The 144179-nt window shown below is 42.8% G+C and overlaps 1 protein-coding gene across 2 annotated transcripts; it reads left to right on the forward strand.

Moving 5' to 3' along the window:
* Nucleotides 1-8440: 8440 nt before the first annotated feature.
* On the forward strand, nucleotides 8441-105535 carry LOC126335428 (retinaldehyde-binding protein 1). Of its 2 annotated transcripts, none has more exons than XM_049998706.1 (8): nucleotides 8441-8707; nucleotides 24331-24502; nucleotides 36791-36882; nucleotides 63894-64050; nucleotides 80359-80552; nucleotides 97383-97493; nucleotides 98059-98209; nucleotides 105364-105535. In XM_049998706.1, the coding sequence occupies exons 2-8, from the start codon at nucleotides 24364-24366 to the stop codon at nucleotides 105399-105401; spliced, it is 882 nt and encodes a 293-aa protein (XP_049854663.1). In that variant the 5' UTR covers nucleotides 8441-8707; nucleotides 24331-24363; the 3' UTR covers nucleotides 105402-105535. The 2 variants fall into 2 exon arrangements, with proteins under 2 accessions (XP_049854663.1, XP_049854664.1); XM_049998707.1 differs by lacking the exon at nucleotides 8441-8707 and adding an exon at nucleotides 22905-23554 and having other exon boundaries at nucleotides 23647-24502.
* The last annotated feature ends 38644 nt before the right edge of the window (nucleotides 105536-144179 follow it).

Here is a 144179-nt window from a genome sequence, read left to right on the forward strand (position 1 = left end):
GAACTTTGCGTAACACGCTTACACGCTTTCTAAGCATCCTTTACGCACTGATAACTTTATATTCACTGCAGATGCTTTCTTTAGCGCCTCTGAAATGACAGAACAACAGGTTGTGGCGTCACAACTAAGTCATCGGCGAGGAAAACAGACAGGACGGTTATCTGTGTATTTGAAACTGTTGGCGGCCGGCAGAAAGCTTTGGTTGCTTTCTCACGGACTGGAGTAAGCTGCAAAGAAGAAACTTTTAGCACCAGACAATGATTAGAACGTGTAAATCAGATTATCGAGCACTTTGGGTGTGGCAGGAAAACATGCACGAAAAGATAAGCACACGATAGTAAAATAAGGTTGATATCACACAGATTAAAAGAGTGATGACTTAGAAAGAGAGAGGGAAGGAGAGAGAGAAAGTCAAATCCACGAATTCCGAGCAAGATACTTGCTAGAAGGCTGATTTCGACCATGTAACCATATAGTCAAAGCACGCTGTTATCTGGATGAATACAGATAAAGATTTTTTAACGCGTAGTCCTTTCCTTTTTGGGCCCATTTTTAAAGGAGTTAAACATAAAATTAGTTACTGAGGGCCGTGAAATACACCATCACGGCTTTTTTGTATATTCTGAAGTCTGAAAGAGTGGATCATGTAATGATCGACAGAATGTTTACTAGGCAAGATCCAGTATCAGCAAGCCCACAGAATTTACTAGGTAATGAGAAGGGTGTAGTTGGCCTGCAATGGCACCTGAATTAGACTCCATTGAGAACATATTCATGGAGATGAAGAAGCTCATGAGTTAAGAATGGATATATGTGTGTGTGTGTTATTATGACAGCTGGCGCCTTCGTCAACTGACAACCATGAATGGGGATTATAAGCACATAATGGAGTCCGCTTCATCAAAGTAGGGCATTAATGCCTCACAATTTGAGCACTGTAGCTCAAAGTGGCCGTGCTTAACCAAAATACTAACAGTTCCAAGTAGGCCTTTTGTCATCTAATAGCGCAAACTACAGCAAAATGTACAGCACTAGATTCACTAGCATCTAGTACTAAGATTTAGAAATTTGTTAAGTTAAAGTTTGTAGAGAACGAAAAAGTAAACTTGTTCTGGGATCGAAGGTACTACCTTACGATCTCCATCTAATATGGCGTTCTATGCACTCTCTACCTACTGTGCTGGGCTAACATGCACTCATGAGTGGTTGAGTGCTACTGAAATACAGGATGTGCTCATCTCGCACTCGTGAAAAAGTGTCACGTTTCCTATCACCTTTTGCTTTTAACAACATACATAAGGATGAATAACAGTTTTCTCTAATGTGTAGGGAGGGTATGAAGAGTGTAAAACTGTATCTATGGCCGGCAGGAGTGGCCGAGTGGTTCTAGGCGCTACAGTCTGGAACCGCACGACCGCTACTGTCGCAGATTCGAATCCTGCCTCGGTCATGGATGTGTGTGATGTCCTTAGGTCAGTTAGGTTTAAATATTTCTAAGTTCTAGGGGACTGATGACCTCAGGAGTTAAGTGCCATAGTGCTCAGAGCCATTTGAACCATTTGAACTATATCTACGAACGTACTCTGGAATCCACAATACGATGCATGGCGAAGGGTATCTGCATCACTACTATCCATTCCCTTTCCTGATCCATTCACGAATAATGCGAGAGGAAACCAAATTGTCTATTCGCCTTCGTACAAACCCGAATTTCTCTGACCTTGTTCTCGTGGACCTTACGCGACGTCTACTTTGGTGACAGTAGAATCTTTCTGCGTTCAGTCTCAATTGTCGGTTCTATTACCTTTTTCAACAGTGTTTCGCTAAAAGATCGTCGTCTGTTCTCCAAGAATTAATAATTGAGTTCACGAAGCATATCCGTAATATTCACGCGTCTTGTGGGAAAAGTTTGATTCGTCGCAATGGTGAAGCTGCCAACCGGGGTTGTTTCAACATCACAGTGCTTTTTTACTAGGAACGGTCCTCTTCGAAGTGGTGTGCGCTTGTCTTGCTCCGACCTTTAAACCCCTGCCGGTTATCTACAGTTTAACACGGACTCCACTAGATGGTGCAACGGGGTATTTTTCACGCTAACAAAACAGAGACGAAGGAAATGATAATTCCAGATAAAAATCCTGCGACCGACCGTGGAATAGACGCCAGACCTACGGATCCGCAGTCTGCCATTTATCCACCGAGTCACCGAGCGACCTAATTTCAAATCAGGGAACTGTTAGGACACATTAGAATAAATCAGAAGATAATGGTGAACCCAGCTGATATCTCAGTTGAAGGATGCAATGAAGGCGAAGAGTTTTTAAGCAATAAAACACGGTACGTTGTCCTGGAGAGCGATTGTTCATCAGAGACAAGGGTATCGTAAGGAGTGCTCCAGACAAGTGTGAAGAGGCTGCTCTTGTTCTGTATGCACACGAACGATCTGGTGGATAGCGAGCGGCAATCTGAGACTGTTTGCTGATGACACTGTGGTGTATAGGCAAGTGTCACCGTCGAGCGAATGTAATATACTGGATGACTAAGAATTTCCATTTGGTGTAACGTACAAAAGTGTAATCTAATGTACATGAATTTTATTAGAGTACAATGTTAGCGATATGCTGCCTGACAGTCACGTCCATTATATAACTGGGCGTAGCGATGCAAAAAGATATGAAACGGAACGAACCCACGTGGTTGGTTGTTGGGAAGGCGAATTGTCGACTTCGGAATATTTAGAGAAAACTATGAAAGTGCAGCTGATCCACGAAGGAGATCGGTATAGAAAGCTGGTGCGACCCATCCTTGGTTACTGTTCGAGTGTTTTCGATGCTCTTCAGTTCGAACAAAAGAAGACATCGAATCAGCTCAGATGCGTGTCGCTAGATTTCACCTAGCACCTCGAGACCCACCTGGAAGTATTTTCTAAACTTCACCACACGACTGTAGAGAAACTCGAGACATTCGGCCAACGCGGATTCTGTGGAACTACGATCACAACCACACACAGAAACATAACAGACCGGACCAGACCAACAATACTCTCTCGTAGGGAAACTGACACAAACCCAAAAATGCAGACATTACATCAGTGAGCTCCCGTATTTCAGATAAGCTTAGTGGGTCTTCAGCCACATAGACTGATACAGGGAAAATGACAACACGTAGAACACCAACTAAATATACACAATGTTCAGCACTGAGCGACTGACTTCATAATCAAAGTAACGTCTCTGATGGTGACCATTGCATATCACAGGGTTGAGACCGTTGCAGCTGTCCCAGGAGACATCGTCGGTGCCCAATACTAACGCAACTACGATCCTAGTACCCTTGCATCAACTGTCGCTGTTAGCAGCGTAATTCGATAGCAGCCTTACTATCCTTCTATAGTGTCGCAGAGGTTTTCTTCCGACTACTGGCAGTGACACTTTTTCCCTTTCCTCTATACCACTACCCTTCAAAAGCTTCTACCTCCCCGATGAGTTCGGAGTAGGTATTAAAATCCATGGAGACGAAATAAAAACTTTGAGGTTTGCCTATGATATTGTAATTCTGTCAGAGACATCAAAGGACTTGGAAGAGCAGTTGAACGGAATAGACAGTGTCTTGAAACAAGGGTATAAGATGAACATCAACAAAAGCAAAACGAGGATAATGGAATGTAGCCGAATTAAGTCGGGTGATGCTGAGGGTATTAGATTAGGAAATGTTGTTGTTGTTGTTGTTGGGATGTTTAAGGGGGACTAAACGATTAGGAAATGAGACTCTTAAATTAGTAAAGGAGGTTTGCTATTTGGGGAACAAAATAACTGATGATGGTCGAAGTAGAGAGGATATAAAATGTAGACTGGCAATGGCAAGGAAAGCGTTTCTGAAGAAGAGAAATTTGTTAACATCAAGTATTGATTTAAGTGTCAGGAAGTCGTTTCTGAAAGTATTTGTATGAAGTGTAGCCATGTATGGAAGTGAAACATGGACGATAAATATTTTAGACAAAAAGAGAATAGAAGCTTTCGAAATGTGGTGCTACAGAAGAATACTGAAGATTAGATGGCTAGATCACATAACTAATTAGGAGATATTGTATAGAATTGGGGAGAAGAGGACTTTGTGGCACAACTTGACTAGAAGAAGGGATCGGTTGGTAGGACATGTTCTGAGGCATCAAGGGATCACCAATTTGGTACTGGAGGGCAGCGTGGAGGGTAAAAATCGTAGAGGGAGACCAAGAGATGAATACACTAAGCAGATTCAGAAGGATGTAGGTTGCAGTAGGTACTGGGAGATGAAGAAGCTTGCACAGGATAGAGTAGTATGGAGAGCTGCATCAAACCAGTCTCAGAACTGAAGACCACAACCACAACAACAACAACAACCTCCCCGATGAGACCATATTCATGGACACTCATAGCGAGACGTATGGTCAACATCATCGCAAATCCCCATCCTGCATCTTTACCAGTATAGGTTTACTCTTACGCCTGTAGATTATAGCTAAATGGAGGCCCATGAGGAACCCACCTGTTCTCCTGCCTACTCAGCGGAATGAGCGTTCTCCATGAGCAATCGACTGTTTTCATAGCTCTTTCAGTAGATCAAGTGCATTGACATCGAATTTTTACCACACTCATCAGATTTACCCTTATACTGTTGGTTGTAAATCAGGGTCAAACTCAGACCTGTGAGGAAAAACCTACACTGCTGGCCATTAAAATTGCTACACCACGAAGAGGACGTGCTACAGACGCGAAATTTAACCGACAGGAAGTAGATGCTGTGATATGCAAATGATTAGCTTTTCAGAGCATTCACACAAGGTTGGCGCCGGTGGCGACACCTACAACGTGCTGACAAGAGGAAAGTTTCCAACCGATTTCTCATATACAAACAGCAATTTACCGGCATTGCCTGGTGAAACGTTGTTGTGATGCCTCGTATAAGGAGGAGAAATGCGTACCATCACGTTTCCGACGGATTGTAGCCTATCGCGATTGCTGCTCATGTTGGTCGAGATCCAGTGACTGCTAGCAGAGTATGGAATCGGAGGGTTCAGGAGGGTAATACGGAACGCCGTGCTGGATCTCAACGGCCTCGAATCACTAGTAGTTGAGATGACAGGCATCTTATCCGCATGGCTGTAACGGATCGTGCAGCCACGTCTCGATCCCTGAGTCAACAGATGGGGACGTTTGCAAGACAACAACCATCTGCACGAACACTTCGACGTTGTTTGCAGCAGTGTGGACTATCAACTCGGAGACCATGGCTGCGCTTACCCTTGACGCTGCATCACAGACAGTAGCGCCTGCGATGGTGTACCGAACGATGAACCTGGGAGCACGAATGGAAAACATCATTTTTTCGGGTGAATCCAGGGTTCTGTTTACAGAATCATGATGGTCGCATCCGTGTTTGGCGTCATCGCGGTGAACGCACATTGGAAGCGTGTATTCGTCATCGCTTACTGGTGTATCACCCGGCGTGATGGTATGGGGTGCCATTGGTTACACGTCTCGACCACCTCTTGTTCGCACTGACGGCACTTTGATCAGTGGACGTTACATTTCAGATGTGTTACGACCTGTGGCGCTACCCTTCATTCGATCCCTGCGAAACCCTACATTTCAGCAGGATAATGCACGGCCGCATGTTGCAGGTCCTGTACGGGTCTTTCTGGATACAGAAAATGTTCGACTACTGCCCTGGCCAGCACATTCTCCAGATTTCTCACCAATTGAAAACCTCTGGTCAACGGTGGCCGAGCAAGTGGCTCGTCACAATACGCCAGTCACTACTCTTGTTGAACTGTGGTATCCTGTTGAAGCTGTATAGGCAGCTGTACTTGTACACTCCATCCAAGGTCTGTTTGACTCAATGCCCAGGTGTATCAAGTCCGTTAATACGGCAACGAGGTGGTTGTTATGGGTACTGCTTTCTCAGGATCTATGCACCCAAATAGGGTGAAAATGTAATCATATGTCAGTTGTAGTATAATATATTTGTCAATGAATACCCGTTTATCATCTGCATTTCTTCTTGGTGTAGCAGTGTCAATGGACAGTAGTGTACTTCGTCCTCCTGATCAGCGTACTGAGCTTATTGCCTACTTAGCACTCATATACAACCGCTCACTCACCGATAGATCTGTACCTACAGATTGGAAAATTGCGCAGGTCGCACCAGTGTTTAAGAAGGGTAGTAGGAGTAATCCATCTAACTACAGACCTATATCATTGACGTCGGTTTGCATTATGGTTTTGGAGCATATACTGTATTCAAACATTATGAATCATCTCGAAGAGAACGATCTATTGATACGTAATCAGCATGGCTTCAGAAAACATCGCTCTTGTGCAACGCAGCTAGCTCTTTATTCGCACGAAGTAATGGCCGCTATCGACAGGGGATCTCAAGTTGATTCCGTATTTCTAGATTTCCGGAAAGCTTTTGACACCGTCCCTTAGAAGCGACTTCTAATCAGGATGCGGGCCTATGGAGTATCGTCTCAGTTGTGCGACTGGATTCGTGATTTCCTGTCAGGAATTTCGCAGTTCGTAGTACTAGACGGCAAATCATCGAGTAAAACTGAAGTGATATCAGGTGTTCCCCAGGGAAGCGTCCTGGGACCTCTGCTGTTCCTGATCTATATAAATGACCTGGGTGACAATCTGATTAGTTCTCTGAGGTTGTTCGCAGATGATGCTGTAATTTACCATCTAGTAAGGTCATCCGAAGACCAGTATCAGTTGCAAAGCGATTTAGAAAAGATTGCTGTATGGTGTGGCAGGTGGCAGCTGACGCTAAATAACGAAAAGTGTGAGGTGATCCACATGAGTTCCAAAAGAAATCCGTTGGAATTCGATTACTCGATAAGTAGTACAATTCTCAAGGCTGTCAATTCAACTAAGTACCTGGGTGTTAAAATTACGAACAACTTCAGTTGGAAAGACCACATAGATAATATTGTGGGGGGGAGGCGAGCCAAAGGTTGCATTTCATTGGCAGGACACTTAGAAGATGCAACAAGTCCACTAAAGAGACAGTTTACACTACACTCGTTCGTCCTCTGTTAGAATATTGCTGCGCGGTGTGGGATCCTTACCAGGTGGGATTGACGGAGGACATCGACAGGATGCAAAAAAGGCAGCTCGTTTTGTATTATCACGTAATAGGAGAGAGAGTGTGGCAAATATGATACGCGAATTGGGATGGAAGTCATTAAAGCAAAGACGTTTTTCGTCACGGCGAGATCTTTTTACGAAATTCCAGTCACCAACTTTCTCTTCCGAATGCGAAAATATTTTGTTGAGCCCAACCTATATAGGCAGGAACGATCATCAAAATAAAATAAGAGAAATCAGAGCTCGAACAGAAAGGTTTAGGTGTTCGTTTTTCCCGCGCGTTGTTAGGGTGTGGAATGGTAGAGAGATAGTATGATTGTTGTTCGTTGAACACTCTGCCAAGCACTTAAATGTGAATTGCAGAGTAGTCATGTAGATGTAGATGTGTCATCGCGCTTGAGGAAGTGAATTTTCATCGAAATATGGAACTTTGGAAATACACTGAAAATATTCTCTGCAAGTTTTCATAGTTGTGAAGCTACTGTTATGGTTCCAGAATGAGATTTTCACTCTGCAGCGGAGTGTGCGCCGATATGAAACTTCCTGGCAGATTAAAACTGTGTGCCGAACCGAGACTCGAACTGGGGAAATTTGCCTTTCACGGGCAAGTGCTCTGCCACCTGAGCTACCCATGCACGACTCATGCACCGTCCTCATAGCTTTACTTCTGCCAGTATCTCGTCTCCTGCCTTCCAAACTTTACAGAAGCTCTCCTGCGACCCTGCAGAACTAGCACTCCTGAAAGAAAGGCTATTGCGCAGACATGGCTTAGCCACAGCCTGGGGGATGTTTCCAGGATGAGATTTTCGCTCTGCAGCGGAGTGTACGCTGATATGAAACTTCCTGGCAGATTAAAACTGTGGCTAAGCCATGTCTCCGCAATATCCTTTCTTTCAAGAGTGCTAGTTCTGCAGGGTCGCATCAGAGCTTCTTTTAAGTTTGGAAGGTAGGAGACGAGATACTGGCAGAAGTAAAGCTGTGAGGACGGGGCGTGAGTCGTGCTTGGGTGGCTCAGTTGGTAGAGTACTTGCCTGCGAAAGGCAAAGGTCCCGTGTTCGAGTCTCGGTCCAGCACACAGTTTTAATCTGCCAGGAAGTTTCATATCAGCGTACACTCCGCTGCAGAGCGAAAATCTCGTCCTGGAAACATCCCCCAGGCTGTGGCTAAGCCATGTCTATTATGGTGGTTGTGGAAAATCAGGACCTAGAACAGACCCTTGAGGAACCCCCTGTATCGCGCGCCTTGTCGGTGTTCAGAGCATTCTCCGCGAGCGGTGGATAAGGTTCAGCTCCGCAGACGCACTTCCTTTGTCGGCGGGCACACCGTCCAGCGATGCCAACGTCCGTAGGCGGGGCGCCTCGGTCCCCAGGGCGACAGCGTGCGGCGGGCGTGCACACGTTCCGCGCCTCGCCGCGACCAGTGGCCAGCCGGCTGCCGGCTATCAAGACGCGCGTCCAAAGGGCGCCTCTCCGTATCTGGGCTCGTGGTTCAAAGTGTGCGCCGCGCGCTCCTCTTACAAGGCGGGCGGCGCTCAGCGGACGCAACAGTCACACACCCGCCGTCGGACTCCCATCTCCTGCCAACAGGTAAGCCGGCTGCGAGCTTCCGTCCCTAGGCGACGCATACATTCTTGCTGCCGAGAAACACATCATTCGTTTGATACTTAGCGCTAAAATAACGGTCCCTCTCCCACGTTGGTTGTAAATCGGGCCCAAGCACAGGTCCCTGAGGAAATCCCATTCCTCTCCGCTGTGCGTCAACTGCGAGAAGTATTTTATTTTTTAAAGTCACTAGTTATGAGCTGCACTAGCACATGTTAATCTGCTTACATTTGTACACGCTTTCTTTAGTGTTAACTGCAAAGATGCATATCCGTTTGTCGGTGACTGTCTCCCATGTTGATTGTAAATCAGGCCCAAGTACAGATCCCTGAGGAAATCCCATTTCGCTCAGCTGTGCGTCAACAGCGAGAGGTATTTTATTTTTTACAGTCGTTAGTTAAGAACTGCATTTGCACATGTTAATCTGCTTATATTTGTGCACGCTTTCTGTGCTGTTTACTGCAAAGATGCATTTGTCGGCGACTGTCCGTCGCGTTTCTCAAGTTCTGAGTCCACTTCTTGTGCTTCAACCTTTTAACGGTGGCAGCATCCGTAAGGTTCTCCTTGACCCGTTAGGGTGCGACATGGGGAGATCGTAAGCCTAGGATATTCGTAGTACTGTTAGGAACGCGAGGGTTTTATTATTTATTTTGACGAAATACTGGCAGTGAAGGGTACAGCGATGTAGTGTTTGAATTCGCAGAATTATGTCAGTCATTGGCCAGAAGGATACGCCGTCGTTCGCCCCATCGTATTGGCCATGTGCAATTGCTTGTGTTTTGGATTTTCCATTATATCATAAGCGTAGAATATTCGTACTACCGTTAGGAACGAGAGGGTTTTATTATTTATTTTACTGACGAAATACTGACAGTGAAGGGTACAACAGGCGTAGTGTTTGAATTCGCAGAATTCATGTCAGTCATTGTTGCTTGTGTTTCGGATTTACCATTATATATATTGACGCTGTCATTCTTGGCTAATAAGTGTATGTTTTTATACAATTTTATTAACACGGAGCTGCAGGTGATCGTATTTGATCGAGACTAGTAATAAAATAAAAACATATCCGCGTCCATAAAGGATGATACAAATAAAATTATTTCTGTGGCATGCTTAGAGACAAGACGCTCCCGTCCAATCAAGTATCTTTCACAAGTTGTCTTAGAAGCAGATTTGGGTGTACATGTTTTATAAAATCAACTATAAAGTGCTGATCGGTCTAAAACAAAACCGTAAAGTGAGCTGTAATTAATACTGCGAAAAGAAATCAGCGCTTACTTGCAGTCTTCATTTCTCAGCAAATACGCATGTACAACGGTCAGTATCATTTACGAAACGTGACTGTCAGTTTTGTCCAGCTTCGGTGCAAGACTGAGTAGATCTCGTAATCACTGATATTTTTCAGAGCAGGAATTGGGAGACAAAGTGACTCTGAACTAATATGAGTCTTTGTAGTAAATGCAATTGTAGACTGCACTCGTATTACATTTTGTATGTGTAATTGCTTCCTGTAGTTGACAAGTGAAAGTACATTGTCTTCATAAGAAGGTGACAATTTCGACTTATGCTCTATTTATTTTATCGGTTCACGATTAGCTTCTACCTTTTAGGCTAGTCATGTGGTTTTTCTACATTAGAAAAATGTGTCACATGCATTAAAATGCCAGCGCCTTTAAATTTAGATGTTCTATTCGCTTTGGTTCATATTTATGCTGTCTTGTTGCTTTCTGACATTTCAATAAGGCATAAAATCACTTGGAACTAGTCTAAAAGGCATAAAATAGTTGTGATCCAATAAAGTAAATACAGCAGACTTGGAAAATATCACTTTATCTTAGTAAATTTCTTGATGTGATACCAACTACACCCACTCTGAGGAAAATCCTTTGTCTTTGGCGTCAGACGGAAAGATCTTTGCGTCCAAAGTGAGAACCATTATGATGACAGCAACAGATCGTGTACGTAGATGTCCAAATCAGCATCCAACATCGAATTTCATAATCTTGAACAATTTTCCCGTAGATCAAGAGCAAAAGAGATACATGTCAGAATCAATCGTGTCTAGTTGGTTCTCTGAATACGTGCCGAGTTGTAGCATTCACAGCTGTGAAGACGTTCGCTTTTTGTCAAGATAAGCATTTCGATAAGCGGAACTCTGCAAGTGCTTGTCGCAGCTTGCTGATACGGTGCTTTGTGAGAAGGGATACCTGTTCATTGTCAGCGATCCGCATAGCGATTGGCTAAGACGACAGGCTCCGGTTTAGTAAGTACATCTCGCTGAACGTGCAGTGGAGCACATTCAAAGTTCACTGTGCGTTTGTTTGACAGAAATTTGTTTCAGGTTTTTGGAAATGCCACCGTACAGTAGAATCAACGTGATATCATTTCCGTTTATTTGATTTTTACAATTTGCTCCCTTTCATTATAGTTTATAATTAGCTACTGTAACTCTTGAAAGGGTACACTGATGTTGTGCGAAGTTCTTTGGATGCTACTATAGCAAATACGAGGAGACTCATTGTATATGTTAGAACCACATTTATGTTCTTAAATTTGCACCTTTTTGGTAACACTTGTATGTTTCAAATACCTGTTGCACCCTGCCACAATTTCAGTTACGTATATAAGGCAGTTTCGAGACTACGATAAGAAAGTGTGAAGGCCGTTACTGTATACAATACAGTTTGAAAATTATTTAAACCACCAAACTCTGGGATATTGCACGGAATATCAAAACAAGTATTTTTCTCTAATGCCATATTTCCCTGTGAGGAATTTTTAAACCTGTAGAATGACGTTTCTCTCGATATAAATTAATCAAACCAACACACTCTGGGATGTTGCGTGGCACACTGAAAACACTTTTTCTAGACTGATTTATTGGGAGGCCCGATTTCAAGAGAACACCAAATATTACAGTACACAAAAGTAACACAAACAACTTTTAATTCTTTATTATCAAGAGACAACAATATTAACACAGCACAGTTCTTTCAATGAATACCCGTTTATCATCTCCATTTCTTCTTGGTGTAGCAATTTTAATGGCCAGTAGTATATTTAAATATCTGCAGCAGATTTTTTCATGACCTCTTTTCGTGTGCTATTTTCCACGTGAATACTGGCATCGCTACTCGTGACAGTCTCTACGAACTCCCACTTTTTCAAAAGATTTTATCCCAACTTAAACCTCCCCCAGTTTTTCTGTTCGTAAGGTCAATAAAACGTACATGAACGTCCCTCTACACCACGTTTTGGGTCATGCACTTTCTTGCCGAAAACTTTTTTTTATAGCCATTATTAACCTTTTTGCTTATAAAATATGAAATTTACTAATTGTAGTTTCTCCTTTATGCATCGCCCGAGTTTCACATTTTCCCTTTTCTTGCCATGACCTGTCACATTTAGCAGTAATGATGTGTTTCTCTAGAACCTTAAATCACAGGACCATTTCAATTATATAACTGCAAAACTGAAAATTTTCTGAGCATTTTTCGATTTTTTTTTTTCAAGGCGACAACTCAGTTTTATCAATGAATGGTTGACTTAGTTCTGTAGAACAAAATGAATTATTTCACTCTATAGAAGAGTGAAGAGAGGTTAGTACTTACTAACCGACAATGCCGGGGTCGTAATTGAAAGAATTTCAGCTTAGCTTGACACGAATGGTGGGCAATTGGCTGTAGACCAGTTGCTGGGACGATCAAGGTATTTGCCTGGAATGATGAAGGCGAAACGCTTTTCGAATACTAGGGAACTGCACAAGATATATAAGAAAGAGAAAAACTCTGGCTTCGAAAAGACTATCATAACTGCAGTTCCAAAGAAGGAAGGTGCTGACACATGTGAATAATACCGAATTCTCAGTTTATGAAGTCATGGCTGCGAAATAATGACACGAATTTTTTGCAACGGAAAAGCTTGTAGACGCCGACCTCGGGGAAGATCAAAATGGGTTCCGGAGGAATGAAGGAACACAAACGGGAATACTAACCCTATGACGTACCTTAAAAGATAAGTTAGAGGCAAAATACAACGTTTGTAGCAACTGTATATTTAAAGAAGCATTCTGACAATGTTGACTGGAACACACACTGACGTTCTGAAGGTGGCAAGGACAAGATATGGGGTTCGAAAGGTTATTTGCGCTTTGTACAGAAAACAGACTGGAGCTGAAGGAAATGGATAGCGATGGTGGAGAAGGAAATGAACAGGGTATCAGCCTGTACCCAATGTTACCAGTCTTAATATTATGGAAGAACGAAAGAAAACCAAAGAAAAAATTGGAAAGGAAATTTAAGTCCAAAGAGAAGAAATAAAAACTTTGAAGTTCGCAGATGACACTGTAATTCAGTCAGGCACATCAAAGAAATTGAAACAGCAGTTGAATGGAAAAGATAGTTTCTAGAGAAGAGTTTATAAGATGAACAAGAGTAATGAAATGTAGTCGAATTCAGTCAGGGTATGCTGAGGGAATGAGATTAGGAAATGAGACACCAAAAGTAGTAGATGAGTTAAGCTATTCGGACAGCGAAATAACTGGTGCTGGTCGAAGTAGAGAAGATATAGAATGCAGACCTGATATAGGGGTGTTTGTCAACATCGCATTTAAGAGTTAGAAAGTCTATTCTGGCAGAATTTGTCTGGAAGGTAGCGTTGTACGGAAGTTAAACGTACACGATAAGCAGTTCAGACAAAAATAGCTTTTGCAATGAGTTGCTGCTGAAGAACACTGAAGATTAGATGGGTAGATAGAGAATCTAATGAGGAGGTACTGAAACGAACTGGGAAAAAAGAGGCATATGGCTTAACTTGATTAAAAGGGGGAATCGGCTGACAGGACACATTTTGAGGGGTGAAAGAGTGATCAGTCTGCGATTTGGTAATGTAGAGATGAGTGTGTGTGTGGGCGGGGCAACAAAAGTCGTAGAGGGAAACCAAGGGATGACGTGGCTTACAAAACAAGGTCAAAAGGATGTAGGCTGCAGTAGTTAATCGGAGATGAAGGGGCTTGCATTAGATACAGTAGCGTGGAGAGCTGCGTCAAAACCACAACAACACACAGAGAAATGCTAATCAAACCTTAGTCGAGATATTTGTCTTGAATCAAACAAACTATAGAAAAATACTGTCTAACACCTCGTACGGATAACGTAAAAACGCTATATGTCATTGAGTCACTGATGTAGGGTACTACCCGCTACGCTTCAAATCGCTGTGCAGATAAAGAACATGGCACTGAACTATTGACGACTGTGTTTTCACTTGCTGAATGGTCAATCTTTTGTTTAGAGAATCGTTTTGTAGACATACATTGAATGTATCTAGAATCGCAGTTCTTGAAATCAGCTGAATTTCAGTGAGGGTGTATTATGGTTCTGTGTACATGTTTATCAGGATTTCCTTGACATACTTTACTCACCCCGGATATCGTCTATATGCAGAACAGTATTGAAATTAAAGAACATTATAACAGGAGAATGAAAGTTCATTCATGTGGTACTATTATTTCTGTACGTTCAGTTTTTAGTTTACATTAATGTGTTTTATTAGTACTCCTGGCGTGTATACATAAAGAAGTACTACAAATTTGTTTTTTACTTTACTTCATGTTATCTACTTCCCTTTTGAGTTGCTGTAACAAATCAGCTTTTGAATGTTTCAGGCACTGTGTCTCCTGACATAAAACGTTCATTCCAGAAAAACGATAATACTCCAGCAAACCGATAATTGTGTTAAAACTTCTCGTTCCCACAGACTACGCGAAAATGTGCATTGTTGGGACATAAAGTTTCCGGGGTAATGCAATGCAGTGACCTACTAAACCCGCGTTTCTAGTACAGCACAGCACGCCATGGGTACTTACAGACAAGAAGTAAGTCTCACGAAATGCTATCGAGCTACAATCCATAGCGTTACGTTCGAGAATTTGACGAGGTAATCACTTATTCATATACATTTTTAATATATTATCTGTCGAACTAGATCTGATGTCTTTCGCTTAAACAACAGAGAGCTTTGTCTCGTGCAATGCACAGGATATTTTTTCACAGGAACTTAATTTAGCTCTAGCATATACCGAATGACTTGAAAGTAACAGAAAGATACAAATTTGAAAAAACTGAAAAATCTATTGATTATTGTGAAGTTCCTTTGTCATAGAAACATTCGCAAACAGCCATAAGGCTTTACTGTCATAGTTGTGATTACATGTTATGTGTGACGGCCATCACTGACGAGAACACACTTCAGATGACGATAGACACACTGTATAGCGTTGCATTGGTTCTTGTACGTGTTGAATTTTGCAAAGCTGCGTATTGAGGATAATTTTAAGTGAATGTCACACAGATTTGTACAGGGTGACACACGGTTTTGAACTCCGTAGTGCTGAGGGCTTGGTGGTGTGAGGTGGTCTTGGGTGGGGTTAGTTCTGATCCACACAAGACGCCATTTCATTTACTCAGTGGAGCAGTGGGACTTGCAACGTCGAGTATTTGTATATGACAGTCTCGTGAGAAGTGGAGAGTCTGTTATTGCTGCTCAGCGATTGTTCCGTGCGCGGTTTAATGTCGGTCGACATGGAGCTGTTCTGAGCCGTAACACAATCCTCAGATGGGTGGAAAACTTCAGATCAACTGGAAACATAGTGGATAAGAAGCATCCTGGCCCTAGACGCATTGTAACGACACCAGAAAATGTTGAAAGGGCAAGGCAAGCAGCAGTCAGAAGCCCAGGACGGACAACTAGACGTCATGCTAGTGAGTTACGGATCAATCGTGAATCGGGTAGACGAATTTTGCATAAAGAATTAAAATTCCATCCCTACAAAATGCTCATTGTCCAAAAACTTAAGGAAACTGATTTTGCTGTACGAGAAGACTTCGCTTAGAAAATGCAAGTGATTTTGGGATCGAATGGAAATGAAATTTTATTGATGAGCGATGAAGCTCATTTTCATTTAAACGCGACCGTGAATAAGCAAAACCTACGTTACTGGGCTCCAGAGCGTCCACACCTTATCCACCAGCGTCCTCTACACTCAGAAAATGTAACAGTCTGGTGTGCTCTTGGCTCTGCTGGCATTATTGGACCTTATTTTTTTGAAGAGAACGGGGCCACAAGTAACTGTTAATTCGGTTCGTTACATTCGTATGCTTGAAACATTCTTGAAACCAGAACTAAGAAGACGACGAATCCCTTTAAAACGCGTTTGGTTCCAGCAAGAGGGGGCGACATCGCACACAGCAAACACTTCAATGGCAGTTCTTAGACGCATGTTTCCTGGCCAGATTATCTCACGTTTTGGCAATGTTCCTTGGCCTTCCAGGTTTCCCGACTTGTCAGGATGTGACTTTTTTCTGTGGCGGTGCCTTAAGAACTGTGTCTATAAACACAAACCACGAAATTTGGACGAGTTGAAGAATGCAATCATTCAAGAAATTGCTGCCAACCCAGCAGAGATTTTAGTTCGTGTGATGGAGGATTTTGAGAGGGAACTTGAGTCCTGCATTCGAAATGATGGAAATCACATTGACGACATTATTTTCCACAAATAACTTTGTTAACTTAAATGGCAAATAATGAGCTTTGATTTTGTGTAAATAAACATGCATTGATTTTAAATTTGGCTGAGTATTATTTCATTAAAAGCCATCCGTCTCCCGTGTGTCACCATGTATTAAATATTAATCTTCCTGCATTGTCCACTCTGGAACCGCGTGACCGCTACGGTCGCAGGTTCGAATCCTGCCTCGGGCATGGATGTGTGTGGTGTCCTTAGGTTAGGTAGGTTAAAGTAGTCCTAAGTTCTAGGGGACTGATGACCACAGATGTTAAGTCCCATAGTACTCGGAGCCATTTTGCATTGCATACGTGCATAAATTTTCCTTTTGTTTAGCGCACTCGAGGTAGATGCCAGACACAACTTCAAGAAATGTTTTACGTCTCAAGCATTTTTGCCCGTGGTTACAAAGAGCCTGTTCTATCTGCAATCTTTAGTCCACTAAGTTTCAATGACGAACAATACACTGATTACATTGTAGATGAGTCTTGCTCGTTTTGAGTCTAAGTCATTTTTATGCCATGATTTGTTTCGATTTCATTTTACACCAAATTTCATTACAAGTTTTCTTGCAGCAGGAAAAAGTATTTGCTCTATTAGTTAGTTTGAAATGAACTGGCAACTCCGAGTTAGGCCACTGGAAAAATCTGGAGAGAAAGCACGAAAAAACATTCGTACCACCATAATACTCCGTCTAGCATCTACATATTGCTTTTATTCCTTTTTTTTTTTTTGCTTGGCATGTTGTCTCAGAAAGTAGCCTAAAAGCATCTTTTGAGACTATCATTTTTTTTTAATTTAATTGTATTGTTTGTTGAATATAAGCGACAGTGGTCCAAAACCGTTGACAAATAAATGTAATTGTGTGACGAGCAGCAATGCAACATTGGAACTACTCGCAGGAACAAGTCACCGAACTGTTAACGCTGAGGGACTAGTTTTAGCTATGCGAGCTTTGCATTGATTGTGTCACGCTGTGAGAGGAACTCAATGCTTCTAGACTACAGATCTCATAACAAAAGTAGATTCTTACTCTTTGTTCCAAAGAGATCTGAAAATTACGCCCTCGGTGACCAGCTGGCTGGATACAGCGGCAGCCCGTGTCACATATCTCTTATCGTATCGTATTTGATGGCGAGAAAGAATTCCATTCTACAGTACACTTCTCGAAGCTGCATATCAGATCTAAGTGGCCGGCAAATGTTATCCGATAAGTTCAAGGACGCGTCAGATATAATTTCTGACGCACCGCCTCAACAACTGTTATCTCCCTCTGAACAAATAAACTTCACCGTGGGATTTTGCAGACGTGACCCGAGGAGGAATTTCACGGTCCCGTTAACAATGTTCCACAGCAACGTCATGAAAGAGCGCTTTTTGCTCTCACGCTTGATCAAAGCACCCGCTTCGAATCCCACCAACGAAAAACATTATTTGAATTTCGATGGTAAGGGAAAGTTAATCAGTGGTGTAATGTCCCTAACCAACTGGGCAAACTTCAGCGGTCTGGGTTCAATCCCCATCTTCGACAGTGTGTTAGTGGGTCAATAAGGCACTTTTGACGATAACAGTCCATCGGAAGCAGAACTAATTATGTAGATTTCACCCTCTAGCGTTTTCTATTTATGTGATTAGTATCAGATACTTAACTGTATACTTTCCCCACAGTCACAGTCACAGACCGCAAACAGTTACACTTCGCTGGAAATGGAGTCCGAGTAAAAGATTTCAGAAAACTTTTCCAACAAATTGGCTGAATTTCCCATCAGTGTCTCCCAGCCAACAACCCCCCCATAGCTTCATCAACTGAGCAGCGTGAGGTAGTTTTTAAAACAACTGCTCCAGCCCGCATTCGTATGGTACAATATTCAGTCTACCGTGTATTGCCCATGTGACATCGGCATTTCCCTAAATCACTTCAAATGAATTCCATGATGGTTCCTTAAAATCTCACAGGTGCTTGCTTTTTCTATTCTCGTTCATTTGAGCTAACGCTATGTCTTAATGTTGAGCAGATAATTAACTCATTCCGTTTCTCTTTCTCATCCGGTAGACTCTAAAAATAAAAACGTATCATGCATTTTAGATTAGCACTGTTCATTACCGTGTATAAAAAGTGCGTCAAGGACTATAGGACAGTAAACAGTCGCTTCGCCCCAGATTGCACGAATACGACCAATGGCAGGTGTGAATATTCTCATGTAGATAATTTAAGTTTATTCACCGTGAAAAAAATTTCCTCTCCGATTTTCACTATTAATATCTCACAAAAGGTTTCCAATAACGCGTTTCGGATTTGGAACTTAGGAGTTTAGTTTGGCATGTGTAAAGAGCAATGGTGTTCATTCATGCTGTGAGCTCAATTTGTGATAATATTCCTCTTGCAACGCTGAATTAAGGTTTTTTTTTGTTTAATCTCATTTTGGTCGATATTGTTCGTTTGAATTGCTCGTGACGGACGTCACCTGACGCCCGTTGAAGTTCGTTGATGATCCATTCACTCAGTTTTTTTTTATTATAGAGGGTAGCTAACCCTCTGACCGAACACGCTGAGCTACCGTGCCGGCAGGTTAGAGGGGTACAGCACACTGAGGACGTCTCACTGTCTTCGTGCATCGGGTCTTCAAAATCGTAGACCCGGATGAGCAAAGATATTCTATCTTGCTAGATTTTAGAAAGCTATCGACATCAGTTCGTACAGTCTTCTTAGTCCGAAGATGTAGTTATTTGGAGAATCGTTCCGGCCTCTTTAATAATAAACACTAAGAAGAACGAACAAAAAATATCAATTTTAGGTTTCTGATTATTGTAAGGATTGTCGAATAATATGTTGTACTGGCAAAAGTTAGCGCACATGAATCAGTGTCTTGCGACCTATTCAATATTTTTACTTCTAATATTTGGAATTTTCAAGTCACATTGAAGAAAGCGGTCGGTTTAGAGACTTGCTAGTAGAGTTCAGTGTTTGGTAGAGTGATACAAGAGTATTGTGGAACTGTTTTATAGAACTGCTGAAGAAACTTACAAAGACATTATGGAGATAGTACGAAGATGGCAAATGTTGTTATAACGAAATGATACTAATATTCGACGTTAACTATAAAGTGATTGTGTAACCTCACCTGTGTCTTTCGCATAAGGGCTATACGGACGTATAACAAAAATAGCAGTTTGTGGCACGCGGTTAAAGTAAAAAGGAGGGTCATTCCGTAAAGGAGGGAGAGAGTTGAGAATCTCTGATCAAACTCATAGAACTTTCTTCGGAGTTTTCTTCTCAGGTAGATGAAATACTTTCACTTCCTTCGTTTTAAGAGGAAATAAGTATAAAATACAGCAGCTCAGTTTACATTTTGTTTCATCTGCGTTACATCTTGCATTGTTATAGGCAATGTAAGCAATTGCTGTATGGAGAAATATTATTCGATAAACGTGTCTAGTAATTTCCAGTTTGATCATGAGATGGTATCAGCCTGGAGGAAACATCTTCACTCTAAGAAGACTTCAGTCGCAGCGGCTGACGCGAGTAGCTGTTTTGTCAGAAGTCGGAAGACAGTGTGTGACTTCAGACCGATGTTCACTTGCTTCCGGTTGCTACCAATGTTAGCTTTCAATACGGTGTGCTGGTACATTGACTTCATTGCAGCCATATGGTTTGTGTGTTAATATCGCTTTGTAATCACAATACAGTTCCAAGTATTTGAAACTAATGATATAAACTGCTCTGCGAGTCTTAAGGACAAGGTACATAAAGGAACTAAACGTAATAATAACTCGGTGGAAATGAATGAAAATGCGGGAACATGTTGCAAGAGTCTCCCAGTTGTGCACAGAGTGGTGGACTTCTCAAGGCGCGAGGCGATGCCACGAGAAATATGGGCCCTCACCGAACTCGTCATATCACACTAGTAGTCTTGCATACATACATACATGCATTAATACTTGCTCCATAGACCATGAATATGACGTTGCGTAATGACGTAGAACGTGGCACTGTAACATAACTGTTCTTCACACAAAATAATTTTTTTTACAGTTAGCACTTATTATCTAAAAATTCATCTATTGAGTAGAAGGAGTTGTCATTCAGAAATTCTTTTAATTTGTTTTTAAATGTTAGTTGGCGATCTGTCAGACTTTTAAAGCTATTTGGAAAAGGACCAAAGACTTTTGTTGCAACATAATTCACCCCTGTCTCTGCCAGTCAGATTTAACCCGGAAAAGTAAAGATAATCCTTTCTTCATATGCACTTAGCTGTTATTTTTTATGTGGGATGAGTTATTAACAACAAATTTCATAAGGGAATATATGTATTGCTAGGGCACTGTGGATATTCCGAGTTCCTTAAATAAATGTCTGGAAGGTGATCTTGAGTGCGCTCCAGATATAATCCGATTACACCTTGTGTGCAATGAATACTATTTCTCCTAATGATGGATTACCCCAAAATATGATGCTATATGAAAGCAGAGAATGAAAACAGGCATAATAGGCTAATTTACTGATATGTTTATCACCAAAATTTGATGTTTATCACCAAAATTTGCAATAACACTAACAGCACAAGTGACTGAACCTAACTGTTTCAGTAGATCATCGATATGTTTTTCCTATTCAATTTCTCATCATTGCACACCCCCATAAATTTTGAATATTCTGCCTTAGCAACAGCTTCTGTTCACCGTCTATATTTATGAATGGTATTATTCCATTTTCTGTACAGAACTGTATACAGTGTGTTTTCTCAGTATTTAGTGAGAGTCCATTTGCAGACAACCACTTAATAATTTTCTGAAAGATGTTATTTACAATTTCCTCAGCAGATTCTTGTTTGTTGGATGTGATTACTATACTTGTATCATCAGGAAAAAGAACTAGCTTTGCATCTTCATGAGTTGTAGAGTGGCAAGTCATTAATATATATTAAGAACAGTAAGGAACACAAGGCTGAACCCTGTGGGACACCATTCATGATACCTCCCCAGTTAGAGGACTCTGCTGATTTTTGCAGACTATCTGTGCTGTTAATTTTAGCATTCTGCATTCTTCCAGTTAAATATGCCACATATCACGAACGCTCGGCCTCGCGCATTGCCCAGGGGAAATCAATATGTCAGTGAAAAGGTACCCAATAAAGGTCTTAACCTTATTGTGTGTTATCGAGAGTCTCCATGTATTTAAAAGCTCAGTCAAGAGTTATTAAATTCGTTCTGAAATAGTAAATCGCCCCCCGCTGGAGACGCCTGTTGACACTCGGAAGACCTGCAGTGTCTCGTGCTGTGACGTATACCACAGGGCCCATGTGTCTCATGTGCCCTGGCGTGATGTCAGTGTGACTATAGTGTCAAACGGGGCTGGTCCCACAACACGAGGCTGTTGAAGGGATTGTGTGTGTCAATCAGCAAGCAGATACGGTGTACTGTGGTGGCATTTTTCACCACGGCATGGCCTGGCAACAAAATTTGGAGGAAGAATCATTGGGAAACCGGGAGAAGGGCGAAGTGCGATCAGTGTAGCCCAGAGTTTGGTACTGCGTCCTGCTCTGTTCAGGTTTTGAATATTAACAAATTACACTTTGTAGGGATTTTCTGGTGGTTAACACTGCTCTTAGCTACCAATTACAATGTAAGCATAGTGATTTTCAAAAACGTGGTCACATTAAGTAAAAGTAAATTTTGTTTTTTTGCCCTTAGATCTGAGGATGGCTGTTAATCAATCGAAACTGGTTACTATCTAATTATTATTACATTATATTGCGATCAAAACTATTGAAATTTGTAAATAATAATACACAACGCTATGTGTCCCTCACTTGTCGATGGGAGGTTTTACAAATTGAGGTTGTTGTACCTTTCTGTTGGAGCCAACTTCAGTTCTTTCAACAAATTCATGTGTGAAAACGTTTGTTTCTTCGTCAATTTTTTTAAACGAGATTCTGCAGAACTATTCACATTTTTAGAGAGCTGTAGAACTATACAAATCTATCAGGAACGCTGAAAAAGGCACACTGCCGATAAAAAAATCACAGCACAAAGAAGCAGAACGACAGTTGATAAGCGTGTTTCTACACCTGAAACATGATGTCTCTTCAAATTTCGCGCCAGTCGCGTAAGAGAGGCAGCAGTAGCGCCACTACGAGGATGCAGATCAGGTTTGCGTTTAATACACGCTCTGACGGTCGTGAGCGTCAGTTACGCTGAGACTGGGCGTGGTAAATAAATGTCAAGTGGAGAGGGCCTCCAAAACAATGGTTCAAATGGCTCTGAGCACTATGGGACTCAACATCTGAGGTCATCAGTCCCCTAGAACTTAGAACTTCTTAAACCTAACTAACCTAAGGACGTCACACACATCCATGCCCGAGGCAGGATGCGAACCTGCGACCGTAGCAGTCACGCGGCTCCGGACTGAAGTGCCTAGAACCGCTTGGCCACCGCGGCCGGAGAGGGCCTCCAGTCGGATAGACCGATCGCCTGGTGCAAGTCTTTTAGTTGACGCCACTTCGGCGACTCGTATATCGATGAGGGTGATATGATGGGGTGCAGACAACACGACACCCAGTTCCCGAGCGGAGAAAATGACACCGATTCAAGTTTATCGTTGATCCGGTCACTCAGTTTTTTTTTTTTTTTTTTTTTTTAACTGAGGGCAGCTGACCCTCTGACCAAACACACTGAGATACCGTGCCGACTTTCTGCGTGTCGTTCCAATTTTTAGTATATGTACTACCGAAGCAAGTACCATCACTCAGCTATGGAGACGCACACTGGGCGTGGTTAGCTGATGTTAGTCAAGACTGCCTTTAAGGCGACAAAGACGCCATTGTCAAAACCACACTGAGTAGGACGAGGTCGTGTAATGTGGCTACAAGAAGCTGGATGTTGGCAAGAATGTAGCCACTGTAGGTGATTGCTGGCAGCGGTGATCACTGGAATGCACTTTTGCAAAAAGACCGGGCTCCAGACAGCCACATGGCACTACTAAGAGGGAAGACGATCGTATTCGGTGTATAGCAGCTGCAGCACCAGTTTGTGCAGCAGTAGGACCATAGTGTGACAACGAATTGATGTAAATGGGTTACTTCTAGGACAGTTATGAGTCAGACGCTCTGTACAGTCCATTCCATTGACCCCAAACCACCGCCATTTGGGACTAAAGTAGTGTCTAGTGAGAGCTAATGAAAGGGCAGGGAGGAGGTGTGCCGGCCCGAGTGGCCGAGCAGTTCTAGGCGTTACAGTCTGGAACCGCGCGACCGCTACGGTCGCAGGTTCGAATCCTGTCCTGGACATGGATGTGTGTGATGTCCTTAGGTTAGTTAGGTTTAAGTAGTTCTAAGTTCTAGGGGACTGATGACCTCAGAAGTTAAGTGTTGTGTTTCCTAATGGAAGATGCTTCTGCCACGGTGCCAGTGGTGGCCGTGTGTTGGCTAGAAGAAGGCCAGTTGACGCCCTGCAACTAATCTTTCTGTGTTCAAATGGCTCTAAGCACTATGGGACTTAACATCTAAGGTCATCAATCACCTAGACTTAGATCTACTTAAACCTAACTAACCTAAGGATATCACACACATCCATGCCCGAGGCAGGATTCGAACCTGCGCCGTAGCGGTCGCGCAGTTACAGACTGAAACTAGATCTGTCTCCAATAGATCAGATATGGGACAGCATTGGACGACAACTCCAGCGACATCGGCAACCAGTATTAGCAGCCCCTGTATTGACCGACCAAGTGCAACGGGCATGAAACTCCGTCCTAAAAACTGACATCCGGCACCTGTACAGTACAATGCACGCTCGCTTGTTTGCTTACATTCAACATTCTATCGGTTACGCCGGGTATTCATGTACCAGTATTTGACATTTGCAATGGCTTATCTCTCGCATACATTAACCTGTGATCTTGCAATGATAATCACTGGACAAACGTATTCTCGAAATTTTATTACACTGCATTAATTATTTTTGGATGCTGCGATTTTTTTCCGTCAAGTGTATATGTCTCGAGAATCGGGTCAGAACTTCACATGCTGACCGATGTTTGCAGGCTGTCCGCCAGCGAGCAGATTGAGCAGTCGATATGACGACGCCGAGGGAGCGCATTGGGATCCAGCTGGCGCCGCTGACCCAGCAGCAGCAGCAGCTGGCGCGCGAGGAGCTGCGGGAGACGCCGGAGAACGTAGCAGAGGCCGTGGTGGCGCTGAGGGAGCTGCTCAGGGGTAAGTACTGAGGCCCTGTCGTCCGCCACCGCAACGCTTGTATGTGTACTCTGCAGCGTCCATGACTGCTTCCCACAGAACACGTCGTCTGTGAAACGGAAAGTCATTTTGCTTTTGGGAAGCGTACGCTTGTTGGAGTCCCATAGGGCTCTGTTTTAGGTCCATTGCATCTACACCTACATTTATACTCCGCAAGCCACCCAACGGTGTGTGGCGGAGGGCACTTTGCGTGCCACTGTCATTACCTCCCTTTTCTGATCCAGTCGCGTATGGTTCGCGGCAAGAACGACTGCCGGAAAGCCTCCGTGCGCGCTCGAATCTCTCTAATTTTACACTCGTGATCACCTCGGGAGGTATAAATAGGGGGAAGCAATATATTCGATACCTCATCCAGGATCGCATCCTCTCGAAACCTGAACAGCAAGCTACACTGCGATGCAGAGCGCCCCTCTTGCAGAGTCTGCCACTTGAGTTTGCTAAACATCTCCGTAACGCTGTCACGCTTACCAAATAACGCTGTGACGGAACGCGCCGCTCTTCTTTGGATCTTCTCTGTCTCCTACGTCAACCCGATCTGGTACGGATCCCACACTGATGAGCGATAGTCAAGTATAGGTCGAACGAGTGTTTTGTAAGCCACCTCCTTTGTTGATGGACTAGATTTTCTAAGGACTCTCCCAATGAATCTCAACCTGGTACCCGCCTTACCAACAATTAATTTTATATGATCATTCCACTTCAAAACGTTCCGCACGCATACTCCCAGATATTTTACAGAAGTAACTGCTACCACTGTTTGTTCCCCTATCATACAATCACACAGTAAAGGATCCTTCTTTCTGTGTATTCGCAATACATTTCATTTGTCTATGTTAAGGGTCAGTTGCCACTCCCTGCACCAAGTGCCTATCCGCTGCAGATCGTCCTGCATTTCGCTACAATTCTCTAATGCTGCCACTTCTCTGTACACTACAGCATCATCCACGAAGAGCCGCATGGAACTTCCGACACTATCTACTGGGTCATTTATATATATTGTGAAAAGCAATGGTCCCACAACACTCCCCGGTGGCACGCCAGAGGTTACTTTAACGTCTGCAGACGTCTCTCCATTGAGAACAACATGCTGTGTTCTGTTTGTTAAAAACTCTTCAATCCAGCCACACAGCTGGTCTGATATTCCGTAGGCTCTTACTTTGTTTATCAGGCGTCAGTGCGGAACTGTATCGAACGCCTTCCGGAAGTCAAGGAAAATAGCATCTACGTGGGAGCCTGTATCTAATATTTTATGGGTCTCGTGAACAAATAAAGCGAGTTGGGTCTCACACGATCGCTGTTTCCGGAATCCATGTTGTATTTCTACAGAGTAGATTCTGGGTTTCCAGAAATGACATTACACGCGAGCAAAAAACATGTTGTAAAATTCTACAACAGATCGATGTTTAAGATATAGGTCTATAGTTTTGTGCATCTGCTCGACGACCCTTCTTGAAGACTGGCACTACCTGTGCTCTTTTCCTATCATTTGGAACCTTCCGTTTCTCTAGAGAAACGGAAGGTTAGAAGGGGGGCAAGATCTTTCGCGTACTCTGTGTAGAATCGAACTGGTATCCCGTCAGGTCCAGTGGACTTGAGTAATTTGAGTTGATTTTCTATTCCTTGGACACTTATTTCAATTCAGCCATTTTTTCGTTTGTCCGAGGATTTAGAGAAGGAACAGCTTTGAAAAACGGTGTTAAGTATTTCAGCTTTACGCGTGTCATGCTCTGTATCAACGCCATCATCATCCCAGAGTGTCTGGATATGCTGTTTCGAGCCACTTACTGATTTAAGGTAAGATTAGAACTTCCTAGGATTTTCTGTCAAGTCGGCACATAGAATTTTACTTTCGAATTCACTGAACGCTTCATGCATAGCCCTCCTTACGCTAACTTTGACGTCGTTTAGCTTCTGTTTGTCTGAGAGGTTTTGGCTGCGTTTAAACTTGCAGTGAAGATCTCTTTGTTTTCGCAGTAGTTTCCTAACTGTTTTATTGAACCACGGTGGGTTTTTCCCGTCCCTCATAGTTTTACTCAGCACTTTGTCATCAAAAGTCTCCGGCCACCCCCAAAAATACACTTTTTCATGTTAGGTGTATTGTGCTGCTACCTACTGCCAGGTACTCCATATCAGCGACCTCAGTAGTTATTAGAAATCGTGAGACAGCACAATGGGGTGCTCCGTGGAACTCACGGACTTCGAACGTGGTAAGGTGATTAGATGTCACTTGTATCATACGTCTGTACACTAGATTTCCACATCCTAAACATCTTTAGGTCCACTGTTTCCGTTGTGATACTGAAGTGGAAACTTGAAGGGACACGTACAGCACAAAAGCGTACAGGCCGATCTCGTCTGTTGACTGACAGAGAGCGACAACATTTGAAGGGGGTCGTAATGTGCAATAGGCAGACATCTATCGAGACCATCACACAGGAATTCCAAACTGCATCAGGATCCCCTGCAATACTATCATAGTTAGACGGGAGGCTAGTAAACATGGATTCATCTTCGAATGGCTGCTCATAATCCACACATCACGCCGGTAAACGCCACACGACGCCTCGCTTGATGTAAGGAACGCAAACATTGGACGATTGAACAGTGGAAAAACGTTGTGTGGAGTGACGAATCATGGTACACAATGTGGCGACCCGATGGCAGGTTGTGGGTATGATGAATGCCCGGTGAACGTCATCTGCCAGCTTGTGAAGTGCCAACAGTAAAATTCGGAGGCGGTGGTGTTATGGTGTGGTCGTATTTTTTTAAGGGGGGGGGGGAGGCTTGCATCCCTTGTTGTTTTGCCTGGTACTATCACAGCACAGTCCTACATTGATGTTTTAAGCATCTTCTTGCTTCCCGCTGTAGAAGAGCAATTCGGGGATGGCGATTGCATTTTTCAACACGATCGAGCACCTGTTCATAACGCACGGCCTGTGGCGGAGTGGTTGCATGACAATAACATCCCTGTAATGGACAGGCTTGCACAGAGTCCTCACCTGAATCCTAAAAAACTCCTTTGGGATGTTTTGGAACGCCGGATTAGTGCCAGGCCTCACCGACCGATATCGATACCTCTCCCCAATGCAGCACTCCGTGAAGAATGAGCTGCCATTCCCCAAAAAACCTTCCAGCACCTGACTGAGCGTATGCCTGCGAGAGTGTAAGCTGTCATCAAGGCTAAGGATGGGCCAACACCATACTGAATTCCAGCATTACCGATGGAGGGCGCCACGAACTTGTAATTCATTTTCAGCTACGTTCTAGATACTTTTGATCACATAATGTATATTTCTCATCCCTTTAGTTCAGGAAGACGTCCGCCCTGATCACCGAGTGGACAGTGCGACGGAATACCATGCAAAGGGGCCCGGGTTTGATTCCCGGCTGGGTTGGAGATTTTCTCCAGTCAGGGACTGGGTGTTGTGTTGTCATCATAATCATCATCTCATCCCCATCGACCCGCACATATTCCCTCTCACTTTTGAGGTTGACGGCACGTTATAATGGAAAATAATACACTGACGTATCGAGATTTTGTTTCAAGGCCTATTATTTCTTTGTTTCGAATTTAAAATACTCTGTAGAGGTTATGGCTAATCTGTGTGTAATGCCTCTCTCTCTCACTCTCTCTCTCTCTGTGTGTGTGTGTGTGTTGTGTGTTGTGTGTTTGTGTGTGTGTTTGTGTATGTATGTGTAACACAATTTCAAGCCACTGGCAAAGTAAAAACAAGAGCTTTTTAGCTACTCTTGACAGTATACTTCTTCCCATCTTATTTTTTTCCTTTTTTCTGTTCTCTACTTAACCGTTTGTACCTACACGTGTAACATAAGGTATATCAGATACGCCGCTGTTAAATTAACAATCGATTTCCTTCGCGTAAGAAGTAACTTCAGTAGCCACCAGGATAGGTATCACAAGGCACAGAAAGCTCGAATGGATTCTGGTGGGTGTCATTTGAAGTACCATTTTCCCGACTGTGATCCATGGAACTCAGCTCAAGGCCATCTCGAGGGGTCCCCCAGAGAGGCTAACACAAGGAGATATAGTTATCGTCCGCTGACTTCAGTGACCTCTATCGCCCACTTATCGCTTCGAGCGACAGGCTCTCCGTTTATTTAATGCAATCGTTTGTACCACAAATGTGACGAAAATAATCGATTGAGCTGACGAACCGAAACTACGATTCCTGTTCATTGACTAGAGATTCAAATCTTCTTTTCAGACCACTCAGACTATAGCCGTCCTTTTAACGTCATTATTGTGTAGCTACCAGTTTCGGCGCTTGAATGCACCATCTTCAGGCCTTTGTTGATGCTGAAGGGATTATCACAATCCATATAGACTATGCATCAGTGGTCAACAACTAGTTTACGCAGACTACCTGTAACTATGATGTTGACAGTTGATGTTTGGAGAGACGATATCACAGCTACAGATAGTCTGCGTAAATCATTTGTTGGCCACTGATGCATCGTATATATGGATCATGACAGCGTCTTCAGCGTCATCTAAGGCCTGAAGATGGTGCATTGAAGCACCGAAACTGGTAGCTACACAATAAATTACATCATAAGGATGGCTGTTGGTGTTTCATTTTCTTACAACAGGTGCCCATGGTACCCTAGATATTGGTGTGTGAATCATAGTCTGGTATTGTTGTTGTGGTCTTTATTCCAATGTCTGGTTTAACGCATATATCCAAGGTGGTGTACATGTGCAAGCCTTTTCAATTCTGCGTAACTACTGCAACATTCATCCATTTGAATCTACTCTCTGTTCTGAATCTTTTGTCCCCTTCTACACTTTTTACGCCTTCCACTTCCCTCCACTACCAAAATGACGATTCAGCGATGCCTCAGGATATTTCCTATATACAGATCTCTTCTTTTAGTAAAATTTTACCGTGAACTTCTTTTTGCCTCAACCCTATTTATCCCCTCCTCATTAGCTATTCTATCTATCTATTCCTCAGCGTTTGTCGGTAACACAATATTTCAAAAGCATAACTGTTTACCGTCCACATTTCAACACAACATTTTAATTTTCTCCATGATCCTTAATTCCCATCCGAATTTCTCGTTGGTTTCCTTGACAGTTTGCTTAAAATACAGACTGAATAATTTCGGTGATAGGCTACAGTCCTGTCTCGCCACCTTTCTCAACCACTGTTTCCCTTTCATCTCCTTTGAATCTTACAACTGCAGTATGTTTTCTGTGCAAGTTGTAGATGACTTTTCGCTTCCGGTTTTGAACACTGTAGCAGTCAGAATTTCGAAGCCTTTCTGTAAATCTTCAAACGCTATAAACGTTGCTTCCTCTTTGTTAACATACCTTCTAAGATAAGTCGTATGATCAGTACTGCCTCGCATCTTTCTCCAGGGACATATACTCAGCATAAAGGCTATGGTAGACGTGTGTTGATATTGAACATTCTCGGCACAAATGGAAAAGTCCCGATTGCTATTGTACTTGTAACTGTTAAGTCGAAAATATTCTCCTAAATAGCTCAAACAATCTTTTATAAAAGCTCTTAGTTAGCACTGGTAGCAATGTTATATACGAACGTTTTCTGACGGAATAATTTCTCAGAGAGTCTCCTCCATCATGATGCAAGTCACCCACTGCGTTCCAGATGTCGTAAGGGAACGGAAGGAAAGGGCTGGACCTAACACGTGGACTGTAATTGTGTGCCGTGGTAAATATTAATAATTACTAATTAGTGATAGGGACAATCAACTACAATAATAAAACAAGGGTTATAAATCATGTATATTAATTGGTTGCAAATTCAGTGATTGCTCAGAACAAATAAGGCTCAAATACTGGTCACAGGAGAGTGAGTGTACATACACACAAAAACCGTGATAATTGTGGATCTTCGGGAATGGGAAGGGCCGGAAAAGTTCTCATAGAACAAACCCAACGGACAAGAAATTGTGTTAGCTGAGCACTAATAGCGAAATTAAATTGATTGTGATGATTGCACAAGAAGATTCGTGAGTAAAGTGAAAGAAAATCACAAAGAGAAAAATCATTGCCGTGCCAGTGACAGATTAATTAATCTAAAACAACGCGCCTGTCATCATATACGAATTTCGTACGCTGTTTTGCTGCGAAACTTAACACGAATTGAGGGAGACGAGGCACAGCGAGGTGGCAGGCTCTGATGGAAGTTGGTGTGGCGAAGCCCGTCTGCTCGCATCTCGGATGCTCCTCTCCAAGTTGAGACTTCGAATCTGCATCACCTCCAGGTATTGACAGTCTCCCTCTCCAGCGTTCCTCCCTCTACCAATAACGGAGAAGAAGTCCCTTGACACTTTTCTTTCCTACTCCTTCGTCGTGTGAGCCCGCCAAAACTGCCATTTTTGACTAATCTCAGATCGTGTACTTTATTTCTCCAACCAGTAAACTCCTGACAGTTTTATTCTGGAAGCTTCGGCGTCGCTTCTGGGACGACTGGGAGCGCCGATATGTCACAGTTCCTCATTTCAAAAACTCGCTAGTGCCACCCTATCGCACATTGTCTCTCCCAAAGATTGTGTGAGCGCCAACCTATTAACAGCCGTCCTAGCAAAACTTTCCGTAACTTGGACTTGTCAGTCTGCTCTAGACACCGGTGGCACGAAACAAAAGACCGGCCAATGAAAGTGTCCCGTGGCTACTCCACAGCAGTGGTATGTTATCTCACAGGACATGCCGTCCGCTTGGGTGGTCTGGTTCCTCCGGAGAAAACTCTGTATTCATATTCGCCACTGCAGTGAGGGCTGGGGCACTTCACTGAACACAGCATTCAAACGATTTCCTCTGGGAGCAAAAACGGCAAGGGCAACGGCCTTTGGATGCACTGGTTCCCGTGAGATCACCGAAGTTAAGCGCTGTCGGGCGTGGTCGTCACTTGCATGGGTGACCATACTGGCCGCCATAAGCTGTTGTCATTTTTCAGGTTACACTCAGCCTCGTTATGCCAATTGAGGAGCTACTCGACCGATTAGTAGCGGCTTCGGTCAGGAATACCATCATAACGACCGGGAGAGAGGTGTGCTGACCCCACGCCCTTCCTATCCGCATCCTCCACTGAGGATGACACGGCGGTCGGATGGTCCCCGTAGGCCACTCGTGGCCTGATGACGGAGAGAGCAAAAACGGCAGGAGCCATGATTTCACCTCCTGCTAACTACCAGAAGAATGGATTTTAGGATTAAAAGGCATTAAAGTAAATCCTACGTAATCATCACGCATTCCTACGGATAATACAGCACCTTTGCATATAAATCGTAAATTATCGACCAATTAAACCTATCAAATCGATGAATCAAATATGCTGGCCACAGTGTATTGTGTTTCAGTCTGAATCACATTTGGTTTCTCATCTGACTGAGTTTTTAATGTCACATTTTAATGATATGATACGAGTTAAACTGCAGGCTACCTCTACAAGATTCATTTGTGTATACGGATGTGCAATAACCAAGCACATATAAATAAACATAAAAATGAAACATACTTAAATTAATGACGAAAATAAAAGTATAAATCTCCTATATTACTAAGCTACTAGTTTTTGTTATAAAATTCCTGCATGGACTAGAATGACTAATGAAACAAAAGTAATTTTAATTTAGTTTTAATATATATTTTGCTAACTGATAATCTGTTATTGATTAAATTACCAAGTACATTCGTTGGCTTATCTTTTTATGTTCACAGAAGGCTTTTGTTAAAGAGTAATTGTGAGGTGTCGTTTGAGCTGTTTGGATATCCCTAACATGTTACTGATCCAATCCCCAGTCACCTACAGGGATGGGAAGCTTCCCATAAAATCATGCAAGTATAAAAGGGATACATCAAACTATGAAAGGAAACTAGCGGTCGCTATAAGAAACTGGTTTATTGCTCTACAATGTCGAAAGCCTGATTTACCCACTGAATCAAGAATACAGAGATTCTTGAGTTTCTCCCGGCGTATTTGATAATCAAAATATCCTCGGGTGTACTGCCGGTCTATAGTGTCCAACTATACGCCGGGAGAAACTCAAGAATCACATCATACACCTTTACGGGGAGGAGATGTATCGCAGCATGAAGAAATTTGAAAAGTTGCGCCACCGTAGATGTCGTTTGCTAAGTACTCTTGCCTTTCTAAAGAGATGTCGTTCCGAGAATGTTGTTCCAAATTTTGCTAAGGTTATGCATCACATAGATTCTGCAGCAGCTAAGAGAATCAAGAAAAGAGCCAGCCTCGTATTGGTACGTGAGAGAGTGCAATTCACGCGCCGGAGCCTTGAGTTTATCTCACAGGAATTACTCAAATTACATTTGCAACTGGCTACTAAGTTCACTTCTTTTTCCTGGGATTGGATTGATGGTCTCACTTGGGTGTCAGCTGATTCCGCCCATAAGAAGGCTACGGGACGTCAAACAGCTAAGTTCTCACGTCTCCTTGACAAACCATCTCTGCAGCATCCGTGCAAGACTGTCATCAATATGAGTGGCATGGAGTTGAGTGATGATGCGGTCTCGGTTTTGCAGAAAGGTCTCAACTTCGCTCCCACCCCCAAGTTCACTCCGGTCGCAGAAATTGTTAGTGCTGTTGAACAGGTTGCAGCTCGACTTCCGCCAGAATCAGCCGAGGAAATACGTTGTGAAACTTGTCCTGCGTTGACGAAATCCAAGCCGATGAAGTCAAATATCAGCAGTAAAGAGAGGGCGGCCATTCGTGATCTGAGGAGGGAACGCTCTGAAATTGTTGTCTTACCGGCTGACAAAGGCAATGCTACAGTTGTTGTCTCCCATAAGGACTACACTGATAAGATGCAGAGCCTGCTAAATGACGATTGCTACCACCCTACAAAGAAGGTGGAGAACAAGACGAGGGTTCTCCTCAAGGACGCAGATTTACCGGAGGGTGACGCTAAGAAATTGTTATCCCAAGGTCCGGTACCGCCTAGACTATATGGACTCCCGAAGGTTCACAAAGAGGGGGTACCATTACGCCCCATTGTCAGCAACATCAGGGCACCTACATATTTGTTGGCCAAATACCTGACGGGAATATTAAGTCCTTATGTGGGTAAATGCCCTCATCATATCCGTAATTCCGTGGATTTTGTTAAACGCCTTGATAGCTTCAGGTTGGATGAGTCAGATATCATGGTGAGTTTTGACGTCGTTTCCTTGTTTACGAGGGTACCCCTGCGAGAGTCGCTAGAGTTGATTGGTCAGAGGTTTGACGAGAATACCACTGAACGTTTTAGGCATGTCTTGACTTCCACGTATTTTCTTTTTAATGGAGAATACTACGAACAAACGGGGGGAGTCGCCATGGGTAGCCCACTCTCACCGGTGGTAGCGAATTTGTACATGGAAAACTTCGAGGAGGAAGCCCTGTCGTCATCCGAATGGAAACCTACTTGCTTTTTCCGTTACGTGGACGACACGTTCGTCATCTGGCCACATGGTATGGATAAACTCCTTGACTTCCTTACACATCTAAACTCCATACACCCCAACATCAAATTCACTATGGAGACTGAAACGGAGGGTAAATTACCTTTCCTTGACGTCTTGGTCAGGAGAAGGGCTGACGGCACCCTAGGTCATGGGGTGTATCGAAAGACAACACACACTGATCTGTATTTGCACGCAGACAGCTGCCACCACCCTTCACAGAGGAATGGGGTACTTAAAACCCTAGTACATAGTGCGCGCACTATCTCTGACACAGAGAGTCTACCCCAGGAATTGGAACATCTGAGAACTGTGTTTCGAAAAAATGGGTACTCAGAGTGGCAGATCCAACGTGCTCTCCGCCCAACCACTGCAGCACAACCTGTTGAGATGGATGAAGTCACGAGGGAGGAGGTAGGCACTGCATTTATTCCATACGCAGGCGCACTCTCGGGGAAAATCGCCCGCATTCTGAAGAAACACCGGGTCGGAACTGTGTTTTGTCCTCCGAATAAAACTCGTGCACTGGTGGGGAGCGCCAAAGATGACCTCGGTTTGAGGAAGGCCGGCGTGTACCAGATTCCGTGTCAATGTGGCAAGTCGTATATTGGTCAGACGATGCGTACTGTCGAGGGTCGATGCCGTGAACACCAGAGGCTCACTCGACTGATGTATCCGAGCAAGTCGGCGGTCGCTGAACATTGTTTTTCGGAAAATCAGGCTATGGAGTATGACCGCACTAGGATTCTGGTACAGACGTCGAGACACTGGGACAGCGTTGTTAGAGAGGCCATCGAAATTCGCACCAATGACGACCTCATAAACCGTGACTGTGGCTATAATCTTAGCAAAGCTTGGGAACCAGCGATTGGGTTAATCAAGAGTAAATCGAGCAAACGCATAGTTGTGACGACCACGGCGGACAGAGCCATCACACCGACGTCATCTCAGACGCCGTCGCAATCTGTTCCACCGCGAGACCGTGGCGCGGGGCGCGGACGGCGGAGGGAGCGAGCCGCGACCGAAGCCATCAGAATCTTATCGTAGCTAAAAAGAGTTCCTTTCTGCTTCTGGCACAATGCTGTTTTTATGGCACGTTGCCCGTCTCCTGGACGTTACCGCTGGGAGGACATGGCTGACTATCTTTCACTGCTCTTTACAAACGTGAAGAACGGCTACCACACCAAACAACTTTACGACTCTTCTGTTCCCCTAAGTTCACCTCCCTTTTGCGAGCCAGCTAAAAGCCCACAAAGTTACCAAAATAACAAGACTCCTTCATCGTATCAAGAAGGAAGGAGAAATAGAAATAAGTAGCAATACAGTCATTGGCAGCAATGTATAGTGCATGCAGTTTTCATGCAGTGTTAATGATTAGATGTGTTTAACTATAGAACATGCATGTTACATTACAAAATTGGTTATGGGACAGTTTGGGATTAAACTTCCATGTAACATAATGATTGTCGTATTTTCCTTTAGTCGTTTATTTACGAATTTTACTCTTTATTTGAAACAGTAAGGAATTACTTATGATTCATTGCAATAGACAAAGCATGTACTGTGATGTGGTACAGACACTTGCAATCTTGAGGAAGTGCTTGCTCTACAGCTGTGGGGCAGCTCCATACATTACATACGCTGTACGTTCATTTAAACTATTGTAGCACTTTTAGATATAGCTACATCTACATCCATGCTCTGCCACTCAATTTGAAGTACGTGCAGAGGGTACGTTCCTGTATACCCAACTATTAGAATTCCTTCCACTCACATATGAAGCATGGGAAGAACGGTTCTTTAAATGTCTGCACGCACACTGCAATTGTCATGCTCCAATTTTCGCAGTCCCTATGCCAGAGATACATAGGGGGCTGTAGATTATTCCTAGATTCTTCTCTTAATATTATTGAAATTTTATAAGTAGATATTCATGAGACAGACAGTAGTAAGATAGTATTAAGTGAGGAATCAGGAATATACAGCTACTCCCTACATATCACTCCCTGAGGGACTGTGAAAACCAGCTTAGGCTAATTACGGCAAGTAAAGAGACGCTTAAGAAGTTATTCTACCGTGCTCCATACACGATTTGACTGGGAGGAAAGGATAATACATGGTACGGTGGGCAGTACCAAGTGCCACGCATTTCACAGGGGTTTGCAGAGTGTAGATGTAAGTGTAGATGACTGGTATCCATCTTCAAGCTTCTGCCAAATCAAGTTGTTCAACATTACCTTGATGCTATCCTATTAGTGTAACAACCAGTGCTGCCCTTCTTTGTAAAAGCTGAAAAAAAACCATATTGATGCATGTGTCATGGAACGACATTCCTCTATCAGAAATGGTACATAAGCCAAAACTGAACTGACAAGTAACGTATACTGCGTCAGAAATAATAAGTTTGTCTGGTTCAAATGGTTCAAATGGCTCTGAGCACTATGGGACTTGACTTCTGAGGTCATCAGTCCCCTAGAACTTAGAACTACTTAAACCTAACTAACCTAAAGGCATCACATACCTCCATACCCGAGGCAGGATTCGAACCTGGGACCGGAGCGGTCACGCGGTTCCAGACTGTAGCACCTAGAACCGCTCGGCCACCCTGGCCGCCAGTTTGTCTGGGATAAGCCGTCCACTGAAAAGTGTTGGTGCAATACTGCGGTAAGGCGTTGAGGTTAAAGACTAGTATCAATGAATTGAGCGAAAATGGCTGCAGATATTAATAATATTAAGTAAATAATCGAGGAAAAATGGCTGAATATATTAATAATGGTATGCATGTGTGTGCTTTGCAGCTGACCCGACGCTGCACTACAGAGATGACGACGACTTCCTCATCCGCTTCCTGCGGCCAACCAAGTACTACCCCAAGAGCGCCCACGAGCTGGTGAGTGTTCCTGCTGCCTCAGCACCTGCTTGCGTACGGCTATAAAAACGACAAAATGCTTTGTGACTGAATGTGACGACAGTCAGTGTCCAGTGCAACATGCAGTCTGCGCGTTCATTCCCTCAGTTCACATAATATGCAAAAAAAACTGGTGATTTCTCAAACTGGGGAACAATCAAGAATGGGGTGCCGCAAGGTTTGGGCTTGGGTCCTCTGCTGTTCTTAATATATATTAATGACTTGCCACTCTATATTCACGAAGATGCAAAGCTGGTACTTTTTGCCGATGATACAAGTATAACTATCACACCCGACAGACAAGAATTAACTGGTGACATTGTAAACGATATTTTTCAGAAAATCATTAAGTGGTTCTCTACAAATGGGCTCTCAGTAAACTTTGACAAAACACAGTATATACAGTTCCATACAGTAAATGGAACGACCCCATTAATAAATATAGACTTCGATCAGAAATCGGTAACTAAGGTAGACTATTCAAAATTTCTAGGTGTATGCATTGATGAGGGGATGAGGGGTTGAACTGGAAAAAACACACTGAGGATCAGCTGAAACGTTTGCGTTCAGCTACTTATGTTATTAGGGTCATTGCAAATTTTGGCGATATACATCTGAGTAAATTAGCTTAACACGCCTATTTTCATTCTCTGCTTTCGCATGGCATCATATTCTGGAGTAACTCATCATTGAGTAAAAGAGTGTCCATTGCACAAAAGCGTGTAATCAGAATAACTGCTGGAGCTCATCCAAGATCATCCTGCAGACACTTATTTAAAGAGCTAGAAATCTTCACTGTAGCCTCACTATATATATATATATATATATATATATATATATATATATATATATATATATATATATTCACTAATGAAATTTGTTATTAACAATCCGAACGAATTCAAAAGTAATAGCAGTGTACATGGCTACCACACTAGAAGAAAGGATGATCTTCACTACTCAAGGTTAAATCTATCTTTAGCTCAGAAGGGGGTAAATTATGCTGCCACAAAAGTCTTTGGTCACTTACCTAATAACATTAAAAAGTCTGACAGATAGCCATATAGCATTTAAAAGGAAATTAAAAGAATTTCTTAATGGCAACTCCTTCTACTCATTAGATGAATTTTTAGATGTAGTAAGTGGGTTATTTCCCAACACCACAAAAAAAAAAAAATTAAAAAAATTAAAAATATTGAGTGTCATATAATATTTTGTCTAATGTTAATATCTTGTATAGACACCTTTTATTAACCTGACATGTTCCACATCATTACGAAGTGTCGTATTTATGATCTATGGAACAAGTACTAATCTAACCTAATCTCCACTGTGTTACCACAGATAGCTTATAACTGTTCCCATTTGTACTGGGAAAGCAGGACCTGCATCTACTCTCCTCGTCAAAGCAGAACACTGACCTTCTGTAATGTTCACCCACTTGATGTCTACTGTAGGTGTTCTGCGCAGACATAACACTCAGGTCATGAATCAGTTGTTCTTGACGCGAGGCAGTGAAATTTACTATTAAGTTGGCTAAGGCAGTCACTGCTAAATAACTACCCAAAGTTAACTGGGATGCCTGTGGCCTTTTGTTTATTTATAACACACAGAGCAGCTTAAACCATAAACTGCTAACAAGATATTCCACAAACATATGCCTGCAAAGTCACAAGTAACACTGTTCACGTGTGTAACACTTAATGATCCCGCAACATTAAATATATTGTAGGAATTACAGTCACAGATCAGTTTACACATTCCATACTCTGTTTTTTTCTGTGTTGCTCGCAGAGTTGCGATTTCTTAAGGTCATTATATACGGCGTGCATTTCAGATCTTAAATGTGCGACCCCTAGACCGAACTGTACTGTATAGCCCCTAGTTACCGACTCAGCTGATCAGCGCAAAGCACTTTGCTCGGTACCCAATTCTGGCGGGAGCTGATGACGCATGAAATGCTTCGCCTGCATATCGTTATTCTAATGTATTTATTCATTTAATTGTATGGCTGGAGCCTCCCGTCGGGCAGACCGTTCGCCGGGTGCCGGTCTTTCAATTTGACGCCACTTCGGCGACCTGCAGTCGATGAGAATGATAGGATAATGATGAGGACAGCACAACACCCGGTCCCTGGGCGGAGAAAAATTCCCCGACCCAGCCTGGAATCGAACCCGGGCCCAGGGGATTGACAGTCCGTCACGCTGACCATTTTTTTTTCCTTTTTTTTTTTTACATAAACTGCTTCTAGCATTTTTTTTAAAATATAGAAGACGATGACTTCATAACATAAATTTTTTCTGGGAAACGTAAATAAGTGGACTTTCCACCTTTTTTTTTACATAAGTGTGGGGAAAAAAAATCCTGCTTCCGTCAGGACAAAACAACAACGGTCTACGTTCCTCTTTCAGGCGCGTACCTCGCTAATCCCGTCATACCTCGCGTTGGTGTCGGGTACGTCTTCACGTGTGTTTGTGGATCCTCTCCACTGTCCTGGTCCTTTCTTGTTCTAATACTTATAGGTAATAATTACATTCTCCTACCCGGGACACCCCAACTGGGTGGGGGATCAAGCAAGGCACTCCCTAAAAAATTTGCGTAATATGTTCTATATCTCGGATGTCTCATAAGCTGTGAGTGATGTTCCTGTTGTAAGGCCCAGAAGTCAAGCACATTCTTACTGCCGTCTCGGAAAAGATAACGCACAGTCAAACCTCGAATCCAAGTCACTGCGTTTGTCTTTGTTTGGGGATAATATGTCCTATCTGGGAGAAGTAATGTGCGTGGTTCTACTGTTTGCGGCCCCACCCGAAGGAGGAAGGCGATCATTTTTTTGACCAAACACCATACGTCCGCCGAAGGGCCGCATACCAGGCGATGCTCCTCTGTGTCTATAACATTGCACTGCGGACACAGTGGCTCGTCCGCCATATGAATTGTATGCAACCTGGAACGAGTCACGTATTTCCCATTTACCACCTGATACCACAGTGCGCGCGTTCCCGTATCAAGGTGTGGATGGTGCACTGTACGCCATACCACTGACCACGTAACTGTTGGTTGGCGGCGCTCCACGGCATTGTTCGGCCGTCGTCGAGTTAAGATGTGATATATATCACGTGCCGTTGCCGTCCTGGTAGTCGGTAGTTCCATATGTACATAACTGTGTTCCACAAAAAAGGTTCGCATATGGGTAAGCGATGGTGAGATGTGAGCCACCGCTACCGGAGCCGAACGCGAAGGTGGAGCGAGTTCGTCTATCAATGTGCCCGTCAGACATGTCTGGTGTCGTGTCCACATCTTTATCATTGTGGTTACATAAATAGCCACTGCTCGGTCGCGTACGTGGACTAGTCCAAGACCTCCACGACTACGAGGAAGGGTGAGGGTTTCGTATCCTACCTTAAAAAGCAGACCCATGCTCACAAAATATCCTAGTGCCGCCAGGATTCGGCGGGCCAGCACCACCGGCATAGGAAGAACTTGTGCCAGGTGGGGGATGCGAGAGGCTAGATAAGTGTTGGCAAAGGTGACCCGTTGGATCATATCCAGTGCCCTTAACGTGTGACTTCGGACACTCGCACGAATTGTTTGCAGAAGATGTCTGTAACTCAGTGCCGCCGTGCGTCGAACGTCTGTAGTGAAGATAATTCCTAGGCATTTCATCTTGTTGATCGGCTGTAATGGTGCTACACTTCCTGTCGGGAGTCCTCTCCCGATGTTCATCGCTCCCGACTTTGCCATGTTCAGGCGACTTCCCGTAGCCATACAATACAAATTAATCCAATGCAAGGAGGCTCTTGCCTCGTCTCCTGACCGTGCTAAAAACACTAGGTCATCTGCGTATGTTCGGCATATAAACTTGTTGTGCCTTATCGTCATTCCTTGGAGTCGATTCCGGAGCCCGCAGAGCAGGGGCTCGACAGCGATGGCATACAATATCGTTGACAGCGGGCACCCTTGTCTGACCGATCGTGAGATGGTGATGGGCCCCACCAAGCGTCCATTGATGAGCACTTTGGATGCGGCTCCGTGGAGTAGTCTCATAACGACGGTGACAAAACTTTCCGGAAACTTCATTTTTGTCATAACCTCCGTGAGATAAGCATGACTCAGCCTGTCAAATGCGCGATCGAAGTCTATCGATACCAATACACCCCGGAGACGACATGTTGATGCCAGTGCGATAACATCGCGGTAGTCACTGAGTGCCGTTTGTATATTGCTGTCTCCTCCTAGCTGGGTTTGGTCGAGTGAAATCACTTGGCGTATTACGCGTTTAAAACGTGCTGCAAGGATCCTGGCGTAGATCTTGCAGTCGCAATTAAGAAGGGTCAGTGGCCGGTAGGCCTGTATCCCTGTGCCGCCAGATGGTTTGTGGATGGGGATGATCATTCCTTCCACGAAGGCGGGTGGAAGAGGCACGTTGGGAGACATCAATTCGCAGTACATGGCAGTCCATCGTGGAATCATGAGATCTTTAAATGTACGATAGAACTCTAACGGAAACCCGTCGGGCCCCGGCGATTTGTGCGACGCTCCCTTATCAATCGCTTCCATTACGTCGTCAACTGTGATTTCACCTGTTAACTCCAGGTTGGCCGGCTCGTCGAGACACGCGGAGAGCGTTCGTCGGACCTCCTGAAAGGCTGGCTGATCGTGTTCCGCTTCTTCATAGAGATGACCGTAGTGTTCCACGAAAGCGTTGGCAATATCTTTTTGCGTTGTCATGCGGCGACCATCTGGCAGTACGACCGTCTGTATTAAGGTTCTGCGGCTACGTTGTTTTTCTCTGATAACGTGATACATCGACGGCGATTCTCCACGGACTCGTTCAAAGGCCCTTGCACGGATTGCGACTCCCTCCAGACGGCGGCGCGTTATGGAACTTATTTGGGCCTGTGCTCGTTTTATACCGGCTCGACGCTCCTGTGAAGGTGCTTGTACAGAAAGTTCGCGGAGCATAGTGAAATAAAATTCCGTCGTGTGTCGCCTCCACATCATCTGCTCTCTTCCGTATGCAATTAACGCTCGGCGCAATGCAGGCTTAACGCATTCCAGCCACCACTGCAACGTCGTCGGATATGTCGGGAGGCGTCGTTCACACACGTGCCAAGCATCTTCGACTATGCGTCGGCACTCAGGTTCCCTGAGGTGTGCTGTATTCAGTTTCCAAACACTGCGACTCCTCCAAACTTGTTGACGACTCAGGGAGATCGTGCAAATATATGCTATGTGATTTGAAAAGGCGACAGGCCACAATTCCGCATCGAGGATCGCAGGTTCGAGACGACGTGTTACGTAAATGCGATCGAGCCGACTTGCAGAGTGACTCGTGACGTAGGTGTATCCACGTCTGTCGCCATGTATCTTCTCCCATGTATCAATGAGGTTCATGTCCTGTATGAGTTGTCGCAGCTCCGGGCATGAAGTATAACGTGGGTGTTGATCTTTTGGTGCGAGCACGCAGTTGAAGTCGCCTCCAAATAAGACATTTTCATACCGACCTAAGAATAGTGTTGCAATCTCCTCTGCGTAAAATCGGGATCGGTCGCGCCGTCTGTCGGACCCCGACGGTGCGTAAATGTTAACGACCCGTATTCCCAGCACTGTGAGAGCCAGTCCCCGCGCTGACGGCAGGTACACCACGTCCTCGGCTACTATGCCGCTAGGTAGAAGTATCGCTGTTACGCTGCCGCCGTCGGTAGTAGGTGTAATGTACGTATCGTATTCATAGAGGTCGAGGAAGCTCTCGACACACACTTCCTGCAGCAGAACGATGTCGACGTCTGACGCATGCAACATGTCTCGTAATAACTGCAATTTTACAGGCGTTCTGATCGTATTAATATTAATAGAGGCTGTTCGATATGCCTGCCGCTGTTCCTCAGTGCGTAAAGCGCACATGAACGCTTATGTCAATTTGTGTGCTGCTGCCCGGTGACCTGCTGTCTGTGCGTCAATCTGCATCTTCTGCGCGGTTAACATCTGGTGGACGCAGCACTCGCCATTGCGGGTGCGTCGTCAGTGTGTGGGTCAGCATCGGATTCGTCGGCCCAGTTACTGTGCTGGAGGTCCAGCTCCCGTCGCGTCTCTCCTGCCGGGCTGACCGAAGGCGGTGACGTTGCTGCGGTGGGTGGAGGGTCTCCTTCCGTCGGCTTTCCGTCCGGTGTGTCTGTATTCAACCCCTGTCTAGCGTGATTCGCGTCGTACTGCTGTGTGGGGGGTAGAACCTCCCGTTGCGCCTCCGGATGCACTGTATCGACGTTACACCCAAGATCGTCTGACATGGACTGCAGTAAGCAGGTATCCGACGGCGCTAGCCGTCGTTTCTTGTGGCGCTTCGGCGACCGTTGTTTGCGCGTGTGCGCCTCCGTATCCGAGTGCGGAAGTGACTCCCGGTGCTCAGGGACGAAAGCAGCTGTCGGCACAACCGCAGGATCAATTTACATATCTCCTACCGATCCTTTCCGCTCGGTTAAGGGCGTCGTCGGCGCCGGAGCGGCAGAAGTGTGCGTCGTTTCGTCACTGGAGGCGGTCTCTGCTGCAGTCGGTTGCCGTAAACCGTCAGGATTCTGTACCTGGTCATTCTTCGGGATGGGATCTGTTCGGAATGCGTCCGCATACGTTAGTGGCAGCGGCGTCAACGTGGACGTAGGTACAGGTTCGCCATTTGGAACTTGCACTATCCTCCGCTGCATACATTCGGAACGCACGTGGCCCTCTTTCCCGCATCCTGAGCATGTTTTGGGTTGTCCATCGTAGATGACTATAGCTCTGCATCCGCCGATGAACAAGTACGAGGGTACATGTTGTGTCAGTTCTATTCTGATTTGACGCACGCCATTGAGAACGGGGTAAGTCGTGAAGTTGGACCATTTTTCCTGAACGTGGCTGAGCACTCTTCCATACGGGCGTAAGGCGTCAATGACCAAGTCAGACGGAACCTCGAAGGGAAGTTCGAAAATGCGTATGTTTCGTAAGCCCAGTCCTGCATGATCAATAGTTACTTCTCCAACATGTCCATCAGAGTGACGAAATTTGAGTCCATGTTTAGTATCTCGGATGATTCTGTCACATACTGCATCGTTAATCAGCTTGACGTAAACGACACTGCTCACTATGGAGAGGTGGATTCCGATAAGTTCGTTGTAGTCAAGTTTAACTTCGTCTCGTAGGAACCTTTCTATTTCGTAGGCTTTCGGTCTCGCATATACATTCGAAAAACTAATCTTGAGAGTCGACTTTCGGTATGCATGTGCCATTCTGTATCGAGCCGTCTAAACGCGCGAGTACTCCGAAGAGGTAAACAACTGCGCGAGCGCGAACTACTCCGGCAGGGACGTAAACAGACGTCCGTGCCGTAGCACCGCCGAAGGCAGACTGTCATTCAGCTACCGGGGGCGGACAACTATTCTAATGCTATTACTACGATGAAGTTACAGTGAATAGATGATGGCTTACTATTGAGAGGATAGATAGTATGATTCTTCATTAAATGTGCGTCACATTTTAAAAATATTAGTAAATGAAAATTAGGGATTTAGCACGCTGGCCCACGCTGTAATCTCTACATCTCCTGTTTAGGCAGTTAGCCATATCCGACTGCTAAACTGCCACAATTTCTCATGGAATCGGTACACATGCTTACACCTCACTCCACTTCGTACGTTACCATTCAGCTAATGCAGTCTCAACTAAATTATGACATTAAATTTAGGTCTGAGTATTACGGCACCTAAAGCCAAAAATGTTACATGTGGCAATATGTAACTCGTCGATATAATTAAAGTACAGCTACTGTCCACTGTGGTCTGTAATTGTCGTATGACAGATAAACTTGGTAGATATGCTAATGCGTTAATGCAGAAACGATTTAAGCTGAAAAAATATTTCAGTTTTGGCCACCAGGCGCAAATCTGGCGCTGTGCACTGTTTGTATAACGGTATGACATCCACGCTTTCATTTGACGAGTCATAACGTGAGTGAACGGGAAGGCTACCGAGGAGAGAGACCGTGCGCTGTTAGTGAAACAGTTTAATGTCAACGGCAGCAACTACAGTGCTGCATTGAGAGAGTATCGCCTTCCGAAAGGTCTGAGGAAAGGCCCGATGTCGTTAAATGGTTTAAAAAAAAAGATGGTAATGAAACTCGAAAACATGCGTGAGCCTGGTGTGGCACCCTAAAGAGGAAGCCATTCTATCCCGGTGAAAGTTGACGAGGTTTCTGTTGCTGTAACTGGCCGTGCAGCACGTGACCCTTGTCCCGGTGCAGTGTCACGAGAATTGACCATTTCATGGTCAACAGTACAGAAAGTTTTGCGGACTGTTTTACACTCGTACCCGTACAAGATCCAGACGGTGCAGCAATTCGAACCTCACAACCCACAGTTCCATTCTGAACTTGCTCTTCGGTTTTATGACACGGATCGAAGTTGATGACATGCGGCCAGACAATATTATATGAAATGAAGAGGCACATTTTACGGTACAGAATGCAGTGATTACAAAGAACTCCCGGATTTTGCGGTACTGTTAAACCTTGTGTTGTACACGAAGGGCCGTTGCACTCACTGTATGTGACTGTGTGGTGTGGATCCAGTGCCCATAGCGCCTGTTAGGCGTACCGTAACGTGTGCATGTTTTCGAGATCTCCTTGTCCAGTATGTGAGTCCTGCTTTGGAAGAGCACAGCTGTGTGGAAATAACTGTTTTCATGCAATGTGATTTATAATTAAATCTACATCATGTCTTTCTCTCTTGTTTCACCTTTCCTGCACATGTTACATGTGGATACATTTCTATAGGTCTTTCTTCCATTCACAACCACAGATTTGCACCTCGTGGCCAAAATTGGAACTAATTTTTTTTCCAACATAAATCCGTTATGCATTAACGCGTTAGCATATCTACCGTACAATAATAACTGCTCTACGATAATTACAGTACGCACTGGGCCTCCCTGAGTAGCTGCACGTTAGTTATAAAGAGATTGCAATGAGAACACTCGAAGTAAACAGTTTGGCAGGCGCCAACGGTCCAATGTCCTCCAGCAAAACAAAACATTGTTGACCTTTCAGATTTAGGTTTTTCTATGATTTTCCAAAATTCGCTTAAGTCGAATACTTGTCTTATTCTTTCGAAAGAACACGGCCGACTTCCGTTCCTGCCCTTCCCAAATCTGTGCTTGTGCCCTGTCTGTAACGACCTTCCATTTTTTTCTCCTTAAAAAGTCGTTGACAGAAGCAAGTTGCAACTACCCTATCACTCGAATGCTCCAAAGTCTGGGCGTCTGTAATTTGAATGCAATAATGTTTCTGCAGTTAACACGAGGTAAACAACTGGGAAAATAAGGAATAACATAACATACAAGTTCTAGTTAACTTCCAATTTAGAGGCTGGTGTCTTTCTCGGTATTAACTGAATTTACATTTATGTGGTTCAAATGGCTCTGAGCACTATGGGACTTAACATCTGTGGTCATCAGTCCCCACATTTATGTACCAATACATTCAAATTAATATGTGTATCAGATGACAGACAGTTTGCTTCATGTTCCATGTATCATTTTGCACAATAAATAATAATAGTGCGGAACGAGTCATTTTACATTCACATTGCAAATTAATTTGTACATACGGCTACTTGCTGAACATTAGTAAGAGTTTTTCTTTTATAAAAAGCATATATAACGTTTTGATTTAGTAGAATGAGATTTTCACTCTGCAGCGGAGTGTACGCTGATATGAAACTTTCCTGGCAGATTAAAACTGTGTGCCGGACCGAGACTCGAACTCGGACCTTTGCCTTTCGCGGGCAAGTGCTCTACCAACTTTTTTTTTTTTTTTTTTGATCGTTGTGTTTGGTCCTTGCGGACGTCTCAAGAAATCCTGTTCAAGTTCGGTGGTTGATCCTTCCACTCAGTTTTTTATTACAGAGGCCAACCGGCTCTCTGACCGAACACGCTGAGCTACTGTGCCGGCTTTACCAACTGAGCTACCCAAGCACGACTCACGCCCCCTCCTCACAGTTTTGCTTCTGCCAGTACCTCGTCTCCTACCTTCCAAACTTTACATAAGCTCTCCTCGAACCTTGCAGACACACAGTTTTAATTTGCCAGGAAAGTTTTGATTTAATAGTTTCTACCCACCATCCGTAACACATTGCAGTAATTGAAATTCTTCTGCGGAATAGAGGAGTTGTCAAGGAGAAACTTTCTAAGTTTGTTTTCAAATTTACTTTGATTTGCTATATGAAGAGAAAGAGAGTGATTATAGATACAAAATTTCGCTGAACTTATTGTACACTCCTGGAAATGGAAAAAAGAACACATTGACACCGGTGTGTCAGACCCACCATACTTGCTCTGGACACTGCGAGAGGGCTGTACAAGCAATGATCACACGCACGGCACAGCGGACACACCAGGAACCGCGGTGTTGGCCGTCGAATGGCGCTAGCTGCGCAGCATTTGTGCACCGCCGCCGTCAGTGTCAGCCAGTTTGCCGTGGCATACGGAGCTCCATCGCAGTCTTTAACACTGGTAGCATGCCGCGACAGCGTGGACGTGAACCGTATGTGCTGTTGACGGACTTTGAGCGAGGGCGTATAGTGGGCATGCGGGAGGCCGGGTGGACGTACCGCCGAATTGCTCAACACGTGGGGCGTGAGGTCTCCACAGTACATTGATGTTGTCGCCAGTGGTCGGCGGAAGGCGCACGTGCCCGTCGACCTGGGACCGGACCGCAGCGACGCACGGATGCATGCCAGGACCGTAGGATCCTACGCAGTGCCGTAGGGGACCGCACCGCCACTTCCCAGCAAATTAGGGACACTGTTGCTCCTGGGGTATCGGCGAGGACCATTCGCAACCGTCTCCATGAAGCTGGGCTACGGTCCCGCACACCGTTAGGCCGTCTTCCGCTCACGCCCCAACATCGTGCAGCCCGCCTCCAGTGGTGTCGTGACAGGCGTGAATGGAGGGACGAATGGAGACGTTTCGTCTTCAGCGATGAGAGTCGCTTCTGCCTTGGTGCCAGTGATGATCGTATGCGTGTTTGGCGCCGTGCAGGTGAGCGCCACAATCAGGACTGCATACGACCGAGGCACACAGGGCCAACACCCGGCATCATGGTGTGGGGAGCGATCTCCTACACTGGCCGTACACCTTTGGTGATCGTCGAGGGGACACTGAATAGTGCACGGTACATCCAAACCGTCATCGAACCCATCGTTCTACCATTCCTAGACCGGCAAGGGAACTTGCTGTTCCAACAGGACAATGCACGTCCGCATATATCCCGTGCCACCCAACGTGCTCTAGAAGGTGTAAGTCAACTACCGTGGCCAGCCAGATCTCCGGATCTGTCCCCCATTGAGCATGTTTGGGACTGGGTGAAGCGTCGCCTCACGTGGTCTGCACGTCCAGCACGAACGCTGGTCCAACTGAGGCGCCAGGTGGAAATGGCATGGCAAGCCGTTCCACAGGACTACATCCAGCATCTCTACGATCGTCTCCATGGGAGAATAGCAGCCTGCATTGCTGCGAAAGGTGGATATACACTGTACTAGTGCCGACATTGTGCATGCTCTGTTGCCTGTGTCTATGTGCCTGTGGTTCTGTCAGTGTGATCATGTGATGTATCTGACCCCAGGAATGTGTCAATAAAGTTTCCCCTTCTTGGGACAATGAATTCACGGTGTTCTCTATTTCAATTTCCAGGAGTGTATAATATCGTTTCGAAAATTGTAACTTTAGTGTGGTTTTCTCCTACTAGGGAATTTAATAAATTTTGTTGCAATTATGCGCACCAAATCACTTTTAATTATGGACTGCATAGTGGATAAGTATGACAGTGTCATTAATTGCACTATCATTTGTAACTCAAAGTAAACACTTATAATTTAAATTTTAAGACAGGTATTTATTGCATGTGTGCAAGCGTGGGATCATTCCGACCTTAATAATGTGGGGACATGGAAGCCGTAATCAACAAATGACTGTGCCCACCACATACAATTGACTAGCATCGCTGTGCTTAGTACCTTTTAGTTACACGCAAATTAGAAATTGAAATTACATCGAAAAATACTGTTAATCGACGTAGCAGGCTCTTACGAAGCTCTGCAACTACGTTAGCTATTTGACTGGCAAAAGGGATGCGTTATTATTGTTCACTGATCTGAGCTGTAAATAGCTCAGGTTGCTAATAACTTAAGTTACAGTAATCACAATCATTTGATGTGTGCGTCAAACACTGTCCGGCAGAGTTACGTGAATATTTTCTACTTCTGCGTAATTACAGTGTCAATACAGTAAATAGAGCAATATTATACCGATGTATTTTCTTTTAAATAATTCGTTTGAGAAAGAAAGGCACTTTCAATGTCTATGCAGCACGGCTGCTTGAAGAGCATATTGTAAGAGCAATAATTTTGTTTCTCTGGGAACATATAGCATTCACAATACCTCACTACAACATTTAGAGTTTAATATATTGACATCTCTTGCTATCGTTTGCTCATTACATTAAGGCATTTCAAAACACACTAGGATTAATTCGATATGGAGTGGTTTGTGAGCGTTTGCAATAAGTTAATTATAATCATCAGGGCTGTTATGCCGTGGTCGGTTGATGAATTCTGTGTCAATTCCCAACGTTTCGTCCAACTGGCTCGGTACTACTGGCTAGCATTCCCATGCCGCAACACCCATATTAGTAACTAGTGTACCCTCCACGGGAGGCAATTCAAGCGCTGACTGGCGTCCAGATGGCGAACACTGTCCTGTGGTACGTGTTGCCACGCCTGCTTGACTTGTTTACGTAGATCTGTAAGAATTGTTGGCTTACTAGTCGCACGATTCACTTCCCGCCCCATCATATCCCACACGTTCTCGATTGGAGACAAGTCTGGAGATGGTGCTGGTCAGCGAAGCTGCTGCACGTCTTGCAGAACACGTTTTTGTGTTTCACGGACAGTGCGTGGGCGACCATTATCCTGTTGGAACTACACATCCCCTGAACTACACATCCCCTTCTTGTTGCAATAATGGCAAAAGAACGGGTCTAGCAACATTCTGGGCGCCGGACTGTGTGGCCGAGCGGTTTTAGGCGCTTCAGTCTGGAACCGCGTGACCGCTACTGTCGCAGGTTCGAATCCTGCCTTGGGCATGGATGTGTGTGATGTCCTTAGGTTAGTTAGGTTTAAGTAGTTCTAAGTTCTAGGGGACTGATGACCACAGATGTTGAGTCCCATAGTGCTCAGAGCCATTTGAGCCATTCTGGGCGTACCAAGCGCTGGTTAACGTCCCCTCCAGATACACCAAAGGTGTACGAGGATTGTAAGCTATCGCACGCCAGACCATAAGGCCTGGGGTGGGGCGAGCGTGACGTCGCAAACGACGGCCACTTGCGTGCAGGCAGAATCTGCTTTAAGACACAGAGAAATTAACGACATTAGCTGCCATTGGGACTGAATTAAAACAATGGGAAAAGTGGAAATTTGTGCAGGACCGAAAATCGAAGCTGGGTCCCCTGCTTACAAGACACCCAGTGCTCACTGCAACTACACGGACGACTCTAGCACGCCTCCCGTCAGAAGCAAATTCTCAACTTATCCACACACTATTGCTGGTGTGCCCGTTGCCATAATCCTCACTACTCATAGCAGTTCACTGATTCCCGTAAGATTTGGAGCTGCTTGTGCGTCTGAAATCGTTTCGGACGTGTCCGAAAGAACAGACTGCGAGGTGTCAGGGTGGAGAAGAGTTTGTACCTCTTTAATACATACGAATTTTGCATGAGAACTGGACATGCACTCGACCCCCTCCTTATCTACCAGCTAGTTAATTATGCTCACAACGGTAACGGAAGGAAATGATGGTGGACCCTGCTAGTTGGTAAAATAAAGAGTGCACGCTCACAATAATTTAATAAAAATCGTAATCTACTTAAAAAAGAGAACTTTATCGTAATAAACAACAGGAAATGGGATTCTGCCTATATCTACGAAATGATATGCGGTTTAAATATTACAATTAGATTTATTATATATCAGAACATAAATGTACATGATTGTCGTCACATACAGAAGGTTAAATGATAGGGTATACTGAAATATTATGAGAGTAAGAGTTGGCTCGAGAACAAAGGGCTCCTACTCACTGTGATGCAATAGATTGACGATAATGACTGGATGTGTTAATGAATCAAACATTAATCTCCCGACTATATAGCAGTGTCGCAATTAGTAGTGAGAGTTCAAATGTGATCACATGGAGATACAAACAAGATGGATTTGTAGCAAGGTGAGCGAGCGTGCTGCTGAGGGATTCAGTACAAAGTTGATAAGGTCCTACAATACCGGAGCCGCAAAATACTGTACCAGTGCTGAAATCTCAAGCACATCGTCGGTAGGCAGCGTCCTGTTGATGTAGGCGCCGACATCTGCTGTGCACCAACTCTGTGTCAACCCCTGGCCTCGAAGGCTGTCCGAAGATTTCCAAGTTCTTCCGAAAAAGAGCGACCAAGTCGCAAGACCGTCCGACTCCAACGAAGATCAGATCCCGAATCCCACTGCCCACACAACGGAAGAGCGAAGCCAACATTGGTCTACTCCCTACTCTCCTCGAAAACTGCGAATCAGCATAAAGTTCTAATTCCAAAATACCCCCACACTGTCTCAGAACATCATTCGCGCCAATAGCGACCGTTCCCTCCAATTTCGAGCAGGGCTTTATGACGTCAACTTGCCTCAGATTAAGTTGACCAATCTTGCCTCTGCTATTCAGCTGAGGGTTCAAAATGGTTCAAACGGCTCTGAGCGCTATGGGACTCAACTGCTATGGTCATCAGTCCCCTAGAACTTAGAACTACTTAAACCTAACTAACCTAAGGACATCACACACATCCATGACCGAGGCAGGATTCGAACCTGCGACCGTAGCAGTCGCACGGTTTCAGCTGAGGGCACTGAAGCTGCTGTTTGACCGGCTACGAAAACAACCTGCCTAGACGACCAGCAATCCTGCGCCAGACAGTCGCACGCAGCAGGGCACGGTCCACAAGTACTGTCAGAATCAAGAGGACAATGCAGCCAATCGGTGCCAGGAGTCTTCGTTCCGGACGCGCCGCAACAGTAAATACATAAACTGTGGCGACACTCATATGTCTCGCAGGTCGTTCCACCCGGCATACAATGGGTGAAACTCGACCGACGTCAGTCGTATCTCCAGGCGCTTAAGCCCATTGTACGAACCCTCAGAATTCGGGGAAGTGCAGCCCCCAACCGGAAATGCAGTGTGCTGCGTCCTCCGATGCTCGCCTTGCACAGGACACACAGAGAAATAACCGGACATGTTTAGGAATCAAGTGAAAAGTATTTTTTTTTGAGGTCTCAGCACAAAGACTCTCATAACAATAACTTTATTCGGCGTGTTACTACCGTGCAATGACATAGAACACTAATAAAGTTGATGAAATGAGAGGAGACATGTGAAAGAGGGCATGGACCTCTCAAGACACCACATATAAAATCTTATTTCATCGGTAGAGACCACTCCAACTGATCCTCTGATGTCAGCAGTCGAGAGCTGTACATGACGAAGCTGTGGCATTAGTGGAAAATGGGCTAGATTAGATTAGATTAGATTAGTTTTTCGTTCCATAGATCCGTGTTGAGGAGATCGTCGTGGATTAGGAACATGTCAATTAAAAAAAAGCTGAAATAATACTAATAGTATGAGTAATACAATAAATCATTTGTTTCTATTAAAAAATTCGTGAATGGAGTAGGAGGAGTTGGCCACTAGTAAGTCTTTCAGGCTCCTTTTAAAGTGATCTTTATTTGTATCTAAATTTTGTATGTTTGCTGGCAAATTATTGAAGATGAGTGTTCCTGAGTAAAGTGCTTTTAAGTCCCTGTGCAGATCATTTTTGTTCCTGGTATTGTATGTATGAACTGAGCTGTTTGTTGGAAAAAGAGATATATTACTTAGGACAAATTTCATTAAGGAGTAAATATACTGAGAGGCAGTAGTTAGTATACCAAGTTCTTTGAAGAGGTTTGTACAAGACGTCTGTGAATTTACTCCACAAATAATACGTATTACACCCTTTTGCACTCTGAAAACTTTTGTTTGACTGGAAGAGTTACCCCAAAATATTATACCATATGACACTATGGAATGAAAGTAGGCAAAGTATGCGAGCTTTTTCACTTTTATGTCGCCTATGTCTGCTAACACTCGAATTGCAAATACAGATTTGTTAAGGCGTTTCTGCAGTTCTATGGTGTGCTCCTCCCACATGGAATCGACGTTGTCTTTCCAGGTGTACTAATTTTTTCCGACAGTTTATTACATATTTGTGGTTTACGTTTAAGCAAATGATCGGCAGACGTTGAATGTGGCTTCTTTAATCTCCTAGCTTAACTGCAATTGTACAGAAACCAGATGGCAGTTATAAGAGTAGTGGGGCATGAAAGGGAAGCAGTGGTTGGGAAGGGAGTGAGACAGGGTTGTAACCTCTCCCCGATGTTATTCAATCTGTATATTGAGCAAGCAGTAAAAGAAGCAAAAGAAAAATTCGGAGTAGGAATTAAAATCCGTGGAGAAGAAATAAAAACTTTGAGTTTCGCCGATGACATTGTAATTCTATCAGAGACAGCGAAGGACTTGGAAGACCAGTTGAACGGAATGGATAGTGTCATGAAAGGAGGATATAAGATGAACATCAACAAAAGCATAACGAGGATAGTGGAATGTAGTCGAATTAAGTCGGGTGATGTTCAGGAAATTAGATTAGGAAATGAGACACTTAAAGTAGTAAAGGACTTTTGCTATTTGGGGAGCAAAATAACTGATGATGGTCGAAGTAGAGAGGATATAAAATGTAGACTGGCAATGGCAAGAAAAGCGTTTCTGAAGAAGAGAAATTTGTTATCGTCGAGTATAGATTTAAGTGTCAGGAAGTCGTTTCTGAAAGTATTTGTGTGGAGTGTAGCCATGTATGGAAGTGAAACGTGGACGATAAATAGTTTAGACAAGAAGAGAATAGAAGCTTCCGAAATGTGGTGCTACAGAAGAATTCTGAATATTTGATGGGTAGATCACATAATTGAATAGAATTGGGGAGAAGAGGAGCTTGTGGCACAACTTGACTAGAAGAAGGGATCGGCTGGTAGGACATGTTCTGAGGCATCAAGGGATCACCAGTTTAATATTGGAGGGCAGCGTGGTGGCTAAAAATAGTAGAGGGAGTCCAAGAGATGAACACACTAAGCAGATTCAGAAGGATGTAGGTTGAAGTAGGTACTGGGAGATGAAGCAACTTGCACAGGATAGAGTAGCATGGAGAGCTGCATCAAACCAGTCTCAGGACTGAAGACCACAACAACAACTGGAATTTAATGTCTTACTCAGTTAGAAATTTTTAGAAACTAGTAAAGAGATGTATGCACCCCCCCCCCCATTTATTATTGAATAAGAAAATCTTAATTCACCGCGTTTAGACAATGCTACAAACTCTACATAGAAGTAACAGCTTCGTGCCTTCATTCGTGCGTAAACAATGAAAAAAATTTCATTTCAGTGCATAACTCTACTCCAGTGTGATAGTTATTGTAAATGCTCCTTAATGAATTTTGTAACTGAGTCAAAATTGTCAACAGAGATACCTTTTATAGCTCAGATCAAGAATCGATAAATTAAGAAGGTGACAGGTTATCTTTTTTTTGGTTCTCATATTTGGGATCAGTTGTGTAGTAGAAAAATGGGGCTATAACCGGAATCCAAGCTTGCACAGTAATAATAAACTTTATACGGAACCGCGCGACTGCTACGGTCGCAGGTTCGAATCCTGCCTCGGGCATGGATGTGTGTGATGTCCTTAGATTAGTTAGGTTTAAGTAGTTCTAAGTTCTAGGGGACTTATGACCACAGCAGTTGAGTCCCATAGTGCTCAGAGCCATTTGAACCATTTTTGATACTTTATAAAAGAAGGAGGAAGAAGTGTATCCTTCAGTTAATACAGTATATAATGCAATGTTTCACCAAGAACCCACAGCTGAATCAATTAAAAAAGGAAATAAGTTGTTCCATAAACGCCACCATTTATAACGAGAAAAATTTCCAATTATAACGCGAGATTTTATGGTTGTTAGTATTCGAGGGTTCCGCAGCCGAGCGCGGAAACGCTTAGTTTTAACACTGCGAGGTTTCGGTCGAATCTCGCTGCCGTTATTTTTTTTTCGTTCCCAAGTAATTATACCAGCAGATATAATGTGTGATGACGGAGATTGAAAACCAAATTTGTTTTGCAATAGACACATTGTTAAAGACCACGCACACACAAAAACTCGGCGTTCGTTTCATGTGCTGTGTAGCAACAATTAGTGTTTTCGAAGTTCCTACGATCACTGTCATCCTCATTGGTGCAATTCTCAATTTGATACTTGAATGTTACTTTTCACAACTGTAGATACAGTAATGTAAGTAAAATACTGTATTGGTTTGACTGGAAGTCCTCTTGTATCCATTTTTATTTCCAAACTGCTTACGAAAAAACTGATTTTTCTCCTATTTTCAGGATAAAGGTTATGACAATAATAAATGAATCACTACATACTGATAATTTGAACAGTCATAATAAATATTTTGTTAGAACTACGTGGGAATGAAAAAAGTACAGGCAGCGAGATTCGATCCAGAGACCTTGAGATTATGAAGCTAAGCGCTTACTCGCTCTGTTGCGGACTCTTTTACAAGCGGGCATACAAAGTTTATAAGCACGCCTAAAATTTTCGAACTCGATTTTCTCGAAAACGGGCGAGAGTTGCGTCTGCCTTTTTAAGTATGTTGCGGTTCTAGTTGTAAATATGAACCAAATCACTGATGGGAAATTCGTATGATTCGTTTGTGAGTCCATTATAAAGACTAAGAGGCCACGACATCAGCAGTATGTCTCGTGTGGGATAATTAATTTCCTGTCTGGTATCTTCTACGTCAGAACGAAATGCCATGTAACGTGACAGTGTCATAATGCGGGGGCATGAATGTTACGCGTCACGTAGCAAGGTCCAGGATTACATGTCACTGATGCGTACAAAGAGCCAGTGTGCTAATATTTCAGGAAATACTAACACGTGCTCTGTCTCACACAATTGTCGCTGGGACCCTTTATCGGAGCTATACTAGAGGCAAGTCATCGTGAAACCCCAGCTCAAGTCGTTGTTTCAGTGTCCGCAGCGCCCACGTTGCACGAGGTGTAGCAATGGTCCCCCGGTATGTGCATGTCACGTGCCCACGTCGTTTCGCAGCTGATACAGCACCCAGTGTGGCCTTGAGGGAACGCCCCCCTCCCCTCCCCCCCCCCCCCCCCCCCCCCGCCCTTGTGCCACGCGTACGCCCAGAACTGCCAGCTGTGGACACTATCAGATGGCCTTATCGCCGCCAAATAACACTAGCTATAATGTTCGGCTTCTCAGATTACCTACTGTCAGTTATTATCGCCCAGTGAGCAGCATAGCTCTCTGACGTTTATCGGTAAATCTCTTCACACAGATATCGCTCATTACAAAGAAATCCGACGGGCGGATTTCGAACTACGTTCCTGAAAGGTCATTCGTCCGTTCAAAAATGGCTCTGAGCACTATGGGACTCAACATCTGTGGTCATAAGTCCCCTAGAACTTAGAACTACTTAAACCTAACTAACCTAAGGACATCACACACATCCATGCCCGAGGCAGGATTCGAACCTGCGACCGCAGCAGTCGCGCGGTGACGCCACTTCGGCAACCTGCGCGTCGATGGGGATGAAATGATGATGATTAGGACAACACAACACCCAGCCGCTGAGCGGAGAAAATCTCCGACCCAGCCGGGAATCGAACCCGCTACCTTAGGACTGACATTCCGTCACGCTGACCACTTTTTTTTTTTTTTAATTTTGTTCTTGATCTCATTTTGTTTACTTTCGTTCGTTGCATCTGCTCGGGGCGGACGTCGTAAGATATCCGGTTAAGTTCGTTGTTGATCGATTATCTCAGTTTTTTTTTATTGCAGAGGGCTGCTAACCCTCTGACCGAACACGCTGAGCTACCGTGCCGGCAAATGTTTCAAATGGCTCTGAGCACTATGGGACTTAACATCTGAGGTCATCAGTCCCCTAGATCTAGCCTAAGGACATCACACACGTCCAAGACCGAGGCAGGATTCGAACCTGCGACCGTAGCAGTCGCGCGGCTCCGAAATGAAGCGCCTAGAACCGCTCGGCCACCGCTGCCAGCCCAGCCACTCAGCTACCGGGACCGGACTATAATAGCTGTAATCGTCAAAACATGGCTGAAGGACATTGTAATGTAAGATACAGACACTGTATAAATACAGACGTTGTAATAATCGATTACACTAAAAATTACATTCAACTTACCTTATGCATGAAAACTTTCACAACTCAAAATGTAGCACTGTTCTCGATGACTGGTGCACACCCGCCTATAGCAATACTGAAGTGACGTTTTCTTGCAGTGGCGAATCACGAAGTAGCCTACAAAAAAACTGTAGCAACTGCCTTGTATTCGCAGTAGACAAATTGCGAGATAGAGATGTGGCGTTCTACGTGCACGGTGGGGCATTTCACAAGAATTTTTCAGTGACAAATACTAAAAAAAAGTCGTTTTTTGACTTGTATCACTTTTGTTGCCCGGGTGCGATATGTCGAAATCCTAGTCGCGTCCTGCACATCTTGTCAAGGCGAATAAAATCGTCGAGGGGAAGTTCGTAAGGTCCTCTTGTCAGTTAGGACCGGATTCGGGACGACGACATTTCAAATCCATGTCCGGCCATCCATATTTAGATTTGCCATTGTTCCCTAAATCGGTTACGCAAATTCAGGGATGGTTCCTTCGAAAGGGCACGGCCGATATTCTTCCCCATCCTTTCATAATCCGAGCTTGAGCTCCGTCTCTAATGACGTCGTTGGACCCTGATCTTCCTTCCTTTCTTTTTCAACTCGGCGTGAAAGAAAGCCTGTAAATTTCTTCTGATACTCCACGTCCAGTTGAATGCACTCATTGATGATCCCGGAGAGCAATCATGTTGAGGGGATGTTGACTGCTACGGTTGAGCCGCTATTCCAAATAATCCCAGATATTTTCAATGGGATTAAGATCACGTGATTTGGTGGGCAAGCAGAATTGCTACAGGGAGCAAAGTGTGCGTGCAGCTCTGTAAACGCGGCTGTTATGAGGGCAGCCTTTGGTCACCGAGAATATCTAAACAGTTTCCTGGTTCACATTCACGCTATTCGGAATTAGTGGGCCGAAGTCAATGTACGAAGAACAGCGCCAAAACATCAAAAAATCGCTTCAGGTTCCAACTAAAGTCTCCACAGACAACGGATTAAGCGCCTCCTTTGGTTATCGATGAATCTGCCGCTTCAGATCATTTGGAAAAGGATAAACATGCGACTTATCGGCCTACACCGTTACAGACCAGTTTCCGCGTTGTTTCGCCCACTGAAAACGTGCATATTTACACTAAGGTGACAAAAGTCATGGGATAGCTAAAAATGGTTCAAATGGCTCTGAGCACTATGGGACTTAACATCTGAGGTCATCAGTCCCCTAGACTTAGAACTACTTAAACTTAACTAACCTAAGAACATTACACACATCCATGCCCCAGGCAGTATTCGAACCTGCGACCGTAGCAGCAGCGCGGTTCTGGACTGAGACAAAAAGGAGACTGTATCCACAATTCAGGAACAGCTTTGATGTTAGAACTGTAATGAATTACAAAGGATACTACAAAGTATTGAATCAAGTAATCCAGAAATCTAAGCAACTATGTTATGAGAAAAGGAAAATACATCAGGCAACAAAATAAAAACTTTGTGGCATATAATGAAGACAGAGACAGGTGAGACCAAAAAGGAAGAGGAACAGATATCTCTAAAAATAAATGAGACATTGGTAACAAGTGCATGTAGTGTTGCAAACCTCTTAAACAAGTACTTTGTTTCTGTTACTGACAGTTTGGGGTTATCAGGTTCAGTAAACAGTGCAATGAAATATTGGAGACCAGTCTTTACAAATAACTTCAGTAAAATGGAAATGACGCTCAAGTCTTCTAAAGAAGTAACATCCATCATGAAATCCTTAAAATCAAAGTACTATAGTGGTTACCATGATAACGTATCAACGAAGTTAATCAAAGAGTTCCCCCGTGAGTTGAGTTCTATCTTAAGTTATTTGTGTAACCAATCTCTTTATCAGTGGAACATTTCCATACTGGCTTAAATATGCTGAAGTTAAGCTCAAAAAATGGCTCTGAGCACTATGGGACTTAACTGCTGAGGACATCAGTCCCCTAGAACTTAGAACTACTTAAACCTAACTAACTTAAGAACATCACACACAACCACGCCCGAGGCGGGATTCGAACCTGTGACCGTAGCGGGCGCGCGTTTCCAGACTATAGCGCCTAGAACCGCTAGGCCACTCCGGCCGGCTGAAGTTAAGCCTCTTACAAGAAGAGGATAACGAGATATCGTCGAATTATCGACAAATTGCACTTCTTCCGGATTTTCAAAAATATTTGAAAACAATATATTGTCCAAGTCACAGCTTGAGTCCGTTAAGGGTTCTAATACAGAAAAGGGTGTTTGCACATACAGTGAGAAATGAACTTAACTCATTGGATAACAAATTAGATGCTAATGGCATTTTCTGTGACCCGGCATAAACGTTTAACTGTGTAAATCACGCATTCTCTTGAGTGAATTAGAATATTGTGGTGTCACCAGCAATGCCGCGAAGTGATTGGTGTCGTTTCTAACTAACAGCAAATAAAGCGTGTCCTTGCGAAATATCTGTGGAGTAAGCAATATGTCTTCATCTGACTGGGAATTAATTACATGTTTTGTTCCTCAAATTTCCATCTTGGGCCTGTTGCATTTTCTTGCGTACCTCAATGCTTTTTCATCTTTTACATTGCCAGATACCAAGTTTGTTTTGTTTGCAGATAATACAAACTTTGCAATAAATAGCAAGTCAAGTACAGATTTATAAACGGCTGCTTATCAAATTTTCACTGACATTGATAAATGGTTTAAAGCTAATTCACTGTCACTGTTATTAAACGTTGAAAAGACCTACTGTATGCAGTTCAGAAACTGTAAGAGATTTGCTGCCATCATGTGTACAACACATGAAGATATGCAGATAGAAGAGGTTGACAATATTAAATTTCTGGGATTTCAACTCGTTAATAAATTCGATTGGGAAGGGCATACCACAGAATTACTGAAGCGCCTATACAAGTCTGTATTTGCAATGCGAATGACGGCAGTCGCAGGAGATATAAAAAAACTTACATACTTTGCTTATTTTCCTTCTGTTACGTCACTGGTATCATGTTCGGGGATAACTCGTCAAACCGAGCGAAAGGTTTTGGAGTGTAAAAGCGTGTAATAAGTTTCATTTGTGGTGTAAATTCAAGAAAATCATGAAGAAACCTGTTCAAGGAACTGTGTATTCAAACCACTGCTTCTGAGTATATTTATTTCTTAATTAAATTTGTTTCAAGTAATGTGTGACTATTTCCTTCCAATAGCTCGATACATAATATCAATACTAGGAATAAGAACAATCTGCATAAAGACTTAAAATCACTTAAATTGGTCCAAAAAGGGTTGTACTGTTCAGGAACACACATGTTCAATAAACTGCTAAGAACTACTAAAAACTTGGCTTCAGATAAAGACCAGTTTAATCAGAGTCTGAAATACTTGATAGCCAACTCCTGTCTATAGATTAATATCTTAACGAGGACTGTCAGACCAGCTTAAGCAAAAATGTCAGATTTAGTTTTGACTGCTCCTGGTCACAGCAATCAAGATTAGCTATTTTGTGTATGATAAATATATTAAGGCTGCTTAACTATGTGTCATTCTGACAGTGTATTAATTCCGTAAATATTAGCAGTTCCAGCTTACTGTAACGAAATCACGTAGTTTGACAGTCTCCTAACAAATGATCGGGCAAGTGAGTATTACATTCAAATGTTCTGTGTTTTTTATGTTACGCTTTCTGATATGGCCCACACCCGCGAGAATAATCTCATTTTTGGGTCTGTGGGGCGAAAACTTAAATCTGTGCAACGATATGTAAAAACTAATAAATGGACAGCAGTATTAAAACAGTAATAAAATGTAAATAAAATAACAAGTTAGAGATAGTAATCAGATTTTAAACACACGCGAGGGCGCGAGGGCATTCGCTTATTTTGAATTTTATTGTACCATTTTTTATCTTTCATTTCTTTTCCCTAGAAATGTGCTAAGACGAGGGGTGGACAGTGGCAAAGGGGGCGGAGAGGGGGGTGAGGCGGTTGAAGGAGGGTGGAGAGGGATAGGCGGAAGGATGTGTACTTGGGGGGGGGGGGGGGGCGAAGAAGTAGAGTGAGGGGGAAGGTGAAAAGGAATGGGCGATGGGTAGGTAATAACAAAACATCGTGGTTACACCAACGCCAGTTACGAGTAGATGCCCATTCTGAGTGCATTTATGGTACAAATTTATTATCATAATGTAGGATACAAAGACTAATTAATGTTTCTGATGAAATCTACCATTGCCAATGTCGAACACTGTGCCACAAGAGAACAGTTTGTTACTTAGTGCATGAAGTGAAGCTTACATAGTCAGTCGCAGTTGAAAATTATACAGTATCGCGCGGCAAGCGCCTGTGTCAAAGTTAAGTAAATCTTTTACTCATTTATGCAATAAAGTGAATTAATATTTCGTGTCCTAGTTTGACGAGCCTTCTAAAGCCAGGAACCCACAGTTATGGCTAGACAAAAGTAATTTCGTCTGGTCACAACAAATAATCTCAGAAAACGTGGATTTAAATCAGCTCCGGTTCGTCCATCTTGCTTCTCTTGTTATCTTGACGACACTTCTATTATTTGGCCACATGATGTATACCACTGATGCTTTGCAAAACAAGTTAGGAAGAAGTCTAGTGGAGTGAAGTCACGTGACCTTGTCAGCCAGAGAGTCGGACCGTCACATGCAGTCCCCCTATCCTGAAGATTTTAATCCAGAAACTGATGAAAATTGAGGGCTAAGTGAGATGGCTCCCTTCTACTGGCATATGACGTCAGGTTGCAGGTGCTCTAATCGTGACACAGAAAACTCTTGTGACATATCCAAGTAAACTCTGCTATTGAAGGTAAACTTGCTGAAAAAGACTGGACCAGTGAGTGCAATTCTGCATAAGCCCTCATCACTCACTGACTCTGCGACTGTTCTCGTTTCCATTTTCTTGTGAAATATGAGAATTCGGATGTTATGACGAGTCAGTTAGCCGCGTACGTGCAAAGTACACAGTTTTTCAAAAGTGACTGTCTGCATCAATCGTGGTCAGCACACCCAGTGGAAAATGTTCCCACTCAAGTTTGCTATCGGCATTATGCCTGAAGCAGCTGTTTGTCGTAGGAATACAAATGTGACTCCTTGCGGAAGACTTTGTGGAGTGCTGATCGTGGCTTTTCCACATCTCTGACCGCCGTGCACGCTGATTTTATCGGAGTCCTTGCAAACGCCTCCTATACCTTCTCCACATTGGCGTCTGTAACAGAGAGGGGGTACCCGAGCATGTTTGTTGAGAACGCCACCTGTTTTCAAGGAGCCCACGAGAAATACGGGCGCCGCAAAGAATTTGTGACGTCACTGTAGTTGCCTTACCTGACGTACGTTCGGCTATGTGCGGGAAATCAGTGTGTGAATGAAAAGGTGTCCTCAGAACTCCTTACGTTTGTCACGCGTTATCGAGAGCCTGACTCTGTGAAATGGTAGCCGTCGGGGCTGTCGCTGCAGCTCGTAAGACCTGTAGTGTCAGGTGCTGTGACGCACACTGCAGGGCCCTTACACCACCTTAGCCCTGTGCTTTCATAAATTACATATTACAAGCCCGAATAACTGGTGTAAACGTTGGTTCTCTTCTGTACTTCGTCCGAAAGTTTCGTTCCTCTTGGGTATGGGACTTCGTCTCTTTGAACCAGGCTATACACTGAGCTTTTTTCTATGTGATCAAATTTGTCGTGAGGTCTGTGGAACCTGGAAAATACACTACTGGCCATTAAAATTGCTCCACCAAGAAGAAATGTAGATGATAAACGGGTATTCATTGGACCAATATATTACACTAGAACTGACATGTGATTACATTTTCACGCAATTTGGGGGCATAGATCCTGAGAAATCAGTATCAGCCATGCGGAGAAGATGCCTGTCATCTCGACCGCTAGTAATACGAGGCCGTTAGGATCCAGCACGGCGTTCCGTACTACCCTCCTGAAGCCACCGACTCCATATTCTGCTAACAGTCATTGGATCTTGACCAACGCTACCCTCCTGAACCCACCGACTCCATATTCTGCTAACAGTCATTGGATCTCGACCAACGCAAGCAGCAATGGCGCGATACGATAAACCGTAATCGCGATAGGCTACGATCCGACCTTTATAAAAGTCGGAAACGTTATGGCACGTATTTCTCCTCCTTACACGAGGCGTCGCAACAACGTTCCACCAGGCAACGCCGGTCAACTGCTGTTTGTGTATGAGAAATCGGTTGGAAGCTTTCCTCATGACAGCACGTTGTAGGTGTCGCCACCAGCGCCAACCTTGTGTGAATGGTCTGAAAAGATGATAATTTGCATATCACAGCATCTTCTTCCTGTCGGTTAAATTTCGCGTCATCTTCGTGGTGTAGCAATTTAAATCGCCAGTAGTGTAATAGTAAAGAAAAAGAACTTAATGAGTTATCACTTGGTGTAAACCAGTCGTTATTATCTAGTGTAATTTTAAAGTAATTAAAGTCTAAAGTTGTACAGATAATTTTTGTTGGCGTGCTTTGCGCTCCTCTCGCTACACAACTATTCCTTGAAACCTGCGCAAGCTTTGACGGCGTGCCTTGTGCTGTGGACAGATGAAGCGGGCGGCGGTGTTCAAAGACAAGCACAGCGACCTGCTGCGAAACCTGCTGCCCACGGACGAGGAGGACGCTTTCGTGAACCACACGGTCGTCAACGTGCTGGCCGACCGCGACCACAAGGACCGCCGCGTGCTGATCGTCAACTGCGGAGGTCAGTCTGCGCTTGCAAGAGATGTGTGTGTGTTTCAACTGCTCCCATGAGCAGCGACAGTAAAGCCTTGAATTAGTAGTCCGCGCACCAAGTATCAACCTTCATAACCACAAACTATTGGAAACACAATTTCCACCAAGCCTCTCGCTATCACCTATGTCACTATGCACAGGGTGGTCCATTGATAGTGACCGGGCCAAATATCGCACGAAAAAACTACAAAGAACGAAACTCGTCTAGCTTGAAGGGGGAAACCAGATGGCGCTATGGTTGGCACGCTAGACGGCGCTGCCATAGGTCAAACGCATATCAACTGCGTTTTTAAAAATAGGAACACCCATTTTTTAAAAATTACATATTCGTGTAGTACGTAAAGAAATATGAATGTTTTGGTTGGACCACTTTTTTCTCTTCGTGATAGATGGCGCTGTAATAGTCGCAAACGTATAAGTACGTGGTATCACGTAACACTCCGCCAGTGCGGACGGTATTTGCTTCGTGACACATTACCGGTGTTAAAATGGACCGATAACGAATTGCGGAAAAGGTCGATATCGTGTTGATGTACAAAATACTAACGCGAATTCTTTACAGACGAATGGAAAAACTAGTAGAAGCCGACCTCGGGGAAGATCAGTTTGGATTCCGTAGAAATGTTGGAACACGTGAGGCAATACTGTCCCTACGACTTATCTTAGAAGCTAGATTAACGAAGGGCAAACCTACGTTTCTAGCATTTGTAGACTTAGAGAAAGCTTTTGACAATGTTGATTGGAATACTCTCTTTCAAATTCTGAAGGTAGCAGGGATAAAATACAGGGAGCGAAAGGCTATTTACAGTTTGTACAGAAACCAGATGGCAATTATAAGACTCGAGGGACATGAAAGGGAAGCGGTGGTTGGGAAAGGAGTGAGACAGGGTTGTAGTCTCTCCCCGATGTTATTCAATCTGTATATTGAGCAAGCAGTGAAGGAAACAAAAGAAAAATTCGGAGTAGGTATTAAAATCCATGGAGAAGAAGTAAAAACTTTGAGGTTCGCCGATGACATCGTAATTCTGTCAGAGACAGCAAAGGACTTGGAAGAGCAGTTGAACGGAATGGATAGTGTCTTGAAAGGAGGATATAAGATAAACATCAACAAAAGCAAAACGAGGATAATGGAATGTAGTCGAATAAAGTCGGGTGATGCTGAGGGAATTACATTAGGAAATGAGACACTTAAAGTAGTAAAGGGTTTTGCTATTTGGGGAGCAAAATAACTGATGATGGTAGAAATAGAGAGGATATAAAATGTACAGTGGCAATGGCAAGGAAAGCGTTTCTGAAGAAGAGAAATTTGTTAACATCGAGTATAGATTTAAGTGTCAGGAAGTGAAACATGGACGATAACTAGTTTGGACAAGAAGAGAATAGAAGCTTTCGAAATGTGGTGCTACAGAAGAATGCTGAAGATTAGATGGGTAGATCACATAACTAATGAGGAAGTATTGAATAGGATTGGGGAGAAGAGAAGTTTGTGGCACAACTTGACCAGAAGAAGGGATCGGTTGGTAGGACATGTTCTGAGGCATCAAGGGATCACCAATTTAGTATGAGAGGGCAGGGTGGAGGGTAAAAATCGTAGAGGGAGACCAAGAGATGACTACACTAAGCAGATTCAGAAGGATGTAGGTTGCAGTAGGTACTGGGAGATGAAGAAGCTTGCACAAGATAGAGTAGCATGGAGAGCTGCATCAAACCACTCTCAGGACTGAAGACCACAACAACAAGGTATGGCTATTGTGATCAAAATGCCGAATGGCAAGGAAGTGTTTAGCCACATGTGAAACGTTAACCACGACCTGCAACAAATGATGATGCCCAAGTAGGTGTTTTAGCTGCTGTCACGGCTAATCCGCACATTAGTAGCACACAAATTGCGCGAGAATCGGGAATCTCAAAAACGTCGATTTTGAATGTTGCTACATCTACATCGATTGCACCTGTACCATATTTCTATGCACCAGGAGTTGCATGGCGACGACTTTGAACGTCGTCTACAGTTCTGCCACTGGGCACAAGGAAAATTGCGGGAATATGACAGATGTTTTGCACGCGTACTAATTAGCGACGAAGCGTTATTCACCAACAGCGGTAACGTAAACAGGCATAACATGCACTATCGGACAACGGAAAATCCATGATGCCTGCGACAAGTGGAACATCAGCGACCTTGTCGGTTAATGTATGGTGAGACATTATGGGAGGAAGGTTAATTGCCCCCCATTTTATCGATGCCAATCTAAATGGTGCAATGTATGCTGATTTCCTACGTAATGTTCTACCGATGTTACTACAAGATGTTTCACTGCATGACCGAATGGAGATGTACTTTCAACATGACGGATGTCCGGCACATATCTCGCCTGCGGTTGAAGCGGTATTGAATAGCATATTTCATGACAGGTGGATTGGTCGTCGAAGCACCATACCATGGCCGGCACGTTCACCAGATCTGACATCCCGGATTTCTTTCTGTGTGGAAAGTTGATGGATATTTGCTATCGTAATCCGCCGACAACGCCTGACAACATGTGTCAGCGTATTGTAAATGCATATGCGAACATTATGGAAAGTGAACTACTCGCTGTTGAGAGGAATGTCGTTACACGTATTGCCAAATGCATTGAGGTTGACGGACATCCGTTGGAGCATCTATTGAAGTAATGTGGTATTCACAGGTAATCACGCTGTAACAGCATGCGTTCTCAGAAATGATAAGTTCACAAAGGTAAACGTATCACACTGGATCAACCGAAATAAAATGTTCAAACGTAGTTACGTTCTGTATTTTAATTTTAAAAACCTACTTGTTACCAACTGTTCGTCTAAAATTGTGACCCATATGTTTAGGACTACTACAGCGCCATTCATCATAAAGCGAAAAAAGTGGTCCAACTAAAACATTCATATTTCTTTACCTACTACACGAATATGTAATAAACATGGGGGTTCATATTTAAAAAACGCAGTTGATATCCGTTTGACCTATGGCAGCGCCATCTAGCGGACCAACCATAACGCCATCTGGTTTCCCCCTTCAAGTTGGACAAGTTTCGTTCCTCGTAGTTTCTTTCGTTTGACGCTTATTTCGTGAGATATTTGGCCCGGTCACGATCAATGGACCACCCCGTATATCACTGATACACCAAATCACTCCCCAGTACATGGAAAAAGTAGAGGTTAACGGTAACGGCAGCCTAATTCCATGCAGTGAAACGGTACTTATTGCTCGTAGTTTGCCACTGTCGACTAAACACAGTCAACTGTTTCTGATACAATAGATAAGGGCCGACCACGGCGCGCCATGTTTCACAAGAGCTGAGTGTGCGGGCCATGGACCGGCCAAAACTCTGCCGGTGTCGCCTTTGCTCATTCCTTCTCGGAAGGGCTCCCTACAGCGCGACTGTTCATTTAGTACTACGTTGTGACAACTCACAACTCTCTTCATTTCCGCAGGATCGTGGTGTCAGAGCTGTTTACCATTCGCAGTGCCAAAACAAGTATCCTCACAGACGTTAACCACATTACAAACGTTTCAAGCCCTTTTGGAGCGTTTGTGTGCTCATGGGTCTTTTCAGACAGACGAACTTGCAGGAAGGCAGCGGACTGTGCGTACACCACGTCTGATGGACCGGGTTCTACAGGATATTGAGACGAAACCTAGTACAAGCTCCAGGAAAGTGGCCCGCCAACACGGTGTAAACCACAGTGCGATTATGTGTATCCTGCATAACAACCGCTGCTATCCCTATTACCTGCTCCGCTGGGGATTAGCCGAGCTGTCTATTGGCGCTGCAGTCATGGTCTGTGCGGCTGGTCCCGGCGGAAGATCGAGTCTTCCCTCGGGCATGGGTGTGTGTGTTTGTCCTTAGGATATTTAAGTAGTGTGTAAGCTTAGGGACTGATGACCTTAGCAGTTAAGTCCCAAAGATTCCACATGCATTTGAACATTTGAACCCTAGTACCAGCTATTACTGTCAGCAGCGAATTTTCCTCTAAGGGAAGAATTTTTTCGATGGTTTTTGCATTGCACCAGACCATCATAATTATGCGATTTCTGTCGTCAACAATCCACAATGTGACGTATCAAAGCGTGCATTGCATTCGCTCAGTATACTGTTAGCGAAAGGGTGTAGTTAATTTACAGATCCACATTGCTTCACATAGTAGCAAATACTCCGTCTTCAAGCCACGAGTGGCCTACGGGGACCATCCGACCGCCGTGTCATCCTCGGTGCAGCATGCGGATAGGAGGGGCATGGGGTCAGCACACCACACTCCCGATCGTAAGATGGTATTCTTGACCGAAGCCACTACTATTAGTAGCTCCTCAATTGGCGTCACGAGGCTGTGTGCACCCTGAAAAATGGCAACAGCGCATGGCGGCCTGGATGGTCACCCATCCAAGTGCCGACCACGACCGACAGCGCTTAACTTCGGTAATCTCACGGGAACCGGTATATCTACTGCGGCAAGGCCGTTGCCCCACATAATAGCAAAAACAGATGTAAATCTCACAAAGGGTAATCGAAATAAAATTTTGAAGGAAGACCAGCTTTGGCTGTAATTTTCATGATTTACTAACAGCAAAATCTATTTTCGATCACATAATGATCATCTCCAGTGCTGGAAGTTAAAAATTTTCACACAGCGATCAGTGAATAAGAAACAAAAGACCACAAATACGCCTGAGTATAAACCAACTGTTGGCAAGAACATACCTTTAGCTTACAATTTAAAGCTCATACGCACTGGTGTCTAGTTATTAGCAGTAACAGAAGCTATGAAACGATCGCAATAACTATGGCCGCTGTTTACATTCAACTATACAGCAGACCTCGGTGTGACAGGGGCTTGGAACGCCCTCTATGTGACATGTGTCATGTGAAGCCTTAACATTACTTTATTTGGCAAGAGATTACCACAAAATACCAAATGTGCATTTGAAAATCATTGATTGAATATTTCAAATTCAAATTGTCCAATAAAAACGCATAGCAAAAAGGAAGGGGGAAATGCACATCTTGCCAGCATACACTGGCGTGTTGTTTTCAAAACAACTTAAAAAAACGTGCAACAATAAAAATCGACAGGTAAAATTATAAGGTGTCAGATTACAGGACTAGTAAAAAATAAAATATACAAATAACATAACATCAAATGTAACAGAATTTGTTACAGCACAGTAACCGCCACCTGGCGTGGGAACTCAGAGGTGCAAAGTTCTCAATTTAAGTAAAATATTACGTTGAAACCAAGAAGTCAAATACATAAATAGTGGTAACTGTACATTATATGCCACGATTTAACAGGTCAAAATGTCAGGAAACACATTGTGTGATATAAAAAAAATCTAGGGTGCAGACTAACAATTTTTTATCGTATTTAACGACATGATGATACACACATCTCATTCGCCCCGTTGGGACATCTTAACACATTATAACTATTTCTGAGGCTTAATTGCAAAAAATCATCGTAATTATGAAAAGCAGAATGATTTAAAAGTACATTGTGGATGGAGAGATCATTTAGCGCGCTCATGAGTAAGAACTACTGTTACAAATTGCAAAGAATTAGTGATATGTTGTCTAGAGACACAAGCGTACGAAATACGTTAGCCTAGTAGAAACCTCCACTACCACACCTATTACTTGTAGAAAAATTTTCTCATTTGATACAAACAGAACTTGGGTATAAATAAACAATGTTCTCTTTAAAGTATAAAAGCTTTGTCCCAAATAAATACATCGCACTCTGGTTATAACTTTTGGACAAGAACTGGGTCAGCACCCATCATACATACATTTACATTTGATACAACAGAAATGAAAACAGTCAAGAAAACGGTTTTGGATACTCATATGAAGGAGATAATTTTATTACATGTCTTATAGCAGCAGTGAGACCCCTTATAATATAAAAGCTGGTTTTGAATCATCATCATCATCAGCAGCAGCATCATTTAAGACTGATTATGCCTTTCATCGTTCAGTCTGGAGCATAGCCCCCTTATAAAATTGCTCCATGATCCCGTATTCAGTGCTAACATTGGTTCCTCTTCTGATGTTAAACCTAGTACTTCAAAATCATTCTTAACCGAATCCAGGTACTTCTCCTTGGTCTGCCGCGACTCCTCCTACCCTTTACTGCTGAACCAATGAGTCTCTTGGGTAACCTTGTTTCTCCCATGCGTGTAACATGACCCCACCATCTAAGCCTGTTCGCCCTGACTGCTACATCTATAGAAGCTCATTCCCAGTTTTTCTTTGATTTCCTCATTGTGGACACCCTCCTGCCATTGTTCCCATCTACTAGTACCTGCAACCATCCTAGTTACTTTCATATCCGTAACCTCAACCTTGTTGATAAAGTAACCTGAATCCACCAAGCTTTCGCTCCCACACAACAAAGTTGGTCGAAAAATTGAACGGTGCACAGATAACTTAGTCTCGGTACTGACTTCCTTCTTGCAGAAGAGAGTAGATCTTAGCTGAGCGCTCACTGCATTAGCTTTGCTACACCTGGTTTTGAAAAATCGAAATAACATGTCCTCAGTACAAAACACTGAACAAGACAGCAAGTCTTTTGTAATTTAGGTGAGGGTATTAATTCTGATTATACAGCACGACAGGTCAAAAAGATATGTTCACACCTATGATCAGCTTTTATTTCACAAGAGGTGAGCAACATATGAGATTCTATTTCAGCACGCGGAAGAATACTACCCCAAGTCTGAACGTGAAGTAATACATCGCAAGTTAACTGTGCTGTAACGTAAAATGCACTCCAGAAATTGCGTTTGGATTCGCCTGATATTCACTACTGCAAGTGATTGAAAAGACCCCACCCATTTTCTTCATTACTGTGGGAAATCCATAAAATTTAGATTCATCCATGCACACTGACTTGACAAAAGTCGTGGGATAACTTCTAATATCGTGTCTGACCTCCTTGTGCCCTGAGTATTGGAGCAACTTGACATGGCATGGACCCAACAAGTTGTTAGAAGTCCCTTACAGAAATATTGAGCCATGCTGCCTCTATAGACGTCCATAACTGCAGAGTGTTGCTGGTGCGAGATTTTGTGCACAAAGACCTCTCCCTTATCTTCCACAAATGTTCGCTGAGATTCACGTTGGACGATCTGCGTGGCCAAACCTTTGGCTCGAATTGTCCAGAATATTCTTCAAACCCGTCACGGACAGTTATGGCCTGGTGACATGGCACACTGTTACGCATAAAAATTTCATCTTTGTTTGGGAACATGAATTTCCTGAATGGGTGGAAATGGTGTCCAAGTAGATGAACATTACCATTCCCTATCAAAGGTAGGTTCAGTTGGCCCAGAGGACCCAACCCATATAGTGACTCTGGCCGAGGCGATAATCGTGGTATATGAGCAGTATTTCTATTTACTTTGCCTTTGTCTCCGTCTTTTATTCTTTCTCACATTAAAGATAACAACAATGCAGTAATCGATCTGCAATAATAGAAACTGTGAGAGTACCGTGTAAAGCGCGCATGCAGATACGCTGTTAACAGCACACAAACAGAGAGCAGAGTGGCGGAGTATAGCTGATTGTCCAACGGTCAATGAGTTCTGGAGGCATAAGTCTGAACGTGTCATAGCTATAGGAAACTATGCTATCTGCATCGGATCCAGCATATACAGCGTGTACCAAGAGGAATAGCCAATATTCAGTGATACGACATGAACGTTGATCGATGCAAAAACGTCTAATAAATAAGCGCTATAAAATACATACCGTTGTAGCTATGAGAACTTCTTCATCTTCGATACTGTGAAATAAATCTCTTCTACTGTAAGCTCTTTGCTTTCCACATTCTGAGAGATGGTAGGATGGACTAAAACAAGAAAAGAAGTCCAGTAAACATGGGCTCTAATGTGCATACCTTAAGAACTATGAAAGTTGTTCGTCTTTGCTACTCTTAAATACCACTGTTCTGCTGAACAAGTGTAGCACCTTGACTTTCGCCCCCACAATGCCAATCGTACGAAGACTACGCTTCACAGATTTTGTTGATAAACGCTGCACCACCCTCCCTACAGCCCAGGTCTTTTACTTTGTGATTTTCATATCTTTGGCGACCTGGAGAAAGTCGTGTGGTCTACGAAGTATAAAGATGTGTTTACACCTGTGCGCCTTGCTCTTAATCACCGCGCGACTGTCCTTGCCCCACACGTAAGCAGAAGCATTTGTGTAGGTGCATGTCGCTTCCTTACATTCACACCTGAGTCCACACTGCGCGTCTCCATTTCCGTGTGGGGCAAGCTACAGGCTACAGGCGCACAGGTGTAAACGCATCTTTAGAGTGGGCGCGGCTGTGAATTCGTCAGCCGCAGACTGCGTTTCACGAAACAGGAACTGATCGTCTCGGCTCCCAGTGGGATAGTAGTCTTAGCGCATGTGGTGGTTGCTTTTGAATGAAACCATTCCATGTCTTGTTGTGGCGGATTTTCAGTTTTCATTTGAGTGCGCTTAATATTTCGTGCATTCTCGACCTCAGTCACTAGGCGCAGCACAAACACAGAAAGTTAAATGTTAGGCCTGTATCTGTTAACCTTACGTGCATTTTCATAGTGTGACCTACTGCTCGTCTGTACGAAAGGTATCATGGGTGGAGGAACCGCCAGTCGCTCCACTACTGTTGAGGAATCGAGTATCTCAATACCAATCGCATTGAAAAACGTTTTCTTGACGAATTAATACAGCTGTAGCAGCTGTTCTGTTTCTAGTTCAGCATTCCATTTTGAACTTCTGTTTAATCCTATTCCAGTGAACATTAACTGGAATTGTGAGATATTTCGTTCTGAAACAATATTTTAAGGTGCTGCCAAGCCGTTCACTGCAGCTTATCAAACAAATCAGTGAACACTGCTGCGTGTACAATTCTGAAGCCCCAAAAAATAACAAATGTTTATTATGCTTGAGGCAACGAAGACGTTTGACTTGAAATGTTGACTTTGTGCAACAGTATTTAAGCTGAGTTTCCGGAGACTTTGCCTTCGCTAAACAGTGTCGTTTTCGGCTTCATGGAACTGTTAGGTGGTGCGTGTCAACTGAGAAACGAAGGCGGACAAACATCCTTCAGATGTTACTGGAACACCCACTGCTTGCAGCACCGCAATATTCTAAGAATCGGTTCACACTATTCTCCTAGGGGCAGGCGTTCCCGCACACAGTAATTTACTCGTGAAACACATTTTTTTACAGATCGTATACAATCTTACATGCCGATTATCTATCTTGGAGTGGATGACGGTGTCACAGTGCCAGAAATGTCCTACTCCTCTTGTCACAGAAGGAACAACTTACCCAGCCTCTTAAGGCTACAAGCTTGAAAACAGCTTCTATATATGTGCCAACACACATCCCTTCGAGTGATCAGATTCGATCATTCGTCATGCATCCTCTAATACAGGCTGTCCGAGGAGAAATGGTCAGTATTCAGCAGTATGACAGGAACGATCAGTCGAAACAAAAAAGTCCAGTAAACTTGGTGGACGTCGGTTGCAGTCGGACGAGGAAGTCCCTGAGCCGATGCGATTGTGGATATGTCAGCTAACGACAGCGTTCTACGAAACAGGAACTGATCGTCTGATCTCCCTGTGGGATAAATGTCTTAACGCGTGTGGTGATTGCTTTTGAATGGAACCATTCCATTGTTCCATTGTGTCACGTGTCCGGTTTTCATTTCATTGACCCTTATAAGTCTGTAGTGAAACAAAACTTAATCTCTGGGAATCCTGATGGCAGATTATGAGGCTAGACAGTACGCCAATGTCCTGGGTTATATTTCAGGTCTCTCTGCAGCGTCTCTTGGAGTGAAACCTTGTGATGCTGCTGATGACATTCCGTCCGAGGAAGTTGGTAAACTCAGCAAGCGACATTGTCCTATTTAAGAGGTTAAGTGTCAGTACTTTCTCCCGTCGCCATTAACAGGACGAGGGGACGTTCCGTAAACATTGGCACTCACTATCTAAAATTTTAAGTCAGAAATTTAGAATTCAAAATTTTGTTCCGTTCAGTATATTCCACACCCAGTGCGATGCATTTGTCCCGTCTCAGTTGCCGCTCATGAAAGACGTGAGGGCCGGCCGTTGTGACCGAGCGGTTCTAGGCGCTTCAGTCCGGAGCCGCGCCGCTTCTACGGTCGCAGGTTCGAGTTCTGCCTCGGGCATGTATGTGTGTGATGTCCTTAGGTTAGTTAGGTTTAAGTAGTGCTAAGTCTAGGGGACTGATGACCTCAGATGTTAAGTCCCATAGTGCTCAGAGCCATTTGAACCATTTTTTGAAACACGTGATGAAGGCCGTTGTTTCTCATGAACTTAAAAAATCGCTTCTAAGGCTTCCTCTCCATGAGTGTCATTATCAAACAGTTCGCAGATCCTGGTCTACAACGGCACAGTAACTCAGCATGTTCTGTCAGATGCTTACCCAGCATCCATAATAGAAAAGTGAGTGAAGTGCTCATCAATGGACTTTGAATAATGCCCTGAGACATCCGCACAGAACCACTGACGAAGAAACAGCTCGAAAAAAAGGAAAAAAATAGTGGTTAGCATCGCTGCTTCTATATCGCTGGGTCCCAAGTTGGATTCTCGACTAGGTTGTAATCTGGGTCTTTCTTTCGTCGTAATCATTTCAACTCATCTTCATCACATACAAGCGCGAGTCGTCGAAATGGCTTCGAATAGAAGGACTTGCATCAAGTGGCCGAACAACCTCCGGCTAATAATGCTATACGATCATTTCATTATTATCAAAAAAAAAAAAAGGTTCAAATGGCTCTGAGCACTATGGGACTCAACTGCTGTGGTCATCAGGCCCCTAGAACTTAGAACTAATTAAACCTAACTAACCTAAGGACATCACACACATCCATGCCCGAGACAGGATTCGAACCTGCGACCGTAGCAGCAGCGCGGCTCCGGACTGGAGCGCCTGGAACCGCACGACCACCGCGGCCGGCTTCATTATTATCAAAATAATATCCTAGGTCCTTTATGGCAGGGGGCAGAAAAGAAAGTCGCACGCTGCCAGGTCCGGAAGGTGGATGGTCAAAAACTATATCAGAGTTTCGGTAATGTGAGAACTCGTATTATTGTGATGAAGGTTGCACCTTCCATCATGGTCATTCTTCTCCTCTGAAACGCGATCCTTTATCAGTCGCTCAGGACATTTCCGCAGTATGCTGCAGCGACGTATGGCACCTCTTGGAACGGTACGAGTGTACACCATGCCTTGTACTCGAATAAGCTGATTACCAGGGCGTTATTGGCATACTTCCGTACGTCCGGGGAGTTGATAAGTTTTGTACCCCATCTGTGCTACTCCGTTTCATCTTTTGATCATAGCGATACACCTGATTTTCATCTGCAGTGATGGTCTTTTGCCACCATACATCATCCTCAGCTTCATTGCTTCCAGTAGTGGCACACGTGAACACGATTCTGCTTTTTCTGAGAAGTAACCAGTCGCGGTATCCAGTTTGAGCACCCACTAGATATGTGCAAATGTTCCTTTAAAGGCCGTGAACACTTCCAATTGATATCTCGAGAATGTATGAAAGATGTCTGATACAGACACGTGGCTCACTGCGAATAACGGCGGCTGGGGTAATGTTATCTCTGTCAAGGCTGTAGCGGGCGCGCCGCCTCCTTGTTGGAGTTCGCACCTTTGGTGGCCATCTTGATAAAACTCGTGTGACGTCGTCCGAAGAATCGATGCCAAACTTGGTACCTCACGACATAACCACAAGTAACGACGACCGTTGCCACACGCGGCAACCAATGAGATACGTCAGCCCGGACGCATCCTCAAGAGTTTTCAAACGCCGCCGCTGCTGAGTGATTACTGACGTTAGAGTGCAGCGCCGCTTAGTCTCACTCTGCAATCATCTCTGACGACGACAGTATCTTCTTCAGATCCAGCAGCGCGAGTTTTACTACAAATCAGAACTGGATATCGACGTTTATAGTCAATTGAACATTGAGATGTGACTAACATTCTGTATTATATCAAGTGATAAGGTACAGTCGTCGGCGACAGTAACAAGTAGATAGACATTCCTCTGTCCATGGATTGTTTCCTGGTTGAGTATTTTTAAATTTTCAAACTTTAATAAAATGATCTAATACATTTCTAATTCTGAAGGTGGCAGGGGTAAAATACGGGGAGCGAAAGGCTATTTACAATTTATACAGAAGCAAGATGGCAGTTACAAGAGTCGAGGGCCACGAAAGGGAAGCAGTGGTTGGGAAGGGAGTGAGACAGGGTTGTAGCCTCTCCCCGATGTTATTCAATCTGTATATTGAGCAAGCAGTAAAGTAAAAAAAAATAGGAGTAGGAATTAAAATCCATGGAGAAGAAACAAAAACTTTGAGGTTCGCCGATGACATTGTAATTCTGTCAGAGAGAGCAAAGGACTTGGAAGAGCAGTTGAATGGAATGGACAGTGTCTTGAAAGGAGGATATAAGATGAACATCGACAAAAGCAAAACGACGTTAATGGAATGTAGTCGAATTAAGTCGGGTATGTTGAGGGAATTAGATTAGTAAATGAGACACTTAAAGTAGTAAATGAGTTTTGCTATTTAACTGATGATGGTCGAAGTAGAGAGGATATAAAATATACAATGGCAATGGCAAGGAAAGCGTTTCCGAAGAAGAGAAATTTGTTAACATCGAGAATAGATTTAAGTGTAAGGAAGTCGTTTCTGAAAGTATTTGTATGGAGTGTAGCCTTGTATGGAAGTGAAACGTGGACTATAAATAGTTTAGACAAGAAGAGAGTAGAAGCTTTTGAAATGTGATGCTACAGAAGAATGCTGAGGATTAGATGGGTGGATCACATAACTAATGAGGAGGTACTGAACAGAATTGGAGAGAAGATAAATTTGTGGCACAACTTGACTATAAGAAGGGATTGGTTGATAGGGCATATTCTGAGGCATGGAGGGATCACCAATTTAGTACTGGAGGGCAGCTTGGAGGGTAAAAATCGTACAGGGAGACCAAGAGATGAATACACTAAACAGACTCAGAAGGATGTAGTTTGCAGTAGTTACTGGGAGATGAAGAAGTCTGCACAGGATAGAGTAGCATGGAGAGCTGCATCAAACCAGTCTATGGACTGAAGAACACAACAACAACACATTGCCAGAAAAAATTAATACACCATTCTAGAGGTTTCCACTTCAAGAGTTATAGTTGCAACAGTGCATATGGAGTACGTGAAATGATTAAGTTACAGATCGACAGAACAAGTGATTCTGAGGTTCCACGTATCAACCGGGCTGAAAAATCCATATTAGTACGTTGTGTAGCCTCCACGGGCGGAGTACAAGAAAATGGTTCAAATGGCTCTGAGCACTCTGGGACTTAACCTCTGAGCCGGCCGCGGTGGTCTAGCGGTTCTAGGCGCTCAGTCCGGAGCCGCGTGACTGCTACCGTCGCAGGTTCGAATCCTGCCTCGAGCATGGCTGTGTGTGATGTCCTTAGGTTAGTTAGGTTTAAGTAGTTTTAAGTTCTAAGGGACTGATGACCTGAGATATTAAGTCCCATAGTGCCAGAACCTAGAACTACTTAAACCTAACTAACCTATGGATATCACACACATCCATGCCGGAGGCAGGATTCGAACTTGCGGCCGTAGCGGTCACGCGGCTCCAGACTGTAGCGCCTAGAACCGCTCGGCCACCCCGGCCGACGGTGCCAGTACAGGCGCTGACTCTGGCTTCCAGGCGATCGTATATGTGGCGAATACTCCCCTGGGAAACGTCATGTCTTGCCTATTCAACTTTTTCACGTAGTTCTGTAAGAACTGGTTCACGAGTCAATTCTGTTCCCATCATAACCCACACGTGCTCGATTGCAGACAAGTCAAGAGACAATCTGGTCAGGGAAGTTGCTGTAGGTCTTGCAGAGTACATTGAGTTTCACGGGCAATGATGGGCGAGCCTTATCCTGTTGGAACAATACATTGTTGCTAGAACAGCAAAAGAACAGGTTTAACAGACCATAAGGCGCGGGGGAAGCCAGCGTATCTTGACGAACGCACTCTACGAGACAGCGCTCACCAGATCTACGTCGTACGTGCAAACAACTATCACTTGCGTGGAGGCAGAATCTGCTTTCATCACTGAAGACCACGGCGCGCCATTCCATCTTCGAAGTGTCCTCTGGCAGCAGCAGTCCAGCCGGGCACTTCGATGCTGTGTCGTGAGTGCAAGACGGGTTAGAGGTGTGAGTACTCTTAGTCTTAACGTTTATAATCAGTTCGCAACAGTTCCGTTGACAAGTATGGGTTCACAATCCCTGTTATCTGTAAACAATCCTGTCGGCAGAACATTTGCAACTGAGCACTATAGCAGAGGTTGAAAATACCGCTTCAGTTGTAAATTACTTTATTTTCACACGACGGGTTTCGGCCTGTTATAAGCCCATCATCAGGCGTCGTAGCTGTGCTGTGGTCCCCGATCGCCACGTGTGCCACAGCACAGCTACGACACCTGAGGATGGGCTTATAATAGGCCGAAACCCGTCGTGTGAAAATAAAGTAATTTACAACTGAAGCGGTATTTTCAACCTCTCCTGTTATCTATGCTGTAGTGGCTTTACGATCTTCCTCTGCTTCCCTTACAATACGACGATCCTGGGGGGCGTCTGTGCTGCATGGAAGTCATAAACCTACTGTACGGAAGGAAGATTAGGTTTAACATTCCGTTGCCATTGAGGTCGTTAGAGACGGAACACGAGCTTGAATTGTGTCAAGTATGGGGAGAGAAAATGGCCGTGCCCTTTTAAAGGGCCGGCCGCGGTGGTCTAGCGGTACTAGGCGCGCAGTCCGGAACCGCGCGACTGCTACGGTCGCAGGTTCGAATCCTCCCTCGGACATGGATGTGTGTGATGTCCTTAGGTTAGTTAGGTTTAAGTAGTTCTAAGTTCTAGGGGACTGATGACCACAGTAGTTAAGTCCCATAGTGCTCAGAGCCATTTGAACCATTTGAACCTTTTAAAGGAATCATCCTGGCATTTGTCTGGAGCGATTTAGGGGAATCACGGTAAACCTAAATCTGTATGGCTGGATGTGGGTTTGAACCGTCGTCGTCTAAAATGTGAGCCCAGTGTGCTAATCACTGCACCGGCCCGTTCTGTCCTCATCTACGCGTGCCAGAATGTTCACGTTACCTCGCATAGCAGCGTCGCTACACAACTGAAGCAGCTCGTCCAACTCGTGTGGCAGTTCCCCGAAAGGACGATCCCGCCACTGGGAAGACCACAATGTGACCACCCTCAGACTCATTCGGTTGGCTTTAGTAAATGTTAGTGCGCCTCCGTGGCATAGTTGTTTTCTTGCTTCACACGTTTGCACCACACTGAGACTTCTGGCTGTGAGCGTTCCCTGTTAAAGGGTAGACACGATGGTGCTCTGGTGGCTATGCCGCTACGCCATCTGTTGCCGGACGATGTTGAAACCGTCACGTGGCATATGCCGTCATCGGATCCAAATGGACATCGTATTTCAAGGTGTACTAATGTTTCTTTTCGGCAGTGTATTTCGAGTTTGTGTGTAGTATATGCTCGACCTCCTCCTAGGACCGACTACAGTGTCGACGCAAATGTCTCTAGTGTCTTCTCGTCTGACACTACACCTCGTGCCACCAAATACTAGCTCGACGGCAAATAGCAGACTCACTAAATGCTGACCTCAGATTCTCATAAGTCACACCATCATTTCTGTTCAGACGAACACGAAACTCCGACATGCTGAAGTTTTAGAGGCGCCAACAATGCACATCCCGTACTATTAACTACTGTATCTCAACTGAGACTACCGAGAGCGTTCGAACAACGAGACTGCGGCTATACGGTGTCTAGCATGTATTTTTCTCAGACGGGGAGAGAGGGCTCCCCTACTCACTTCAGGTGGTGCCAGTTTTTACTCAACAACCCTCATATAAAAGGCGCATTACGCTCTATGCCCACTCACCACAGCCATCTACACCAACATAATACACGTAAGACACAAGCTTCACACATCAAGCAGGGAGACACCCAGGCACATGAAGGCAAAGGTCCGTTTGTATTGGGCGACTGAAAAGCCCTTGTGGGTCTCCCACAAAGAGTCTGCACGCTTATCTTTTTCTTTTCTTTGGTTACACCACCCCATCGTTTGAACAATGCATGTGAGCGGCAACTTGAAGTTTCTGTTTCTGAGTAACTTCTTCATACAGGTTCGTGGGACCCAAGCAAAGTGACGGCGAACCAGATGTTCAAACTGTTCTACCTCATCCACGAGGGCGCCATGCTGGAGCCGCAGACGCAAGTGGCAGGCGTGGTCGTCATAATGGACTTCAAGAACATGTCACTCAAACAGGTCCGCGGTCTCTCGCCGTCCTTCTCCATGCTCCTGCTCTCGTTTATACAGGTAAGTCAGCACGTGGATGGCTCAGTTTCCTTTGTAACGGATGTAACAAAATCACCATGACGTATTAAATAAAATACATGGTACAGTCACATTAATGTGAGTATTGCCTATGTTGGTCATCAAGGTGTAATAACCACTGACAAACAGCAGGTGACAACACTAACAGTGGAGGATATACACTACTGGCCATTAAAATTGCTACACCAAGAAGAAATGCAGATGATAAACGGGTATTCATTGGACAAATATATTATACTAGAACTGATATGTGATTATATTTTCATGCAATTTGGGTGCATAGAACCTGAGAAATCGGTACCCAGAACAACCACCTCTGGCCGGAATAACGGCCTTGATTCGCCTGGGCATTGAGTCAAACAGAGCTTGGATGGCGTGTACAGGTACAGCTGCTCATACAGCTTCAACACGATACCACAGTTCATCAAGAGTAGTCACTGGCGTATTATGACGAGCCAGTTACTCAGCCACCATTGATCAGACGTTTTCAATTGGTGAGAGACCTGGAGAATGTGTTGGCCAGGGCAGCAGTCGAACATTTTCTGTATCCAGAAAGCCCCGTACAGGACCTGCAACATGAGGTCGTGCATTATCCTGCTGAAATGTAGGGTTTCGCAAGGATCGAATGAATGGTAGAGCCACGAGTCGTAACATAAGGCCGTTGGGATACAGCACGGTGTTTCGTGTTACCCGCCTGAACCCACCGATTGCATATTCTGCTAACAGTTATTGGATCTCGACCAACGCGAGCAACAATGTCGCGATACGATAAACCGCAATCGCGATAGGCTACAATCCGACCTCTATCAAAGTCGGAAACGTGATGGTACGCATTTCTCCTCCTTACACGAGGCATCACAACAACGTTTCACCAGACAACGCCGGTCAACTGCTGTTTGTGTATGAGAAATCGGTTGGAAACTTTCCTCATGTCAGCACGTTGTAGGTGTCGCCACCTGCGCCAACCTTGTGTGAATGCCCTGGAAAGCTAATTATTTGCATATCACAGCATCTTCTTCCTGTCGGTTAAATTTCGCGTCTGTAGCACGTCATCTTTGTGGTGTAGCAATTTTAATGGCCAGTAGTGTATTTGTCTGTCCCTGTGTGGGAATCACAAAACGTGTGACCGTACGGGTCGTCGACTCCATGACATGTGGAAATTTTGATCTGTCTTGAAGGCTTGCTCTGATAGCCGAAGAGTTTAAGGCATCCGCTCGATATAAGCGGGCATTCCGTGTTGGAGTCCCCGTCCGACAAAAATTTCCATGTGTTTAAACTGCTACAGCCAATCCAGATTAACGAAAAGCGAATCCATTTCGTATTATTTCCAATTCTGTTCGTAGTGTATTGGGTAACTGTCTGCGAACAGGATTACAAACAGAATCAAAGATAGTCCTGTTCGCAGACGACGCAGCTATGTACACATTCGGAACAAGGTTTGAAATTTGTTATGAAATGCAAACTGTCTTTTGGTGATAGCGGCTGGGGCATTCATCACTAATTGGCCGAAAATATAAATATATGTAACATAAGAGAGCGGCAAGTTTCTGTATCATATGCTTATGCGATCGGCTATGAGTCAGTGTAATCAACCATAGCATTCAGGTATCCAGGAGTTCCCGCCTGAAATGACTTATGGTGGGAAGATGACATAAACCTAGCTCCGAGGAAGACTCTGGGACTCAGGTGTGTTGGAAGAAGTCTAAGAAAGTAAAATACGCACATGAAAGACATCGCTCACGAAACGCCCGTCTACTATTTATTGAATGTTGTTCGTCGATTTGTGGTCCTTACGAAGTCAGTTCATTGGATTAGATAGAAAATATTCAAATAAGTGCAGCGCGAGTCGCTACACGTTTGTCTAGGCACCGCGAGAGTGTCGCAGATTGAAAAATGCAAACCTTATGTTTACAATCTTTTAATATCAATGTCATAATTACAAATCCAGTAACATATGTATCATTAATTTTCTATTCTGTACCGTGTTCCTTTACCCGTGGTTGTGATAGTCTGACTTAAGACGACGAAAACCGGTAAATGAATGGGTACAAGTTGTCACAGAACATCAAGGAAGTGTTTCCTCTCTTCTTACTATCACATTTTACCAAGAAGCGAAGGAGAATTCAGTTAATGGTAACAAAATCGTATCAGTAATTACGAAAGAAATGTCAGCGAGTTTACCGTGTTTGTAAAATTGCATCCGGATGGCGGGACTCGATTACATCCAGCTGACTTTTACACCCATTGTGTCGAACGAGAAAAAGTATTTTTGGAGGATTTTTTGAACGTCGGCACACGAGTATTACCTGAAGTTCTGAGCCCTATTTTTTTGCAAACTTGGTTCTCTCGGTGAAAAAAAAAATTATGGCAGAACCAAACATAAAACATACTTCTATATGATCACACTCGTGGCCTTGTCCGTGCGGTAATATCAAAGAAGGAACGTTATGGTTCGACTCACCATATAGCGGAGATGCTGATTCGCAGATAGGCACAACGAAACGACTGTCAGAAAATGAACTTTCGCCGAACATGGCCTTCGTCAGAGATAGAACATACTCTCTCTCTCTCTCTCTCTCTCTCTTTCTATCTCCTATGAAGGCCTTTTGGCCGAAAGCTCATTTTCTGACAGTCTTTTTGTTGTGCCTATCTGCGACTCAGCATCTCCGCTATATGGTGAGTAGCAAATATCCTTTTCTTAATGTTGTTACATTCCAGACCGGCCGGAGTGGCCGAGCGGTTCTGGGCGCTACAGTATGGAACCGCGCGACCGCTGCGGTCGCAGGTTCGAATCCTGCCTCGGGAATGGCTGTGTGTAATGTCCTTAGGTTAGTTAGGTTTAAGTAGTTCTAAGTTCTAGGGGAATGATGACCTCAGCAGTTAAGTCCCATAGTGCTCAGAGCTATTTGAACCATTTTTTTTTTTGTTACATTCGATCCTGCATTTTCCATTGTTGAATGTCATGGTTCCTTTTTCTTGTTGACGTCGATGCCATTAGAAACGTAGCAAGAGCTTAACTGGAGAAAGAAGAGGCGAGATGCAGTCATGACACTGAAACCATCCGAGCATTTCTTTGAAATAATGTAGGGAAACTACGAGAAATCTAAGTAAGAACGGCCTGATGAGGACTGGAACCCGATTCCTCTCGAAACGAGTCGAATGTGTCAACCATTGCACCACCTTTCTCGGTATGTAGTAATAACACTTACGAGACAAGAAATTTGATAATTTCATTCTTATCGAGGAGGGAGAATTCTTCATGCCTCTATCACACTTCGTATTGAGTGCGCCCGTGATGACATAACAGCACGTTGACTCTACTCCCTTTCAGTCATGGGGCGATACATAAGCCCAGTCAATAGATGCCATTTTATCAGAGGTCTAATTCGGCCGCTGACGCTGCAGATACCTGACGCAGACAGCATTAGACGTCGCTGCGAATTTAATTCCAGTTTATTATCGGAATGAAAATACTCTTGCCGATGGGTGCAGCTAAAAATAACAGGCTGCAGAGCGGAATTGGCTCGAAAACTGAAATAAACGGTTCAGGTCGCAAGTTCTCCTTCGCAAATTGCAAGGTCCCGCAATGTAGCAAGTCAATGTTGCAGCCGCACAGCCTTGAGGTGAGGTTGTTCGGTAGTAGCGGAATAGATTTTCCGCAAAGTTCTTTCGAACCGGTTTCACATCCTCTCATTGTATCTAAATGCGGCCTAACCTTGATAACTGAAGATGTTTCTTGCACTAGCAGATGGATGGAAACTGATTCTCTGTCAGCGTTCTGCGGTTTACGTGGGTTAGATGAAATTCAATGTTGTCATGTAAGAATGACAAAATAAACATGACGATAATCCGAAATAAATGGCAGTATGCCACATTACAAATGGTCAGAAACGATTTTCGCACTTTTGAGGGCTAAACAGTAATTTTTATTGTTATTAAACTGTGTAAGCAATATACTGTATATCGGGGAAGGTATAGATCAACCTGTAAGGTTCTTCGTATGGTTTAATGGGTACCAATGGCGATTTGGAGTCACAAAGGCAGGATTAGAAGTTCAGTCACCTTTTTTTTAAAGATACAAGAACCAATAGTTTTAGAAGTAACGAGGACTCGAAGTGGATTGTCGTATTTCATATTTTGAGAACTTTTGTAAGGGCTAATCAGTGTATTTTTAATTATTAACTGTGTCAGCAGGAAGCTACGGATTAAATACAAGATTCTTCACTGCACTGCGAGACGCGTACTTGAATAAATGACTATTGAGCACCTGCTTATCTTCGCTACTTTGAAACACAACTCTTCTAATGAACAAGCGCTCATAACTTTCAAGGTGCACATTTTAGAGCACGTGTTTACTGGAATTTTTTTCATGCTTGGTCCATTCTACCACTTCTCAAAATGTGGAAAGCAAAGTGCTTGCAGTAGAAGATATTTGTTTCACACTGTCGAAGATCAAAAACTGCTCATAGCTCTTAATGTATGCGTCTTAGAGCCCACGCTTACTTGACTTTTATGTTTTGAATGATCATTTCTGTCAATTTGTTGTTGTTGTCTTCACTCCAGACTGGTTTGATGCAGCTCTCCATGCGACTCTATCCTGTGCAAACTTCTCCCAGTACCTACTGCAGCCTATATCTTTCTGAATCTCCCTCTACGATTTTTATCCTCCACGCTGCTCTCCAATACTAAATTGGTGATCCCTCGAAGCATCAGAATATGCCCTACCAAACGATCCCTTCTTCTAGTCAAGTTGTGCCACAAATTTCTCTTCTCCCCAATTATATTCAATTCCTCCTCATTAGTTATGTGATGTACCCATCTAATCTTCAGCATTCTTCTGTAGCACCACATTTCGAAGGCTTCTATTCTCTTCTTGTCTAAACTATTTATCGTCCACGTTTCAATTCCATACATGGCTACACTCCATATAAATACTTTCAGAAACTACTTCCTGACACTCAAGTCCATACTCGATGTTAACAAATTTCTCTTCTCCAGAAACGCTTTTCTTGCCATTGCCAGTCAACATTTTATATGCTCTCTACTTCGACCATCATCAGTTATTTTGCTCCCCAAATAGCAAAACTCATTTACTACTTTAAGCGTCTCATTTCCTAATCTAATTTCCGCAGCATCACCCGATTTAATAATGCTACATTCCATTATCCTCGTTTTGCTTTTGTTGATGTTCATCTTACATCCTCCTTTCAAGACACTGTCCATTCCGTTTAGCTGCTCTTCCAGGTCCTTTGCTTTCTCTGACAGAATTACAATGTCATCGGCGACCCTCAAAGTTTTTATTTCTTCTCCATGGATTTTAATTTCTGTGACCCTGTGTCACTCCCTTCCCAACCACTGCTTCCCTTTCGTGCCCTTCGACTCTTATAACTGCCATCTGGTTTCTGTACAAATTATAAAGAGCCTTTCGCTCCCTGTATTTTACCCCTGTCACCTTCAGAATTTGAAAGAGAGTACTCAATATTGTGAAAAGCTTTCTCTAAGTCTACAAATGCTAGAAACGTAAGTCTGCCCTTCCTTAATCTATTTTCTAAGATAAGTCGTAGGGTCAGTATTGCCTCACATCATCCAACAGTTCTACGGAATCCAAACTGTCATATCCCTGAATATTGACCATCACTTCTGAAACACTCTATTACGCTTTACGTTACCGCTTTTAGCGTGCCCATTTTTACAATTTTATAACGACCAATGGCTGTCGAAACGGTGATTGCATTTTGCGACTATTGTAAGAAAATGGTTCAAATGGCTCTGAGCACTATGGGACTTAACATCTTTCGTCATCAGTCCCCTAGACCTTAGAACTACTTAAACCTAAGTAACCTAAGGACGTCACACACATCCATGCCCGAAGCAGGATTCGAACCTGTGACCGTAGCGGTCTCGCGGTTCCAGACTGAAGCGCCTAGAACCGCACAGCCACACCGGCCGGCGTAAGAGAATGAAAGAATGACTTTACAGTATGGAGAGTTCTTCCCGAATTGTATCTACTCGTATAGTTTCCAAAGATATATTATTGGTCTCTGAACAGCTAATTTTGTTCCCCAGCTTGACGCACAGCTAGTGGTGCGTAGCCGTAGCGACCGTTGGGCGCCCACGGCGCTTATCTTCCTGCCAGGGGTCGGAGGTGGGGCCGGCAGAGGCGACTTGACGTAACCGCTCGCTGCCCCAGCCGGTGAACTTTGCCTGAAATACTGGCGACGCAGGGCGCGACCCGCCGTTAGAACGACCGACTCAGCCAGTCGCGTGTACCGACTGTTGCGCACTAACAGATAACGCAAGCCCGTAGGGGCATCGCGTGGCGTAACACCGAAGTCCGTGGCACGAGGGTGTCAACACACAAGCGGAGTGTGGTGTGCTGGTGTGTGCTTGTCAGAACTAAAGACTGCTGCAGGGGTCTGTGAGTGTGAAATCTTATGGGACTTAACTGTCTGTGTGCGTGAAATCTTATGGGACTTAACTGCTAAGGTCATCAGTCCCTAAGCTTACACACTACTTAACCTAAATTATCCTAAGCACAAACACACACATCCATGCCGGAGGGAGAACTCGAACCTCCCCCGGGACCTGCAGGGGTCTATTCAATACCTCTTATACGTAACACGCCTTGGTAACTCAATTTCATCTGGACTACCACATCCGTACGAACGCTTAAAGTGACAAATAATGCGATAAAATAGTGAAGCTGTGAGGACGGGGCGTGAGTCTTGCTTGGGTAGTTCAGTTGGTAGAGTACTTGCCCGCGAAAGGCGAAGGTCCCTAGTTCGAGTCTCGGTCCGGCGCACAGTTTGAATCTGCCAGGAAGTTTCATATCACCGCACACTCCGCTGCAGAGGGAAAATCTTATTCTGGAAACATCCCCCAGGTTGTGGCTAAGCCATGACTCCGCAGTATCCCTTCTTTCAGGAGTGCTAGTTGTGCAAGTTTCGCAGGAGAGCTTCTGTGAAGTTTGGAAGGTAGGAGACGAGGTACTGGCAGAAGTGAAGCTGTGAGGACGGGGCGTGAGTCGTGCTTGGGTAGCTCAGTTGGTAGAGCACTTGCCCGCAAACGGCAAAGATCCCGAGTTGGAGTCTCGGTCTGGCACACAGTTTTAATCTGCCAGGAAGTTTCATATCAGCGCACACTCCGCTGCAGAGTGAAAATCTCATTCTGGAAATAATGAGATAAATGATGGCGGAACAGAAAAACAGCTACAGTCGCTTAGTAGTGGAAACGCATCTGGATCAGATGAGATACCTGTACGACTCTACCGGTTGGTTATAATGAAAATGCTGCTACTCGAGGTGATTCAATGTGGGCCGTAGATACGCTAATGCGTTGATGCAGAAGCGGTTTACGCTGGCCTGAAGATACAAACCTGGCGCTGTACACTATTTGTATGAAAGCATGACATTCACACTGTCGTTTGACAGGCCATAACGCGTGTTAATAAGTGGCTATCGAGAAGAGAGAACAAGCACAGTTTGTGAAATTGTTTTATGTGAACGGCAGCAGTTACAGTGCATTGAGAGAGTATCGCCGGCTAAAAGGTCTGTGGAGAGGTCCGATGTCATTAAATGATTTAAACAGGATGATAATGAAATTAGAAAACACGGGTGAGCCTGGTGTGGCACCTGGAAGAGGAAGGCGTCCTAGCCCGGTGGAAGTCGCCCGATAAACAAAGTAAGAGCCTGCGGAATATCAGACCAGCTGTGTGGCTGGATTGGAGAGTTTTTAGCAAACAGAACACAGCATGTTGTTCTTAATGGAGAGACGTCTACAGACGTTAAAGTAACCTCTGGCGTGCCACAGGGGAGTGTTATGGGACCATTGCTTTTCACAATATATATGAATGACCTAGTAGATAGTGTCGGAAGTTCCATGCGGCTTTTCGTGGATGATGCTGTAGTACACAGAGAAGTTGCAGCATTAGAAAATTGCAGCGAAATGCAGGATCATCTGCAGCGGATAGGCAATTGGTGCAAGGAGTGGCAGCTGACCCTTAACATAGACAAATGTAATGTATTGCGAATACATAGAAAGAAGGGTCCTTTATTGTATGATTGTATGATAGCGGAACAAACACTGGTAGCAGAAACTTCTGTAAAATATCCGAGAGTATGCGTACGGAACGATTTGAAGTGGAATGATCGTATGAAATTAATTGTTGGTAAGGCGGGTACCAGGTTGAGATTCATTGGGAGAGTCCTTAGAAAATGTAGTACATCAACAAAGGAGGTGGCTTACAGAACACTCGTTCGAGCTATAATTGAGTATTGCTCATCAGTGTGGGATCCGTAGCAGGTCGGGTTGACGGAGGAGATAGAGAAGAACCAAAGAAGAGCGGCGCGTTTCGTCACAGGTTTATTTGGTAAGCGTGATAGCGTTACGGAGATGTTTAGCAAACTCAAGTGGCAGACTCTGCAAGAGAGGCGCCTGCATCGCGGTGTAGCTTGCTGTCCAGGTTTCGAGAGGGTGCGTTTCTGGATGAGGTATCGAATATATTGATTCCCCCCTCCCGAGGAGATCACGAATTTAGAGAGATTCGAGCGCGCACGGAGGCTTTCCGGCAGTCGTTCTTCCCGCGAACCATACGCGACTGGAACAGGAAAGGGAGGTAATGACAGTGGCACGTAAAATGCCCTCCGCCACACACCGTTGGGTGGCTTGCGGAGTATAAATGTAGATGTAGAAGTTTTTGACGATGTTGGTGTTCCTGTAAGTGACCACGTACCACTTGCTACGGGCAGTGCTAATGCTCGTGCAATGTCATGTCATGGTCAACAGTGTGGAAAGTTGTTCGGTCTATTTTACACTGGTACCCGTATAAGGGAAAACTGATGATTCGCAGAAACATTCCGAATTTGCTCTTCGGGTTCTGGAACGGATCAGAGTTGATGCCATGTGGTCGGTCAATATTCTATGCATTTAAGAGGCACATTTTACACTCCAATGTGAAGCGAAGACACAGGGCTCCCGACTTTTGGGTGCTGTTAAACAGTGTGTTGTACACAAAGATCTCCCGCCGTGAGTGACAGTGTGGTGTAGATTTACAAGCACCTTTATTCTCAGACCGTTTTTCTATAAAGAGAATACACCCAGAAAACCTTTCACGTGTAGCGTGAGGTCTGTACGTTATCGAGGCCTCCTTGTACAGCATGTGATTCCTGCTTCGGAAGAGCGCAACTGTGTGAAAATCACTACTTTCATGCAAGATGGGGCAGCGCCTCGTGTCGCTCTCACAGTGGAAGATCTACTTCATGTAACCTTCCACGAACGTGTCCCCGTTAGAGGTTTTTCAGATGCAAGGCCTCTGAGATCACCTGTTCTGAATTCATGTGACTTTTGGCTCTTGGAAAACACAAGGAACGCGTTTGTCAGGGACACGTTCGATCTCTGCCTGCTCTGAAGGTCAGTACACAGGAACATGTCGCTCAGATTCCGCCGGAACTGCTACGAGCAACTGTTGATGACGTCGTCTTACGGATGCAGTTTCTCGTCAAAGTCTCCAGTGCTGATACTGAACAAATTGTGTAAGCGGCAGTTAACAATAAATTCAACATTATGCCTTTCCCGACCTTTTTCTGTTCGACCTTTTCTGTCCGCGTCCTTTTTTTAGCCCATTACATATGGAAACGTTTCCGTATGTCTTTCTTACATTTACAGAGGCAGATTTGCACCTGATGACCAAAATTCATTCCCGTTTCCAAGAAGGATCGTATGGCAAATGTACAGAGTCTATTGTAGAATTATGGAACCTGTTTTATGCCCACGTTTATGATGTTTTCGGAGAGCCAAAATCTCCTCTATAAAAATCAACATGGGTTTTGCTGAGATCTTACGAAACTCAGCTCCCTCTGCTCTCCCATGAAATCTACAGAGTTCAGGATGACCCAGTGTTCCACTATTTCAACAAGGCTTTTGACGCAGCGTACCACTGAAGTTCAGTCAAAGAAATATGAGCTTACCGAGTTTCGGACCAGATTTACGACTGGATTCAAGAGGTCGTTACAGACAGAACTGAACACTTCGTTCTCGACGGCATAGTATTCGACAGATGTAGAGGTAATTTCAGGAGCACCTCAAGGAAGTGTGATAAGGCTATTACTGCCTACAGTACTCGTAAATAATCTAGTAGTATAACGTCAAATGGTACATGAAGCTGTTCGCAGATGACGCGGTTAGGGACTGGCAAGTGATTCTGGACGTAAATAACTGTTCCACACTCCGCATACATAGGAGAAGAAATTCACTGCTGTGCAGTGTCACTACTAATGAAAATCGCTGGAAACAATAACTAGGGTAACTTATCTAGGACTACATAAAGCAAATAGTTGAAAATGTAATTCAATCGCGAAAGAAATGGCTTACAGAACATTTGTTCGACCATTTCTTGAGTATTCCTCGTCAGTCTTGGATCCTTAGAAGGTTCAATTAACACAAGTGATAGACAGCCAACGAAGAGTGGTGTGTTTCGACACGTGGTCGTTCAGTCGGAGCGGGGGCATTACGCAGATGCTCTAGAAACCATGCTAGCAGAGACTAGGAGAGAGGCTTTATGCATCACGGATAACTTTACTATTGAAACTCCGAGGGCGTACCTCCGGGAAGAGTCAAACAACATGTTACTGCCTCCTGCATATGTCACATAAAATGACCAAGACGAGTTAATTCGAGAAATCACAGCTAATACAGAGGTTTACCGACAGTCACGCGCCTTTCTCGATAGGAACAGGGAAGAGGGAGAGCGAAGGGTTTACAACAAGTACCCTCCGCCGCACACCTCAGCTTGCTTGCGGACTATAAATGCAGATATAGATAACATGTCCAGAACGGGGATCTCGTACTTGCTTTGTTGGCTCATTTCTTAACTGCAGTATTTGCACAAGAACAACATCCTACAATTAGTGTATAATATCCGTCACAAACTTTAACTTACAAATTTAAATTATAGTACTTTCAATACGTTTCGAGCTATCTCTCCATAATTAGGCTTGCATAGAAAGGATAAACAGACATCAGATCTAGAAAGAACCGTTCAGTCTGCAATGGAGTGTGCTCTGTTTTTAAAGTTCCAGGCAGGTAAAAACAGCGGGCCAGATGGGTAATGGAACGTCGAACCTTGACTTTCGCGGATAGTGATAACCAACTCAGCTCCACGCGCACCACTCGGCCGTCGCCGCCTTTATAGTTCGGCATCCGCCGTTGCCTCTTTCTTCCCTTCGACACATCACTGAAATTGTGTTGTCTGCTTTTGTGGGCTAGGACAGCCGAAGGGCTGGTTTCTACAAACAGTCTGGCTTTATTCCTCCGTTATCCTTCGTTTCCAGAGGCAGTGAAGCGGATTAGTTGCTCTATTGTCCGTCCTACATCCGACTTTTGTTGCTGTATTTTCCTATGAAGTAGACATGACACATGGCACTGTTTCTCTTTTGTATGACCTGTCTGTAACGTGTCATCGTCGGAAAAACGTATTGCTGGTGTTATAGGCCAGTTGTCCTACAGGATATAACTCTGGTTCCCCACGAAGGTTCAAATGGTTTAAATGGCTCTAAGCACTACTGGACTTCACGTCTGAGATCATCAATGCGGTAGGCTTAGAACTACTTAAACCTAACTAACCTAAAGACATCACACATCCATGCCCGAGGCAGGATTCGAACATGCGACTGCAGCAGCAGCGCGGTTCCGGACAGAAGCGCCACAGCGGCCGGCCCCCCACGAATTAATAATGATTAACATGCTGCTGTGTTTTGGTTAATGGAGAACAGATGAAACTGTGGTAAAAACAGGAACTAAATAATGCCGAAATGAATTTGCAAAATTGCAAATACGGTACCACGCCAGCTATATAGTTTACTTGAAACATATGAAAAGCTGCACCGTACCGGAACCCGAATTTCCCACTAATCGTGATCGGTCGCTTTATCAACTTCGTCCATCTAAGCACGCTTCCAGGACCTCCTCAGATCTTCGTATGTCCCAGTGTCTGCTTCCCACAGTGCTCACACAGTTATGTTATTCCCGCGCTGTCAGCTTGTCAGGTTGCTTGAAATACATTAGTGCAGTGTCAGAGTTCCACACAATGTTTTCCACATTTATGTAGACAAATTCTGGCCTGTTTCTCATCTGCGCCCTACAGACACTAAAAATAATAGCTAGAATATCAGTGCACACCGAACTGTCTGAACTCATTCCACAGACAAATTACAGACGTCGTTTTTCTCTTTTAGGGTACATGGCGACTGTAGAGATATGAAAGGGGAAATTCTTTTATTCTAATTTTCGATTATTGTGAGCGCCTGTCCTCGCACGTCACTTTGACGAGTTAGTGGGTAAATCACCTGATGATGACTTGCTAAGACGCCGAAACCTGTCATCATACTATTTCCGTGTTCCAAGGCCGCCTAGTTTGGGATAAAAAAAGACGACTCGCAACGGATTTAAAACAAAATAATTGTCAAATAGTATATGGCTGATTGCCCTTAATTATCAGTGTCTACCAAATAGATGGACAAGCGGCGGAGTAAAAGGAAATCTCTATCCGCTGAATTTTTCAGTGCGACTTCAGCACTAAAAGCCACAAAAGACGCCGCACAATGAACAATATCACGCGCAATTGTGACGTTCATTTATGAGTAGTAGAGGCTCAAGAATTCCACAGGAGACTCCTTCGTATGTATGTATGCATATATATATATATATATATATATATATATATATATATATATATATATGTGTGTGTGTGTGTGTGTGTGTGTGTGTGTGTGTGTGTTCCACATCTCCACTTAAACCACTGGATCGATTTCAATCAAACTTATTACACATATTACTTACTGTCTGGAGAGAATTGCTGTGGAGATAATAACTACCTACCTATCAAAGGAGCGGAGGTGGGGATGAAAAAGTAGTGTATCTCACGAACCGCGAATTCTCAGTGTTTGTTCATCCAATATTTGAGAATGAGAGCACTTAATGACTTGGAACCAACTTTACACATAATTTAAAACCTTAGAAAACTTTTCCTCGTTGACTAAAGCCACAAAATAATGAAAATAGAGAAGTTCATCGCTCACAACGTCTTCCATGTTCCTACAGTAAAACTACCGCATCAGGGCTGACGTTTCAGTTGATTGCTTCATTACTGCTAAATTTATTCAGGACATATTTTGCTGATAGTATTCGTGTGAGCCACTGAATGCACCTACAAAATTATACACTCCTGGAAACGGAAAAAAGAACACATTGACACCGGTGTGTCAGACCCACCATACTTGCTCCGGACACTGCGAGAGGGCTGTACAAGCAATGATCACACGCACGGCACAGCGGACACACCACGAACCGCGGTGTTGGCCGTCGACTGGCCCTAGCTGCGCAGCATTTGTGCACCGCCGCCGTCAGTGTCAGCCAGTTTGCCGTGGCATACGGAGCTCCATCGCAGTCTTTAACACTGGTAGCATGCCGCGACAGCGTGGACGTGAACCGTATGTGTAGTTGTCGGACTTTGAGCGAGGGCGTATAGTGGGCATGCGGGAGGCCGGGTGGACGTACCGCCGAATTGCTCAAAAGTTGGGGCGTGAGGTCTCCACAGTACATCGATGTTCTCGCCAGTGGTCGGCGGAAGGTGCACGTGCCCGTCGACCTGGGACCGGACCGCAGCGACGCACGGATGCACGCCAAGACCATAGGATCCTATGCAGTGCCGTAGGGGACCGCAGCGCCACTTCCCAGCAAATTAGGGACACTGTTGCTCCTGGGGTATCGGCGAGGACCATTCGCAACCGTCTCCATGAAGCTGGGCTACGGTCCCGCTCACGCCCCAACATCGTGCAGCCCGCCTCCGGTGGTGTCGCGACAGGCGTGAATGGAGGGACGAATGGAGACGTGTCGTCTTCAGTGATGAGAGTCGCTTCTGCCTTGGTGCCAATGATGGTCGTATGCGTGTTTGGCGACGTGCAGGTGAGCTCCACAATCAGGACTGCATACGACCGAGGCACACAGGGCCAACACCCGGCATCATGGTGTGGGGAGCGATCTCCTACACTGGCCGTACACCTCTGGTGATTGTCGAGGGGACACTGAATAGTGCACGGTACATCCAAACCGTCATCGAACCCATCGTTCTACCATTCCTACACCGGAAAGGGAACTTGCCGTTCCAACAGGACAATGCACGTCCGCATGTATCCCGTGCCACCCAACGTGCTCTAGAATGTGTAAGTCAACTACCCTGGCCAGCAAGATCTCCGGATCTGTCCCCCCTTGAGCATGTTTGGGACTGGATGAAGCGTCGTCTCACGCGGTCTGCACGTCCAGCACGAACGCTGGTCCAACTGAGGCGCCAGGTGGAAATGGCATGGCAAGCCGTTCCACAGGACGACATCCAGCATCTCTACGATCGTCTCCATGGGAGAATAGCAGCCTGCATTGCTGCGAAAGGTGGATATACACTGTACTAGTGCCGACATTGTGCATGCTCTGTTGCCTTTGTCTATGTGCCTGTGGTTCTGTCAGTGTGATCATGTGATGTATCTGACCCCAGGAATGTGTCAATAAAGTTTCCCCTTCCTGGGACAATGAATTCACGGTGTTCTTATTTCAATTTCCAGGAGTGTATCATTGTACGACACATAGTTCTCGAAATATGGCGTCACAAACCCTCAGATTTGAGAAAACCGCAGCATCATGCAGTATGTTTTAATTTATTACGCCTTTACTCCAAACTTACCACAGAATGTAGCCGCAAAATGATATCATTGTACGACAGTTGTTCAGGAAACATGACGCGTCGTAGAGATTGAGCTGAGGGAAATGAGAACTGCAGGACGAAATTCGCTACAGATACAGGTGAAGCACAGTACCAATATGCGTGAAATATGTTAAATATCAGTGAAACGTATTCTACCAAAGCCACGGCTGAAATGCTCTTCCTAAACCCCTGGATCTATTTCAACCAAACGCAATATACGTATTTCTCTATGGAAAGAAATACTATGGGAATAAGGACCAGCAGCCTCCTATCTGGGTAAGGGCCATAACGTGGACAGAGAAATGGGAAGGAAGAGATTGACACAAAGGGGATGTGCACACAGATATAAGGGGGGAGGAGATGGACAAAGTGCTAGGGGAAATGGACAGAGAAAGGGGAGAGGAGATGGCACAAAGGGAGGGAAGAGGAGTAGATGGAGAGAGAGAGGAGAGAGGAACAGATGGACTGAGAGAGGGTGGGGTAGGAGATGGGCACAGAGACAAGGAGGAGGAAATAAGCAGGGAAAGGGAAGAGGAGATGGACAGAGAGAGAGAGAGAGAGAGAGAGAGAGAGAGAGAGAGAGAGAGAGAGAGAGAGAGAGAGAGGAGGGAAGGAGGAAATGGGCAGAGAGAGGGAGAGGATGAGATGGACAGAGAAAGAGACAGGCGGAGATAGGCAGTCGGGGTTGGATAGTGGTCAGAGAGAGGGAGCAGGAGATGGAAAGAGAGAAGTGTGGACAAGATGGACAAAGAAAGGGGGGGAGGTGGAGGTAGGCTAACAGAAGTCAAATAAATACGGCCTGGAGCAACACTCGATACTCAACTAATAGGATAATAATCCTGTTGGAGGCACATTTGCAACTGAACATTATACCAGAGGTTGAAAATACCGCTTCAGTTGTAAAGTTCTTGTATTATCACACGACAGGTTTCGGGCTCTTATATGCTCATCCTCAGGTGTCGTAACTGGGTGCTGTGAGGCCCGAGCGCCCTGGTAGACGTGTACGAGGCGCGGTGTGTGCTACCTACGAGTGTAGAGTATGGAGTAGTCACTCCATGCACGGTCTGCGCTTATAGGTAGCACACCGCGCATTGTACACGTCTACCAGGGCGCTCGTGGCTCACAGCACCCAGTTACGACACCTGAAGATGAGCATATAAGAACCCGAAACCTGTCGTGTGATAATACAAGAACTTTACAACTGAAGCAGTATTTCCAAGCTCTGGTAGTAGGATAATATTTAATTTCAAGCTCACTTCAGTATTCCAGTGTTAACTTTATACCACTCGCTTCTTAACAGCCGTTTCATGCCATAATATGATAAAAAGAAAACAGCGTGTTTCTGTTGCCCATGGTCTTTCGTCTTTATTCAGTATCTTCTGGACATCTTACTTTTTTCGGCCTTAAAATATTAGTTCGCAATGCTATCATACAGATTGGAGGAAACCATTTCGTTTGAGGAAGGAACGGTGGAAGTTCGCAAGGAAGAAAGAAAGGAATAAATTTTGTAATCGTCTTACTTTTAGTTCTTGCAGAGGAAAACTGGAGAGACCTTTCGCCTTATAAAATACACACTTGGTTAATTTTTGTTTTAGGCTTATATATATATCGGCAATTCTTGTGCTATCTTCAGTTGGATTTTGTGTATTATTCTGTCTGAAAATTACTGCAACATGGTGATATCTTGCTGAGGTTTTTATGACATTCCCCTTCACAGTTATTCGTATCACTCCTTTTGACACAGAAATATTGTGATCGTATTCATTCAGAAATCAATCTGCTCCCCAGCCCTGTTTTCCTCCATTACCTTCTCCAATTTTCGATTCACCACTCTTAAGATAACTTTGGCTGCATATGGAGTGAGGCTATAGTCCTGTGTTTACTGCATACATTGGTATCCTGCTATTACAGCGCGATGGCATGTAATGGCGTGGATGTACCACATTTTAAAGAATGTGGAAGGTGTATTGTGCACAACTGCAGACAGGACTGTAATTGTACTTTCAGCAAAATCTGCCCTGTTTCATAACAAGCATATGAACCTTTGACAAAACTGTTCACAGGATGCCATGCCGCTGAGACTGAAGGAGGTGCATATCGTAAAACAGCCGTACATTTTCAACATGGTGTTCACCATGTTCAAGCCGTTCATCAGGGAAAAACTGAGGAACAGGGTAAGGAGGTTGTCGATTAATAAATATTGAAAGCTATAACGTAAACTGCAGTACAACTTTCCTGTGTGCAATAAATGGAAAATAAAATATTATGTCAGAGAAATGTATTCTTTGCTACTATTGAATATATTAAATGGTATTGGTTCCTAGAAATAGCTCAGTTGATTCTGTAAGACTAATTTGAATGACACTGGTTTTAGCTGTAGAGGTGCTTTCGATTATATGTTTCAATAGTCTAATGCATTTCATACAGCCCTCGTTACATAAACTCACTATGAGAGTGCAAATAAAAAAAATTCCAAAACATTCTTTATCAAAACTTCAAAAAGTTCAGTTCAGTCTGCCAAAATGCATCGTCATGTCAATTCGTAAACTGAAAGGAAAGGATGCATTATGTCCTCGACTCCTTTGCTATCCCTGACCTTGCTTTCGAAATTTTTCACATCTTCTTCTGCACTTGTATTTTAGTAACGAATGAGAAGAAAAAAATTGAAATTCTTTTGTAATCTATGAAAAGCACTTCCAGTGTTATGTACATCAGCTTTACGCAGGATATGTGTTACAGATGTTTTTCCACGGTGACAAAATGGAATCACTGCACAAGCACCTCGATCCCAGCCACCTTCCTGAGGACTATGGCGGCAAGCTGCCGAAAATTGACTACACAAGCAAAGACTGGTACCCAGTAATTTGTGATATTACGGATGAAATTAAAGGTACATTTGCCACTTTACATCAGGTGAAGCTAAATTAACTTTTAATATGTGTGTGTGTGTGTACTATTGATGTGTCACAACTAAAATCAATTATAATTCATAAAAATTCCAAAAATGAATGTACCTATGTATATATTTATGTATGTATGTGTGTGTGTGTTCCCCATCTCATTTTCAACCATAGGACCGATTTCAACCAAACTTGGTACACTTTCACTCACTGAAAAACTGCCGCTTAAGGCATTACGTTTTAGTTTTTTACTTCTTTACTACGGATTGCATTCGTGACACATTTTACCGACAGTATTCAAATACACCACTTAATGTACCAGAAAAATTACATGATTTTTTAGTAAATAGTTCAAGAGATACGACTTCATAAACATTGAGCTGCATGAAAATGAAACTGTATGGCGAAATTTGTTTGACTTACGAGGTCAACTATGCTTACAGATATGTGTGAAACATGTTAAAAAAATGGTTCAAATGGCTCTGAGCACTATGGGACTTAAACCTATGGTCATTAGTCCCCTCGAACTTATAACTACTTAAACCTAACTGTCCTAAGGACATCACACAACACCCAGCCTTCACGAGGCAGAGAAAATCCCTGACACCGCCGGGATTAGAACACGGGACCCGGGCGTGGGAAGCGAGAACGCTACCGCACGACCACGAGATGCGGGCGCGAAACTTGTTAAATATGTGTTAAATATATCTGACCTGTGCATTTTGGGGCAAAGCCACAGGTAAAAAGCTCACCCGAAACACTGGAACGATTTCAATCAAATGTGGTACACATATTAGTTAGAATCTGGAAACAAACACTGTAGTGGTAAGTACTACCGGCCTCCTATTGATCTGGTGAGCAAAATGTACGAGGCAGGCGAAATACCCTCAGACTTCAAGAAGAATATAATAATTCCAATCCCAAAGAAAGCAGGTGTTGACAGATGTGAAAATTACCGAACTATCAGTTTAATAAGTCACAGCTGCAAAATACTAACGCGAATTCTTTACAGACGAATGGAAAAACTGATAGAAGCCGACTTCGGGGAAGATCAGCTTGGATTCCGTAGAAATGTTGGAACACGTGAGGCAATACTGACCCTATGACCTATCTTAGAAGAAAGATTAAGGAAAGGCAAACCTACGTTTCTTGCATTCGTAGACTTAGAGAAAGCTTTTGACAATTTTGATTGGAATAATCTATTTCCAATTCTGAAGGTGGCAGGGGTAAAATACAGGGAGCGAAATGTTATTTATTATTTGTACAGAAAGCAGATGGCAGTTATAAGGGTCGAGGGCTATAAAAGGAAAGCAGTGGTTGGGAAGGGAGTGAGACAGGTTTGTAGTCTCTCCCCGATGTTATTCAATCTGTATATTGAGCAAGCAATAAAGGAAACAAAAGAAAATCCATGGAGAAGAAATAAAAAACTTTGAGGTTAGCCGATGACATTGTAATTCTGTCAGAGACAGCAAAGGACTTGGAAGTGCAGTTGAACGGAATGGACAGTGTCTTGAAAGGAGGATATGAGACGAACATCAACAAAAGCAAAACGAGGATAATGGAATGTAGTCGGTTCAAATGGCTCTGAGCACTATGGGACTTAATATCTATGGTCATCAGTCCCCTAGAACTTACAACTACTTAAACCTAACTAACCTAAGGAATGTAGTCGAATTAAGTCGAGTGATGCTGAGGGAATTAGATTAGGAAATGAGACACTTAAAGTAGTAAATGAGTTTTGGTATTTGGGGAGCAAAATAACTGATAATGGTCAAAGTAGAGAGGATATAAAACGTTGGAGGGCAATGGCAAGGAAAGCGTTTCTGAAGGAGAAAAATTTGTTAACATCGAGTATAGATTTGAGTGTCAAGAAGTCGTTTCTGAAAGTATTTGTGTGGAGTGTAGCCATGTATGGAAGTGAAATGTGGACGATAAATAGTTGGGACAAGAAGAGAATAAAAGCTTTCGAAATGTGGTGCTACAGAAGAATGCTGAAGATTAGATTGAATAGAATTGGGGAGAAGAGGAGCTTGTGGCACAACTTGACTAGAAGAAGGGATCGGTTGGTAGGACATGTTCTGAGACATCGAGGGATCACCAATTTAGTATTGGAGAGCAGCGTGGAGGATAAAAATCGTAGAGGAAGACCAAGAGATGAACACACTAAGCAGATTCAGAAAGATATAGGCTGCAGTAGGTACTGGGAGATGAAGAAGCTTGCACAGGATAGAGTAGCATGGAGACCTGCATCAAACCAGTGTCAGGACTGAAGACCACAACAACAACAACAACATTGAGGTGGGGGGGGGGTGGGGGCAGGAAGAGATAGGCACAGACAGGAGGTGGAGGAGATGGCCAGGGATAGGGGAGGGGGAAATGGACAGAGAGAGGGGAGAGGTGGAGAAAGATTTAGAAAGGAAAGAGGAGGAGATGGATAAAGACACGGGGACGAAGAAATAGACAGAGAGGGAGAAGAAGATGAAGAGACAGATGTGGGTGGAAGAAACGGACAGAGAAAGGGAAGAAGAATAGGTGGATGGACAGAGGAGAGAAAAGGAGGTGGACACAGAAAAGAAGAGGGAGGAGATGAAGAGGGAGAAGGGGAAGGAGGAGATTGAGGAAGAGAGGGGGAGGAGGAGGAGGAGGGGGAATTAGAGGAGGGAGGAGGAGGTGGACTGAGAGGAGAGGTGCAGATTGACAGGGAGAGACAGACCAGAGGAGGAGATAGAAAGAGAGAGGAGCAATAGGAAATGGACAGAGAGTCTGGGTGGAGGAGATGGACAGAGAGGAAGTGAAGAATGTTATGGGCGGAGAGAGGGAGGAGGAGGAGATGAACTACTAGAAGTTTGGAGTGAATATATAACTGGGAAAGCCCGGCTACTGAGCTAGTATTTACATGCACAGCAGGAACAATATGTGGCAGTACTGAAACATAGTGCAGTGGCAATATGTAAACGGAAAACTTCGTATTAAAGCCCAACTACTGTCTTTACAGCCTTTTTTTATGCAAATGTACATTTCGAACTCACAGGTTTATCATCGAGATTTTTTGTTACGTTAGGCATGTCGAAATCGCAATGAATGTTCTTACATAACAGATGAAGATGTGAGTTCGGAATATGCATAGGCATATTAAAAATTCTTTAGAGTCAGTAGACAGATTTTGTTATTAAGTTATCCACTCACTTCATTGTCTCAGTTTGACGAGAATAGTCATTATGTCTCAAATGACACCAGGAACAAACTGAAAAAGAAGTCTGTGAACTATATCATTTTCATTCCCCAGCTTTAGCTCTCTGGAGCGTGCAAGTCTGCACGATAAGACTATGAATTTGATTGTGATTTTAATGCATTAATATTCGACAAAAATGGTGTTTGCTCAAAGAAAGTCATAGGTTCGGTTATTGGTAAAAACAAATGACAGGCTCTGGTGTATTGATGAACTGCAGTTTGTGTACGAACGTGAGTCCTTACAAAATACTTATACAGTGCATATCGGAATATCGGCGGTTTCTTTACGTATACTACGCAACCAGTCGCTTGTGGGCCAGAATTATGGAGATCGTTTCAATGAAACATCCTGCGAGAAATCGGCGATCCTGAGAGAAGTGAATTAAGGATGCTAAATAAGATGTAACGAACAATTACTGAATTATTTTTAAATTCATAGTATCACAGGGAATGCATTTTATACCACATTTGGAGAGATTAAGCAAAATTCTCTTCCACCAGAAGAAAAGAATATCCAGAGACAAAATGGCTGAAAATATGTTCAATCAACCTGCCAAAATGGAGATATGTTGATGGTGGAGGTAACCATAAAATAGAAGGCTCATCAAGAGCTGCTGTGCTAAAGAGGAAGAGACCCGTGATTCGATGTCCTCATCTTTGCCAAATATTACCTTTGACTGTCCCTTTTCACTGACATTATAGTTACCAGCAGGCAAAAATCAGCTGTTAGTGCTATACAGATGAGCTATTATTTGAGTGATGTGTATCGCAAAAGCAGAAAGACCACATGTGGTACTTCGTTAGCAACTATCTGCTTCATCATCGTTAGAGTTATTCATCGGCGTCAGAAATGAAGTCACAAGGCGACTGAAAAAGTATGGAACGTAAAATATTCCATCTGCGGCTTATGTAATTTGTGCTGAGTAACGTTATCAAGCACTTTTGTTTCACGTAGAGGTCATGCTATTAATCTCTGAACGTTTCCTGTAAGCACTGAACATATAAGAAGAAACAAAATTGCAACGCGGCTTTAATTGATGTTTACTCTGAGAAACTTGCAAGTCATCACAGCCGTTTAGTAGCAGCCTCTCACAGGTATTCACATCTTCCTTGTGCTGAATTGTCTCCGAGACTTAAGTGCATAAAGCGTTTAACAAGAATTATTATAATGTCTGTAAGTTTTTATAGACTTTACCTAATCGTCGGCTTCCTCTGTAGTGTTAGGATAATGGTATGCGGAGTGAAATGGACATAACTGGCCAAGTCTGCAAGGATTACTCGTATTAAGAGACTAAAATATTTCACGAAAGGCTGATGCGTTCTAGGTACCGTCTGTCAGAACTTCTCAGAAAGTTAGGGCGCAAGAAGGTCACATGAAACACAAATGAATTTCCAGTTATAACTCTACTAACCATATATACAGATCCAACTTCGTAACACAAAACTTAGAAGTATCAGATTTTTTATATATTACAAATGATTTCCATATATATTTTTTGAGAAGTGCCTAATGACAGTCAATGTTATTAAACAACTAAAACGGAAACCCAATCTCAGTAGCGGGTTGCCTATCTAAGGCTTAAAGGGGCAGCAAAAATTTGAATTTCAGAATTTCGTTCAATTATAGACCGAACTTAAAAATTTAAAATGCTGCCATAATCTGCTCATTAAGTGGTATGATCTTACCTTTAAGGAATAACACAGCAAGTCAAGTAATAAAGTTAGAAACTGTGTAGGCCCTGTATGTACTGAGGCAGCATAACTTATGATGCGCAAATTTTGCAGTCTGTATTCATCCAGTAAACAGACGTTTCAAGCTGTTATGTACAGGTTGTTTAAAAAAGTGCCACATATTCCTACAGGACGTAGTTTGGTCATAACTAAAACGCAAGTTTCTTTAATGCGTATTATGTTTAGAAACCAATACCCGTTGAGAAATGGCACAATCTGTTCTGTCATTCCCGACTGTCACGCCACGTAATAATAGACAGGGTTGCACAGGGTTGCATCTGGTTACCACGCATCCTGTCACATTCTTCATCCCTTCTTCGCACCGAACCACACACTTCTTCAAATACACCACGGCTCCATTTACATCGCATCATATTCATTGGTCACATTCTCCTGTAACGTCTGGACATTGTAGATGGATTGGGCGTACACCAATGTCTCAAAAATGTTGCCATAGCCAGAAATTCAACGGTGAGATACTGTTACAAAATTCGTAGAAAATAGGGTGGTGGATCCTCGTGCACAAACCACAGTCATTGTATATCTGCAAGGGTAACGTTCTCCAACAGCGCCGGAAATTCTTCACCCGGAAATCGGTGATAAGCAACACCGTTTAATCTCCTTGGTAAAGTGTACGGCCGCTACGAGTGTTTCACCAACCGACAATTTCTGCCCATACGTCGACACTCAAGCGATCCCGGTATCTCGCTTCCAAAGTTTCTCTCTCTCTATCTCTCTCTCTCTCTATCTCTCTCTCTCTATGAAATTATAGTACATGAAAAGATTCTGGGAGATAACTATTAAGCAAAGCTTTCCCAGATTTCGAATATTAAGCATGGCTGCAGCAGCAAGTGTGCAGATGTAATATATGGAATGAAAACAGCCACAAATTGGTGAAGGTAATAGTCGAAAGCAGCTGGCCTGACGGCCGACAAAACTTCCGAGAATTCGTGCTAAGCATACTTAAAAAGTAATGTGGCACTAATCATTATGATTAATTTAGAAAATAGCTGATACTGATTTAAGCTGAAAAGCCCTGCTAGTTTAAATCTGTGTGCTAGATCGGGATTCGGAGCAAGAAGCCTGCCTTTCGCAGGCGAAACCCTTACCGACTGAACTAACCCGGCGCAACACACGACGCGCCCTCACAACTTAATTCTGCCAGAGTTTCTCTCCTACTTTCCAGGATTTAAGGCACTTTGAAAAGAAATTGATAAGAAATGTGATAAAACAGGCACTCAGTTAAATCACGATATCGAAGAAAAACTGTGTATAATTGAGCTAAACTCAAAACTGCAAATATGTATTGCACAAGATTTCCTTGTTTTACCAATGGATAGATACACACATGGTTATATTCCATACTATTGTACCTCCCTTATATCAAGGAATTTAGAAAGAAGTCCCAAGCACAGGTGACACTTGATCACTAATAGTGAGTGTGATATCCGTGAAAAAGGAATTCCAGTTTGTTCTGTGTACTTATTACAGACAAAATAATATAATAGTAAATTAAAAATTATTGAGTTATGTGCATACGTATTAATGAGCCAGATATCTGTGAAATGTACAGTTCTGTTCTTAAGTCTACTATATATAAACCGACTCGTATGAATGCAATGTGCCAAAATTAATGCCGACTGCACTGCTTTTTTGATAGAAATAAAAATATTAATTTGTTAATTATACAATACTGTTAATAATTTCGTAGGCAATGATCTGTAAACTATATCGTATAATTTTGTCCGGGAAACTAAAAGGATGGTATCTCTCACATTTATTCCCTAGGATATTCACCTGTTCTCGTTTCACGGTTTCTAAGATTGTGTTTTTGAACATTCTTTTCGTTAAAACGTTTGATATCAACACAAGAGGAAACTGTTCGCTCTCTGTTTCACAGGATCGATATAACAGGATCACATTAGACTGCTCAGAAAGTGGAAGTAATATCACAACATATTCAGTTCTGATAACTTTGTAATCTGCCTCGTTGCTACTCTTCATGTATCGAAATGTTATGGATTTTATTTCGTCATTCCCCGCACTTTGTGTGTGTGTGTGTGTGTGTGTGTGTGTGTGTGTGTGTGTGTGTGTGTGTGTGTGTGTGTATGTGTGTGTGTGTGTGTGTGTGTGTGTATGTGTAGAGGTAATTTGCTGACAGTGTCCCTGTTCTCTGTTGCAGAGTGGAACTCGTACGGCCTGGTGCAGCAGAGCAAGTGACGAGTGACTTGCGACATCCGCCGCAGTATCGGCCCCTGCGCAGGAATTTCTCATTTTGTGTTCAACAAATTTATACATTCCTTTTAATGTGATGTTCCTTATATTACTACATTAAATGTATAAGTACTTTTGTACACATGACTATTCACTTCACAAATGTCCTTTACGATCTCCTTTTCATCAGTCATTCTCTACATTCTCATGATCAGTGCGACACATTTCTCCCAGTGATGTACCAGTTGATGAATCCCATGGCTGTAGAAATCTGCATGTTGGTTGTTCAGGAGGTATTTCGAATTTAATGTAAACAAATGTGAGATCCTAGTCAGAACTGGAAAGTGCCAAGTACTTGGGAAATATGATAGAGCAAAATGGATGAAATGAGAAAGAAATCAGTAAACATGGCAGACAGACGGAAGCATTCCTGCGAAGTGTTCGCAGCCTGTCTAACGCTTAAGAATCGATGTGATCTGCCAACGTCACACCTCTCTCACACTAGTTGACTTACTTGGTATGCACAGCCGATCTTCCTCTCCGAATAGTCGGCCACGTCAATCTTCAAAAACTTCTTCTAAGAAGAATAAAGCTGGTTAAGAGAATTCACCAGACTCTCTCTCTACTGATGAAATGATATGATACTCGCAAAATACTTTTAGTTTAGCCTTGGTTTATTTAAACTTCCACAAAGAACAATTCACCATTTCTCACATAGATATTCGAAAGTTTGCAAGTCAACCGATTCGTGTCGTATTAGACTCGATAAAATACATTTACAACAGCGTTGGTTTAACAACCACGTAATTTATGAACATGTCTTGCTTCTAGCAAGTCCAAAAAAATGCATTACTTGAAAGTCTCACCAAATTTTTTTTATTTGTCCTTAACAATCATCACAGTCACTAAAAGCACAGAATAATACATAAACAGGTAATTGTTTTATAACAGGTTTATGGGAAGAAACTTATTTAAATTTAACTTTTACTTATACAGTCCTGAAAATTGATGACAATTTAAGTTGCCATTGGACAATAATAAATGAAAAGCATATCCAGTTTTATTAAAATGAGTATTTTTAACTCTATTACTATTACACATTCTTACTTTCTTTAAAAATACATATAATGTAATACATTAATTCATAAGCAATGAAACCAATTTAACTCATTTGAAAAATGGCTCATCTCAGTAACATTTCCCCTTACTCTTCTTAGCTTAGCGGTACCTCAAAGTTTATTAAACCCTGCACAACAATTTGATTCAACTGGTACTTGTCGTTTTGCACAGATACAAATGTTCGATTCTGACATACCTTGCACCTACGATACTTCAGCTGTCCTTCGATGACGAAATGATTTTCTCTATCTTGACATCATTTAATGAAAGAAATCGTGATGATGGACCAAGATTTTCTCTTGGGGTGCCATGGGTTTTTAGAATTTGAAGAACAACAAGGTTTCGAAACTGAAGATGTGGCAGGTCATTTCCCAGCACCTGATGTAACAACTGAACCTGTACGCAACATGCTTCGATACCCCAAGCAAACAGGGACCACCGCCACTTTTTAATCCTCATTTTTTGTTCTGTATAGAACGGTGCACTGATTACTCAAATCAGCCCGTCCTGTATACAAATTATATTGTTTCACAGCATGAGTCATATTTACTGTTACTCTCCTTCTCTCTGTTCCGCTGAATCTTCCCACACTAAACAAAGGTTCTACATTATCACATCTGGAAAGAACTGTCACTTCTTCGTAGCCATTGCATCTCATGGATTTCTACTGGCACTTGAGACTGGATCACATATTCCTCTTTTTTAATTTCCAAAATCATTCTTCAATGGCAAATTCAATTCCTTTCCAACCATCTCACCTCGCATTGTCCCTGTACCACCCTGGTTTCTTTTGCACAGTTCTTCCAGCAACGATACTGACGCAAATAAATTACGTGGAATATTTCCATGTTGAATCAAATCAGTTACAACATCTCCACCCTGACCAAGACGGTTCTACGTATTTTCATTAGTGTGCCAAAGTAAAGTTCTGCAAGCACAATGTTGTCATTAGGATTTGCCAAAATCACAGCTCGAAACCAAACATAATTGGATTGCCTTTTCTTAACTGTTTAGCAGCAAGTGTCTGGTAATATGGTACAATACTCTCATCAACCGACACTGCATTGTCAATGGGAATTTGTTTGAAAGCGTCATTGAGAAAGTTAAACAGTGGACTCACTTTATAACACTCTTCTTCATTTCTCTTTGATTTGTAATTCAAGTGTATATATCGCAAGGTTACTTCAAATCTGTTTCGCCTCATAGAGCCTGGAATAAAGCTACTTTGCAATCAGGTTCCTCATGCCAATACATTCTTTTATTTGGCAATCTATGGTAACATGAGACATTTCCCAGGACAATGCATAACTCATCATAAGAAATGTGCAAATTATGATTACCTATCGGTGCAGCACATAAATTTGTCTAAGAGACAATAAAATTTATTAACTCCTCAGAGAATTTTTTTTAAAGAATCCAGTGGGGATTTAATTCTATTTTAAAGAAAATCTAACAAATGTGGACCATAAGACTCATTTTCTCCTCTTACTCTTCTATTCGGACCTGCGACTGTAGCGGTCGCGCGGTTCCAGACTGAAGCGTTTAGAACCGCTCGGCCACAGCGGCCGGCGCCAGATTTCTCCCCAAATGGCACAAGTCAATTCCCTGTGTATAAAATGGTGATAAATATAAAAAAATGTGGGAAATTAGAAAGTAGCCCAATTGTTCTACGGGTCCCACCAACTACTATGACGTCACTGTGGAAGCAGAGTACTTATTGTAACTGTAAAACGGCGGAAATTCAAAGAAGTCCAACATAGGGTATTATCCTGTTGATGTGAAATAAAAAGAAAAAAAATCAAGGTGGTGGACCTCTGCTCTCTGTCACAATCGAGTATGCTGGACCTCAGGGATGTGAGTGCACCCTGCATGGTTGCCAGGTTTCCACATCCTTATATCTCTCTATGATGTCACAGTCCAGTGCGGTGGACCTCAGGGTTACAACCTCAGCCTGCATGGTTGTCAGTTTTCCTGATCTCCATAATGTCAGAAATCAAGATAGCGGTCCCTAGGACATGGCTGCAGCCAGAACACTTGTGCTAAGTACATAATCGCATCCTAAGCATACAACTGAAAAATACAAAAATCCCTGGTTTTTCCTACTCCTATAATGTTAAGGTTCACTTGCCATAAATTTAAGTCAATATGTGCTAATATGCACTACGCCTAAACAACGGCCACCGCTGCTGGGATAGAATAAGAACAATTGAAACGTCCCCTTAGAAAAATTATACGAGACTGTGTTAAACTGACACACTATATTTTTAGAGCAACGCAATCTGACTTTCAATAATCCCTACAAAAGAATGGCCCAGACTAACATTAACCTATGTTGTTGTTGTTGTTGTTGTTGTTGTGGTCTTCAGTCCTGAGACTGGTTTGATGCAGCTCTCCATGCTACTCTATCCTGTGCAAGCCTCTTCATCACCCAGTACCTACTGCAACCTACATCCTTCTGAATCTGCTTAGTGTACTCATCTCTCGGACTCCCTCTACGATTTTTACTCTCCACGTTGCCCTCCAATGCTAAACTTGTGATCCTCAAAACATGTCCTACCAACCGATCATTTCTTCTAGTCAAATAGTGCCACAAACTCCTCTTCTCCCCAATCCTATTCAATACCTCCTCATTAGTTACATGATCTATCCACCTTATCTTCAGTATTCTTCTGTAGCACCACATTTCGAAAGCTTCTATTCTCTTCTTGTCCAAACTAGTTATCGTCCATGTTTCACTTCCATACATGGCTACACTCCAAACAAATACTTTCAGAAACGACTTCCTGATACATAAATCTATATTCGATGTTAACAAATTTCTCTTCTTCAGAAACGCTTTCCTTGCCATTGCCAGTCTACATTTTATATCCTCTCTACTTCGAACATCATCAGTTATTTTACTTCCTAAATAGCAAAACTCCTTTACTACTTTAAGTGTCTCATTTCCTAATCTAATTCCCTCAGCATCACCCGATTTAATTTGACTACATTCCATTATCCTCGTTTTGCTTTTGTTGATGTTCATCTTATATCCTCCTTTCAAGACACTGTCCATTCCGTTCAACTGCTCTTCCAAGTCCTTTGCCGTCTCTGACAGAATTACAATGTCATCGGCGAACCTCAAAGTTTTTACTTCTTCTCCATGAATTTTAATACCTACTCCAAATTTTTCTTTTGTTTCCTTTACTGCTTGCTCAGTATACAGATTGAATAACATCGGGGAGAGGCTACAACCCTGCCTGACTCCTTTCCCAACTACTGCTTCCCTTTTATGCCCCTCGACTCTTATGACCGTCATCTGGTTTCTGAACAAATTGTAAATAGCCTTTCGCTCCCTGTATTGTACCCCTGCCACCTTTAGAATTTGAAAAAGAGTATTTCAGTCAACATTATCAAAAACTTTCTCTAAGTCTACAAATGCTAGAAACGTAGGTTTGTCTTTTCTTAATCTTTCTTCTAAGATAAGTCGTAATGTCAGTATTGCCTCACGTGTTCTTTTTCCATTCGTCTGTAAAGAATTCGCGTTAGTATTTTGCAGCTGTGACTTATTAAACTGATAGTTCGGTAATTTTCACATCTGTAAACACCTGCTTTCTTTGGGATTGGAATTATTATATTCTTCTTGAAGTCTGAGGGTATTTCGCCTGTCTCATACATCTTGCTCACCGGCTATTAGAGTTTTGTCATGACTGGCTCTCCTAAGGCCGTCAGTAGTTTCTAACGGAATGTTGTCTTCTCTGCGGGCCTTGTTTCAGCTCGGGTCTTTCTGTGCTTTGTCAAACTCTTCACGCAGTATCATATCTCCCATTTCGTCTTCATCTACATCCTCTTCCATTTCCATAATATTGTCCTCAAGTACATCGCCCTTGTATAAACCTTCTATATACTCCTTCCACCTTTCTGCCTTCCGTTCTTTGCTTAGAACTGGGTTGCCATCTGAGCTCTTGATATTCATATGTGTGGTTCTCTTCTCTCAAAAGGTCTCTTTAATTTTCCTGTAGGCAGTATCTATCATACTCCTAGTGAGATAAGTTTCTACATCCTTACATTTGTCCTCTAGCCATCCCTGCTTAGCCATTTTGCACTTCCTGTCCATCTCATTTTTGAGATGTTTGTATTCCTTTTTGCCTGCTTCATTTACTGCATTTTTATATTTTCTCCTGTCATCAATTAAATTCAATATTTCTTCTCTTACCCAAGGATTTCTAGCAGCCCTCGTCTTTTTACCTACTTTATCCTCTGCTGCCTTCACTACTTCATCCCTCAGAGCTACCCATTCTTCTTCCACTGTATTTCTTTCCCCTATTCTTGTCAATTGTTCCCTTATGCTCTCCCTGAAACTCTGTACAACCTCTGGTTCTTTCAGTTTATCCGAGTCCCATCTCCTTAATTTCCCACATTTTTGCAGTTTCTTCAGTTTTAATCTACAGGTCATAATAGATTGTGGTCAGAGTCCACATCTGCCCTGGAAATGTCTTACAATTTAAAACCTGGTTCCTAACTCTCTGTCTTGCCATTATATAATCTATCTGATACCTTTTAGTATCTCCAGGGTTCTTCCATGTATACAACCTTCTTTCGTGATTCTTAAACCAAGTGTTAGCTATGATTAAGTTGTGCTCTGTGCAAAATGCTACCAGGCGGCATCCTCTTTCATTTCTTAGCCCCAATCCATATTCACCTACTACGTTTCCTTCTCTCCCTTTTCCTACACTCGAATTCCAGTCACCCATTACTATTAAATTTTCGTCTTCCTTCACTATCTGAATAATTTCTTTTATTTCATCGTACATTTCTTCAATTTCTTCGTCATCTGCAGAGCTAGTTGGCATATAAACTTGTAGTACTGTAGTAGGTGTGGACTTCGTATCTATCTTGGCCACAATAATGCGTTCACTACGCTGTTTGTAGTAGCTTACCCGCATTCCTATTTTCCTATTCATTATTAAACCTACTCCTGCATTACCCCTATTTGATTTTGTGTTTATAACCCTGTAGTCACCTTACCAGAAGGCTTGTTCCTCCTGCCACCGAACTTCATTAATTCCCACTATATCTAACATTAACCTCTCCATTTCTCTTTTTAAATTTTCTAACCTACCTGCCCGATTAAGGGATCTGACATTCCACACTCCGATCCGTAGAACGCCAGTTTTCTTTCTCCTGATAACGACATCCTCTTGAGTAGTCCCCGCACGGAGATCCGAATAGGGGACTATTTTACCTCCGGAATATTTTACCCAAGAGTAAATAATAGAGTAAAGCTGCATGTCCTCGGGAAAAATTATGGCTGTAGTTTCGCACTGCTTTCAGCCGTTCGCAGTACCAGCACAGCAAGGCCGTTTTGGTTAATGCTGCAAGGCCAGATCAGTCAATCATCCAGACTGTTGCCCCTGCAACTACTGAAAAGGCTGCTGCCCCTCTTAAGGAACCACACGTTTGTCTGGCCTCTCAACAGATACCCTCCGTTGTGGTTGCACCTACGGTACAGCCATCTGTATCGCTAAGGCACGCAAGCCTCCCCACCAACGGCAAGGTCCATGGTTCATGGAGGAGGGGACATTAACCTATACCTTTCACAAATCACTTACCTCACCAAAAATCTTCGTTACTCGAACTACTGAAATACAGCGATCGCCACTACTGCCAGCTAAATAAAAGATTCAAACTATAGAAGTCACTAACTGCTGATAGGTATAGTTAGCAAATGAAAGATTTTAATAGAGAACAAACAATGTATTTACCTTAATAGTCATAATATATATATCAGTTCATGACATCCATTCTTACAAATTTCAAAACTCCGCCATCTCTCTCCCCACGTCCACCACTGCTGGCGGCTCACCTCCAACTGTGCAACGCTACACGCTGTTAGCATCCAGCTGCCGCTGCCCAACACTACAATGGCAGACAACAATGCAAATCAGCCACAGACTGCACACGGCACAGTCAGTTATTTTCATACAGAGCGCTACATGGCGGCGGCGTTACCAATAAAAAAACCTAAACAACCTACTTACATAGCCCGCATGCTCCCCACAAAAAAATTTACAAATTGTTTTGGGCAGTGGCCAATACAGGTTTCAAAAATTTTTTCGTAATTACAATAACAAAGAAATGAAATGCACACACTTATCGATACAATGTTGTTCAAAAGCTAAAATTTTCTCACAGTGCATAAAGACAGTCCTGATCATTCATCAAAGTAAAATTGCAGTGTTTTTCTCAAAGTCTGAGTAGTAAAAGAAAATGCACATGGAAGTAGTGGATTTCCATGCAGTTTTGAAGAAGTTGTGTCGTCCTTCCAATGGACAGACGGTGCTGACTCTTGACATGCAGACAGGTAATGGGCCACAACAGAGCAAACCCACTGCAGAGTCAGTCGAAGTTTTGAAGAATATTGCTAGGTAGGTCAACACAGAGTAGACCCATTTTAGTCCTGGTAGAGATTACGGTATTCGTGGGCCACCAGAGGTGCAGACTCAGTGCAGTCCTTGTAGAAATAATGGTATTGGTGAGTCATCAAAGGTGTAGACCCACTGTAGTCCTTGTAGAGATGGCTAGCTGCCAACTGTTGCGACTGTGCAGGTGCACAATCACCATGAAACAGTCTTGTGGACAATATAGCAACTCCATAAACCACCACTTGTCCACTCACAAAGAATTTGTTTGAAATGTCCTTAGAACCAGCAATGCTGTTATCCAGTCCCTTGTTGAATTATTTACATACGTGCAAACACTAACACTCCCACCTTCTCACATATTGTGAATTACTATGACCAACAGAAACATATGCAGTGAAATGTAACTTAATTTGAAGAACTGGTGTCTATACAATTGTACATTTACAACATAAGAATACAATTACAAAGGTACAAAATACATCATTAAAGAACATAATAATACAGATAACATATGTAGTAAAATGGGCTTTACAAAAGGATAGAAATAAACATATACATCAGTGTTACAGGAATTATGACATAAGTAAATACATAAAAGATCAGAATAATTACTGAAACATCAACTTCACATATGAGCATTAGAACAAAACAGAATAAATAATGTGTAAACATCTTTACAAAGTAAATAACATAATATTTGAAAAATTCTACAACATAAATCTTATTAGCTAAACAGATAAAGACAGGAAAAAGACAAATACAGAACAAGGATACATAAACACATAGCGGAATAAACACAGGAGGTAAGGACAGGGTTTGTTTTCAGTGTAACATTTGGTACTGCAGTCCAACTCAAAACGTCATTCCATAGATCTTTCGTCTTATCTCAATATTTGTTTCCACCAAAAAAATCCTATCCAAGCATGCTTTCTGTATTCTGTTCACATCCTCTATCAAAACTAGTTTTTCTCCACTGTACACTACTTTTTTGGCCTAATCATTTTCTTATAGCTTCTCATTTCATCCAATTCATCACAACATGTTCTCATAGATAGTCTATCCCCCTCTTAAGCTAACTTAAATCTACTGAGCTCAGATGTGCAGCAGCACAAAACAATTAATACAAACAGCAATGAAAAAAAGGAGTTGTCAAAGCAAGCAGCAATATTACAACTAATATAAGGCAATGCGCAACAAACAAGAAAAATAAATCCATAGTAAAACTGGCTTAACAGAGTAATACAAAGTCAAATTCAGTAACATTATGCCTGGCAAACAGAAGCAGCAAATGTAATAACTTATATCTAAACATGACAAAGCTCAAGCTGAAAAAATATTACACTAAAGACAACAATGTAGATAAGGGAAATGTATATTCACATCCTAATGTCTATATAATTAAAGTGGTGCACCACAAAAACTTATTGTAAAAAAATATTACCATGTACTTGAAAAGAAAATTCTGTATGCAATTCCTGTGAAGGGAAATGTCTTTTTGAGCTCCTTCGTTTTTTTTAAGTACATCATAAAGTTATTCTCTACTGGATCTGTAGGCATAAAATATTTATATTAGTACATCCATTAAATTTTATAGTAGCCAATGCTGCAGTGCAGCTAGAAACTAGATATTAAACAAAATAGGCAAAGCAAGGCGTGAAACGTTATTCACTAGCAATATGGGGTTTCATAATGCAGTAAACAATCTTTCAACTAGCAAGACAATAGCTGTGAAATGTCTCTCATCATTACATTTCAGTAAATATCATAAATTAAGTGCTCCACAGTGTAATCTTATGTTTTCAAGTTTGGGCGTGTCGTATTTGCGATGCTTTCGACAAAGAAATGTCAATAGCGAGGATAATGGCCTCCCTTTTTTTTTCTCCACCTAATGGCATTCTTTTGTCAGACGACTACCTCTCAGCTGGGCGCCCAAAACGCATTACGTCAAGGTCACTTACTTTTCTTACTGAAATATTTACGACAGCAGTTTCCGCTACAGTGGCAGTCTCATATAAAAAACTTCGCAGGTCAAGAATTTGCGCTACAAATCTGTAGAAACAAAATCCTATTGATATAACAGTGTCCAAAAAAGTTCCGTCGGCATTGTAATACATTCACGGATTTACATACATTTCATAACTCTTAAAGTACGATTCTTGGTTTTGTAACATTATGTGATTGCCTTATCATTTTAAATCATTCACTAATCGAGCAGTCTCTCGGCAACAGCTACAGTTAGCAAATAATGTTGCGAGAATGTAAAAGGTGAACGACCTGTGACGTAACTTGTTTATTGTCGAAGCGCCGTCAGAGATGCAGTGAGTTATTGACTTTGAAAACCGCGGCGCGAAAAACGGAGAGAAGAAGAACACTTTTACACATTTCTTTTTTTTTATGTACGAGATACTCTCGATGAACAGTTACTCATTCTTCTCTTGTATTATTATTATCGTTAAAAATAATATTATTTTAGTGTAAAGTAAAAGTGCAATACTGCATAGCAGTAAATTTATTATGCGACGTGTATGTGAAAACGTCAAAGGAATTATTGTCATTACGAGAAGAGAAGTGCCAGTCAAAACGGCATCCATGTTAAAATTCTTCATTGTAGTGCAAGTTCATCTATTAATTGCCATAAATTCAGATTTAAATGCAATTGGTGTATGGACTATTTATTTAGTGTAGAATCTATGTCTCACTCCTTCATGAAGTTATTTAAATTTCTTTATGTTTCTGTGAAATAGACAGTTCGTTCACAGTCACGAATTCTTTCGTCGAAATCGGACGGAAGTTGTATGCGACAAAATATTTTCTCCGCGCCACATTCTACTGGTAAATGCATGATAAACTACGGTCCCTTAGGAAATTCATGTTGAGCTGTCCAAAAATAATTATATTTTGAATAGGCATTTACTCTACTCTGCACTGCAACTTCCGACTGATCAGACGATCCAACAAGAGACAGCCGCACACGGTCGGCGTTCGCAAATATATTTCCACCACTGATTATAGCTATATGTTGCAGCATAAAAGAAACATATTGTTATAATTAGCGACTACGAACGGGGACGTTTATAACGTATGTTTATGTATACACATTACGTAAACATATCGTTATAATTGGCGTCCAAACAGGGACACGAATTAAAAAATAAATAAATAAAAAAAAATCAAAGGAATAAAAATTTATATAAGATACGCATTGTGGGAATATTCATAAAGAATTGTAGCTAATCTTGTGCTTTTTATTTTTTGCATGGCATCAAACACCATCCAATAAAATTTCCATTGAGCGGAAGAAACGAGATATTCAGAGTAAATTACGGAAGAGAGATTTTTTTTTGGAACCGAATTTTTGCGAAAATCTAGTTGCGACGCCCAAGGCAGTCATCAGTAACGTAAGTTAAAATTTAGTTAGCCGTAGCCAAGCTTCCTTAATTTCATCCGACATTAATCAATTTGTGACGATCTTTAGTAGTTGCAGTAAAAATTTGCTTTGAATTCAGTAGATTGCATTTAGTAGATTGGTAATTTCTTTAAGTATTGTTTAAATTCCATTGTTGTGTATCGCATATCATTTGTTTTTAAATCTCCGCTGCCTGTTCTCGCAGCTGACCAGCCTTAGTTTTCATTTATTTTGACCATTGTGCAGGCATACTTTCTTTTCGGTCCAGAATAGTCTCTTGTTCTCGTGACGTGCAACTCCCGACATCCCGATCTTGTGACATTGCAGTGACAACCGACTCGCAACCTATAAATGGCCGTAGCTCAAACGAACTTCATTTACTTACTGTTTGTAAATAAGTGAGCTATGGCAGACGATAAAATGTTATCACTAGATTCAAATGAACAGAACGAAACGAGTGAAGTGTCGCGTGGCTTACGATCCCGCAGGATAATCAGTAGGGCTGAGATACCAATCGAAACAATTGTAGAAAGTGGAGTGGGAAATTTTATGGACTTTGATGCCTCACGCCATAATCTTACCTGTACTGAACTAGGCAATGTCAGCATGGTTTCTGCCGCTAGTACTCGTAGCCATATACCGGTTACAAGTGAGGCAGGTGAAAGCAATTCAGGGGTAGTGACAGACGATGTATTCAAACAGCTACTGACTCAAATAAGTCAAATGATGCAGGACGGAAATCGCCAAACGAAAGACGAAAATAGACAAATGTTAGCCTCTCTTGAAGATAAACTTTCTACAGTAATTGAAGATAAACTTTCTACAGTAATTGAAGATAAACTTTCTACAGTAATTGAAGATAAACTTTCTACAGTAAGCGAAGAAATAAAAACTGTTAGAGAAAATGTAGCCAAAGAAGTAGCGAAGCAAGTTAAGGATGCTGTTTCTCAAATGGGAAGTGGAATAATTTTCGAACTAAACGACACTTTAGCTACCATGTAAAGCGAGACAGCTGACGTCCGAAACGCAACCAAGAATCTTGACTCCACCGTAACCATGGTTAATCACAGATTAGACAGAGTAATTACGCAGGTAGAAAAACTAACTGAGGGAATGTCAAACTTGACTCTGGAAACTGAAACGAAAGTAAAGGAGAGGCTAGATAGTCATGAGAGAGAATTTAGAGAAAAGTATGAGAACTGGATTGCTGGAAAGGACAAATTTGTCGAAGATAAAATTAACAAAGACCTAGTAGAGACTGTGAAAGCAACCACTCTTGGTATCTTGTCAGCTCCTGGAAACTCCGGAGATACCGTAATGTCTGAACTCGGTAGCATTAGGCGTACCCTTCAGCAAGAGTTACCAAATTGGAAGCAAGAGGTAACGGAACAGCTAAATAACCTGAAGGCACAAGTGAGTAGTAGTTCCCGAATACAGAGACCGAATTATCGTAACTCGTTAGCCTCAGAGGAAGAAGATGAATTATTTCGGCAATTACGAATACCTGTTGTATCTAATGAACACACTTCACCACCACATGTTCCAGTTAGTCACTGAAACCAAGAATCTGATTCAGTAGTAAAAGTGATGAAGGAAGAAAGCATGATAAAGCATCGAGTTTTTCAAACCTTTTACTCGGAAAAACGAAATATCCACCCAATTGTTTTTCTTCGTGGATTCTGTAGCATTTTTCCAAATTCGTGGACTGATAGACAGCGTATCCAATTTGTTACCGGATATATAGGTGGCGAATCGGCAATATGGGGAACCGAAATGGTTGATAAGTGTCAAACGTATGAGGAATTTGAGAACTGTTTCCTCAGCAAATTTTGGAGCGAAGGTGTTCAGAAGCGCCTACGTAAAGAAGTCTATAATGCAGAACAATTTGACCACAGGAATAGTAGCCTGAGAAAGTACTTCGAAAAATATCTTGGCAAATTCAGGTATTGGGATAACCCTCTAATTCTAAAGATGTAATTATGATTCTCAAGTCTAAATTACCCATTTCGATTCGTGAAAAGCTGATAGCCATACCAGATGATGATCCAGATACCTTTCTGTCGATATTAGATTCTCTAGACCTGATCTATGAGGACATGAGAGCTAACAAACCGCGGATTACTCCGCACAGTTCTTGCCCACAACACTACGACAGTAACGGCTATGAAAAGCCAGGGAACGGTTACAAAAATAGTAACGATTGGCAAAACGGAAATAAAGGCAATGGGTATCCGCAGAAATGGAATAGACATAATCAACACAGCCGATTCAATCCCGTGTATAACACGACTGGTAACCAGTACGGCAATCAACCGTACAGCAGAAGTTTGGAAATGGTTTCAGTCAAAAAGGTTGGCAACAGCAGAGCGGATCGCAATGGAATGCACCGTACTCGCGCAGCCAACACTCCGAATACGGGCAGCAACAAACAGCTGATAACGCCCACTCATACCAATACAACTCCGCGCCTGGTAAAAACCAAGCGCAGGGAACGTACAGAAACACACAGTTTAACGGCAAACCACAGTGTGAAGGTGGATTTCACAGTAACAATTCCGGAAATAATAATAGTAGTAAAAATCATCAGACCCCGCGAAGGCATTACAATCCCCCTGTATTTTTCGCAAACGCGGAAGACAGTAACATGTACTGGACACCAGAACAAACGCAGTAACATTTTGACACAAGGTTTGTGCATAACAGTAATTTTGTTCCTCAGTGTTCTCATAATGTCAGATTGGTCGAACTTTCTAATGATGAAGGCCAATCAAAACCACACAAGCAGGAAAACTAAGTTCAGCATCTGAAAGCTCCCTAAGTGATGCTGTGAGACAGAATGGGGGCGACCACTTCGACGGAGAGACTAACCATAACGTACTTGTACTGAGATACAATGACGGGATTGACATGACACAAGAATTATTACAAGAGGAAGAGACGACTGACGGTGATGAACCGATAGATGACCAAGTGCAAGCTATTACAAAACTTCCTATAGCCGAAAGTTTGACGACTGTAATCCTAGATACAGGTGCAAATATTAATTTTATGTCCTTATGTTTCTATAAGCAAATTAGTACATTAATTAAAATTCCAACATTACCCGTCCAAGGATGTTCAAGGTCAATTCAATTCCTAAATGTAACAACACAAGCGCTAGTTTAGACGCCAGAATAAGACAAGCTCTAACAACGTTGACCACCCAAGCCAATTTACGCAAGAAGGCGTATGACAAACATATTAATAAGGTGTTAACTTATAAAGTAAAGATCTTCCTAAAAATACACTTTAAACCATCGTTGCTCTTACGCAAAAATCGAAAATGGCAAAGTCTTTTTGAAGGACCTTACGAGATCCTTCGTACACTGCGCACAGGTTGTTATCTGATTTCTGATCCCGCAAATGGAAAAATAAAAGGGTTATATCATCACTCTGATCTTAAAAAATATCATGCTACAGAATAAGTCAAAAGGAAAGCTTTATAATGGCAAGAGAAGGTTAGCCGCTAGTGACTAAGTGACAACTGATCTGACTTCGTAAAAAAAAAAATGCTTAGAATAAATTACACGACAGTGAGTCTGTCTTGCTATACAGCAGAGAATTTAAAATATGTTATCTTGAGCCATAATTTAAGTACAGGCAAGCTGATAAATAATAAAAAAAATTCTTATTTAACAAAGAAAGTGATCAACTCCAAGTTTTTATGATTTAGTTTTAAGGACATAATATTTAAGAGAAAAATGAAATATAAAGCGAAGGATGTGCCTAACAAGCCGGCTTCTGCGATATGAAATGCTAAAGAAGTGAAAATCAAACATAGTATGTAAGAAATTTTTTTAAGTTCAAGGAGCAATGATCGAGAAATGAAATTTATTTTCGTCAAGGACAAGGGTCGTTGACAATTATTGGTTCCTGATCCCACTAAAAAGGAAAACAGGTAACTACACTCCTCGAAATTGAAAAAAGAACACATTGACACCGATGTGTCAGACCCACCATACTTGCTCCGGACACTGCGAGAGGGCTGTACAAGCAATGATCACACGTACGGCACAGCGGACACACCAGGAATCGCGGTGTTGGCCGTCGAATGGCGCTAGCTGCGCAGCATTTGTGCACCGCCGCCGTCAGTGTCAGCCAGTTTGCCGTGGCATACGGAGCTCCATCGCACTCTTTAACACTGGTAGCATGCCGCGACAGCGTGGACGTGAACCGTATGTGCAGTTGACGGACTTTGAGCGAGGGCGTATAGTGGGCATGCGGGAGGCCGGGTGGACGTACCGCCGAATGCTCAACACGTGGGGCGTGAGGTCTCCACAGTACATCGGTGTTGTCGCCAGTGGTCGGCGGAAGGCGCACGTGCCCGTCGACCGGAGACCGGACCGCAGCGACGCACGGATGCACGCCAAGACCGTAGGATCATACGCAGTGCCGTAGGGGACCGCATGCCACTTCCCAGCAAATTAGGGACACTGTTGCTCCTGGGGTACCGGCGAGGACCATTCGCAACCGTCTCCATGAAGCTGGGCTACGGTCCCGCACACCGTTAGGCAGTCTTCCGCTCACGCCCCAACATCGTGCAGCCCGCCTCCAGTGGTGTCGCGACAGGCATGAATGGAGGGACGAATGGAGATGTGTCGTCTTCAGCGATGAAAGTCGCTTCTGCCTTGGTGCCAGTGATGGTCGTATGCGTGTTTGGCGCCGTGCAGGTGAGCGCCACAATCAGGACTGCATACGACCGAGGCACACAGGGCCAACACCCGGCATCATGGTGTGGGGAGCGATCTCCTACACTGGCCGTACACCTCTGGTGATCGTCGAGGGGACACTGAATAGTGCACGGTACATCCAAACCGTCATCGTACCCATCGTTCTACCATTCCTAGACCGGCAAGGGAACTTGCTGTTCCAACAGGACAATGCACGTCCGCATGTATCCCGTGCCACCCAACGTGCTCTAGAAGGTGTAAGTCAACTACCCTGGCCAGCAAGATCTCCGGATCTGTCCCCCATTGAGCATGTTTGGGACTGGATGAAGCGTCGTCTCACGCGGTCTGCACGTCCAGCACGAACGCTGGTCCAACTGAGGCGCCAGGTGGAAATGGCATGGCAAGCCGTTCCACAGGACTACATCCAGCATCTCTACGATCGTCTCCATGGGAGAATAGCAGCCTGCATTGCTGCGAAAGGTGGATATACACTGTACTAGTGCCGACATTGTGCATGCTCTGTTGCCTGTGTCTATGTGCCTGTGGTTCTGTCAGTGTGATCATGTGATGTATCTGACCCCAGGAATGTGTCAATAAAGTTTCCCCCTCCTGGGACAATGAATTCACGGTGTTCTTATTTCAATTTCCAGGAGTGTAGTTTCTAAGTCAGCTATGTCTAGATTAAGTTCTAATGTACATAGAAATCTGGAACAGGTTCATCTCTGCATTAAAATAACGTAATGTTTACGAAGCATGTGAGTTACTTGTAAGTACCAACATGACCACGAAAGCGCTATCCTTCAGCTAGATAAACAAAGTAGCATTAATTGTAATTGCAATACGCAGGTCAGATACATTCAAAGGCATAAGTGAAATAAATACCAAGTATAAGAGCGTAAGTGACAAGGCCAAAGCAATGATGACTTAAGGTCATATATAGAGGTCAATGCGGTGTAGCGCAAGCAGGCGTCAACTCGAGAATAAGGCCGCCGGCAAAACAACAACTAGTTCGTAAGTGCAGCGCGTAGGCAGACGTACGGCGCAAAGGAAAATTAATTTCTAAGTCATAAGGAACAATGAGTTGTTTGTTAGATTTCTTCGTCTATGTACTATTATATCTATGACTTTCTTCTGAATTTGTGTAAATATCCTAACCCGCCTAAACCCGTCCCGTAGACTTGACGTCACAGATTGAAAAATGCGGTTGACGTGGAAGGCTGGTTTGGCATACGATTTTCAGAGGGAAACGCGTGAACGGAATAGGGAAAAGCAAGTTGTGAAATGTCTTTATTTTTCCTTTTAAAGTCAATCCTAGACGCAAACCGAGATCGCGATAAGGAATTTGAATATTTTCTTGAATGGTCTGCCGATCTCATGTGAGAGGGCGATCAAATGTGACTGATTGATCCTCGCATCTAGTAAAAAGAGAATTTTTGTTGAAATGACAGTGATAACTTTAATAAATCTAATGAATAGAAAGAGCGATTCAAATGAATTAAAATAACAATAATAATAATTGCTAACAGATCGGAGAAACTAATGTACTGTGACTGCGAACTAAAAGCATAATTAGTCTTAGAGAAAGATGATGAACGATGTAAAGCGAAATATTATAGATAGTTACCAACAAAGTAACACAAATTGAAATGGACATGATAATCAAAGCTTTTAACTAGCTAGCTTCAAAGTGAGACAAACTATTTTATTATAAACTGTAAAAAAAATGTGTACATAGTAGTGTACAAGTGAAGGCTTAAATGCTGTGGAAGTCTGCCACAGAGACGAAGCATTGCATCGTTGTTATAAGTAAGTGATAGTTTCATTCACGATAAAGATAAAAAGTGTTAAACGTGCAGATAGGCCGACGGACAATGACAGGCCGGTTGTGTAACCGTAGGCGGTGATGTGATTACGTGCAGTGCATCGGAAACCAAGTGTGTTAGCTGCTTTGCAAATTGCGAGCGCTAGCCTACCTTAAAATCTTCAAAATCGGCTGGAAAATGTGGAGGTAGGGATGGTTTCAATGGAGTCTCTGTCCCTGGTAATCCACCAGCTCAGCAAACCACAAAATACCACAACGCCATCGACACAACGTGTTCACTGAACCGTGCACGGAAAAGCTGAAATACCGCCAGGAGGCTAGTGAGCGCCTCGAGTTGCGATTCAGCTTTAACAATCAGCCAGTGCCAACGTCTATCGACGCAACAAACGCGTTAAATTTAAAGTGATGTACTAGCACAACACTCCCGCTGCAGTACGACGAAACGGACTTTCGATGAAAGCCGCTCCAAAAATAAAAGCCTCTTATATGAGTTCACAACATATCACATACTTGGCTGACGTTATATCCCGTGAATGAAATGCGAACAGCCAAATCACAAGCGAATATTGAGAAAGTCAAATCCCTATGAATCCCAAGTCCTAAACGTTAGATTTATGCGTAGTTCTTAGACTAATGGGTATTTATATTTCTTGTTACATGTAGCGTGTGTACGTAACGTGCGAGTGAGACAAGCATGCCAGAGCTGATGAAAAGTTTTCTACACGGAGAACGCAAAGTAGCGATCCAACTTCTCAAGGGATAAGCTTCACCTGGAGAAGAATCAAATTTTAACTTACCTGTCAAATACACAAACAATGAAAGCGTAAAAATCATGACAACTAGTGAGCAATAGAAAATGGACACATGTGAAAAATACTATGTGTGAGAATTATACACTCCTGGAAATTGAAATAAGAACACCGTGAATTCATTTTCCCAGGAGGGGGAAACTTTATTGACACATTCCTGGGGTCAGATACATCACATGATCACACTGACAGAACCAGCGTTCGTGCTGGACGTGCTGACCGCGTGAGACGACGCTTCATCCAGTCCCAAACATGCTCAATGGGGGACAGATCCGGAGATCTTGCTGGCCAGGGTAGTTGACTTACACCTTCTAGAGCACGTTGGATGGCACAGGATACATGCGGACGTGCATTGTCCTGTTGGAACAGCAAGTTCCCTTGCCGGTCTAGGAATGGTAGAACGATGGGTTCGATGAAGGTTTGGATGTACCGTGCACTATTCAGTGTCCCCTCGACGATCACCAGAGGTGTACAGCCAGTGTAGGAGATCGCTCCCCACACCATGATGCCGGGTGTTGGCCCTGTGTGCCTCGGTCGTATGCAGTCCTGATTGTGGCGCTCACCTGCACGGCGCCAAACACGCATACGACCATCATTGGCACCAAGGCAGAAGCGACTCTCATCGCTGAAGACGACACGTCTCCATTCGTCCCTCCATTCACGCCTGTCGCGACACCACTGGAGGCGGGCTGCACGGTGTTGGGGCGTGAGCGGAAGACGGCCAAACGGTGTGCGGGACCGTAGCCCAGCTTCATGGAGACGGTTGCGAATGGTCCTCGCCGATACCCCAGGAGCAACAGTGTCCCTAATTTGCTGGGAAGTGGCGGTGCGGTCCCCTACGGCACTGCGTAGGATCCTACGGTCTTGGCGTGCATCCGTGTGTCGCTGCGGTCCGGTCCCAGGTCGACGGGCACGTGCACCTTCCGCCGACCACTGGCGACAACATCGATGTACTGTGGAGACCTCACGCCCCAACTGCTGAGCAATTCGGCGGTACGTCCACCCGGCCTCCCGCATGCCCACTATACGCCCTCGCTCAAAGTCCGTCAACTGCACATACGGTTCACGTCCACGCTGTCGCGGCATGCTACCAGTGTTAAAGACTGCGATGGAGCTCCGTATGCCTCGGCAAACTGGCAGACACTGACGGCGGCGGTGCACAAATGCTGCGCAGCTAGCGCCATTAACGGGCAACACCGCGGTTCGTGGTGTGTCCGCTGTGCCGTACGTGTGATCGTTGCTTGTACAGCCCTCTCGCAGTGTCCGGAGCAAGTATGGTGGGTCTGACACACCGGTGTCAATGTGTTCTTTTTTCCATTTCCAGTAGTGTATAATTTTCTTTATGTTTCTGTCAAATAGACAGTTCGTTCACAGTCACGAATTCTTTCGTCGAAATCGGACGGAAGTTGTATGCGACAAAATATTTTCGCCGCGCCACATTCTACTGGTAAATGCATGATAAACTACGGTCCCTTAGGAAATTCATGTTGAGCTGTCCAAAAATAATTATATTTTGAATAGGCATTTACTCTCCTCTGCAATGCAACTTCCGACTGATCAGACGATCCAACAAGAGACAGCCGCACACGGTCGGCGTTCGCAAATATATTTCCACCACTGATTATAGCTATATGTTGCAGCATAAAAGAAACATATTGTTATAATTAGCGACTACGATCGGGGACGTTTATAACGTATGTTTATGTATACACATTACGTAAACATATCGTTAACATCATAACACCTCAGTCAAATCTCAGAAACCTCATAGCTTTCTACAATAATTTCAAAACCTAAAAAAAATATTCTCTGCTCATTTCAATAGTTTCATCTACCTCAAACGTACTTTCAAAATCATGATCTCATTCCAAATATGTCATTCAAAGCTCTCATAGATCACAATGGTTCCGAAAAAATATGAACAGTTCACAAAGTCCAGACAAAATACAATTTCATAAGTGTGAATTTATCCACCTGCGTAATTGCGTAAACATGTGTTACTGACGTAGTAAAAAGATGTTTGTTTCTCTGTCAAATAATCAGATAGCAGTGTAATTCTGTGTTAGAGAAATATGGTACCGATGTGTAAAATTGTATAAGCAAATACCATATTAGCTAAGGCTCCTTGTGCTTGCCAAACCCATGATACACAAAGAATGCGTGTACCCCCCTGAGGATTAATGTAATTATATCCTCAGGGGTTACAGATTACAGCAATGGAATGAAATGTATCACGGAAAACCTTCGTATCATTGAACTTCAAATATCTTTAAAAATAAATGTTTTAAGTACAAAATTAATCACTCAAATACGTGTACTGTAGCGCTAAACTGTGCGTTGTTGTAAGATAATCTCTGTGGAAGTGTCGTAGTTATCGTCCTCTGAAAGCTAAGTTCCGCAGAAGTCAATGTACTTACCTCATGATAAACAAAAGTGAAATGCTTTGCGTATAGATATCATAGTTACTACGCTTATTGCCGTTATGAAGTAAGTACTGTACTGTAACGTATTCTTGTGCTACAGAAAAGGCTGTCTCATTGTAGCTATACCACAAAGGTTACTACTAAAATATGTTTTCCTTTCCAGAAGAATTCAGAAAACCTGTGCAGATATAAAACAGATACACCGCAAAAGCACAATATAAATTATGTCACACATTAGTAGCGTCGTGATATAATCGTGTAGCTATCAAAGAAACCAAATGCTAAGTCATCTTTAATCTCACAGAGAGTACTTCAAGTAAAGAATGTCTTTTCAACTAAAGCAAAATGTTGCATTAAAATCTAATTAACAGTATATGTTCTAAGTATGTAAGCCTTATAGTCGTTACGTAATCGTGCAACTAACAAGCAAGAATGTACAAATAACAACACTGTGTCGTCTGTTCAGTATAACAATGCATTCGTAATTTCTGTTTAAAAATGTTACCTAGGTTCTAGACTGGATGGTTAACTTCAAAACATTGTTGCATGTTAACAGTTTCTCAGTGTAACAAAGCATACTAGAAATGGGAAGTGAAATGTTTTATGGCAAAGACAAAGTTAAAAAGGAGATTATATTTCAATAAACGGTTTTACATGTGAAATGTGGTGTAAACCTTTACTCTTCCTAGTACGCAGAGTTTCAACTTCAACGCAATTATCATGTGGTATACGTCGGATTCTGTAAGGTCCAATGTAAACTAGAAAGAATTTGTGACTCAAGTGTTTCTTCTTATGTGACAATGAATGAGCTTTAATGAGAACTTTCTGACCAATATACAATTTCTTTAAATTTGCTTTACCGTGTAATTTTCTCCTTTTGTCTGCAGCAGAATTTATATTTTTAATAGCCAAATCAATTACGTCTTTGTGTCGAAGTTTACGTGTATTCGGAAAAGGTACAAGCTCTCTGATTCTGTTCGGTGGTTCTTTATTCTTCAGTACAAGAACAGGTGTTAAAACAGTGGAGTCATGAGGCATTTCATTCAGCACGTTTTGAAATAAGTGTAAATATCTGTCCCAATGCTGATGATTTCTGTGACAATAAAGTCTGCAAAGCTTATTGATTTCTTTCATAATCCGTTCAGACGGGTTACAAGTGGTGAGTACAATGAAATAAAAACAGATTTGATTTTATGGTTACGAAGCATGCGTGACCAAACAGCAGATCTGCATTGCGGTCCGTTATCTGAAATGACTTTACTAACGTGTCCAACTTCACGTAAGAAATTTTTAACAAAGGCTTTGGATACAGACCGTCCAGTGGCTTTACGTAACGAAGTGAAAGAAACAAATTTTGAAGTACGTTCAACAGCGACTAGAACGTACGAAAATCCATTACATGTTCTGACAAGCGGTCCCAAGAGATCAACAGCAGCAAACTCTTTTAATTTAGAAGGAATGATAGGAAACAATGGAGCACGATGCGAGACATTAGATGGTTTCACCTTTTGACAAAGTTTACAAATAGACAAGACTCTTCGAATTCTCTTTTCCATATTGTTAAAATAACAAGTCGTTCGAAGAATATGATAACATTTTCGGGGACCAAAATGTGCATAGCTGAAATGAATGTACCAAATGAGCTTATTAACGAAATCGTCTGGAATGCAAAGTACCCATACCTTGTCATCAACAGTGCAGCGTTTGAACAGTATGTTGTTCCTAACCAGATAATAATGCCGAATCTGTGTGTGTGTCTTTTCATGCCATTTACTTTTTATGTCTTTCCAAATCGTATCTTTATCTTGTTCATGAGCAATATCCTTTAAAGATGTGGTGATGAAGTTTTCAAAGGCGACTTTCTGAATGTAAAGAATACTGAAATTTTTATCGAGGTTGCTTTCTGTATTACTTTTCTCGAGCCCAGCCGGTGCGCGTGACAGTGCGTCCGCAACAATGTTCTCCTTGCCGGGAATGTAGACTATTGTGAAGTGGAATTCTTGCAGAAACAATGCCCAACGTTTTAACCTGTCATGATTTAATTTTGAAGACATAAGAAATTGTAATGCACGATGATCGCTGTATACTTTTACGTACTTACCATAAAGAAAGAAACGGAATTTGTTAAATGCCCAAACGATAGCTAAAGCTTCTAATTCAGTAACGGAATAATTTTTTTCAGATTTTGTGAGCACTCTGCTAGCAAAAGCAATGGTTTTCTGAACGGTAGTGTCATTTTCTATGGCTTCTTGAAATAAATGGGCACCAAGACTGACTTTAGAAGAATCCGTGCTAAGGCAGAAATCTTGTGACAGATCTGGATGAGCTAGTATTGGCGCGTTAAGTAGCGATTCTTTCAAAGAATTGAATTCCAACTGTGCTTGTTCGTCCCAGTTCCAAATAGTATTTTTTCCAGTGAGAGAACAAAGTTTTGGTGTAACTAGAATTTGCATATTCAGAAAACGACGGTAAAAATTTAGGAGACCTAGAAAACTGCGGACTTGTTTTTTTGTGGATGGAACTGGAATGGCTCTGATTACTTCTAACTTTTCAGGATCCGGCTGAATGCCTTCAGAAGAAATAATATGTCCCAAAAACCTCACCTTTGACCTACCGAATTCAGACTTTTCCAAGTTAACTGTAATTCCAGATTCTACAAAAATACGTAACAAACTGCTGAGGATGCGATTATGCTGTTCCCATGAGGCTTCTGCTACTAGAATATCATCCACATATAAGGTGATGTGACGTTTTAAGAAATCAGGTAACATGGAATTTAGCCCATGAATGAATGCTGCCTAAGAAATGTTCAAACCAAAAGGAAGTTTCCGAAACTGATAACAAACGCCGAAACAAAGGAAAGCTGTGTATTTTCTACATTCTGGATGAAGTTCGATCTGATAAAAGCTGGATCTGAGATCAATGGAAAACAACACTTTTACACCATTAAAATTTTGAAGAAGTTCTTCCAACGTTTGCGGCCTGTCTGCTTCAGGAATAATGATAGTATTGATTTGTCTCGAATCTAAGACAAGCCTGATCGATCCATTTTTCTTCTCAACAACATGTAATGGATTGTTGTATGAGCTTACTGCAGGCTCAATAATGCCCTCGTCAAGCATAGATTGTATTTCTGTTCTAACACGGTCCCTATAATGTGCTGGAATTACGTATGGTCTAACACAAAATTCAGTATGCTCACGACACGAAATTGGTACTGAAATCCCTTGATTGTTAATGTTTTGTGAGTAAAAACTGTGGAATGTGCTTGTAAAATCTCAAAAAGGTCCTGCCTATCAGTGTCATTACAATTCTCAATTGTTTGAATTTTATTCTGAATTAACTCATTAATTTCAAATATGCCGTCGATATCATCCCTGTCAGTACTTGCAGAGTGATTGTTAGTGTCTAGTTCCGCAGAAAATTCCGAACTGTTGTCTAACAGAAGGTAAAGCCGATTAATTTCCTCGTCATGGTTTGAGAGCCAATCTTCAAATTTCAAAGCTATTGACTTACCTTCTTTCTCTAAACTTATTTCAGCATCGTGAAAGTTTAAGATTGCTTTGTATTCATTGAAAAAGTCTACTCCCAATATAATTTCAGTCGACAACAATGGAAAAATAAGAAAGTTCATAGAGAAGCTGTGGCTTTGACAAGAGAATTCTAAGTTGGTTTGTTGGCGTACATCTACACTTTTCCCAAAGATTGCACCTTGTAATTTAATCTTACGTAACGGAAGTGTGGGGCAATCGTTCGATTTGTTGCATTTGCTAAAGGCTGTTTCACTAATTACTGAAATGGGACTGCCAGAGTCAAGTACTGCCGTAAATTTTACGTCATTTACAGTAATGTGAATCACAGGATATGCAATGTTGTTATGTTTTACGTCGTGTTCCTGGAGTAAGATGTCCCTAATGTCTTCCATTTTTACGTAATTACTAGCTACGGCAGCTGCGTCGTCAGTTTCAGATGTACGTTTTGTGGCTGCCAGCGGTATGAGTCATTGTCTATTGTGTCTTTGTTGGCGCGCGTCGTTATTGGGATTTGGAGACCTAACTTCTACAAATTCACCTCGTCGAGAGGGCCCTGCTCTGTTTGAATCCCGCCAGTTCTGCTGCAATTCAGGTCTGTCGTTACGATCATATCGTCTGTCGTCATATCGGTAGATTCCATAGTTTCTTTCTTGTCGGTCACGTGGTGGAGAATTTCTCTCTGAATCGCAACTGCGCGCTGGACCGTTGCGTCTAAAGTTATTCTGTCTCCCTTGATAATAATTATTTTTGTTCCGATATTGTCTGTTTCTCTGATTGTCTCTGTGATAGTCATTACCGCGGAAAGGTGATCTTTCCCTGTTATTATTTTTACTCTGCCAACGGTAATCATACGGGTGGTGTCTGTTTTGGTCACGATTTGTGTTGTGAGAATAGCCTTGTCGTGTCCAGTTATAATTTCTCTCATCCCGGAATTGCGACGGATGTGACCTGTAATTGTTGTGTTCCTGTTTTCGAGTTGCGCGATTGTCAGTGTCAATTTCTAATTCTTGTAAGATTCCCTGAAAAGCTTCAATGTCGTCTTTGCAACGTCCTGCCAAAATAATATGTCGTAAATGTTCAGGTAATTTGACTAAGCAAATGCGGATTAGTTCTGAGGGGCTGTATGGGTTTGACAGGTACTGATTCTTGTCCAACATGTCTTCAAAATATTTCACAAGACTGGAAAATTCAGATTGTTCGAAATGTTTCATCATTATGATGCCATGTTTTACTCGGTCTTGTGTGGCTTGAGACCAGTATGCTGAGAGGAAGGCATGATAAAATTCTCCTTCACTGTTGCAATCGTGAATGACCGATAGCATTCTTACAGCTGGTTCATTCTCTAAGTAGCCACACATAAATTCTAATCTGTGTTCTAATGACCAGTTGGGAGGAAAACAATGAGAGAATTGATGGAGCCACGCTTGTGGATGAATGTCGTTGCCAGAATTCTTAAATGTTTTGAATTTACGTGCAGTAATGAACAGCTTATAGTCAAAATCATCGTGTCGGCGGGTAGCATATCGTTCATTGTTACGTCGTGTCGGCAGTTCCATCTCAAAATTCGGTGCACCTTGCCAATTTCTTTCACAATTTCCGAAATGCCCTGTGTTATTATTTTGTGGCTTTTCCGTATTTCTAAGTCCCTCTTCCTGTGTTGGAGCGCGACTATCCTCTGAAATACGTAATTCTTGTATTACCTGTGTCAGCTGATCTTGCACTTCCCGGATTTCTCTTTGGTGTTGTGTATTAATTTGATTCTGATTTTGTTTGAATTTCCTAATTTGTTCGCACTCTTCTGTATCATTCAGATCATCATCTACCTTTGTAGATAAGTTAGTGAACTGATCTGAAAGTTCGGCTACTTTATCCGATAGTGAAATTATTTCCTCTCTGTGTTTTTCTGAACCAAGTTTCAGAGTGTCCATTTGTGTTGAAAGCGTATCTACTGTGTCCTTTAAGTTTTCCTGAGTTTTTGCAAGTTGCGTAACCGAATCGGTCGATGCAACTGAGTTAACTTTAGCTTGCAAGGTCTCATGATTTTCTTGAACAATAGTTTGCAGTTCTTTTATGGCTGCTTCGTGATTCTGAAGTGAATTTTCATGCCGCGAAAAAATAGGTTGAAAATGCTCACAAATTTGTGTTTTTACGTCATTACAGACTTTTTGACATTTCGATTCAATGTTATGTAACTCATTAGTTAAATCTTCACGTGCTTGTTCAAGCGTGGTGTCTAACTTTTGAAGCTTTTGTTCCATTGTGTCTAACTTTTGAAGATTCTGTTCCATTGTGTCTAACTTTTGAAGATTTTTTCCCATTTGTTTCTGATTTTGTTCAAGCATTGTGTCTAACTTTTGAAGATTTTGCTGTGTTTGTCTCTGATTTTGTTCCATTGTGTCTAACTGTTGCTGTGTTTGTCTCTGATTTTTCTTTCATTTGTTGCATTAATTTTAATAATAATGTATTAGTGTCTGGAATCAGTTCCTCTATGCTTTTCGGCAGTGCATTTGCAGCGGCAACATTCACATTTTGACAAGCAGAAAATGTATCTTGACTTGTTTGAGAAAACGGTGAGGACGCAGAACCTGAATGTACAGTATTTGCAAGATTGTGTCCTATCATTTCGGATTCCTGACACGACCTGTTGCCGACCGATCGATCGATAATGCTTCCCTGTTCACTAATTGTTTCACTGCCTGCACCATTATTTGCAGCCCGCTCCATTTCCCTATGCACTATTATCAAATTACTACTTTGAATGTCTGTTAATTCATTACACAGTGGTGCTGGTAAGCTACGCTCGTCGTCACTATTATTTCTCAGATTACTTTGGAGCCTAGTGTTACATTTTTCACACGCCATTATTGTCACAATATTTCACACGATAACACAGAAAACCACAATTTGAAGAGCAAAAATAAGAGAACACATTAACATAGCACTGAAAATAATGTCTAGTTAATTGCAAGCATAGCTGCGAAATACTTCGTGCAAAACTACATGCATGCCACAACTGTTTTACTGTACAACAATGAAAGACTGCAACTACAAAGGAAATTCTCTCTACAATTACGCGCTAGCAATAAACAAAATCTACACCAATTACACAAACTACAAGAAAAAATCAGAGACTCACAATATTTTTAGCGCAACGCAATCTGACTTTCAATAATCCCTACAAAAGAATGGCCCTAACTAACATTAACCTATACCTTTCACAAATCACTTACTTCACCAAAAATCTTCGTTACTCGAACTACTGAAATACAGCGAGCGCCACTACTGCCAGGTAAATAAAAGATTCAAACTACGGAAGTCACTAACTACTGATAGGCACAGTTAGCAAATGAAAGATTTTAATGGAGAACAAACAATGTATTTACCTTAATAGTCATAATATATATATATATATATATATATATATATATATATATATATATATATATATATATCAGTTCATGACACCCATTCTTACAAATTTCAAAACTCCGCCATCTCTCTCCCCACCTCCACCACTGCTGGCGGCTCACCTCCAACTGCGCAACGCTACGCGCTGTTAGCATCCAGCTGCCGCTGCCCAACACTACAATGGCGAGTATTCCAACAATGCAAACCAGCCACAGACTGCACACGGCATAGCCAGTGATTTTCATACAGAGCGCTACGTGGCAGCGGCGTTACCAATAAAAAAACCTAAACAGCCTACTTACACAATTATGTATTTATTATTGAAACAAAATAGCATGGGGGACAGCCCCCTACACACCTCTCCCCTTACACGGTGTCCGGACCCACCGATCACGAGAATCTTGCTACCGTCGCCACAGTCTCCAGCTGCCAATTGGGTAGGGATTCCAACGCTGCCCCATGCTGTGCCGTGCTGGGCTGGATCGGGCCGTCATATGACAACCTCCCGACTCACCTGCTTTAAGTCCATTATAAATACATCCTTTCTCACACAAAAGTTGCGGGCAATACAGATGTGCCTGCCTGTTGAAAAATCAGCACCTCCAGAACACCACATCTTATAGAAAAAGGTGTGTGAAATGTACATGTAATTGCACATTGTTAAATGCACAGGAGAAAGCGGATAGGTGGAAAGACTACATTGAGGACCTCCGTGAGCGGAAGACTTGTCTGATGCGGTAGAGGAAGAAACAGAAGTCGATATAGAAGAGATAGGTTACCCAGTATTAAAATCTGCCTTTGGAAAACTTAAGATCAAATAAGACAGAAGGGATGATTAACATTCCACCAGAATATGTAAAATCATTGGGGGAAGAGGCAACAAAACGACTATTCACGCGTAGAAGGTATGACTCTGACAATATACCATCTGATTTTCGGAAAAATATCATCCACACAATTCCGAAGACTGCAAGAGCTGACAAGTGCTAGAATTATCGCACAATCAGCTTAACGGCGCAAACATCTAAGTTTCTAAGAAGAATAAAATACAGAAGAATGGAAAAGAAAGTTGAAGTTGGTTTAGATGGCGAACAGTTTGGCTTTAGGGAAGATAAAGGCACCAGGGAGGAAGTTCTGACAACGCGGTTGACAATGGAAGCGATACTAAAGAAAAAACAAGATACGTACGTGGGATTTGTCGACATGAAAAAATGTTACAAGATGATCGAAATTCTGAGGAAAATAGAGGCAAGCTATAAGGAGAGACGAGTAATATACAACACGTACAAGAACCAAGAGGGAATAATACGAGTGAAAAAAGAAGAACGAAGTTCTCAGATTAAAAAGGGTGTGTGACAGGGATGCAGTCTTTTGCCGCTGTTGTTCAACCTATACATCGAAAAAGCAGTGATGGAACTAAAAAAACGTTCAAGAGAGGAATTAAAATTCAAAGTGAAAAGACATCAGTGGTAACATCTCCGATGACATTACTATCCTCATTGAAAGTGAAGAAGAATTACACTGTCTGCTGGATGGAATGAACAGTCTAATGAGTACAAGACGAAAGTAATGATAAGTAGCAGAATGAGAACAGCGAGAAACTTAACACCAGAATTGACGGTCACGAAGTAGATGAAGTTAATGACTTCTGCTCCCTATGAAGTGAAATAACCTACGACGGACGGAGCAAGGAGGACATCAAAAGCAGACTAGCACTGGCAGAAGAGCATTCCTGGCCAAGAGAAATCTACTAGAATCAGGCGTATGGCTGAAATGAGGAAGAAATTTCTGAGTATGTACGTTTAGGGTACACCATTGTACGGTAGTGGGGAAATAGGAACAGAAAAGATTCGAAGTGTCTGAGATTTGCTACAGACGAATGTTGAAAATTAGGTAGGCTTATAACGTAAGGAATGAGGTGGTTTCAATCTGCCGGTGTGTGTTGGTTGTGGAAATTTGCTATTCCGTCTCCTCTATACGTTTCAAAAATTCTCCTTGGAGGGTGACAAGCAGGCGTAAGGTTCTGCACACGTTGAAGATTGTGATGTTACAAAATTAAAGTGTTGTTGTTATTCAGTGGAAAGTTGAAAATTGAGATTTCGCTTACTGTTTTATCAGTTACAATTGGCGTAAGAATCATGGATTGACCATTGTCATAAAATATTGCATAATGAGATGTGAATAGTTTTTACTTGCAGTTTCGCGTGGCTTGAGGCAGTCACAACTAACGTGCTATTGATTAAGAATTTGCGTTATCGTCTTTCTAATTACTTCATGATCGTAGGTACGATCATACCCGGTTGTGAAGTTATTGTTATGACAAAACATACTCCTAAGGGACCAGAAAGTTCTTAAGGGAGCAAAAACAACTGTAACATCACACAAAAGGGAAATTCAATATTAATGCTGATGCAAGATGACGATAAAACAGTTTTCTTTTTATCAATGTAACACGCACATTGGACTGCTGATCTTGGTGTCTGTAATCTTAGCAAAATGCACAATTAAAATGAAAATAATACTGAGGAGATGATAGGAATGAGCACTGCTAAATAATTCAGTATTCCCAGAACAAATATTTATTATAGCTAAAACATATATCGTACCTTAAGCTTAGTACTACAATGTCGGTAGATTTTTATGTCCGTATCATGTCCATTGAGCGCTCTTATATATCCATTGTAATTTTTGAGTCACCCGTGCGTCGTCACGATATGTTACAACAGTTCTTCTTACGCTTCACTTAAACTTAGACGGAACACGTTTTTATTTATTTAGTAAAAAATTAGATCAGGCCGCCACATATCTGCGTTCGTCTTAAGAAAAAACAGTACAAGTCTTTAGCGCTCAAGGCTTCATTTGTTCTCCAGCGAACAAAATAATTAAGGATCGCATATCTATCCGTATTTTTCTGTTTATATTGCCGCCCAAAGACGACGAATTACATTATTTAGAAAATTCCACCGTCGCTATGCGACGCCTTATTGTACATTAATCATTATTTATAAACAAGTATTTGCCTTCTGGCTGAAAGTATTAACTACACGTATTTGCTGTTTTAATGAAGTCAAAAATAGCGAATATCACAAGATGGAAATGGAAATGTCGTGGGGCTGTGGCCTCCCGTCGGGTAGACCTGTCGCCTCTTTTGAGTTGACGCCACTTCGGCGACTTGCGTGTCGATGGAGATGAGATGATGATGATAGAGATAACACAATACCCAGTCACTGAGAGGAGGAAACCTACGACCCAGTCGGGAATCGAACACGGATCCCTTGGCATGACAGTCCGTCGTGCTGACCACTCAGCTATCGGGGCGTACACGTTGAAGATGATAAGGATTCATGAACTTGGGGATGCACCACATGCCGGGGCAGCTTGTCTTATGCTGATATCTGACTCTTTTTCGACAACTTGTAGCACGTACTCTTCCTAATAAGGAGCTTGAGCTTCTTCCTCTGTCAATAAACTGTGGTGCCACTGGTCCAGTCTCGTCAATGTAAAGGTGACTGCACGTAAGTTTGGATGACTTGGCTGACTTTCGTCTGGACACGACGCCTGATGCAGCTGTTCAGTCACGTGTCGATCATCATTCGCACATCCTTAGGTAAGAATTAAGTATGCCTGCTCACGAAGTGAATATGCTGCAATGTTAGAACGGAGCAGTTCCAGTTAACTCATTACCTGCAGTACATGTACACAGTGGACGTTGAGGACAGATGAATGACGAGTGTAAACAAGTCTCCCTGAAAACACGACGTCACCTAGGATACAACGAGTCAAACAGGTGCATAGATAAGTGAAGATGGTGGCCTGTGCCTGGAAAACAGTTGGATTTTAACTTTTGTTAATAACTCGAAAGCCGGCCGCTGTGGCCAAGTGGTTCTAGGCTCTCCAGTCCGGAACCGCGTGACTGCTACGGTCTCAGGTTAGAATCCTGCCTCGGGCATGTCCTTAGGTTTAAGTAGTTCTAAGTTCTCGGGGACTGATGACCTAAGATGTTAAGTCCCATGGTGCTCATAGCCATTTGAACCATTTTTGAATAACTCGAAAACATTGGATTTTCCAGCCCCCAAAATTCGTTTTTTGCCGACCATCTTGTAATTACAGGTCATTCACCTATAGCCATCTGCGATAGCAACATTTCGCACACCGAAAAGAGAGGGTGTATTCTAGAAGAACTAGAGATTTTCAAGCATCTTGCCTGAAAGGGTAGCCTCATCCTTAACGAACAGCTACAGCTACGTAACAAAATATTTTTCAACGGTATGAAGCCGTTACTCTATATCTGACTTCGGGTCTTCTTATGCAAGTTGCCGAAATGTTCTTTTCCTTCTAAGGTAGTCCTATGTTTTCTAATTATCAGATGTCGCTTGGCTGTATTTCACGTCAACATTGCTTTCTACAAGTTGTCATTCAGTCCTATCTACATTTTCATAATGATGTTTTCATGTTTCATTTAATGTTATAAGCTTTGATATAGACAAAATGTTATGTTCTATGCTACTATAAAACGAACATTGCTTTCCATTATGTACCAAATACTGTTTATTTATAATCATTTCTGCCTATATTTTAATGTGAAGTAGCTTAATTGTATCTACGGCTACTAGATGGCTAGTGCCATGTTCACCTGGCCGCATTTGTTAACGCGGGCACCTCAGTCCGTTTGCAATCTGTAACCACGCAAGTAACGAGCAACTCTTACTAGCTCGCCATCACAATTTTTTATCGTAAATTTCATTGTGACTAATGCCTTTTTGGCATATTTATCATTTTATGAATGACATAAAAGTACTGCCAGTCTTTCACGATGATTCCGTACTTATACTCTGTATCATACATTTTTAGTCATAATTCTGTGACCATGTTGTAGACCATTCTTTGATTTAAATTCTGAGGAAGACACTCCTAGCAGTGTTAAAACCCGATTGATTCGTTAAAAATAGTGACCGAGGGCTATTTTCTTTCAGTTGTAACTAATCATGGTGTCTGAACATGCAGCCATGTACAAAAGTTTGGAACTCGTAGATATTTTATGGAAGAAACTGCTTTCAGCGATTCAGTGAATTGTGTAATCATAACCTCCTATGTACTCGTAACACTCTGCATTTGTTTATGTCGATGGTCATTTCCATTCCACGCACCAAGCGCTGACCCTCTCCAGGTCCTCCTGCATTTCGCTATAATGTTCCAGCGTTGCCACTGTTCTGTATATAACAGCGTCATCCGCAAAATGCCTCATGGAACTTCCGACATTATCTTCTAGGTCATTTACATACGGGATATAATGGGCATAGTTACAGATATTTTTATTAGTGACTGAGGACAGTATACTGAAAAACGTTACGTAAGTATTTACTTCATTCTCAGACTAATATTTACAGCTATTAGGAGTAGCTTGTTTTTAGGTTGGATAGTACGTGTGGGAAGAGTAAGCCATTAATGCAAAATTTCCCCTGGGCGGCAGGTCAGGTGTTGAAATGCGGACAGTTGAACGAAAAACGATTAGTTTGTACCCTGTACTGTCAGGTATAGTGTCCTTAGTGGTGTAGTTACGACTGTGCAGGAAACATCAAATCGCAAAGTTTGTGACGTGTTTGTGGTAAGGCCGTTTGACACAGAGAAAAAACAACAGACACACTGCACTTGTATACGTTACACCTTGTATGCTGCGAAAAGCAACGGTCCTATAGCACTCCCTTGGGGCTCGCCTGAAGTTTCCTTTACTTCTGAAGACTTCTCTCCGCTCAGAATGAGATGCTGTGACTTGAGGGCCTAAGTTAGTGACGGATGTAATACGTTTTACGTTATGCAATCGAAGTAGTTCTTGTTCATCTGAAGAGGGTATCCTTAACGGTATCTAAACATGGGTCAACTGAAATAGTAAATAAATTCTGGCAACTGATGAGCTGTGTACTGCATTAATTGGAAACTTTCTTACAGTTGCTGCTAAGTCATTTTCAGGATGCTGCGCTCTACTTGCTACAAGTTCTTCGATCCAGTCATACAGCTGGTCTGTTATGCCATTTCCTCATACTTTGTTCATTGGGCCTCAGTGCGAAATTGTAATGAACGTCTTCTGTAAGTTAAGGAACGTGGTAACGACCATGGTGTCGGTATCTACTGCTTTCTCGGTCTCGTCTGTCTCGGCTGTTGTTTTTGGAACAAATGTTGATTCTTACAGAGGGGGTTTTCAGTGTCAAGTAATGCCATGAAATGTGTCCCAAAATTATATAACAGACCAATGTCAGGGATATAAGTATATCGCTCGTGCGAAACTCATTTTGCCCTTTTCTCACATGACACACTGCGAACGAACTATAGATGAAGGGCAACAGGCGGATTCCATATTTCTAGATTTCCAGAAAGCATCTGACACAATGCCGCATTGCAAGCTGTTTTAACTATTCTATATTTCCGTAATATAAAAATCAGACAAAATTATTATTTGTGTCAAATGTTGTGGGAGTAAATGAGAGTGAGACAGAGAGTGTATGTGGAACATACGTTTAATTTCAAGATTAAATTTATGTAATACTTTAAGTAATCATAGCGTGGAAAAGATGTTTTTGCCCACTTTACTGATGACGTATGTCTAATGTTGTTGTGCGAGTAAATGAGAGTGAGGGAGAGTGTGTATGTGGAAAATACGTTTAATTTCAAAATTAAATTTATGTAATACTTTACGTAATCATAGCGTGGAAAAGATGTTTTTGCCCACTTTACTGATGACGTATGTCTAATGTTGTTATGGGAGTAAATCAGAGTGAGAGATAGTATGTATGTGGAACACACGTTAAATTTCAATATTAAATTTATGTAATACATTACGTAATCATAGCGTGCGAAAGATGTTTTTGCCCACTTTCCTGATGACGTATGTCTAAGTCTACTTGATTTTGTAAGGAGGTAGCTAGAATAACAGCTGAAAGTAAAATCATATTCTAAATTTATTCCAAGATTAATTTTCTTTTCGTTTGGTTTTATTAAATCTTATATTTCCAGAATGAGATTTTCACTCAGCAGCGGAGAGCTTCTGTAAAGTTTGGAAGGTAGGAGACGGATACTGAGAGAAGTAAAGCTGTGAGTACCGGGCGTGAGTCGTGCATCGGTAGCTCAGATGGTAGAGCACTTGCCCGCGAAAGGCAAAGGTCCCGAGTTCGAGTCTCGGTCGGGCACACAGTTTTAATCTGCCAGGAAGTTTCAAATCTTATATTATTATTTGCAATAACGTAAATGCATGTGTGAATAATGATTGGCGCAGGCCACTTTTGGAGCGAGAATGATCTCGAACAATTCTTCTGATTGGCTAGCCACAATGACTGGCCAATCAGAGTTAAGCAGTTCCCTTACACTGCTAAAACAGATATGCTGTGGTAGAAGTAGCATCCAAGGCAGTCGCTAGTCTGCTATTGGACGTGCAGGTCATGTTGAACGTTTGAGTCTTCATTATGTGCAAAATGAAGAAGTAATTGGTGCTGCTGTGAAAGCAGTTGCATTTGCGGACAGTTAGGTGAAAGTTGGAAGTTTTGGAATTGTTTTGTTGGAAAGATAACGGCGTGTGAACTTTTGGTATGCGTGTAAATTCAGCGTGGCATCTTGTGTTTTCGTATGTGGAATATTTGGCGAGCAGTTTCTTTTAAAGAAATCCACTGAAAAGGACCGAACGCAAAACTCGCTATTAGTAACGGAACTTCGACTGTAATCATTCTGGGATGGACTTAGGTAAAATTCTGGCTGCTTTGCGTGTGATCTGGATTGCATGAACTGTGAAATGAGAACAGTAGTTTTGTAAGTACACGCGGGCTTGATGGCAGGTTTTTTTTTGTCATTTGAGCTACAGGAAATAAAAAGACCTGTATTAGAGTTTTGACATTTTACTAAAGGAATGAAGCAACCACCTTGCACCCGAAAACTATTACAGGGTAGTTACAGGATAGCTGGCTGCTAGAGTTAGGCGGACTTTGCAACGTAAGTATAGGCGTCGTTTTATCAACGCTGCTTTTTCGACGTACTAATAGTATCTACGTTTGCAGAGAAACGGGCTGGTGAACTGACGCCGTACTGAGGTGGGTGGAACTTTTGCACTGAACGGTACGGCGAACGAATAAAACTTTTTAATAACCCGCCCCGCCGCACCCTGTCGGACCGAAGGAGGACGTCGAAGGACTGCAGAGGCGGCCTGCTAGATATGTTACCGGTAGGTAAGTATTACGGAGATGCTTCGAGAACTCAAATGGTAATCCCTGGAGGGATGGCAACGCTATTTTCGGAGAACACTATTACGAAAATTGAGAGAACCGGCATTTGAAACTGACTGCTGAATGATTCTATTGCGGGTAAGGGGCACGAAGATAAGATACGAGAAATTATGGTTCATACGGAGGGAATGAGATAGTCATTGGTTACACGTCTCGGTCACCTCTTGTTCGCATTGACGGCACTTTGAACAGTCGACGTTACATTTCAGATGTGTTACGACCCGTGGCTCTACCCTTCATTCGATCCCTGCGGAACCCTACATTTCAGCAGGATAATGCACGACCGCATGTTGCAGGTCCTGTACGGGCCTTTCTGGATACAGAAGATGTTCGACTGCTGCCCTGGCCAGCATATTCTCCAGATCTCTCACCAACTGAAAACGTCTGGTCAAAGGTGGCCGAGCAACTGGCTCGTCACAATACGCCAGTTAGTACTCTTGATGAACTGTGGTATCGTGTTGAAGCTGCATGGGCAGCTGTACTTGTACACGCCATCCAGCTCTGTTTGACTCAATGCCCAGGCGAATCAAGGCCGTTATTACTGCCAGAAATGGTTGTTCTGGGTACTGATTTCTCAGGATCTACGCACCCAAATTGGGTGAAAACGTAATCTCATGTCAGTTCTAATATAATATATTTGTCCAATGAATACCCGTTTATCATCTGAATTTCTTCAAGGTGTAGCAACTTTAATGGCCAGTAGTGTATTTGAACGAGTTGGGTAACGCCCCACTAGTTCCACAAGACCTGCTAACGGATTACCCATTGCAAGTCCATCCGGTTGTTCAAACAATTTTCCATTAAATTCGAAATAGTTATATTTAACTACCATATTGGTAACTGTATAAGGCCTGCAGCTGAATGATGTGAGAAAATCAGCCAATCAGTTGTGGGTACAAAGGTTTATTAACAACCGTTGACCTACGACTGTAAAACTGTTTTCTTCAGAAATACACGGACCTATTGAGGAATTTTTTTACATCATCGTTAAAAAGAATTGTCAGTATGTAAAGGATCTACAAAACCTCTGGATAAAAATACAATACACAGGAATTACTTACACGAAAATCATATATTGACGACGACAAATTACATACAATAAAGAAGGTTATGCCAAGTAATATGGTATGTGTGACGATCAGGAAAATCGAATAAAATCCATTAAAAAACATTCCCACTGGAGATGGGCTAAGAGTAAAAGTCTTCACTTTAAAGTGTACATGGAATTAAAAGGTAGTGAAACGGTCTGTACGTGGCTGCTGTCATGTGGCGACTAGCAACGTTGTCGCAGTACACGAAGTAGGAAACATCGTAGGTGGCGTATCTGCGCAAAAACATACGCCCACAGCAAAGAGATAAAGTGTAAATTGACAATCGACACGTTGTATCGAAAAGGGACTGAGATAATTTTTAGGTATAAAAATGGGAGGAGACAGGAGGGAGACAGGAGGAGGGGAATTTTTTAAAAATGAGTTATAACAGTAAAAAAGGAGGATAAATATAAAGAGAAAATATTTTATAAGAAAAATAGAAGTTCGATGAAAATAAATGACAAGTGAAGAGTACCGACGAAAGAGCTTAAAACCTTCAAGAAACTGTCCACTCACTAGGTGCCGCTGATATTTTTAACACGTTACTCTCCCTACTGAGTGTGTGTTTAAAAAATTCCGGTTCTTCACATAACTCTAATTTCCGCCCGTTAACCTCCTCCACAGAATTACTGTTTCATTCAGATTTTTAGCGAGATGTTTAGTAATGAGTGAATGTTCAGCAAATGTGGAGTGATGCACGTTATCACTCGTCTTTCTTAGTAAATATTCTTTACATCTTACTTTGGTCGCCCTACCAGTTCGACCCATATAGCAACAGAGGCAATTATTACATATCATTTCCTAAACATATGAATTAGAAAAGGGATCACTGAAATTGTTAATTGCAAGCACAAGAGATTTTTTAAGCTGTTTTCATTTTTAAGCTGTTGCATTATATTTGTATTTATTGGCTAATAAGCGTTTTATCTATAGGATACACTTCCTAGGTAAGGAATAGGAATTCTATTACTATTTGCCACTTGGTTGGCTCTGGGTGTATTTCCTGTGACGTGGAGCATTTTTAGAGGTTTCTTGTTGGTGATGCGATCAACTAAGTTTTGGACATTCCCGTTATTAATGGCAGTAGCTTTTATTACACCAGTCTCATTATGTAAGTTAATCAGGGAAAGGAGCGTTCATAAGGCACGGTCAATAGCGGAATGAAAGAATACGACCTTTTGTGCACGCGGATGGACAGAATCAGCAGAAACAATATTATCCGAGTAGATAGCCTTTTGGGAAATATTATAGCTAAAGTTGTTATCCGCTACTAAAATTGTGAGATCAAGAAAATTAAACTCGTCATTTTCGTTTCGTAATTCTTTTGTAAAAGAAGTTTTTAACATGATATATGTCGAACGTGCTAAACAGCAAATTTAGTTCATGGTCATTACCATTAACTATTGTTTGTTTGACAAATGTGTTCAGATGTGTGTGAATACCTAAGGGACCAAACTGCTGAGGTCATCGGTCCCTAGAGTTGCACACTAGTTACACTAACTTATGGTAAGAAATGGCAATGGCAAGGAAAGCGTTTCTGAAGAAGAGAAATTTGTTAACATCAAGTATAAATTTAAGTGTCAGGAAGTCGTTTCTGAAAGTATTTATATGGAGTGTAGCCATGTATGGAAGTGAAACATGGACGATAAATAGTTTGGACAAGAAAAGAATAAAAGCTTTCGAAATGTGGTGCTACAGAAGAATGCTGATCACATAACTAATGAGGATGTATTGAATAGAATTGGGGAGGAGTTTGTGGCACAACTTGACAAGAAGAAGGGAACGATTGGTAGGAC

Source organism: Schistocerca gregaria, chromosome 2 (genome assembly GCF_023897955.1).
Source record: "Schistocerca gregaria isolate iqSchGreg1 chromosome 2, iqSchGreg1.2, whole genome shotgun sequence".
Taxonomy (NCBI): Eukaryota; Metazoa; Arthropoda; class Insecta; order Orthoptera; family Acrididae; genus Schistocerca; species Schistocerca gregaria.

What these genes read in the sequence shown, in the direction of transcription:
- LOC126335428 (XM_049998706.1), top strand. Translation starts at nt 24,364, where the DNA reads ATGACGACGCCGAGGGAGCGCATTGGGATCCAGCTGGCGCCGCTGACC. An exon ending in GCTGAGGGAGCTGCTCAGGG is followed by an intron (nt 24,503 to 36,790) that starts GTAAGTACTGAG and finishes TGTGCTTTGCAG; the next exon opens with CTGACCCGACGCTGCACTAC. An exon ending in GGGAAAAACTGAGGAACAGG is followed by an intron (nt 97,494 to 98,058) that starts GTAAGGAGGTTG and finishes TATGTGTTACAG; the next exon opens with ATGTTTTTCCACGGTGACAA.